Consider the following 118,177-nt stretch of genomic DNA (forward strand, 5'->3'; position numbering starts at 1 on the left):
ACTGGTGTGAGAGTAAAAAACAGTGGGACCAAAGGAAAGAATTTAATAAGCTCCTGGAATAAAAAAAAAATGATACAAACAGTGTGTCGGGATATCTGATATATAAAAAATAACAGGTGAAAGAAATTAACCCACTTCTTGGTCAAGGGTTTGAGGCTAATATGGAGGTCATTTGCAGCTGTCCGTGCATGTGTGCGGGCTAATATGTGTACGAGTGTAAGAGGGGGATGGGGTACCACAGGAATTAGGTAATATTGACATGGTTGGTTCAACCCCACCCTCCCAACACTACTAAGATCAATGTACCAGATCAATAAAAGTCATTGACAATAACTGAACTTCTCATGTGATCAGCGAAGAAGAAAATTTACTATTTTTCAACAGCGTGTGTCGCACTAGCTCATTTATCATAATAAAGGTAGAAAATTTAAGAGTGACACAAGCATACACACATGCATACATGACCATCCACTAATGCACACATGCAGAAATTCATGCACACACTCTCAGTCAGGGAGGAAACAAGCTCTTCTCTGACATGGCATGATTGGTCACTTTTTCCCTCTCTCTCCCTTCCTGCTGAAATAGTTTTAACAAAAGAGAAGGAGAAGGAGGAGGGGGAGGGGTGGCATGGATGGGGGAAGGGGATGTATGTGCTGCTCTTGTTGTCACTGGTTGAAGGGGAGAGCAAGGGAGGGAGAGAGAGAGAGGGGGGAGGGAGAAGGGAGCTGGAGGGCGAGCGAGGGAGTGTAGGAGAGAAGGATAGAGTCCCAGAAGAGAGCGCACATACACAATCACACATACACATTTACGCTGGCTTCTGTTGTACTTTTTAACGGGGATGGTGGATTACTTTCCAAATTGAAACTCTCATCCAGTAAATCCAGGCATGCTCAGGTCAGTAGAATATTCACTTCCTCATTGTAATGGCTTTTGTTTTCTTTAAGCTCTGATGGCAATGTTTCTGTTGCTTCCTGCACATTCCTGTCATTTCCACTGTTCTCTTTATGTTTTTATACTGCTTTATCATGTTTTATGTCTGTTTTCTTTTTTAAAATGTGTTTTTTATAGATATGCTTCAATAGTTTGTCCTGTATTTGTCAGCCAGGTTGCATACTCGCCCTCCTATTCTACACTCACTCGTCATTTTGCCCTCATGTATTGCATGTTAGATGGGATAGTGTCCTTGCTCTGCAGAGGGTACAAAGTTCCTCTTGCTGTTGAAGCTTGTAGTGTTGGTGTTGATACATGGGGGAGCTTCAAAGACTTGGAAACTTGTCTCCACTGGCTGCTCAAATTCTGTGTTTACTGGTCAGTCCCACATGTGTATATGCAACACATTAACAACTAGGAAATAATAAGTCAGACTTGTATAATTTACTTCCTCTCAGTATCTCCTACCACATGTTTTTAAATTTTACGATATATTTAAATTACTATGTGATAAAAGTAAGTAAGTCAGGACATGTTATATTACATTACAGTGCTCTAGACATGTCCTGGAGTTTGAATCTGTTACAGATTAAAATAAGACAATATTTTCGCCATTTTTATGTCTTTTGCCTATCTCTGTGTGCTTTTCAGGTGGCAGTGTGTTGGAGTGGTTTCGAACTGTGAAATGAGCCATGGAGGGGTGCAGGAGGCTGGTCACTAGCCAAGCCAGCAGCCCAGGGAGGCCCCGCAGCATGCAGCTGAGCCCTCACTAGCACCAAGTGGACCCAGTCCTCTCCTCTTCAACTGGGGGCCAGGGCTGCAGAATGCTCAGTCCTCTCACCCCTTACAGTAAGTCTACATTTCTACATGGTCTCTCATGTTATATCATATGGCCCTGTTGAGAAAAACAAAGGCTGAGGGAGTCTCAGAGAAGTCATTTTAAGGGGGCAGATATGCTGATGGCTTTAACAGCTGAGTCTCCAGGCTTTGCATGGAGGAATTTCACAGAAAGTGTTCAGTGGCTGTTTATTCAGACCCTCCATGTGAATTTAGAAACAATTTGTTTAAACAGACAGCACCAATGTCTGTCTTGTCTAAGGGGCAGCACGTCAATAATGAATGGGTGCTTAGGAGTAAAACTTACCGATTTGATAATTTCTTAAAATGATAGCATTACTTTTCATATTCTGGGTTTATTTTGCTGTCATTATCCCTTTTAAAATAACTTGAGACTTAATGTTCAGGTGTTATATCAAACCATGATGATGGTTTTTAATGTTGGAGTTCGTAAACACAGTTTAGGTTAACCCTTTGCCATGTCCTCCTTCAGTTTCCATTTCTAAGCATTGATGTATATATTTTTTAGTTGCTTTCCACATTAAAATGAAACAGATAAAATCCTATAAATCTTGGTGACATGTCACAGTAACGCCCTCACTTGCATATACACTAATCATGAGAGGCTGCTATCCAGGCTGATGAATATGCTTGTATTGATTGACTCAGCCTTCGATTAGACCAGGCTTTAACAGGATTACAAAGCTAACCTGATTGGAATAATGCAACAGGGATTCAGTCGCCAGTTTTTGAAATTCTAAAGAGCAGCAGAGACAAACCGCACAAAACAAAAAACTCACGAGAAGGAGGAAGTCTTTTGGAGCAGACAGAAACCTCAGTAACGTCTGAATGTCAAATTCCTCCCTCAAAAGGACTTGCAGGGTTGCGTTAGAAACTCTGACTGCTTTGTGCTTGCATTTATTTGCTTCTGTAATCAAATCCAACAAATCTGCAAACATTAGAAAGAGAAAATTAAAATGCCATAAAGTGGTCTCCCCATAATAATGATGCGGAAAAGTAATGAGCAGTTTCTGCCTGATTTTTGCTGCCAGTTACCAGGGTGATGCAATTCTGTGCATAAAACCCGGATCGTTAGTAACCTGGTGTCAAGAGCTTCTCATTAGTCCCTCATAGGGACAAATGCACACTGCCCTCCTCCTCCACACACATTACTCCTCCATAGAAGTCACGAAAGCTTGTTAAGTAAACTGCAGCGTGCGTTAGCTCCTCATTAGGTGTAATAGTAAAGACGAGCTGGTGGTAAAATGAGCAGAGACACAGAGAGAGCAAAGTGAAGGGCAGATGGAGAGGACTGGTCAGCTGCAGCCTGATATATGAGTGGACACAATAAGCAAAGAGGGGCCAGCCTCTGCCACATGTGTGTGCGCTTGAGCTAAAGGAGTGGGGGAGGGGAAAACTGACCACACAGGCTCGGACACATGGTCCTGTCTTTAGTGCAACCCAGGGAGGCTCAAGGAAGGAAAGGCAAAAACAAAGATAAAAATAAAATTAAAGGAAAAGGAAGACAAAGATTATGTAGAGGAGACTGATTTTAATAGGTTAATCTGTGTAGTTGTTTGTGCTTTATAGGCTGAAAAGAGCTGGCTTTAATAGCTTTAAATGTCAAGTAATTAAATGACTTGTAGGTTAGAAACGTGTTAAACCTGAATGAGATATGGTACAGTAGTTGATTGGCTGACAACCATGTGGCACGGTGGACTGTGCAGGGCCGGAGAAAAAGGGGGAAGGGGAGAGAGGAAGGGAGAGGGAGGGTTTTCTTCACCCAGATCCTTCTGCACACGCTTTATGCTTTGTGTTTTTGGACTATGGTCACTGCTTACATAACAATCCAGCCCTCATTTGATCTGGACAGAGATAGCCGGGTAAGATGTGCAGGAACTCCATTGTGCGTAGAATCCTGACATGCTTAGTGCACATTCATTTCCCCTTTCTCTTCTGATGAGCTTCGTATTGATCTTACAAGCAGGAGTGTGAATTAGCTCTAACTAAAACAAATCACCCAATAATGTGCAAACAGCTGATCTGCTCATTTATCAAAACTGTAAGTAAGCATTTTCTCTCTGCTTGCTCTCGCCTGGGAGTGGACAGTGTGTGTTAAGCGTATGGAGAGGATATGTGCTTTGTAAATAGATCTCAGGTTAGATTCCTGACATTCCAGCTGCCTGACTCATCGGATAGATCTTCTGCCTGTTGGCCAGCTGAATCTAAACGTCACACTAACAGCCCAATATAAGTGTGCTCCTGTGTTTCGGAGTGTCTGTCCATCCTCAGGAAATGTAAGTCTTTGTTTATTGTGGGTGGACCAGAAGCACAGAGGACCCTTTAGCTCTGGGGGGGGGGTGTCATTTTTTTAATTCACTTCCCATTCAGCTAGCCAACCAGCCATCAAGCCAGCCACCTCTGATACACCACAACCCCTAAATCCCATTCCTGCAGCCCCTTCCCCCACCCGTACTTTCATCTAATTAACCCCGAATTACTCATACTGACCATGCAGTGGACCACGAGTTGAACTAGTCTTCATTAACACAGGAAACATACATTACTTTATTATCCAATGAAAAAACTCAAGTGATTTTCAAGGATTTTTACTCGGGCGAGCAGCACTTAACACCAAATTGTCCAAATACTGTAGGATGGACAGGACATTTACACTGCCAGCAGTTGATTTGAGAGATTGTGAGATGTCCTATTGACTAGGTCATTGAAAGGAGCTGGTCATAAGCATTAACAAGGACGCATGCAAACAACTTGCTGCAGTGTTCGTCTTTGCTTCTCGTTTGTGTATGGCTTTTAACTCTTCATTTACCCACTGGATACAACTAAAAACAAAGGTCAGCATCATGGATGAGTCCTGGATCCTCCTCACCTTATCTAAATAGAGTACTTCCAGTAGTTGAGAGCATGTCTGGCAGCTACAATCTCCCACTCCAGGTTTTATGTATGAAAAGGCAAGTCTGGGCAAAGTCAGGACCAACTGCTTTGGACATAGTGCTGAGTTAACTTGCTTGTTTTGAGACAAACTGTTGCACAAAAATGGTTTATATCTTTAAAAGGAACCTCGCAAATGAAGAAATGAAGAAATGCTGACCTTATCAGATCAACTTTCATGCCTTTTATATGTAAATTGTTTAAAAAAACATACTAGCTTTATACATTATGGAGAAAATATTATTAAACATGCAGCCATTTGTGTGCAATGCACCCTGGATATTTATGTCATATGGCTGCAGTGTTTTCTTTCACATATTTAGTTTCTATTCACCTCGGTCTGCATTACACTGACCTCCTCCTTATTGCGCTCTACTCTAAAACACCACCCTGGTTTAAATATTGTCCAAAGGACATCATAACCTGGAGTACAGTGCACAAAAGTGGCAGCCTACATGCAATGTTAACTGTTTAAAGCCTGATACCTCAAATAAAACCCAGTAAATTCTCAATTTTGGACCTGAGATGTTTATTTAACCTTCCACCAAAATCTCATAAAAGAAAAAGGCCATAAAAATTCACATAAGTATTTGTTGTATCACATATGGTGTACTGGGCATTTCTGTCAGTTCAAAATCCACTGGAGGGCATGGAGGATCTCACAAAATTGTTTATCAAATATGATACAATTGGCTTTAAAGGGTTAATATTAGCATCTATTTAAAATTTAGTCTTCATTTCAGTCTTTAAATTAAATGTGTTTACTTTTTGTCACATTTTAGTCATTCTTACATTTATAGTTCTGATCAAGTTTTAGCTGAAAAATTAGAGAAATGTATTCCAGGTTTAATCTAAAAAAAATTCCCTACATCTTTGTCATGTTTTGTCTCTGCGAGTTGATCTAATTAGCCAAATTGTAAAAATGAAAATAAATGTACAAACTAATAACTGTGCTTAACACTTCAACTGACTTAAAACACACTGATGAGAATTTGACCATACCTTTTATGCAAAGAAGAGAAATATGAATTCTGAGTGTAACAGTCCAGCACAACATTTAATTCTTTTTCAGTCTCCCTTTTGAAAACAAAATTTTCCTTCTGTCAGAGCTTTTAGCACCAAATAACTATTGTTGGCTAGCCTTAGTTTTATTTTCATGGTAAAAAGGTAGTTGGCTGGCAAACATTTTTGGTCTTAGTTGACAAAATTAACACTGTCTATGAAAATCTTTTTTTATTTATTTATTAAGTAGAAATCTGGTGTTTTTTTCTTTGTACAGCATGCATATAAAAGACACTTAACCCAATAAGTCAACATGCCTTAATATGCAGGTTTCCTTTAGGTTTCACAGTATCTGTAGTCGACTGACATTTGCCCTGCTTCAGATGTTTCTTCTTCCATCTAACCTTTCCTGCTTGATCCCCTTTTGCCTAAGCTCGTGAATTCTCTCAGTTAATCTCCTCCCTTTGTTCTTCTTATCAATTCAAACTACACTGTAAAAACAAAAGAGGTCTCAACCTAAAAGAGTGCAGTAACAAGTTTCACAGCTTTATTGAGTCGAGGGGCCAAATTCATTACTTTACGTTGCCATGTAGTTGATATATCATACTCAAAGCTAAAATGCTGAGTTGAAAGAATTTTTTTCTATTAGAAATATATATATTTAAGTTGGCTCATCTAAAGTATGAACTATTTAAGTTGACGTCCCGGGAAATTTTGGCACAATTTAAAACTTTATGTTCACTTGGTATTTACTTTACATGATTTAAGAAGCTCAATACTGTGCACCCAATACTTCATAATATGTTCAGTCAACACACACAAGTTGGATTTTTTAACAGCGTTTTTCAATCAAGTGTTGCCATCTCTTTACCAACACTGCTACTGATCAGTATAAACACAATATTTTTCTATAAATAGCACTGCTATTTACTCCAAACATCACTCTTTTAGATGGCAAAGTTTCTGAACCACACAACATCTCAACCCTGTTAGTCAAGTATTGCATGTAGCATGCACTATCTAAACCCTTCAACCACTGGAGGATAAGATGGAGGGTAATAATTCAGTGCTACTGCGCTCTAATGACTAGGCTGCATTTTGAACAACATTAGAACTGATTCAATAAGCAAGCTAGCACCAAAAGGTGTCTATACTCTTAAAAAAACGCTGTGGACCTTCCTACAAACGAGTTACAACCCGAGCAGACTTCATGCAGCTTGTTACTTGGGCTGAATAAACTTAATTTAATTGCTTGTTTACTACTGAAGCTGTTTTCTTTTCACAGTGCAGGTGAGTTTGTTTTCCCAGATTACAAGGTTTTGGTGCAAAAGGTTGTTTATGACACAAGAATTGAAACTGTATTTTGATGAAGTTTCTATCATACTGACATATGATGAAAACAGTGGAGACTTGTGTTATGTTGCAGGACTGGTTAGCAAATCTCTACAGGTGACATATTTTTCCCCTCAAGTCCTCTAGACTTTTTTTTTTTATTTTCCATCCTTCCCATGAAGTAGAAGGATGAAAAATTAAGGAATTAACACTGAACCCAAGAGAATATGGAAACACTTGGTGAAAGCATCCAAATTTTGATGTAGAAACATAAAGAAGTTTCACAACTGGAAAAGCCTAAAAAGAGCCTTAAAAGAGTTTTAACTTTGTGTGTTTTAAGCAAATGTAAGAACAGCGTAAACGAAGCACAGCATGCATATTTTTGAAGCAAGTGTTAATATAAAAGGTCTGGACTGAATACCATGACCTTATTAATTTTCAGGGTTTTTTTTCAATCACTGAGCTTAGAATTTATCTGATGTGCCCAGGACTTTAACTGCTGCTGCACAAAGAAGAAACACTGATGATAGTCAGTCATCAGAACAATGATCATGATGATTAAGGAGAACTGTCATAGCGCCAAGCCGGCTTAGTACTCATCTTTGTCTCTTGGTAAGCCAAGCATGGCCAAGAATGGATGGGTGTTTCCATGCCCCAAGCCAACATGAGGTGCTAGATTAGGGTTAGGGGCTCCCTCACTCATCCCTTCTAATGCTTAAACCCTGCTCCCTAATATCCTCTCTTTAACACAGATGTCTGATGCTATGGCACTGATGAACAATACAAGGTTTTAATCTGATGCTGAAATCTACTTGATTTGTAAAAGACACAAAAATATCTCCATACATTGAAGCTTGTGTAACCATCATACGCTAAGGGGCTCATAAATATGTGAGGCAGTCAAACTGTTCAACTCTGCTCTTCACTTTCTTATTTATGGATATTATTTGACTCTTGCTAGCATTTTGAGCTGTTAAAGCCACATTTACATGCAGGTTTCTCTTTGGAAAAGCAAGGTAGAGCAAGCTTCAGCACCTTTTGGAGGACCAGGCAACTGAATGTACTTTACAGGGACACAAATGCATTTCGTACTAGGTTATATGGTCAATGTATAGACAGTTTGCAAAAATTAGACATGCATGTCCAATCAAAAACCAGCTTTGTGTAGTTTATTTATTGATCCTCTAACACAAATCACATCTTATTTATCTATATAATTAAGACAAAAGCGATCTGGCTGTGCACAGAAGTGGATCATTAAACTTTTGTTTTGGTGAAGATAAATGAAGATTCAACATCAGATTATGCAGAATGGTTTATAAATGCTCAATGTTTCTTTGTCAATAAGGAAAGACTGCTTATGGGGCATTGACAAAGAGTAAGGCTTTCATCCAAGTTTCAAGCTTAGGATAAGAAGTAAGCTCAGCAGAGGTTATGCTTCTTTAATTCTGGTCCACGACTGTCAGATTGTCACCAAGCACTGACACTCCTATAAGCCCACTGTGATCTAATCCTTCATTAGTCTGGTTTCCACAGTCTGGTCGTTAACCACTCCAGACCCTCCAGTTGGCCCATCAGTCATCTGATCCTAGTGCGATCGTTGTTTTGCTCAGTTTTTCCACATTCCTTCGCGAAATTCTAACGAGTATTCCAGACACATCAGATGGTTGTGTTTGAATATGCCAGATAAATTGAAGACCATTTGGTGAAGACAGGGCTGAAAGAGTAGATTAAAGGAAAGCAGCTAACGAATGGCTTGTGCCTGCAATCAACATGACCAGTGAGTATGAAGCCTGAATGTGTGTTTGTTGTGACTGATCATGATTTCTTGACAAATATTAATTTTCAATGTAACTTGTGAACACTTTTTTTTTCATCCCTACACTCGTGCATCAGTTTACACCTGGCAATGGTTACTGCATGCACTAAAAGTATCTCAGTCATGGCTGTTTCAACACAACAAAACACTGCTTGGTAATTGTTTGCTCATCTTGCTTGTTTGCTTATGTGCTTATAGATGTTGCCTCTCAATTTATGCTCCATTATCATTTATCACTTGGAGTATTTTTTGAAAGGATTTGGAGGTGTAATGTTAATATATTCAACCTAACTATTAAATCTATTGGGAGAAATGTTTTGTAATGTTTTCTAGGCACTGCAGAAGGGTGCATACACCGTTAATTGTAAACCCTGGCACAAATCTAGGGTTTCATCCAGCCATGATCTAGGTTCTTTTATTCATTAATATAAAACAAAAGAAAATCCTTCAGTCAGGGTGAGGTATTTCCTTGGTCTGAACCATACAGAACCCATGGTGTCTCCTGTTGAGGATAACAGGGTGAATGTGTTTTTTCTTCATTTTGTCCAGGAACACTTTTTTATGCCATGCACGTGTGCAATGACAAGTCAGTATTCCCAGGAGCATAGGGGTTCCTCAGTCCCTCGCTGGAGCTTATGCTGGTCAAGAGCGCTGCAATCCCTGGATTGGATGAGTGGGATTACTAGGCTGAAGGATCATTTAATTTAGGGATCAACATGTGGACAGTTTGAGACCCATCTGGTGGTCTTAGTCGCCATGTGAGACAAGAAGACGTACTCTACGTGTAGGTAGTTTCAGGCAAGATGTGCAAGTGGTTGTGTGTGGTTGTGAGATGATGAAATAATTCAGAACAACTACCCTTCTTGCAACATTTTATTTTTACCTCCGCCAAGGAGGTTATGTGATCGGCAGGGTTTGTTAGTTAATTTGTTAGCAACATAACTCAAGAAGTTATGGATGGATTTTGATGAAATTTTCAGGAAATGTCAGAAATGGCATAAGGAACAACTGATTAGATTTGTGATCTGGATCTCCGTCTGGATCCAGGAATTTTTTAAAGGATTCTGTACTACGGGGAGATAGGGCTAATGGCGGAGGTCTGCGCTCTCCGAGTGCTTTTCTAGTTTATAAATGTTTGCTGAAATATTTCTGCTGTATATACCAAAACAAGGCAATTTATCAGTTTTAACATACTGCCAGTTTAAAAAATTTTACAAAGAACTGGCACAATAATTGTTTATTTACCTGTGTGGGTAAAAAATTAGTCCATGGCTTCTTCCTCTGTCCACTGCTGTAGTAGGGAAGCCACTCTGGCTCAGGCCTGGGGTCAGGACAGTTTAATAATACTCTGAAATGCCTGGAATGTCAGCCTAATGCCTGTTCAAAAAGACAAGGCCTGCAAAAGCCAATCAAAGCCCACAATGGCTAAACCACAGGATTACTCTGTGTGTGTAAATGTGCATGGCACATGTAAACCAGTCTTTCCTGGACACTTAATCAATATATACACTTGATACAGTATGCATAGGAGTACTGCTAAAGGTCTTTTAGTTGTATAATGAAAACTACTGGTGGTTCTCTGCGCACCAACTCCCCTCTCCCCTGTCCAAGAGACTCAGGGGTTTTGGCCGAATTAGATCACACGCTCTGTGGGGGTGGCTTTGTGGACTGAGAGTCACAGAGAGACAACAATGGCCCCAATGTGAGAGAAGTAAAGGCAGAGGCCAGTGTGCAGGCTGACTGAGGCTTATCGCCGTGGAGACCAGACTGGAGGCTATGTTGCCAGTTTCACATAAAGATTAGGACCCTTGTCCCCTGCTTGGATGAGACCGTGTAAAATAGCATGGGCTAAGTATTGACATGGTTCTGGAAAAAGGTCATTTAGCCAAGGCGATTATGAGGGCAGATATTCATAAAGGTCAAACTTTTGCCTTGCCATTGCAGTTTTGAAGGGGGAATCCCTTCAATTAGATGGAACAATGGTAATGTTGTTGCAAAAAAGACTGAAAACACTGAAAATGTGCTATAATGACTATGGATCTACCAATTGTTCCTATGTCTTGTTTCTGTCAGGTCTGTTGAAGATGCACTGGTCTCCGGAGCACACAGCCCCCTTATCTCAGTGGCCTGAGCAGCACCTAGATGTCACCTCTACCACATCGCCACCGTCTGCCCATAAACACGACCCCTATTCTACAGCTGCTCGCCGCAGCTATGCCCCTGCAGGCTATCCATGGGCCAGTGATGACATATCAGCCCTCACTGCTTCTTCTCTGCTCAAACGCTATGCTGAGAAGTACTCTGGCTTGGAGCTGTCCTATGATCGTCCCACTATAGGAGCTTACTCAGAGCCTGGGACTTTCTTGAAAACTGAATCTGAGCCCTGGACTCTGGGTCAGGGCATGGAGTGTTACCCTGGACTGGAGGCATTAACAAGCACCAAGGTGGGACCTGGATCAGTGGGAATCCCAGCCACAGGAAGTGTGACAGTAGTAAGCAGTGACTTAGCCACTGAGCCAGGCTACAGTGGTGCTGGCTCCTGCAGTACCCCATCATCTCAGGATTACCCCCCTGCCTACAATACCACCTACTTGTCCACAGGATACTGCCCTCAGCCCAGTGGAGCACTTCCCCCTGCCCCTCTGCATTCTTTGCAGGCTGCACCAACTTTAGTGCCCAGTTACAGTGCGAGCACTCCTGTATACAACTACCCACCAGGGTGCTACCCACAAGCCAGCCTATCCTCTGGATACAGCCACCCCAGTGCCTCCTACTTGCCCTCTGGGATTAGCGCACCTACTCCTCTGGCCCCCAGGCCTACCATGGTGGGGGGCAGTTATAGCTACCCATCTCACAGTCTTGGAGGAAGCTCTGAAGCTGGGGTGCCCCTGAAACGCAAGGCCTTTGAGATGGCAGAGGAAGGACAGGAAGAGCCAGAGGCAGAGGGATCACGCTACAGAAAGTACGGCAACGGCCATGGAAACAGTCATAGCAAAGGCCTCGACAACGGAAACGGCAACGGATTTGATATGAGCGGCTCTGCCTCAGACCCACAGTCCTACAAACCTGGAAAGCCCCTGATGTCACCCCCTTATGCAGGGGCGAGGGACTACAGCCCACCATCAGGCCTAGCAGGAGACAGTGTGTCTGGGGAGCACAACTTTTCTCAGCAACAGAGAATTTCTATGAAGATACCTGCATCACACACACGGTCTGAGGACCCAAGTGGGGGTCGTTGACAACCCTGACCGAGAATTCTCTCTTTATTTGAAACCAACCAGGGTTCTTGATCCAGACAAACTTGTGGGTAAAAATTGGATTTGTCAGTGCAAGGTTTATTTTACAAGTGAAAACCTGAGGGCACAAGGGAATTATTCTTGTGCATTTTAAACATTATCATTTTTCATGTTTTTCCAAAGATTGGCAGGTGTGTTATGCCCTGTAAGGTTAAGGTAAGTCTTAGGGATGAGGTTAAGGCATTTTATATACAGAGACAGCAATAAACTGTCTGAATGAATGAATGCCAGTTTCTCTCAGGATCCTATTTATTTCATTTCTGCTACTTTGGCAGCAGCACTGCAACACTGCTGCTTTAGAAGTTGGTGTTTAATTATTTGTGGCCAATATGAGTGTTAGAGGCCTTTGACTGCAATATGATCTACAACACCGCAAAAATCATTACTGGCCAAAAAGTAAAGAGAGCAATAACTGGCATGGTGAGACTGGCACTACTTCAGCACAATCACTGCTATGTTTCACAGCTGAGTCCAAGGCTTGGTGTAATACCAGGCCTTGGGGAATTACATGTTTTTTGTTCATCCAACACTTTCCCTCTGCCTTTACTTTCTGCTATATTTTGAGCTTTCTTAACCCCTGTTTGTTTAATGTTCTTTATTCAATTTTATCCTGGTGTCTTGCTTTTTGTTCTCTAATTTGTTTATAGCTGAAAAACTGTTTTGGTCCAGTTTACGCATACAAAGCTGCTAATCAAATAATTATATAGCATCTGTTATGCTGCCCTTTAAAGTGTTTTGATTAATGGAAAGAGTGGGGAAATAATCTAAAATTTGGTCTTCACAGAGGTGGGCACAGTAAACTGAAAATGTAACCCTGTTAAAATGTAAACAAAAATGCTAACTTGAACAAAGTTAATCCCTAAGTTTGTTCAAAGTTGAGTGCAGTTCACATTAATTTTAACCAGTATTATAAATAAAATAAAAAGATCAGCTTTTTTGCAATATCTAAGAGTAAAGCACAAAAGTCAGTAGCACACATGACTTATCCAAACTCTGAGTTTTTATAGCAGGCAAATACCTTACTTAAATCTTTGGATCAGTGATAGGTTGGGCACATTCAAGAGTCAAATTAGTCAGCAAATTTATTAAAGCCAGGAAATGTCAGTTTAACAAATACTTGTCCCATGTTGCGCACAGCAAACAAGAATATACAAATAGCCTGCAAATTGTGGGTCATGTAAACCCAACAAACTTTCCAAACCGCACAAGATTTAAGCAGAAAAAGAGTTTGCACAGCCCAAAATACAGCCAGATACATTTAAACATGGGAACTGCTTGGCGGCTGTGAATAATGAACTGAATGTTCCAGTTACTTTGCTTCGAACCAAGTCGCTCTTAGCAAAACAATACAGTCATCTCCATTTATCAGTGCTTGCTGATGTGAATGGCCCATTGAAAGTTTCGGAGCTACAGCATCTACCAGTAAAAACAAAGTTAGATGACTTTTAAAAAAGTTCCTCCAAAGCAACAGTGAATGCTGCAGCACCCTGCTCAGTACCCCTACTTCCCACAGCCACACTCATGAGGTGCTTAACTTCATGTGGGCCAAGCAGCATTTCACAGTAAAAGCTCCTGAAAGATATTTGGCTGATTATTCAATATAAGCTCTCCAAATTACAGTGGGCCATATGCTCTTGTTCACTTGTCTTGTGATCCATAAGTAAATCCAACAAACAACAGAGGACAGAATGTCAGGGAAGCTACTAGTTTTGATAAATGTTTCACAAAGTAGCATCCAAATAAGAAATTAATCTAAAAATTTATCTAATAATAACAATAAACAGGTTAATGGATGTGTGCCCAACTCTGACTATATGTTAAATAATGCCATTAGCATTAGTTTAAAACATGATGTTTGCAAAGACTTCTGCCAGTTCAGCACACAGGCATGTTATCTAAAGTATCAGTGACTGTGTGGCTGGTCAAGCTTATGCTTTGGCAGATAACTACAAGAAATTGTGACAAAACAAAAACAACCAAAAAGAAAGGAGAAATGCTTTACTCTGCATGCTGATAATGCCCATTCAAAGCAAACAACTGGGTCAGCCAAATTGTTACCTCTGTTGGATGCACAGCCCAAACAGGGAAGCGAACAGGTTGCAGTGGAGAATTAAAAAAGACATGCTTGCTTGTCTGAAAGGTTTCACTTGTTTTTGTATGCATTCTTTTTTTTCTTTTGCCTCTAAAATTGAGATGAATAGTTGTGTTTTTGAATACTCAGGAAGAATATCGTTACCTCAGAATGATAAAAAAAGAATGTATGGTATTACCTTAGGGTGTTTGTAGGGAGCTTTATGGAGTGAGATGAAAATGGAGCCATGGCTTTAAGAGCAAGACACACTCTGAACACTTCAGGGAAACAATGAATTTACAAGGCCTTTAATACAAACCATAGATACGCACACACATGAACATGGACACATGCATACATGCACACATCACACACATCCAAACTGCTTCTTAGCTCTGGGGAATTAAACTTGAGGTTTTTGTACTAAGGCCTGAAATGTTGAATGTAATTCAGATATTTTTTTTAAAAGGACAATACATGCCATAATGTACATCGATGATGTTTTTAGATATATGAAACATATTTTCTTTATGTATAGATGTAATTCTCTTATAGGTTTTGGTGGAGAAATGAATGACATGTTAAGTGTTAGTGTAGTTAGTGGGGAAACGGTTTTGTAGACGAACTGTCAAACAAAGCACTCCTGATATACAACTTTTGACATGACATATCAAAATGAACACAAACTGCAGTTTTCTTCTCTGTAATATGTTTGTTTGTAAAATGTCTTAAGTGTCTAACTTCCATCTTCCATATCAGTATTTTAAACCCATCCGACCCAGGGTCACCAGTCTTGAATTTTACTACAACATGACATCATGAAGAAGTATGAAGTTAAATCTACACTAGTATGAGCACTGTCAGAAATATTTACAGTTACGACTCTAAACCTTCTACTGAGTTGTAGTTTTGCAGGTCCTCTATGCTATCCCTTGTGCCATATAAATTGGCCTTTCCAAAATTAGCCCTTTGTGGACTCTGACATAGGATAATAACAGTAATAATGATAAAAATAAACTTGTTCAGAAGACAGATCCCATTTCATAGTCTGATTTATTCTGAAATGCTAAATCTAAATAAATGCTGTATTAGGAAATATTAAGCACATTCATTAACACATAGAATGCAGTTTAGTGTGGAAAAAACCCTTATAAAAACGCTGAAGAACAAATACAAAAAAAGAGGAGTTTAGCTTTAATAATGTTTTCTTACCCCCAGATCTTAAAAGTATTGAAGCGCTTAGCTACAACAATTGAATGCTCTTCAACACCACACATGAATGTGCTCTACATTGATTCAAATGTTCTGCAAAAAACAAGGGTGTTTGCGGTTTCTTAGTCTCTCCAGTTCATCACATAGGTGGATTTGCCCAGCAGATGGAAAATGGCATTTTAATGTTATCTTTGTACTTCAGATGCAATGTCTTCTATCTTGTACATTCTCTGTAACCATTTCTACCTCATTTTGACATTGTACATGGAAATATTTATTTCATGTCATTTCACATGCTGGTTTAAGGAGCAATGTTTCTAATTCTTGAACTGTAATAGTCTACCTCACTTAAGGTTGTTTGTCATGGAAATGAAGATATCACACCAAAAACAATACTTGGCTTTGTGCTTTTGTCTTTGAAACTCACAAATGTTTAAGGCCAGTGTGCTTGTCATTACTGTTACAGGATATTGGGGTTTTGTTTATATACATTATGCTTATTCTAGCCGATACCAATATTGACTAATATATTAATGTAGTTTAGGCTTAAAACCTCAGTCCTTCAAACACACATTAAAGTTTAAGTATGAGCAAAGAAAAAACTCACACCCTTAAAACACATTTTAAACCCATACTTAATATCAGTAATTCAATTTAAGACAGGCAATGTAAATTAAAAAAACTGAGATAACTGAACTGTGAAATGACCATACTTTGAATTATCATTTTGTTGGCACCACTATGTAATAGTAATGTAAATTTTGATACTTTAACCTAGGGACATTGGTGTTTGATTGAGGTCCAACAAGAAGCTCAAGTGAGCAGAAAATAAAAGGGAAGAAAGAGTGAAGAAGATCCTGACCTTCTTCCTCTGGACACCACCCCCTCCTACAGCTTTATTGTCTTCAGGGCGGAGGGCATGCGCTGGCGTGTGACAGATGTCTGAAACTTTTGTCCCTCCAATCCTGAATAATTTAGCCCTGCAACATTCAGGTATTTCAGGCAAAAACCCTCTGCCCAAATCTGCTTAACAAAAACAAAACTGGTCTTAAATTACAACGGCAATTTAGTCCTATCCAACTTCGCTGCATCTAAAACAGACTTAAACCGTATTCCTAGCGCTGACAGCAGAAATTATGGCGTCCATCCTGGCAATGTATCTTTAAACCATAACTTAGAGGCCTACAAGATTCAGGTTTAACTGTCGCTGTTTTTTTTTGCAATGTAGATGTGTTAACTCAGACAGAATTTAAGCTGCTAAGAAATACATTATTTGAAATAGATTATGAAATGAAATATTCTGCCTATTACAACTATTTCTCTCTGCAACAGCTGCAGCAGCTGCTGAACAAGCTAAGGTAACAGTGACACCTGCAGGGTTAAAATAACAAGTTCACCACTACATGAAAAAACTGACAATAATGGAATACAATTAAGGAATAAACCATGTTAAAATGAAAATAACTAAGTTCAAAAAACACATTTAGGGACCTACTGACATTTCTTAAACTTTCAGAAAAGATGCTTGCACGTGGACATATCCAATGGCTATGTTGCTTTGAAAGTCACCCACTTATTCTAGGATCTTACCAAGAGGTGATTCTGTTTTGCTGCAGGCTGGTTTGCAGAACCCCCTTCTTCAGACTGAGGGAGAACTTGAGTGTTTTCCTGCACTGGGTGGATGGGACAACACAGTCAGTGATAGTGCAGGATTATATTTTATTGCTGTAGATGTATCAAGCAAGTCAGTGCAGGAATATATAACGTATTATACTATATTTGGGTTTTTCTTGGTCAACATCACTAGCTGAAGCTGTGTTAATAATATAAAATACAGTTTCATTAGTAATTTACCAACCTCAAAAGTAAAAAGTTTGATAAATTTAGAAATTAAAATAAGATTTTTTTTTTTTTTTTTTTTTTTTTTTTTGCATTTTTACTGTCAGGGGTTTTAAACCAAAGCATATCATAACCTCTTTTAAAGAATTTAATTTACACCAATGTCTTACAAAAAATTGAGTTTGGAGTTATCAACCTCCCTTAATTTAATTCTATTTGAAAATATAGTGGGAAATATAACCATTGCACAATTTACATATAAATCGACTGGGATACAAGGCCACCCATGAGGGGGGATAAAGGAGACTGCTGTCTGGGACCCCACCAAATGGAGGGGACCCATGGACATCAGCAAAATCAAGGTCTATTGTACAGTTAAGCTGTGCCATATTTTGCTTTTGACCTGAATAAAAACCACTCTTATCAAAGAAACAAATATTTTTTAATAATTTGTTTATGGTGTAGTATACAACCTTCTTCCACATGCAAACCCCTTTTCTTTAAACAGAATTAAAATGAGAGACAAAAATGTGTTAGGAGGGTCAAGAATTGGGTGAAAATGGCAAAACTAGGTTAACAACAGGCAGAAAAAGGCAAAGATGTCTTAAAAGTGGCAAAAAACAGGCAGAAAAACTAGTGAAAACTGGTTTACCTTGGCAGAGATGGGCACAACAAAAAGTGATATGCAATTTTCAAGCTTTTTTCACTTTGTAGCATTACGTTTCGAGTGATAAACCTTGGCAAATGAGGCTGGGTGGGCAGAAAAGCCTTACATTTTTATATCAATTGTGTTACTATTTTGATTTCCTGATAAGAACATGTTTATTGATTCCAAACTACAGATATGTATGAAGTATTGTATATTTATGATGATAAATAACCAAATTATTGGAATATCCATTAATGTTATCCCAAATGATATTTTCATGGGAAAAATCAAATTGTTGACAATAAAAATGCATAAATATCATTTCAAGAGAACAAAAGTTTCTGAAATATATACATAACATTCCAACAATGGTAAAATGAACTTTAATTAACATTTTCAAACTCATTTTAATTTTTCCACTTTTTGAAACTTTATTCATCACTGACCCTTTTACTATATAGGTAGTGCACTATGTAGTGAATGCGGAGTGATTTCAGACACAGCCGTAACTTTTACTATGAGCGATAGGATGGCTCACAGCAACAGCCCCAAGGTTCATATTCCCATGGTACTCCCCACATGATCCCTTGAGGGGCATGATTGTAGGACTTCTCCAGGTAGATTAAGGGGTTCCTCAAAGTGATCTTTGGGTCAACAGTCCAGACCAGCACTTCTCCACTCTGGCTGAGAACATGTTTATGTCGTATATGAACATGTTCTCTCCAACAATTAGATTTCCAGAACATCCTTGGAGAACCCTAAAAGTTCTCCTAATAAAATTAATCACACACCAGGCTTTTTGTTTCTACAACTGCCAATCCACGGCCCACAAGCCATTACATCCTGTCTGCTGCTTTCAGAGACCCCAGAGTAGGCCAAGCCCAGAAGGCCTCCTTCTTCAGCCTGATGAGCTCCACCAGGGGGTTTTCAGGCTGCTATCATGACAGACACCAATAGTCTTCTTGATGCAACCACTCCCAATATGGAAGCTTTAAATATCACTTGGACTGTGTTACAGGGGGGCAAAAATGTGGAAAAAGGTATAAAATGGGATTTTGAAAGTAGCACAAATGGGTTAAAAGTGCGCAAAAACGATGGAGACTGGGAATGATAGTGGCAAAAATGGGCTGGAAAAGAGCTTAAACGAGGCAAAAATAATTTCAACATCAGAACCCAATAATAGCTTGACACACTCTACACTACAAAACTTAGTAAACTTCTAGCCAGGATGCTAGCACCAGTACTGATGATACACACATGCACTGACATGGATATGTGCACTGATACTATCAATAAATCACAACTGTGAGAGTCTCTGGGTTTGTCAGGTGCCCAACCACCTCTGTGGGCAGGCTGGGTGGATGGATGTAGTCAGGTAGACAAAAAAACATCATGAAAGGTAAAAAAACAAAACTAAACAACTTACTTCAGTGTGAAAACCTTTACATATTCAGGACAGCAGCTCTTTCTGGGTTTTGTTTTAGTCAACGCAAACATTCATTTGGATTTGTAGCTCAATGTTAATCTTTGCCAGAGTTGAGAAACAATTTAAACTACTTTTAAGTGTTTCAGCAGCTGTAAATGTTGGGTAAGTTGTTATTTTTCATACAAACATTTTACATGAGCCAGCTACACTTGTCAGATTTAGCTAACTTACCGCATGTAGGCGCGTTTTGAGCGGTAGCTATAGTTAAGCTAGCACCACAGACGACAGGACAGGGGAGCTGCGTGGTCTGAACCGGAAGACCTGGGGTTACAAACATAGTTTTAGTCAAAAAGAGGCTGTGTATACCCTATTTGTGTGGGATACAAATAGTAAGTACGATACTTGGACTCGTTGGTAGTTACCAGTCGACACTGTTGACACTCGAGACTGGCTGGTTAGCAGGACGGTGGGACTGAGGTGGCTTCAGACACAGACAGGGGAGATATGAGTGGTGGACATCAGTGAAAATAGAGCAAATAAAAAAAAACACAGAATGAGAGAGGTGGTTTTTGTAGCATCACTCACAGCAAGCAATGCGAACCCACATAAAATGCAACAGGTATGCGGCCTTCAAATTTGCGTTATTCTACTTCAGGGTCTGTTTTCTGACGTATGTAGAAGGTTTGCATAAAAAATGTTAGAATAGCGCCCACTGCTGGTTTACATTATCCATACTCGTGATGTTATGAAGGAACTGGTTAAAAGAGCCGACTCCTTATGTGACTGATAAGATCCGGATCCCTTTTGAGAGCTATTTTTCCTTCTTTATGGGGGGTGTTCAAAAAAATAGGGATGATCTTTTCTCCAGAACCATTTACCATAGGCATTTAAGTATTATCAAGGACACATGCTTCATTAATGTGTTATGTCAGAGTGTCATACAGCAAGCTAGTAAGCAGTTGCTTGTGGTTTCATATGACCTGCAATAAATATGTTTTGGGGAGACATTATCATGAAAAACAAGTGCATGATATTTTCATTAATTAAATTAAAAGTTTGCACACCTCAAGTACAATACCAGCCCATGTATTAACCATATGTCAGTGATATCAGTGAGGTGCTTTTTCACAGCTTGTGCCTGTTCGCATCTCATACCAACATTTACTGAATATTCCTAATCTTTTGATGTTTAAAATTGTCAAAACCACAGAAACAATTATCAGAACCATTTCACCACTGATTAAAAGTAAAAAAGGTGGATGTGGTCTAATTTATAAGCTACATTTTTCAGAGCAGCTGTTAAACTGTAGTATCTACACCCTTATAAGTGAGGATTAATCTGCTAAAAGTTAATGACCAATTTTTATACCACCTACAAAGTCATACTATCAGGGGGTTGACTGTTTTAATATTTTCCTTCAGATCCCACTAGAGGGTGCTAGATAGCTGTAGGAAGCCATTTGCACATACACTAAAACTCCTCAATTTCCTGATTTTTTTTTTAGGGTGAGCTGCATGTGTAAACACAAAAAGCTAAATTTCTCACCCAGATTGACCCTCATTTTTTCCCCTGGTAGCCCTTAGCATATTAGTAAACTTCCTGCTATGAGTGAGGGCGTTTTCTGGGTAAGTTACCCTGAAATCATCTATAAAAAATTACAATTGCATATGTGAAAAGGGCTTGAGTACCTCTATTGGTACTTTCCAGTAATGAACAAAAGCTAGAGGATGTAATCTCTGCAAATGCTCTAGACCAAAAAGGGCAAAATAAGTTTCTCTTATTTTGAACCCTTTTTGTCTAAATTGAGTTTTTTTTCCTGTTCCTTTCAAGAAATGAAATGTTTATACAATAATGCTGGACTCTCATCCTCTTATGGATGATAAATCAGTGAGTAAAATTTGGTCTGTGTGCCTTATGGGCTCATGTGTCCTGTCCCACTTCATTCCTACATAGAGCACAAGACTTGACATAGAAATAAAAAAAAAAATAAGGACAGTATGTTAGGTGTAATGTTGTCGCTTACATGTTGATTCCTCTGGGGCACACAACTACTCTGTCTCTGCATCACTTTCCCTCACATACAATTGCTTCCCTTCATCTCGCTCTCCCCTTCAGACAAACTTGACACGCCCTGTAAAGCCCAACAAATATTACAGACAACTGATGCAAGGACAGAAACCAAAGACAAAGAAAAATAAAGATAACCATGTGTATAAAGATAAAAATCAAAGGGCTATTTTTTGCATTTATGCCCTCAATAATAAAGAATTTCCTAAATAATGGATCAACATTTATGCAGCTTTTTTTCTTTTTAATGATGTCCCAGTGCAAGATGTGGCATCAAACAGTGATGAACTGATGTAATTAATCCATACATGGAACACTGCAGGTAGGAGGTGAACCATAAATGCAGAGCAGCAGACTCCTTTTTATACCCTGTGTACCTCTGTTCATTGTTCTCCTTTACTTTTCATCTTCATGCTGTAGCTGTCTCTCTCCCTGCTTGCTTGCTGTGGGTAAGGAGGTGCTACACAGTGCACTGTACAGTCTGAGCCTATTGGGAACATGCTGCTGACTCAGCCCAGGCCACTGCATTCATCTATCTGCACTGCAGTGCTGTCTCTACTCACCCCCCCACAACAGCCTCCTCCTCCCTCTCCTTCCCTTGTTCAGTGCGCCACCTTAAACACTCACTCACACACACACACACACACACACACACACACATAGGGGGAGGGAGGCAGGATGGAAACACACACATGCATGCACACACACACACACATACACCTGCTTCAGCAGCCGTTTCAGTGCGGTTGCACCATGGCACTCCCAACCACACCAACTCAAACTATTTATGTATTCAAGTATCATTAAAACATTGAATCCAGGTTTTTCTGGGTTGCTGCTGTCTCCCCGTACTGTGGCATCTTCTCTGCAGCTTTTTGCAGACAGCTCTGTTGCAAACAAAGAACAACAAAACCTAGTGTCAATCACTTTAAAGCTAAACATTAAATGCATGCATTGCCAAACATGGTGGAAGATGTACCATATCATAAAGACGACACCAGCCAGAGGTGTAACTGGAAGGCTGCTTTATTGTTTGGAAATAGATTCGTGCTCAAATGAAGATATTCTTTCACTGATTCTCATTTAATTGTCCAATGTAGTTGTGCAACACACGTCCTCTCTCTGACTGCATTAGTGCCAAGAGATAATGACAGCCGAAAGTTTTTTTTCTTTATTTCAGTTAGCCTATTTTCAGGAGAGAAAAGAAAATTTATCTCAGTCATGCTACAAAAGAAATGGCCTCATATACTGATTGATAAACTAACATTTGGAAATGAAAAAAAAGTGTTAAAACAGAAGGCAAGCTGTTCTCTTACTAGCCCATGAGCCAGTAAGCAGAACACAGAGAGAGAGCACTTGTACTACATGACTCTACAAGATGTTAGTCCAGACAGTCTACACTAGGTGGTGAGTTTTCAGTTTACAAGATAATTTTGAACTCAATACATTGTTTCTATCGTGCTCCGTTTTGATTCACTCCCTTGTATTTTTGAGATCCTCGTTGCTGATTTTTATTGACAGACTAAATAGGAAGCTAAAAAAAGGCACGTGCCGTTAAGAGATATTGCACCATAAACAAACACACAGACAGTTAAGACAACTAACCCTTAAATCAGTAGTTATATTATATTGAAAGTGACAGCAAAAATCAAAAGGTCAACTCCAAACCGTAGCTGTGTGTTAAGGGAGGGAACATAAAGGAGGGTTAGAGCTGAAACAAGCAAAAAAATTACCACACGAAGAGTGAGCTGTGGCTTATGGGGAGGCACACTGATGAGCCGGCAGCTACCTGCTAAAGGCTGGGAGAGTGTGCATGTTAGTTTGTGTGTATTTGTCTTTCTGTATATTTTTATGTGTACAGTATAGGAAACTAGGGGGCAAGACATCTTCACACATGTACAAAAGGGTATGCTGGTAGTGCAATCCTCTCACCAAGGCAGGCTCCACAATTCTCAGCAAGCAGCCAGTACAACACCATGCATTGTACGCTGGTACCCAATATGCAGAAGTTTGCAGAGTTTTGGTTTGTCTCTGAACATACCACACACGATAGAAGCATTATCAGTTACACTTTGTGGTTCTGGTTTACCTCAAGGACTGGACAGGAGACTATATATACTATATATATATATATGATAGAATATATATATAATATATATGGAATATAGACCTGTATATGCTCTGACTTTTACACTTTTAAATACAATTTCTGCTTTTAATATATATTCTTTTCCTCTTTTTTGTGAAAAGTGACTGAAAAAAATCTACCTCATCTAACAAATGTGTCACAGCCTAACAAGTGTGACGAGGGGTGTCAGCTGGAAGCCATTCTATTTATGGTTATTAATATTTAGAGTTAGATTAATAGCAGTAGTTTTTTAAGTAATTCTGTATTTACAAAAAACTACACATGCCATTAAAAGAAAACATTATATTACATTATTTATAGTTTCTTTAAAAAGTCCATTCTTCACTTCTGCAGTTTGTGCCACTTGGATCATAGCCTGAACTGTGTTGTTTTTAATTCCTTTTTTACCAAATAAATGTCTATTTTTCAGTTTCTTTCCGTATTTCCGTGGTGATCTTGGAGAAAATGGACGGCAGTAGCTTTTATGCTTATCATTCAGAATTTTATTTGGTTCAAGTTAACACCCACACTGATTTTGGAGATCTCATGCAGCAACTGGACCATAGAACTTTGAGAATGGATGAGGGAGTTATTCATAAATAGGAAGTGACATCACTGCACAACAGGAAGTGCAAAAGCTGTGGTGTGGTGCTTCGGCTCATAGTACCAGAAGGATGCATCGAGTGCTCTGTCAGTTATTTGGTATTTGTTATGCAGTAGAGCAAAATGAAGAAAACTGGCAAATGAGAGGCTCAGAGCACTTTTGTTGTTAAACACTGAAATAACGGGCTTATCCACTGAACAGCCACAGAGGTACACGTGCTGCTCGCACCAACACATCCCAATTCACTCTCATGACATCTCCTCACAGTGTTTCCTGTGTCTGTAATTGCTATCAGGGTGAACATTAGTGTGTTTACTGAAATGACTTAACCACAAATGTTATCTGCTATCAATATAAACGCTGCCAATACAAGTGAGCGAAATGTTGCTGTTTCACTGAGATGCTTCTAGCCCTATAATTCTAAGCATTGTAAGCATAAAGCGCCACACTGGCTCCAGACCAGGAGGCCGCCAAAATAAGGCAGCAAGCCGAGATCATTGTCCGTCAACATGGCATAAAACACAAACGATTAAAACATGATTTCATAAATACTCCCATCACATTCACTTGCATTTTGTTGCAGAGCTCATAATAGTACATCTATAATATCTCCTGAGAAAAGGGATGAATTTTTCAAGCATTGCATACATTTCTAGGGTCTCTCTGTCGAGTAATGACAGCAAAAAAAAACTGAATGGGCAGGGCATATTTCACCCAATCCCACTCCATGGACAAAGGGCAACAAGGGATAACAAGGCAGATCTCTTTGGCTTCTCCACACACAATGTTTCCGTCATCCATTCATATTTTTTGTTTCTTGTTAAAATAGGATAATATTAACTCCCGAAAATGTGTTCCAGCACAAGACCATTTCCCTCAAAATCATCTTTGATGTGGCGTATAAAAGTGCTTAAAGTAAGACTCATTGACAATCAATATCACATCAGGGAATAAAATAAAAAAAGACACACGTGTGGAGAAGCTTAATAACACTAAATGACATTAACTAAAGAGTAAAAAGACTTCTCAGCCCTTATTAGAAAGGTCTAACCACTTACAGAGAAACATCAGAAGTAGGAGGGAGTTTGCCAAACCTGTGAAATCCCCACAAACCACTTAGAACCGACAGTAGGACTCCCAAATGCCCGCTCACACAAAACTAAAGGCAGATGGCATGGAACATTACATAGGTGCATACAAATTATAAATATAAGCTTTAGATTCAAAGGTTAGCGCAGTTTAAAACATTTCAATCCAAGTTAACAAACACATCAGTCCCATGAAACACACAGACATCTGTTTCCACATCTTACACACCCCAAATCTCCAAAGCAGCAAATAATAGTTTGGATTTTACCCACTGATCCACATTAGTGGTATCATTTACCCTCATATTGCATTCTTCTGTCTGTACAGGCAACTATTCAAACATATTGTAATGGGTTGTGTAATGAGTTACAAATTCAGAACCTTTTCAGATAATCAACCCCAAAATCTTTGTTAAACATATTACTCTGAACTCTGAGCTTTCAAATTTTTGACAAAGTCTCAATCTTACAGTCGAGCCACTGTTGTGGTCTGAGTATTAGTGTCTTGTGGACTATGATAATTCATGCAAGATTTCTGATCAAAACATGCCATCATGCAAGTCATTTCTATGCATTGAACAAGCACAATTATTTATGTATTTGTTTGGAAATCTTTCTGAGTAAATGTAAGCCCTTGGCCCAAGTTGACCCCATAATAAACAGACCCTTAACCAACTGGTGTGAAAGCCCATGTAAAAAAAGCGTTTTGATGTGGGTATAACAAAGATAAAATGAGTAGAAGAGTTAAGTGACATGGGCAAATGTTGAATATTGTTCTTTTTTTGTCTGTTTGCATTTTTGCTGCTCAAATGAACAATTTCTAGCTTTAATAAAACAGAAGTATTTCCAACTCTCTGTCATTTGTGTCTTTCACTCACCAGTCATCCTTCTGTTTGCTCTTATAGAGTGAGTGTGCCATTTTGCCCCTCTATACATTTAAGTGCTAAATGACTCAAAACCACTCATTTACTGCCCTACAAGAACGATTCTTCAGCATCAAGCAGCATCCTTGTTTTTGTCTTACAACACTGTTGTCCATAGGAATCCATTACTTGAATCCAGATGCAGAATTCCTTGTTTCGATATGATCTCTTGGTGTAGAGTCACTTGTCTTTTGTAGACCAGTGTTGAGTGAGCAACTGCCTTTCAGCAGACACAGACCTTGTCTGTTTTTCATTCTCTTTTGTCAAGCTCAGTAGTCTAGATAAAACAAAGTCACACAGTATGCTGATTATGTTTGGTTTGACTGAAGTTCACGAGTCTTCAAGCTGTAACAGACCAAGCTGCTTCCCTCTGCATCAATATAAGAATGAAGTCTGTAAACAAAATTATTGAATACTACTTTTTCTGACTTGCAAATGAAATAATCTGTACATCTGTGTGGGTGAGTTTCCTCTCGCTTTGCTTGAAGTTACATTATTATATTTTTTATTGTTATTACTGTGATTAGTACTCCAACGCTCTAACATTTAGATTCCCTGATGTCTTTTTGGTTTCTTCCTTTCTCTTTCCTCCCTCCCTTGCCCTCGTTGTTGTCATCCTGTTTCTCCTTGTCAGGTTTGGTTACACTGTCATAAGAGGGCAGGGAGGCAGTTGAGGGAGTGCCCTCCTTCTTTTCCTGTTCCTGATTGTTCCCAGTGTTCTCCACTTTGTTATTGGCTGGTTTTCTCTTACAGACAAAACCCCGCTTGGCCAGGTATGCGCGATAGGCCCTTTGAATGATTCTGGCTGACACTTCCTCCTGTTTACGCCTCAAAGTGGTGGTGATTGGCTCGTAAGAGACCTTGGAGGGATTCGCCGCCACAAAACGCTCCTCCATTTGCTGTCTCAACATGTCCAACTCGCCGCTGTCACCCAGCACACGCTTAGTGAAAGCAAACAGGATGTCCAGGCAGTGGATGCGGTCGCCACTCACCATAGGCATGTCCATGGTAATCAGTTCAATGGTGTTGGGCTTGGGGACTCGGAGTGGGTGTTCAAGTGCATCAGCAAAGTCAGAAAGCTTGGCATATGTGATGAACTGGGAAGCATCGGGATCAAACTTCTCCCAAATCTCATAAAAGGTCTCAAAGTCGTCCTCACTAAGCGGGTCAGCGCTCTCCTCCGTCGCCACACTGAAGTTCTCCAGGATGATGGCAATGTACATGTTGACAACAATAAGGAAAGAAATGATGATGTACATGACAAAGAAGAAGATGCCCACTGATGGGTTGCCACAGTCTCCTGTGTTTGGGGTGCCAGCATTCTCCAGTAGGGGGTCACAATCTGGAGGGTAGTTCAGGATGGGCAGCAGCAGGCCATCCCATCCCGCTGATGTGGTGATCATAAACAGGATGATCATGCTATTGCCAAAGGTCTCAAAGTTGTACATGTCGTCAATTCCGGCCCCGTGTTTCACATAGCCAAAGTTGGACATGCCAAAGATGGAGAAAATGAACATAACCAGGAAAAGTAGTAAGCCAATGTTGAACAAGGCAGGAAGTGACATCATCAGGGCAAACAGTAGAGTTCTGATTCCTTTGGCCCCTTTGATGAGACGCAGGATTCTGCCAATACGAGCCAATCGGATGACCCTGAAGAGCGTTGGTGACACAAAGTACTTCTCGATCAGGTCAGCCAGAAACATTCCTGAAGAGGGCAAAAAGAGACATACTTTTAATTAAATATGTAATAATCAGATTAACGAAAATATCAATATCATAGGTAAAAATATTTGCTGTAAAGAGTTGTTTTATAGTTATATGGTAAAGTACAGTAGCTATATAGATTGACTGAGTATTGTAATTCTTTCCGTCATGGATTACCAAAATTGTCAAAAAAAAACAGTCAAAAAAAAAAAACAAAAAACAGACACTAAAAAGACAGTCAGGCTGCAGACCGCAGATCTCATCCTCTCCCCCTGTAGACCACTACGGTGAGATGTCAAATCTGCCAGAAACACACGAAAACTTTTAAGTTAAATCAGATTAAACCACCTATTAGGGTTAGGGTTAAAGTAAGGGTTAGGCTACCAAAAGTTAAAAGTCAAAAACCTGACCTGCAAAACCTGATTTCAAAATTTTTAATAAAGCTAAGTAAATGGTGTGCTTAAAGGAAAAAGCTTATCCTCCATGAAAAACATTCTAATGTAGCTAACATAGCTAAGGCTGAACCTAATGAAAACATGTTTGCTACATAGATAATTTAGCTGCATAGCTAAATCTAAAGCTAATGAAACTATGTAGGTAATGTGGCTACATAAAAAAGTAGCTAAAGCAAACAAAGATCCAGTGCTTAACAAATTTATTAGACCACCTGTCATATTTGTCTCAGAGACCATCCAGCATCATGAAGCACTTTAATGCGGACTCTTTCATTTTCAGTAAGCTCACCACGTTTTACCATTTTGAACAGGAATGAGGAATTTCAAACTGAATTCACCTTTTTATACCCAAATTTAAGCCGGCTCACTGGGCTTCTCTGAGAAGTCAGAAATTAATCAAGCATAACATTCAACCACTAAAACTCATTTTTCTCTTCAGGAATGCAAGTAAATAACTATAATTTGACATATTAATCAAGAAATAATAATGTGCTTGACTATTTTTTTTCAGGTTTTTTGTAAATCAGTAAATTTGAAAATTCATGGATAACAATAATAATTATATTTTAGCATTAAAAATATCATTTGGGTTAAAGAGCTTCTACATATTGGTGTATTAACCATTGCAGAAACATAAAAAAATGATTTTGGTAATTTTCTGTGCTGTTAATTTAGGGCAGCTGTGGCATAAACCTTATTTTAGGTGGTGGTCTAATAAATTTGTTAAGCACTGTACATTAGCTACAGTAGACTATTTTATTTTTATTAAAGCTAGACCAATTTTAGAAGTAGTTTCATGAAATATTTCTTAGTCTGTTATGTTTGCAATGTGGTGATTTAAGGAATGTAACTGCCAGACTTTGTTTATGAATAAAGTTGAATTTTAAAAAACTTCTTAAACATGGTACCAGCAAATTACAACCCTTCCGTCCTGTCAGATGTTCTGCAAGAGGCGGCATCTGAGAAATGTGGGCTGCAGCCAGACCCCTCTCAGAAAGAAAAAAATAAAAAATAAAAAATTGATCCAAAGTCTAGAGTTTCAGGTCCTGTTGGCCCCAAACATGTGTTGTTTCATCTTGTGCAGTGTGCCATAATGAACAACAATAAAGAACATTTCTGGGATACCTAACGACCTCTCACAGAAAGTATAGCTTGTTTGATTTTTGTCCTGCCTCCCACAGTTTAATCTGTGGCATCAGTGACGTTAACCAATAAGAGCACAGAGTCTACTGTATGTGCAGCGCTAACAGATACAAACAAAACAAACAGCAAAGCAAGAAGAACAGTAATGAAGCTGGTTCTCTAAGACATGACTGTGAGACAGAGGAAAAGTTTGTTAAGCTCTGACTATACATCACTACCTTTACAATGTGTTATAGCGAGACTACCATGACTGAAAAAAACAGATGTGTTGACCAGAGATGGCAGACACACTTCTGCAACCCAGTTAGCATCAGGCTAAGGTTTCATCCATCATAAAGTTTGGATAGACAAACTAAGTATAGTACAATAAATACAGTGTGGTTGTTTACAGTCTTATCTCTGGGTGTAGTTAAAAATAGCATAGTCTGACGTTGGCTAAAGTCTGTTTAATAATAACATTTAGTTGAATTGTACTGTATTATCTGGTAAAATAAAAGTATTTTATTCATAAATTTTAAAGATTTATTCTGGGATGTTATGCCTTTATTAGAGAGGTTGTCAGGGAGAGAGTGGGGATAAACATGCAGGAAAGGAGCTGCAGGTCAAAACCACGTGGAGGACCACAGCCACCATGACCACAGAGTGTTCTAACTGCTAGGTCAGCAGTGGTTTATTTTGGTAAAGCGGTCTGGTTAAAAAATTTCTTATGTGATTCAACAATGCTGAGAGTAAAGCTGAAAGGTACACTCTACAGTGTTGGCAGCAGAGACTTAGTGATGAATATCTTAAGAAACTAAAATGCATAGCTCTATATATTACTTACAAAAGGGGACTTTCTTCCCATAGAACTGACCCTTTGAACCCTCAAATTCAATACCTGAGTAACTTATCACAAAGCAGTGTGAATATTTTGATTTGAATACTTGCCCACGATTGAAAGGATGACCACAACCACATCAAAGACGTTCCATCCGTTCGTGAAGTAGTAATGACGCAGAGCAAAGAGCTTCAACAAGAACTCTCCAGTGAAGACCACAATGAAGACGAAGTTGACCCAGTACAGCACTTCCTCTGTCTCCTTAGACTGATCGTCTGTCTCTACCATCATGGTGACCATGTTGAGGCAGATGAGCATCATGATAGAGATGTCAAACACCTGCTGCGTCACAAAGTCAAACACCATACCCTGAATCTTGTTCTGAGGAGAAAGAAAGGGAGAAGGGATTTGAATCTTGATTCTGTGTAATGTACAGTTAAATACATGCTTGGAAATGGAGATGGAGAATGCTGAACAACATTTACCTGAGGCCTTGGGATTGGTTTTTGTGGCTTCTTTGAGCCTAGTTTCTTCATGGCATTGTAGTATTTCTTCTGCTCTTCCGTCATGAAGATATCCTGACCTCCAAAGTGCAGGGACAAATGACAATTTGGTTACAATCTGTAAAAAGTCATCCTCAAATTATGATATCAAGCCTGATAAACTGGATTTATTTAATGTTTTCTTTGATGCATAAAATGTCAACTTTCTAATCCTGATTTTTTTCCCCCACATTTCTGAAAAATACTCCTGCTTTTTCTACTGCTAACAGAGCTCAGTAGTGGTCACCCACTTTTTTGGCAGCACTGGTTCAGGAAGTACTTCCCCATTTTAATCTTAGAGGGTCATTTCACATAATCCTTTTATCCATATTTCTAACCAAGGAACAAAGCCAACCAGCTACCTGTTTATTCACGGCTATGAAACATATGATTTGGCTCAAAATGGCATTGCAAAACTGAGAAAAAGGCAAATGCATATAAGGACTCTGTTTAGTCCTGAGCCACTCTGTTATGCTCAATAGTAAGGCTGCTCATCATTCTCATGTTCATTTAATAGGCATAAAGCTACACAGCTGACTTAATTCTACAAGCACTTAAAATGTCTGGTATAAAACTAAAACTCCAGTTTCATTTGTTCCTATTGTTAAGCAGAGCTACCTAGCTGCTAGCATTAGCTTCATATTTAAAGAACAGACATAGGAGTGGTACCGAGCTTCATCGTAAACCTTACATTTAAAAGGGAATTTTCCACACATAAATAATCTATGAAGCAGCACTATCAGAGAGAATGAAAGGAAGGAAACTGGATCTTATCTTTTTCTTTTGTTGATTGAAGTTATCAATGATGACACCAATGAAGAGGTTCAATGTGAAGAAAGAGCCAAAGATGATGAAGATGACAAAGTAGATGTACATATATAAGTTGTCCTCATAGACAGGCTGGTCTTCCACCTGTTAAGTAGAGGGTAAAAGGTAATAAAATTCAAACCAAACTGCACAGCAGTCTCAAAATCAGACTTACAAAGCTAAGCGTTAGTTTATGCAGGGCAGTTATACACCCAGCCATGAACAGCTGACAGCTAGCTGATCCATCGTCTCCCAGCTCCCACAGCCAATCACTTTCTCTCAACACAGTGGTTTATTTATATATGAAATACTTTTCAATAATCCCTGCTTGCATTAATGCTACTGGCAATGCTTGACCTCCTCCACCCCAGCCTCCTCCTTTATGGCATAAAGCTTGTTGCACCCTCATATTCAGATTCATGCTACTATGGATTATTGCTTTTTGAGCTAATGTTATTGCATTCAATACGAATTGTCATAAATGCATTTATATGGGGGTTTCTAGCCATGTAGTCCTTGAGCAGAGCCTTCATTTGAGAAGAGCCTTCTCCTCCAAGTAAAACTGTTCATCCATGTTGCAATAAAAAGGTTAAATGTATGACGAGTGTATGAGTGAATTAAACTGAAAAACACTCACCCTTCTTGAGTCTATTGCTGCATACATGATGTCCATCCAGCCTTTAAATGTTGCCTAAGCAAACAAACACATTGAGTGTTCTTAAAAGTTAAAAACTCAAAATAAAAGAGAAAAGGAAATCAGCAGATGTCTCACCACTTGTAGAAGGGCCAGATATCCTGAACCCACATTGTCAAAATTGATCTTGACATTTTTCCATCTGACTTCCGTGTGGTTTGAATTGATGAACACAAAACACTCGGTTTTGTTGTTCACAACGTCTTTCTCAAACATCTCCTCAGCGGTCTCATTGAAACAGTAGTAATACTTCCCAGCAAACAGGTTGACACCCATGATGCTGAAGATGAGCCAGAAGATGAGACACACCAGCAGCACATTCATGATGGAGGGGATCGCACCCACCAAGGCATTCACCACCACCTGAAGAGAAAAGCGAGGAAACAGATCCACTGTTACTTAGCATTCACACACGAGCTGCACTGAGATTTAAAGTCACAAACACAACAAAACACACTTACATAGAAATGCACATACCACCTCCTGTCAAAGCTCTTGTTTCGTTTTCTGATTTCTGGCACAATATGAGCTCTATAAAAAGTTAGGGGCAAGGGTGTGACAATACTTTTAGCTCAGGGTTTAGCACAGAATCTGTGGTTTGATGCAATAATGGGGTTTTTGGAATAAAACAAAAAATAATAATGTGGCTATAATGTTTGAAGATTATTTTTCAGACTTGTGACTTTATTTAGAACAGACAGCCAAAGAGAGACAGGAAACATGGGGACATAGAGTGGGGGAAGACACACACCAAACAAGGCCGGGATTGGGAAACAATCCTGCGACCAGTGTGTCAAGGACTTCAACTTCTGTACATGGGTTTCTGCTCTACCAATGGAGCCAAACCAGCACTCGTGACTGTATTTTATAAAAGTTCCCATTGTAAAGCAGTATTTTTGTTGTGTTTGCAACAGTGAATCTATAGAGTAAAGATTTTTTTTAACTTTTGGTGGCCATATTTCCTGATACAAGCATCTAAATTACTACATATAACTACAACTAACTACATGTGAATAAATTAGGGCTGTCAAAGGATCTCAGTTTTTAATCAACTAATCTCTCAATTTCTGTATTTAATTGCAATTAACTGCATCCCATTTTAAAATGACACTTTTTACAACCAAAACTGTTTTTGTGTCACTTTGGATTTGTCTTCTGTCTTAAATTAAGGGTAATTGACTTCTTCTTTGTATGCAGACCTGCTCTTATAGGGAGACTGAAGATTTTAACATGAACTCAACAGCAGAAAAAATACTTTGTTATGGCTAGCACAGGGAAAAATAAGGTAAAGGTGACTTTTGACTTGTCAGCTGAGCTTTCTGTGAGTTTTTAAAGTGAAATGGGACATTAAGGGGCAATGGTGGACTAATTTTACATCACTGTGGCTGCAGGGAAACATTCACATGGTTTAACCAAAGGGTATTAAAAGGCATAATAAAGCATGTGATTAACAGTGATCCAAAAAAAATAGTGCACTAACTGTGGATCTTAATCAATCACAATAAATACGATAAATCTTGACAGCCTTAATAAATATATAAATATACCCATGTCAACATTAAATGTTGTCATTTAAGCCTTGTCAGTGTCAGTGACTGCTTTTAAAGTCTACTTTGAGTTTACAAGGTATGTTTTTAGTACATGTGTTATCTTACCATGATGAAAATGGGTTAAAATGCATTCTTTTGTACTTTTACATTAAAGTTAAATGATTAAATAACTGTATAATAATTTCCTGCTTATGCTTTTGAGAAATATCGTATGTTACAATTTTATCATATCATTATCAACATACAACAAGTTTGTTATGACACTAACAGTATAAAATTCTATAGTAAGATAATACTAATAATTACTTTTTAGATATACTGGACATATAAGTTTAACAAATGAGAGGATAGTTTATTGTAAGTAGACAGAAAAAAAAATGTATCTGATATTATTTATATGATTATAGTTCATAGTTCTATGAGTACCAAAGATTTAACTTATTCTGATTGCTGCAAATATGACAAAGAAAGTTTATTTAAATACAAATTCAAAGTGCTACCCTCGACACCATGTAAAGAAGTCTAGCTTTGATGTATAATAATATTTTAGTATATCTTAATTAATCATAAGTAAATTTGATTAACTTAAGCATATCTGCAAGTACAACCAATACAGGAAATTGTTTCAAATAACAAAATTAGAGAGTATTCAGTATAGCAGATTTAAAATTTGCTAAGTTTTTGAATTAGACCAAATGTAGTACTTTTTAAAAATCTGGATTTTTTATAGCTAAATTGTTATCTGTTTTCTAAATTAGTACTGTCACACTTTGGTGGCATTTTTTGTGCCACTATATTGTTGCACCCCAAAACTCTTGTATAACAAGGCCATAAAGCATTTTGTTATGTTAAATATGTGTCTTTGATATGCAAAATCTATCTGTTGCACCCAAGAAGTCCAAAGCAGTGTGATCAAAGGAGTACAGACGGCCAAAAGCTTTAGAGGGACATTTAAGGAATGTGCATTTCCAAACACATGGGTGCCATGGTAACAAAAAGCCAAATAAACCGAAACAACAAACTGCATTATTAAAACTCTTGTCATCTCATTTTAGTGATCTGCCAAGTAGTACAGAAACAAAGCATTCATATGATAAGCTTACATATCTACTGCAAATGGTGATTATGGAAACCATGGTAATGACATTCACTGAGGAGTGATGAGCGAGGATGGCGAGGGGGAAGGGGGGTATGCAACCAGAAGTTTGTTGTTCTTCCAGTGTGACAATGCCAAAGCCAAACTGTGGTAGGATCAGGGCACTAGAGGCAGAGCAACAGTCAGAGGATGCTGAGCTTAGACACTTGCAAGATTTAGTTTCCTGCCCAGTAACAACGAGAGGCTGATCGACCCCATCACACATTTGAATAATTACCAGAGAGCAAAATTAAGAGAATGCTTCCTTCACTGGTGAGCTCAGAAATGCGTCCTACAGGGCTCATGTGTGATCAAAATTAATTGTCACTCAAGACAGATTCTTTTGTTCTACACACACAGTCTACAGTGTGCACATATTTCAATATATCCTTCAATTTAAATCCATGTACACCAGGGGTGGGCAACTAGTAGCCTGAGGGCTACATGCTGCTAAATGTGGCTCACTAGTCAATGTCAAATTCCAGCAAACACAAAGAAAACATGACAGAATCTGCCATGAAGTACTGTCAGTAAATAGATGCAGATGTACAGCTATAAGATAAGATGTATCAGAGGATGCATAATAAATATTCATATCATAATCACAAATATGTTTTATCCTCGCCAAATATTATCAGATGTAATTGGCTCTGTGCAACTCTTTCAAGAAGTATCTTAAAAAATATGTCTGAAAAATATGCTTCAACTTTCTCTGTTCCCTCGTGAATTAAGTTTCTTTAAAACAGCGTTTTGTTTTTTTCATACTTTTTATTTTTCAATTTTTTGTTCATTTAAAACAGCGTTTTAAATGCTTTGTTCATTAAATTAAGCATCACTATGTCTGTGTGGCAGGGAGGATAAAAACATGTGGTCTGCTTGGTAACCAAACTTGCCCATCCCTGGTGTCAGCTGTATAGGGAATGATTTTCATTGCATAGCCTGCAGTCTCTTTAACCCTTTTTTTTGATTCAGTGCAAAACAGGTTTGGTGTGATGGCTCATACAAACCTCTAGTTGTTCTCTCAGCTGGAAAAGAAAGCTTCAGACCTAATTATATTTATTGCAATTTGTTGTATCATTCAAGTTTGTATCCCTGTTGTGTTTTGGTGTTTCATAAGCATGGAATACACTTTTCAAGCGGTTTTGGTCTTTATTTTTTCAAATACAAGTCACTGCAAAATAAATGCCTTATCATAGCACTAAATTCATAAAAATATGAAATGAAAATATGAAAAATCAAATCAGATGTATTCTGACCATCTGAGATGATCTGCATCCATGCAAAAAGCTTCTCACTCAAAAAAAGCTTTGCCTATTAAATCTTCTAAAGAGATCAACCTAAAATTTGCTACGTTGCCATCTGTAGCATGCGCTTTTGCTTTTATTTAGTCAGCATGCAGAAGGACCAGCTGCCTGGTAACTTGGGTCTTACCCTCATCCCTTCAAAACGTGACAGGGCCCTGAGGGGTCTCAAGGCCCTCAGTGTCCTGAGTGATTTAATTGGGCCTAGATCGGAGTAGCCCAACGCATTAGCTATAAGGCTGACTATAGACACCTACACAGATAGGGACAGAAGGAGAGGGACAGACAGAGGCAAAGGAAGAGAGGACCCACATAGTTAGAGGGGATATAAAGGGAAAGGTGGGTCCTGAATATAGTGGCTAAATATGTATATCCAGGTAAGTACAGCTGTATAGGTGTAAGTAAATCTAGGTAGCATATGCTTGAACAGGGGTGATTAAAGAAGATAAAGGTCAATAAAGTGCACATCTTTTTGTGTTTGTTTGCTTCTGTTTGTGTTTGGTTTAGTTTGGCAAGCCAGTCTGGCGTGAAAACCAGCTTAACAGCACAGTGAGCACACCTGGAAAGAAACTTGTGGTTGACACAGTGAGAGGGAGAGAAGATAAAGAGTCAAACAAAGGGAAAAAATCAGAGGAGAGATGTATTCACAAACACTAAATCAATGTGACACAATAATATAGACACAGTACACAGTACAAAACAGTACAGTTTCCACACCAGAGAGCATCGCACTTAAAGAGGGGAGAGAAAACGCAGAAGGTTGAGGACAACTTTCAGGGTTAGAAGAGAGAGAGAGGATAACCTGTGAAAGTAGGAGTCCCAACAGAGCACATAAACCTTACCCGGCACCCTCACACACCGACCCCTCAGGCCCAGCCGTCTGCTGCACAACATCTCTCTTAGCTTAAAGAGAGACAAAGTTAGAGGTTCCTGATGTGAGAGAGAGGACAGGTTGAGATTAGAGTAAAGATCGGACATTGAAAAATCAACATAAAGTCTAATATCTGGTTATATTGTTAACTTTTGGAGAATCTGTCATGGGATTGATAAGCGCCAAAAGCCTGGAGAACATCAAAAAATGAGGCTCTGACAAAAAATTTGGTGATAAAACGCTGTCTTCAACCTCGTAGAGAAGCAAACTCATACAAAAGAGAGTAATATGCTTTTACTTGATTTTTACTGCTTTTGTTGAGGATTAGAGACCATAAAACACTTGACTGTTGGGCAATTACAAGTACTTTGTGTAATCAATTTGAAAATTTTCCTCAATTCCTTTTTTCAATAAAGTGGCTGCAGAAATGAACCCAGTCAAATTGGATTGCAGCATCAAATCTAAGGAAATATAGTCGAGTGCACCTTAGCAGCCTCAGCACATGCTGTTATGAATGCAACTTAGACAACCCCTGCAGCCAAATGTGAAAACACAACCATGAGCTGAGCAGTAAACAAGAGGCGAATAAATGGCAGCTGTGAGTACCTGGTGGGTAGTCTGGACCTCACCCATGGCATCCTTTCGTAACCTATCCGTAACACATGCACACTCAAACTTTTACAGATGTTGTTTAAAAAAGCATAGGATTCATTGCATCATACTCCTTATTGTGAGTATTCATACATGCAAGTGCACTCACATTCTAGCTAGCATCAAAGAGTGGGCTCCTTCAGCTTCTGCCAGACAAGGTATTGATCACATAAGGAAACACTCTTCAGATCCAGCTCAAAATGAAATGGCAGCTAATCCTCTGAGTGCACTGCACCCAATGAAATTTTGCTTTTTCCATGATTTTTTTCCCCCTCTCTAATGCCAGCGTCTAAATAAGGCTCTCTAACTGGGAGCTATGAAGTAATTATTGTTGCGTAACCCCAGAGCACATGATAACGTTCTGAGACGACTTGATTTTAGGCTTAAATTCTTATTCAAACGTTCCAGTAAAATCTGTATTTGAGCTCAAAACTGCCTCCTTGTGTTTAGATTTTCTCTTTCTTTTTATTCAAATCTTTTGAAAAAACAACACTGATTGCTGTGCAACGGAAGGAGGATGCCTGGATGAACATGACAATAGGCCCAGCTGTTCACACTGCGGTCAATAAGGACAGAAAATATGGCATAGCATGAGGCAGATTCAGTCGTACCAAAAGAAATCCTAGAGTAAGTTGTTTATTTTCAGTGCAGGGTAACTTTAGTGTAAAGCCTGTTTTTTTGTTTTTTTTTTTGCCATGCAAGTAATCGTCTTAAATCACAATGACAGATTCAATGAATAATGGGAATATCTTGCCAGCCAAGCTATGGTAGCATAAGCTGATACTTGGCTTTTGCAATCAATTCACTGCTTTTCCAGCTCATCCAGATATGATCATTTCTTTCCCCCAAAACAATCTGTAACTTTGCTAGCCGTCAATAAATCATGGTTTTCTGCAGTTATTTTGGGAATTTCCCCTATATGATTAATTTTACAACCAACAACAATTACAACACATAAAAAATCGTTTTAAAGGCATAATGATCATTGATATTTATAAATGTTAAAATGTTATTTAAAGCTTAAATATTTTGTCTGTAACCCTTCTGCTTCTACACAGATTGAATAAATCAGTGTATGCATAATATGACTATTCCTGGCTTGGTCTGAATCAGACTGTAAGGCTGATACTACTTTTTTTATACATTATTCATATATCAAATTTAATACTAGCATCTGACCCTCAGTCCATGGTGTCCCTTACAGGCACTGCAGCAATGTGGAAGACGTCAAAAATACATAGTAGGCAGACACTATACTATCTAAAACCACAAGTGTGGACAGTGGCACAGACTCAAAGACAAGTTCAGAGAACAAAGAAACACAATATATAACAGTGCATGCTGTTAATTCTGAATCACAGACACATCGGCACCACACAGTCAAAGACAGTGGTCAAGAGATAATGGAAGACTTGGAGACCCATACCTGACTCAGCACAACATAAAAACACATTATCAAACACTATTCAACATTAGGGACAACAAACAATGCAAGTTCTGAGATTTAAGTTAAGAGATAAGATAAGATATTCCTTTATTAGTCCACAAGGGGAAATTCCAATTTATATATTTATTTATAGAAGGGTAGAGAGTTAAATATCCAAATTAAGAGAAAAAAAGTCAGAAATTGTAAAGCTGCATGTATCTTGTTTATTTTTTTCATGGTGTCATGATTACAATCATGGCCAAATTATTTTTAAAAAGAATGAAATACACTATAAAAACACTGGGCAGACTCAAAGGCCAGTCAGAGTTCATTCAACATTTATATCTGCCAGACTTTTTTCACCAATTCTGACTTTTTCAGATCTCTGTTATAAATCTCAGAGCATTTAGATGACATGGCCTTAATCCATTAGCAGAACTGTAATTCAGTGGGCAATCTTCTAAAATGTGTAATTACCTGAAAGAGGTGAATACCTCAGAGTGATCTCATGCACTGGTAGTTATGAACATGAATCAAGTCAACGGGCCTCATTCACCAATGCCTTCCAAAGGGTTTCATTAAATTTGCTCTTAAGAAGTCCCTAAAAAGTCTCAGGTAGATTCATGAAGCTGCTGTCAAACAGAACTGTTAACATTGGTTTATTATGTCATTAACTGATATAGTCAAAAATAAGTATTCTCAAACCTTTTTTCTTTGGTAAGAACATTTTGGTAAATGTTGGACTCTTCCTGAAAGTTGTGTAAGTTTAAGAACGATCTTTTCCTTAGAAATGCTGTTGAATGAGACCCATTGTGCCTACTACATAAAAAGTTCTTAACAGATATAGCCTTGGCTTGTTCAATAGTTATTATGCTGATAAAATCAAAATACATCACATTATAGGCAAGACAAGATTGAACGGGCAAGACTGCTCACAGGAAAAAGTTCACAAACTATACTATATAGTATATAACTATACTATACTAAATAAAGTTGAGTGTTTGGTGGACTAGTTTTACAGTTTAGGTTTGCAGATAACAGGAAACAGAACAGGCAGTATGTATGATTTTTTAAGGTTGATAGCATAATAACAGGTTATATTACAGGTCAGCAGTCATTTATAAGTCTCTAATGCCTTCCTCTTGCTGGATACCATGTTTTGCACATGAACTTTTCTGTCATTTGTCTAGCTTGCCGTGTTCAATATGGCTTTATTCAAGGACCCATTTAAAGGGAGCTTTGTGAGAATGATGTGATGTACAGCTTTTAAAATTCAGTCCTATAAAGAACATGCAGGAGATAAATACTTCATGCACAAATGACAGAAAAAAAATAAAACACATGTGACATAGAAATCATCAAGAATTGAAACATTGAATGGCTCAGCTGTCCAGAGGGTCAGGAGTCCTTTAACAAACCACAGTTCACAGATATTTACTGTGTCAGCGCTGAGCAGTAAATATGGCACTGACAATGAGTGCTGTGACAAAAACATGGCCCTTATCAAGTTTCATCTACTTTTTCTGCTAAATTTTCTATAAAATTAAGTCTTTCTACAACTTACTGAAACCATGATAGTAAATTTACTTTAAAGGTGCACGATTCTGCTGAGAATGTGGTCCAAAGCCTTAATGCCACGTAGTTCTTAAAAGTGTATCTTAAGCTGGCACCCATTTATACTTTGTTATGTGGGCTATATAAACATTATTCATTGATATATGCTTGAAATATGCCCAAAAGGTAGAAAATAGACATATTGGACCATTGACCAACATTGTCCCTATTACAGACCCTTGATGTCTGCAGTTTGTGGGATTCAGTTCAAGCTTTTCTACTTGCACATTAAACAATCATTGTCATTATTCTAAAAAAAAAAGTTCCATGTGGTCAGAGTAGGGAGATGATCAACGTAGACTCCCCACTCACTTTATTAGGTGAACCTGTTTGACTGTTCATTAACAAATATCTATATCAGGTGGCAGCAACTGCTGTGTTCAGGCATGTAGACATGGTCAAGACAATGTGCTGAAGTTCAAACTGAGCATCAGAATGAGGAAGAAAGGGGATTTAAGTAACTTTGAACATGCCATGGTTGCTGTTGCCAGGATGGTCTAGGTAGGTCACAAACTGCTGATCTACTGGGGTTTTCACACACAACCATCACTAGAGCTTACAGAGGTCCAGAGAAGAGAAATTTTCCAGTGAGAAGCATTTCTCCAGCCACAAATGCCTTATTGATGACAGAGGTCAGATGAAAATGATCAGACTGGTTCAGGCTGACAGAAGGGTAACAAATAGAAGAACATCCCTGAAAGCACAGCACATCAAACCTTGAAGCAGAAGAAGAACACACCAGGTACCACTCCTATCAGCTAAGGTCAGGAGATTGAGGCTACAGTTCACATGGCTCATGAAAATTGGACAATAGATGACTGGAAAAATGTTGCCTGGTCTGATGAGTCCTAATTTCTGCTGTATTGTTTAAATGGTTGAGCGTGCCACTGCCAGATCACCAACAACAACATGCTCAAAGTCAGTTTAATCACCTTTCTCCCCCAATCTGATGGATAGATGCTGTCTCTTGATTTGCTGATTAGATATTTGCATTAAAAAGCAGTTTAACAGGTATACATAATAAAGTGATTAAGTACTTAACATTTGTGTCTATTTCTTTGTATCCTCACTTGTGTTATATTGCAACAAAAATCGACTTTTTCTCTAAAATGTCATTCATTTGTCTTGATAAAAAATATGCTTTTGGAAATGTCTAATTTCACTGCTAAAAATCTGTGTTTTAAAGGTACAGTGTGTCACATTGTATCAAACAGTCAGATTCTGGTTTGCAACGCTCACTTGTGGAGGTAACTGTGACAAGTAGTGGAATTTTAATTAATGCATATCTTTAATTTAGTTCCTTCTGTGGTACTGTAGAAACATGTAAGTTGAAATAATCCAAGATGGCAGAATCCATGGAGGGGCCCTCCTTATGTATCAACAAAGGCTTATTCTAAGCTTATTTAAAACTATTTTATACAGGATGTGCCACAGCCCAGGGCTGGACGGGAGGGTGGCAGAGTGAAGCTTGACACATGTCAACACATACGTGTGTTGCTTGGCAGCCAAGGTAAAGCCCAATGACATTTTCTTCCTCAGGGCCTTTTCACCACTTTTGCCAATTACCAATTTGCCCATGCTCCTTGTTATATGCAAGGACATCTACAGCATGACGGGGTTGTGTCAATCTTCCTTCCTGCCCAATGATGCTCTCAGTCGGGCTTACTCGCCATTATACATCTTACTTAAGCCTCAATATTTGGCCCAAACGTGCCTAAAAGTTCTGCAAAGTACTGTAAAATCAGGTGAATAAACACTTATTTCAAGATAAGGACTATTTCTAAATTTTACTGTGAGTCCTCAAATAAAGACCAGTGCCTTTATTTACAAGACTGCAGAACACACCAGGCCTTTACAGGAAGGAGTCAGGCCTTTAATTCTAATTCTCACAGGGAAATATAACTGTTTATACAGTTGAAACCAGAAGTTTACATACACTATATAAAACGGCACATAAACTTTTTTTTCTCATCGTCTAACATTAAATCAGATTAAACTTTTCCTGTTTTTGGTCAGTTAGGATTACCAAAATTATTTCTATTTGCTAAATGCCAGAATAATGAGAAAATGATTTTTTTCAGATAATTTTTTTTATTTTCTTCAAAGTCAGAAGTTTACATACACTAAGATTACTATGCCTTTAAACAATTTGGGAAAGCCCAGATGGTGATGTCATGTCTTTGGAAGCCTCTGATAGGTTTATTGACAACATTTGAGTTAATTAGAGACACACCTGTGGATGTATTTTAAGGCACACCTGAAACACACTGCTTCTTTGTGTAACATCATGGGAAAATCAAAAGAAATCAGCCAAGATATTAGCAAGAGAATTGTGGACTTGCACAAGTCTGGTTCATCCTTGGGTGCGATTTCCAGATGCCTGAAGGTGCCACGTTCATCTGTTCAAACAATTATACGCAAGTATAAGCACCATGGGAATGTCCAGCCATCATACCACTCAGGAAGGAGACGGGTTCTGTGTCCCAGAGATGAACGTGCTTTGGTCCGAAAAGTGCATCTCAACCCAAGAACAAAAGCAAAAGACCTTGTGAAGATGCTGGCTGAAGCTGGTAAGAGTGTGTCATTATCAACAGTCAAACGAGTCCTGTACCGACATGGGCTGAAAGGCCACTCACCCAGGAAGAAGCCATTACTCCAAAAGAAACATAAAAAAGCCAGATTACAGTTTGCAAATGCACACAGGGACAAAGACCTTAATTTTTGGAGACATGTTCTGTGGTCTGACAAAACTAAAATTGAACTTTTTGGCCATAATGACCATCGTTATATTTGGAGAAAAAAGGGGGAAGCTTGCAAGTCTGAGAACACCATCCCAACTGTGAAACATGGGGGTGGCAGCATCATGTTGTGGGGTTGTTTTGCTGCAGGGGGGACTGGTGCATTTCACAAAATAGATGGCATCATGAGGAAAGAACATTATGTGGAAATATTGAAGCAACATCTCAAGACATCAGCCAGGAAGTTAAAGCTTGGGCGCAAATGGGTTTTCCAAATGGACAATGACCCTAAGCATACTGCCAAACTGGTTACAAAGTGGCTTAAGGATAACAAAGTCAATGTTTTGGAGTGGCCATCACAAAGCCCTGATCTCAATCCCATTGAAAATTTATGGGCAGAGCTGAAAAGGCATGTGCAAGCAAGGCAGCCTACAAACTTGGCTCAGTTATACCAGTTCTGCCAGGAGGAATGGGCCAAAATTCCTACAAAATATTGTGAGAAGCTTGTGGAAGCATATCCAAAACGTTTGACCCAAGTCATACAGTTTAAAGGCAATGCTACCAAATACTAATGAAATGTATGTAAACTTCTGACTCTCAAGAAAATAGTAAAAAATTGTCTAAAAAATGATCTCTCTCATTACTCTGGCATTTAGCAAATAGAAATAATTTTGGTGATCCTAATTGACCAAAAACAGGAAAAGTTTAATCTGATTTAATGTTAGACGGTGAGAAAAAATAAAATTATGTGCCTTTTTATATAGTGTATGTAAACTTCTGGTTTCAACTGTATATTCATTCTCACAGAGCAGACTAATTGTTGACATATAGTACAAAGAAAATATCATAATGTTACTTAAATAATAATAATAGTCTGCAATAAATTAATTTAAAGTAGGCTACAAGGAGGCTTAAAATGAAATAAAGAATTATAAAATGTTTTTTGTTTCTCCATCATGCTTTCTCATTTAGTGAGAGTAATGATAGTAAGTTCATCTTGAAAGCATTTTAAATCTGAGTCTAAAGAGCGGCAGGTAATCTCCTGCATTGGTAAACAGATTTGAAAGTTGATCTAAAACCAATGTAACTTTGTTGATTGCTTGTGTGAGCATTCTAATCGATCAGGCAGTTAGTTTGTTCATTTTCCATGTCCTTAATAGGGATTATTCTCAAAGGGTGTGCTTTGTCTCGTAATGATGTTTGACACTACCGCATTAATCATCATTGCAGCAGTACTGAAAACTTGTTCAAACCGCCCATAAACATTTAACTGTTGGTGCATTTTTTACATTAATCTGTTTTTTCCTCCACCTTCCTTTCTTGATGAAACCATCTCTACTCTCACTGACTCCCTTTGTTTATCCTTCAGTAAACTCTCCTGTCTGCTCGAGCCTGGTCTGAGCTAAGCATTTGATTGGCTGAGTAGTTTTACGTGTAACAGTTTCTACCGCAAAGTCAAGAAAAGCTGCTGTGTTTAAAATAGACTCACCTTTGAAAGCATTAAAAGCAGCCATTTCGCAAATGTAAACATACTGGAATCAGCATGTTAATTCTTCATTATACCCCAGCCAATTAAGGGGGCCAGTCCTTATTTGTTTATGCGGTTCACAACCCCTCTTTGACTACTACTTTGACTCCTGGTCTTTTTTTAGAGGAAAACTGTATGTATGTTCAGTTTTTACCAAGTTTGTTCCTCTAAATGCTATAATCTAAGCTAAATATTACACACTGTACCTTTAAGAATAAACAGAAAATGTATGAGACTTTTAATATTCACATTTGGGCCTGGTGAATGGCTATGTTGACCAGCGAGGCTTTTTCTTAAATCCACTTATATGAAACATCTTTTCACAATTAGTGAATGAGAAATTGGTGTAAAAAATGTACTTACATCCACAATGAAGAAGTCCAACCAACACCAGGCATTAGTGAAGTATTTGACAAAGCCATAAGCCACCCATTTCAGCAACATCTCCAAGATGAAGATGTAAGTGAAAACCCGATCAGCGTACTCCAAAATGATACGGACTGTCTTCCTCTGCTCAATGTAGACATCCTCAAAGGCCTGAAGAACAACATAGTCATCATGTGAACAGCATTACATGCGGCAGTTATACATTACACATTGCAATTAGGACAAATGTGAGTGTAGACACACATTACAGTATATAAGCAATATGTGCAAGTTTGCATGCAGTAAGAAAAAGTTAAGCACTACTGGCACAGGATTAGTATTGCCTGGGTACCTCTGATAATTTGCAACAATCATGGAAGATGCCTGTGTTTATAAACCCTCTCTACACTTTTTTTATAGTTGAAAAAATAACAGAAGCTGCACAGGACATTGCAAACAAAGTTCTGATACTTAAAGGCTATCAATGATGTTTAAGTTCATTTCAGGTTCCATTCACAGATGACTACATTTTAGAAATTTATTCATTTTAAAGTCCTTGTAAAATGAAATTTAAATTTATGTCTTTACACACTATATATGTATGAATAGGGTTGCTGTAAACATGTGAAAACACTGAGACCTACGTGAGACTGAATTTTAGATTTACGTTGTGTTCACACCAAGCGCGAGTAAATTTAATGAATTTAATGAATTACATGTAAAGTTAGCCCTATAAAAAGTTTTCCACCTCTTTCCTGGCTTGGTTTAATGTAGGCAAGAATAATACAGCAGCCCATGACATCACCGGTTGCTATGGGGAATCAACCCGCCCCTAAAACGCTACAAACACAGCAGTTGATCGCAATACAGTCCATTGTTAGCCGATCAAAAGCATCATAACAGAAAGATTTGTGCCAGAAAACAGTAAATGTAATCTCCAACTTCTGTCTCTAATATGGCACAGAGCCAGACAGCTGCTCTCTAACCAGAGTTTACTGTCAGGTCAGGAGGAAGGCTACTTACTGCTTGTCTATTTTCCACTTGAAGCAGATGCAGCAGGATCAAACATCTTACCTGCTGAAAGTGTGTTTTATCCCATATTTCACTTGTCTTTAGTCGGGTTAATATGGGATGAGAAAATGAAACTAAGACGTTTTAGATCTAAACTCTCTGTCTGCCATGAAATAAATGTGATTGCTTCTCTGGTGGCTTAAAAAGAGAATTCTATCACAGCTGCATAGCAGACAGTTTCCTCCGGTCTGTTTGTAGTGTTTTATTTCAATTTTAGAGGATTGTATTTCTCATGAGTGGGTGTGGCTTTGGCTTATTCAATCAACATGCCCACATCATCCTAGAGCAGATTTTACTGCCTTCTTTTCTATGATCATGAAGCTTAATTTGATAAACTTAGATATGTTTTTCATGATTGAAACTTGGCCTGGTGGTTCATAACAAAGTGGCCTGTCATATAAAAAAGTCTAAAATACAGATCATTTTATCAGTTTACAGGGACTTTAACTCTACTGTCCAAACACACCGTGCATACTTCTGTAAAGTCTTTCTGCTCTACCTCCTATAGCTACATGATCTCTACAAAAAGAAAAAACAAACATCTACCAAGGTTCTTTTAGATTTTACTGAAAAACAGTGACATAGTATTATAGTTCCAAAACAGCCTTACCTACAGTATGTAATAAAAAGTAACAACTGGAAAAGAATACGTATGGCCAAGTTAAAGTGTATTTATTCCCTCAGCTCTACATTTCTCTACTGGCTACAGCCCCCTTACAAAGCTGCAAACCTAAGCTGGTTTCTGCTGTTTGAAAGACTGATGCATTACAGCACTCTGATGTCCATTAGCAACAAAAATATAAATAGATAAACTTCATGTGGGCAAATACTCCTCAGATTCTCTTTCGTTTGAACAAATGTCAGACACTGTTCTGATAAATTAATGTTATTTCCTACATTTATTATTAGAGAGCTGTGTAACCTTGTTTAGAAAGAGCGCTACAATTACAACTTGAGGCACAGGTACCAGCATTAGCATGACGTTGGGTGTCCATAAAAAGGGCAAATATGCATACTTACCAGAGCTCCACTACTGAGCAGGATCATGAAGATGATGAGGGTTTCAAACCAGTTGTGTTCTACAATAAGGTAACATGTCTTCCTCAGGAACCACCAGTGTTTACCCCATCCATGAGTGATAGGAACATCACAGCATTTGTATTTCGCCACACACTCTGGGTGACAGTTAAAAAGAATGGCTTTAATACACAGAGGAAACAGGAGCATCGTACTTCCAAAACACATTAAGGTGCTCTAAATAGAGTATGCACTATATTCAAAGTCACTCATGTAGCTTAATTGCCATTATTTGTTATTAATACACTACTTACCATCTGTCCAGCAGGGATCAGGGTCAACGTACTCCTCCACAACCTCCACCACAGCTACTTCCTCAACATCAGGTTTAATGTCTATTGTGCTGCCCTCAGACGAACTGGTGTCATCCAGCTAGGACAAACAGAGCAGCACAGAGATCAGTTGTACCTCTGACTTTTGTTCTGAACATCACAGGTTCAGCAGTGAGAAGCTGAGGCATGTGGGCATGGCACAGTGCCAGTACGGCCATTACTTTAATTCTCCTTTGGGTTTATATGCATGACATGATTTATCACTGTAGGTAAACATGTTGTAGTCATATAGAGTATCTAAATCTCCTTCACCACTTTCACTCCACAGAGCTTTTGGGTGGATCCACAGGGAGGTAATTAAACCTGACCAGTGATTGATTACACTGATAATCACGGTCACTGTTACACATGCATGAAAAACGATTCTTCAGCAATGCAGAATTTATTTATTTATTTATTTTTAATGAAAAAAACTTGCAAGGTCAAAGCAAACAAATGACATCTGCTGAGATGGAAAAAAAGTATGTAATTTTATACAAATAATTATTCTGAATGCAACTTTCCTTTTCAAGGCTTGTTAGATTAACAGTGTTTTTTGTTCAAATTATAAACAAAATTGTCAAAATAAATTGGCAGTGCACAGCGGTGCAGTGGGTTCTGTAGCTCCTGGCACTTTTCTCTCTCAAAAAGTTTACAAGCTGTGCAAAATGTAAAAAAAACAGATTGCAATTATATTGAAGTCTCATAAACTTGTATTTCATTCACAACAGAACAGAAACATGTCAGAAACTGAGAAATTTTATCACTTTGTGAAAACATTTTAGCTCTTTTTGAATTTGAGGGCAGCAACACATCTTGAAAAAGTAATGACATGGCAAAAAAAAGCCTGTAAAAGTAAGTGGTACTCATGAAAACAGCTGGAGGAGTATTTGGCAGCTAATTAGATCTAATTAAGTCTATTGACAATAGGTCAGTAACATGACTGGGTATAAAAGGAGTGTTTAGAGAGGCAGCAGAGTTTTTCAGAAGTAAAGATGAACAGAGGTTCATCAGTTTGCCCTTTTTTGTTAAGTGTCTTGATGTAACTTTGGTTATGAATTAGTGCTATAAATAAAAAGACTGATGATTGAAAAATGTTCCTCAAATTGTTAATATCCCACCATGTACAGTATGTAATATTACCATAGATTCAGAGAATCTGGAAAAATCCCTGTGCACAAGGGACAGGGCTGAAGATCAATGCTGGATACTCATGATCTGAGGGCTCTCAGGCGGCACAGCATTAAAAACAGGCATGATTCTGTACTGGAAATCACTATATGGGCTCAGGAACACTTCCAGGAATCACTGACTGTCAACACAATTTGCTGCGCCATCCACAAATGCAAGTTAAAGCTTCATTATGTAAAGAAGTAGCCATATGTGAACATGATTCAGAAATACTGTCATCTTTGCTGGGTCAAAGCTAATTCAAAATGGACTGAGTCAAAATGGAAAACTGTTCTGTTGTCAGATGAATCAAATTGGACTTTTTTTTTTTAATTCATGGATGCTGTGTCCTGCACCTTCAGGAGGAGAGGGACCTTCCAGCATGTTAGTGAGGTTCAAAAGCCTGCATCTCTGATGATGTGGGGCATTAGTGCATATAGTTTACACAGCTGGAAAAATACTATCAATGCTGCAAAGTATACAGAGGTTTTAGAACAACATGTACTCCCATCCAGATGACGATGCTTTCAGGGAAGGCCTTGCATATTTCAGCAAGACAATGCTAAACCACATACTGCATTCATCACATGGCATGGCTTCACAGTAGAAAACATCATCAATAGAAAACATTTGGCTCAAAACAGAAATCTAAATGGAAATCCAGCTATGAAGACCCAGTGATGTTGAGCAGCTAGAATCCTTCATTAGACAAGAATGGGACAACATTACTCCTGCAACTGGTCTCTTCATTTCCAAGATGTTTAAATAATAGGGGATGCAACACATGGTACACATGTTCTGACTTTTTTTATGTGTTGCTGTACACACATAGAATTCAAAATGAGCTCATATCATTAAATGGTAAAACGTCTCAGTTATATGTATTTATGAGATTTGAAACTAATAGCATTGTGTTTTTATATAAATTTTACACAGCACCCCAGCTTTTTTGGAAATGGGGTGTTTCTTGAAAAATAAAGGGGTAATAAACTATGGGTAGAATAATGATAACGACATAAACTAAATCAAAGAAAAAGAAACTAAGATTGAAAAGGTAATAAGAGAAAAGTTAAAAGGTAAACGTTTGATAACACAAGGTGAAGATGACTTTTGACTTGTCCACTGAGCTGCCAGCAAGTTTTTTTTATAAGTGAAATGAGACATTAAGAAGCAGTGGCAGGCTTATTTAATATCACTGTGTCTGCAGGGAGATGTTGCGGTAGCATATTCAAAGTGTGCTTAAAGGGACAATAATTATTGTATTAACATGACAGCTAGGGCTGAAACGATTCCTTGAATTATCCGAGTGATTCAATTAAAAAAATTCCTGCCTTGAAGCTTCACTTAAATTAGTCATGTATCCATATGCGCCCATGCTGTAAGCTTCGACATCGCGCCGTATGTTGCACAGGGTGCTGTGTGTCACACGGACAGCTATTTGTGTGGCACAATGCACTTGTTTTTGCAGTTACTATAACATAACATGCATGATTTGAGGCGTGAAAATCACAGAGGAAGAAAAGTTGATGCATTGATGTTTGCAGGCACACCTGCGTTTTTATGCATCAACTGGCCATGGCTTTATGGCAAATATGGCACTACGCCTGCACCGGTGAACCTACGCAGAACTTATGCGCTGCCTGCATGACTCGCTGGTGTCAGACAGCACACTTTGTTTTTGTCTGAGGGCATTTCATAAACTTCTCTGATTGACCCAACAGTTTCACAGAAAACCATCAGGCTTCACGATTTAAGTCCTGCTTTGGTGCTTTTCCAAAAATTCAGTGCACTGACATCTTGATTGCAGCGTATTTTTCAAAAAGTTTCAGCATACCAAATAATCTGATAAGCCTTATATTGATAATGAATTGACACCAATAAAATAGAAACACCTTATTGCCACAGACAGTGACTGAGACTAAATAGGTTAAAGTTCATCATCATACAGTCAGGATTCAACAGGTCATAGAAGCAGCATTATCCCTTAAAATGTGTTCTCCATGTCAGTGGATGGTCTTAAAAGGTCATAATTTTATGGTGGATGAACTCACAAACAAAAATAAGCAAAAATTAAAAGTGAACACCCTTTGAAAAAAATAGACCATATTACTGTAATCTACAGGTTCACCTTACAAACATCATCAGACCACTGTGTGAATGATGGAGCTTTTTTGTTGCTAGAATGTGAAATATTACAATTATGCATAAAGTAGAGGATGTTAAAATGATTAAGTATCCCTTTACTTTAATGACAAATTGGAAAATAAAAATAAACTGTTATAGAAGAAATAAAGTGTTGGCACCCAAAATTTCCTGGAAGAGGATCCCTAAACCCCAAATATGGCATAATCTAATGTCATTATTTAACTTCCTTTCCTTGTAACTTTAAGAACTGTAAACTGTCAGCAGAACTTAACTGCACTTGGAGAATATGTTAATACCAACTTTTAATAAACAAGTAGTACATTTAAGGGACCCAGCCTCTTTTCTCATTTGTCTAGTACTACTTCTCTTGAAAAAGCAAAAGTGACTGATTTAAAAAATGCAATATTTCTTATTAGAGTACTCAATTAATCAACAGAAGAATTGATAGAGTACTCGATTACTAATAGTATCTATTACTGCAGCCCTTCTGACAACCCTAGTTATTTTGCATTATTCTAGGTCAAACACCTCAAAAGCAGAGGGTTCAATATAGGTCTGTTAAATTTAGGGCCAGTGTTTTTTGTTTTCAAAAGAAAAACAACATATTGTGCAAGCATACTGTGCATATTACCATTCAAGAATATTATCTGATTTTCTTTAAGAAGCATAAAACTGGAACCCGGGGATTACAGCTAGGGACTGTTAATCCTTGAAACCTTAATTCTCCTAAAATGATTTGAAAATCAAACTTAGGGAAAAACAGGTATTACAGTTTTTCATCAGTTATTTTATTATTTTTCTTTCAAAAAGAAACACCACTGGTTTTCATCTACAAAAAAAAAACATTATCCCTGAAGACTTTTTTACCTTTTTTCAACCCACTGTTGCCTTTCTGTCTCCTTAAATTCTCTTGCTTTCTAAACTAGAACTAGTGCATGCCATGGCACCCTCTGCTCCTCACTTAACTTAAAGTGAGAGGTGATTTTATGGGAGAGGCAGACCACATGTGATGTAAAGGAAGGGAGGATATGCTCCATTTACCTCACATGACAAAACCTATGGACAAAATCAGTGGAGCAAGGCATGTGGCACAGTACAAATCAATCTCAGCTCTTCCATTTTCATGATGGCTGGGAGACAAAATCATAACTGTATTTGAACCTGCATTTGACTAGATCCATCTCCTAGCACTATTAATTACATCTGAAACTCTCTTTCACTTTGCTTAGTGTGTTATCTGCACTCTCACACTCGTATTGTCATCACATTTTGGCACTAAAAGTCGGAGAAGTTCACCAGCACTGATAAATGATGTTGCATCTTAACAGTGGGTCAAGGTGAAGCAGGGTAAACTAGTTAAACATCGGAAGACCAGAAGCCTTACTGCAATAACCAACCACACTCACAAACACTCAGCTAGCTCTCTTCACTGGAGAATGATATTGCACTTTATAATCTGAAGTTGTCAGCAAAGGCTGCATTCCCATTCCTCTGGTCCCTCTCTGTCTTTCTACCGAACAGCCGGATGGATTCCTGCTCCTCTGATTGACTGTCAGCAGCTCTGTGTGTGTCTGCTCCCTGCAGTGTACCCAGTGGCTGTGGTGCAGGGAGGATCAGTGAGTGTGGTTGGTGGAGGGAGTCCAGTGGAAAAGGAACCTGGTGCAGGTACAGTAGTGATGCTGCTGCATTAACACCTCAACAAACCAGGTCAAGGTGAACCATGAATCAGACTTCTCTACAAGCTTGGGGTCTGATTTACCCTTCTCACACATTAGTACTACACAGTAGTTGGCATGTTTCTCCGTCTGCAGCCTGTTCATGACTACCTTTGCACCAGAATCAGCACTGAGGCTCGTTGTTACAGCTCTTGAGCCTAAATGGATGATCTAAAAATGTCAGATAAACTCAGTGTCTTCAGGGCTGCAGCCCAAGCCCACTCTGCTTAATGCATCAAAATATGCTGCAGAAGCACAAACAACCACACTGCACACATGTGCAAACAGACTTATTACATAATCTTTATCGTACGATGTCATCATTTCAGGAAACGCAGCTGTATCATGGCATTTGTTTTTAGTTTTTTTTCTATTTAAATTAAGAAGTGGGGTACAATCCATATATACGGCTCTAAAATAACTAAATGTATAATAATCTTTCAAGTAATCCATCAAACTAAAATGTGAAAGAACCTTTCCTCCATAGAGCATTATAACTCCTATGAGAAGCTTTTGGTTCCTGTCAATTTTGACCCCAATTTTGAGCTTTTTTTTTGATGTCCAAATATTCTCCTCCTACTGTCTTGTAACTGCCCAAAAATATTTGCTGTGGGACATTTAATTAAAAGAGAAAGGCCATTTGATTCATCTACCATGCAGCAGCAGTTTCCAGCATAAAATCTAAAATTATAGAAACAATCCATTTTAATGCTGAAGTTCTCATTTACTTTGGTAAGTCAAAAAGAAAAGACAGAATAAATTTTCGTCAGTTTCACACTAAGTTAAATACGGAAGTGAACTGCATTTACTTGACATTTTTTCTGAAGTAGAGTCATCACTATCTTAAGATAAGAATATGCAGTTTTGAGGGAAAAAAAACAGTTCTGTTTTTCTCAGTAAGCTTGTTTTGGTACACTGGCCGGTACCCAAAAATCCCAGCTGATACTGGTGTCTCACCTCAGTGCAGTTGCTACTACTTGTCATACTCAACCTCCAACAGCCTTTTTTTTTTCAAGTAGCTCCCAACGTCTCAAACCCAAGCAGAAATAAAAATGGATTGAACTAAAGAGTAGGGCAATGTTTGCCTTTTTGAATGACCTTCAAGAGAGCTTTTGCTGCATTTTTTTTATTATTATTTCAAAACAACTGAGCAAGAATTTAACTCAGAAAAACAGAGAAAGCTAGAGATCTCCAACCTGTCTAGTATGAGAAAAAGCATTCTGGAGTCAATCAGATAAATCCTCCCACCACTGATATGGCCCAAAAACAGCCATAATTTGACAGTTTTCCTTTATGATCTCACTTCCTGTACATTTTAGAGGATGATCAAACGAGGATTTTTTGAGTTCGTTTAGTCATGATACATTTGTGTACCAGTTATCATGCATGTAGCCCAAACCTGTGGGTGGGGCTTTAAAATTTGCCATGGGGCCCCCTGGGACCATTTTTTTAATGTAAAGACATGGAACCACCAGAAAACATAAAAAGCCCAAAAATATATCTTTAAAAAAAATTCTGATGTGAATGTAATACATTTCAGTCACTAAAACCTCCAAACAGGAGCTTCAAGTCTCGTACAAAATCATCAAACTCTAAAGCAACAACACTATTGCCAAATCCTAATTAACATCCCTCCTTCATTTTCCATTCATTCTTACTTACATCTTTGCTGTTCTCCACATCTGACTCGCTGCTGAAATCTTCTGTGTTGAGGTTTTCAAAGTCGGACTCGCCAACAGCGATAGGAACACAGACGGTGAGGTTGGGGTTGTGGATGAAGGACATGTAATCTTCATCAATCATGTACTTTCCCACACTGCTCCCAATGCCGCTGGTTGTTCCGTTGCCATTTTTAGGATAGTCTAATTCTCGGTTGATGTCCACTGTGTGGTTTGCGATGCAGTTCAGCTTCTTCTCGTACATTTCGTCCAGCGGCTTCTGTTCATCCTCTATGGGCTGCATTTCAGGAGTATAGAAAGTAAAATAAAAAGGCCACCAATAAAGCGTTGGAATAAACATGAAGTGAAACAAAAGTGTTAAATTATTTAAAAACTGAGAATTTATTGTGGAATTATAGGGTACCTTTTTGAGCAATGTGGATACCAGGAGCCGCACGCCAGACTTGATCCAGGCAATCCCTTTCTTAATGCGGCCGACCGCCAGCTGGAGGTTGTTGGGCTCACCATCATCATCGGTGGCCGCAAGATTGTCAGCACTGAATGAGCTCAGCAACAAGGCCAGGAACAGGTTCAGCACCTCACAAGAAGAGCACCACAGAAACACTAAATGGATTGTTTACAAGTTTAAAAAAGGACAGCAGATTACTACTAGCTTCAAGTGGTACCAACAGTGCGATCTACACCATGTCTTGTCTTACCACCAGATTTCCGATGACCATGACCATCATGAAGACTATGAGGCACATGCTCTGTCCCGCAACCTCCATACAGTCCCACATGGTTTCGATCCACTCACCGCACAACACTCTGAACACGATCAGGAAGGAGTGAAAGAAGTCGTTCATGTGCCAGCGAGGCAGCTCGCAGTCCTGGGCGATCTTACACACACAATCCTTGTAGCTTTTGCCGAACAATTGCATGCCAACCACAGCAAAGATGAAGACAATGATGGCCAGCACAAGAGTCAGATTACCCAGAGCCCCCACTGAATTACCAATGATCTTAATCAGCATGTTTAGGGTGGGCCATGACTTGGCTAGTTTGAACACTCTCAACTACAAAAGAAACAAGAAACAGGAATATTTCAGTTATACAGACTAGGGCAATGACATTAAAATGCTAGCATTTAAAAACACAGACAACTGACAACAGACTAAGAGCGTATGTCTGAAATTCTCCCCTACTTACCAATCGGAATGACCTGAGCATGGACAGACCCTCCACATCTGACAGACCCAGCTCAACTAAACTCAGAGTCACGATGAAGCTATCAAAACAATTCCAGCCTTCCTGGAAGTAGTAGTAGGGATCCATGGCAATCACCTTGGCAAACATCTCACCAGCAAAGATACCAGTGAAGACCTGAAAATAAAATATTATCAGAGGTTCACTTTTTATTAATTAGGTAGGTGCACATCACATTTTATCTTATTCAAAATCCACTATAACATCAGTGTTAAAGGACTGGAGCGTAAATGAAGTTATAATATTTTGCCTTGTAGTCAGAAATAAAGACATTAGAATAAATCTTCACGTTTTCTGGGGAACTGCATTGTGCAATTATCTTAATTATTTTTGTTAAATAAAAGTTGCTGGCTCAGAAGCAATACAAAAAGATCAATTATTTTAGGTAATCCTTGTTTTAAAGAAATACCTGAAAAAATAATGGAATACTCATTCTGTACTTTGGGGAGTAAACTACTATTTTGTCCACTGTGAGGCTCTGAAATGTGTGACATCTCTCCAGTGTCCCACAGGACATCCAGTATATGGTATCTAGCTTAGATACAGTCAGCACTACATCATAGTTGGGGGTGGGGTATCCTGTGGGGGACAAGAATCCTTTCCCCTATCCCGCCACACTGTATGTGCATGGAGTTTAATTTTCACTAATTAACAAGTGGTCATTTCCTTTATTAAGTCATTACTAATACTTGTCATGGGACAACACATTAATAAACTTATCAGAGTAATATCAGATTGTTTTCCAATTGTTTTAAATGACTGGATGAAAGATCCTACCCAGTGGGTAAAAATTTAACTGAAATATAAAAGATTTTGATTTTTAAATTTATTGGTAGCACAGAAGGCCACTTTGCAGCCCTTCAGCTCTGGAGTTGATAGTTTGTTTTCCTCCTCAGCACAAGGCAGATGTGGCCCTTTTTGATGGTCCCCTTGGTGTGGTAGTACGTATCTGCAGGCTCGTAGGCAGCAGTTTCAGGACCACAGATTTAGGACCATAGATCTTGGACCTTTCGCTTGAGTTGGCACAACTTTGATAGGCAGAAATCTAAAGTTCTAAACAATAATCTCATTGGGTACAGACTCTCGAATTCCTTTGTTATTTAATTTAACTTGTTTTAGTTTAACAAGTTTTGGTTCTACTAACTGTTTCTTTTTTTACTGAAACGCCTCATTCTGAAGGACGTGAGAATACTTAACTCATTAGGTACTACACTTTGATTGTCGTCTGTTGCGGTCGTGAGAATTAGCAATTGCAAAGCTAGCAATCTGTATGTAAAACAATGCCCCTAAACAACTCGCATGTGTGCAAGCAGAGTCCTAGATCTATGGTCCTGAATCTGCGGTCCTGAAACTGCTGCCTGCGAGCCTGCAGATATACCCTTCTCCCTTGGTACTGACTGTATCGGTTTATGGGTCCCTCTGTGATGCTTTTCAACATCCCAAACTCAACCCTGAGTTCTTAGAACTTAACAAAAACAGATTTGAGTGGCACCAAGTGTGAGTGCTTAAGTACGGATGGGAATTGAGAACCGGTTCCAGTTGGTTCATGGTAAGTATAATTTGACTTTATTACAAAAAGATACAAAAACAACCTCTTTAATGCCAAAGTGAAAACAGATTTCTACAAAGTAATGTCAACTGAATAAAAATATATCAGATAAAGTAAGTGACTGCATAATATTCAGTCCGTTTAAAATGACTGACCTAACTAAACAGGTGTACAGCCAACTGGTGCTAGTAGTCTCACTATTAGTGAAATGGGGATCACCTGAGTTCAGTGAAAGTGTCTCAAATGAGTATAAAGAAGCCTGTAACTGGAAGTTGCAGTCACTGGTTAATCAGTATTCCTGGCTACCATTACACCATGAAGACAAAAGAACACTCCAAACAACTCAGAGAAAAGGTTATTGAAAAGTATAAGTCAGGTGATGGATAAAAAATTTTTTCCAAGGCACTGAACATCCCCTGGAGCTCAGTTAAATCCATCATCAAGAATTAGAAGGAATCTGTCATTTATTCTATGAATTTTCTTACATTTAGCACTTAAGGCTAATTCAAACACATCATTTCATCACACTGTGCGTTTATGAAGTCCAAGTAAGAACACTGGTGTTCTTACTTGGATCATTCAGAGAACAAATCTCAAAGTCTAATTTTAAAGGTAGCTTTGCCACCCCCCCCCTGACAAAATGACATCACCACATACCATAACAACACAAATAAATAGAAAAAAGACACTCATCTATATACAATTGTAAGTGCCTATTCAAAGTATTTACGCCCTTTTATTGCTTTTATTGAACTGCTCAAGCTCTGTCAGGTTGTGCAGGGATCAGGCGTGAACAGCCCTTTTCAAGTCCAGCCTCTAGTTCTCTATTGGTTTGAGGTCAGGGCCACTCCAGAAACACTCCTTGTAGTCCTTAAACTATTCTGCTCTCCTTCTATCAGCCTCTCTGATCTTTGGCTATGCACTTTAAAGAGCATGCCAAAAAATATCTTAAAAATAAGACAGAAATTATTGAAGAGCTTAAAATTCTTTAAGAATTTGGGCACTAATGGCACAACATTATTAAGAAGCTTTTTTTTCTTATTCTGCAAAATCTTGTGCGAAAATTGAATGCTGCAGGAAAAAACTCTTGCTTACACTGCATTTATTTGATGTAGTGCTGATTAAAAACGGATTCTGATTTGCTCAGACAGAGGACTCTTCTCACAGGACAAGGTCATAGAGCAGTGTGTCTGTGGTTCAGTTTGTAGTATTCTGAGCATTTACCCCATCGTCCACCCAACAGCTTATCTACTGCCCAATCAGTGCTGCAGAGAACACCCAATGATTCATGCTGCACCATCCATCAGGCTGATTCCTCTAACTTAAGTTTCTGTTTTATTCCTGACAGAATGCCAATCCCTATGACCTCATTTCCTGTCTTAATGTTGGTTTTCAGCCAAAGCTGCTGCCCTCAGACAGCTGCGCAATGTGTAGATCGGACAGCAAGGACAGAGCACTAACAAATCAAAATGTGTGCTGCACATGTCTTAAGAATGGACTCAGCCTAACCAGTCCTGGAAAAATGAAGCCTAATTATCAGGACTGCATTTATGTGCGTCTCTGCGGGTGTTTGTGAAAGGAGAGGGAGAAAGACTTTGTCAGACTTCAGTAGAGCCGAGGTAAGCAGGATGCAGCGGAGGCAGAAGAGTGACCTGAGTGAGGGTGATGGGAGTTTGGGGAACAGGCTGGCCGGCTGCATTAAAATGGAACTAAATCATTAATGAGACCCCATCAGAGTCCTATATTCACTTTGGCTGTGCGTATTCTTAAGTGCACATACCAAATGATACATTGATGTATTGGTTTGAGGTTATGTAGGTGGGGCCAAATGAACTTGGAAAGCTTTAGGAGAGACACATGAAGGCATAAAAAGTTGCACAGATAAATAGAAAGAAAGAAGAAAGAAGAAGAGGAGCAGATCCTTACCAGGTTGCCAGTATACAAGACATCCTCAAAGCGTGGAGTCATAGGGTAGTGCTCCATTGCCATGAAGACAGTGTTGAGGACGATACAGATTGTAATAGCCAGGTCTACAAAAGGGTCCATGACAATCAAGTTGACTATGTGCTTGATCGTCAGCCAAAGGGGACAGCACTCCCAAATGAGGAAGGTGTTCGAAAACTTGTACCAGCAGGGAGGACACTTTCTCTGAGATTCCTCCAACTCTGCAGGATGGGAGTAAGAAAATGGAAAATCAAAAAGGCTATGAAGGAAAAAAACAGCTTTGATTGAGCCCACTAGGTTATACAAGCAAGACCTTTCTGTTTAGAGGAAATTTCAGGTGTAACTGCAAGAGTGCCGTCATGTATCAACCAGGAGACGTACTAATAAACATGGACAGCTTTAAAAACTATCTTCTGTTACAACTGGCATATTTAGATCTAATACAGACAGGATGCATGCATAACAAAAGCACACATGTCATCATGGATTTGTAAATGTAGTTGTAAAGGCTCATCAGTTTATATAAATATAAGTGTCATTAGGGGTGGCCCAACTGACTTATGCAGGGGCTGGCCTGAAGCATGTGTGTGCAAACTTCAACTAATATCATTTAATCTTTCCCATGTCCATGCCTTCTTTAATATCCACCATATAAATTATCTTAGTAATTTTTTTACTCCAGTGAATTTTTAACTTGTACAACATGATGGCAACACACACATTTCTCAGCTTAACACTTAAAAATGTAAGTCAAACTATTAAAAAAAGAAATTTTGCATTGAAAGAGATTTGCAGCCTCATGGTTTTAATACTGGCAAGGCCTTTGAAGAGGTAAATAGCCAATCGTGATTTAGGACAGTGATCATCCACTGGGGCGATAGCCTGCCCTTACACCTTCCTCTCTGGCCTGTGTTATCAGGGATGACATAAGATTTCATGAGTTTTACAGAAATTGTCCTGATAGCTATTATTTGTTAATATTCAAGCAAGAGTAGAGCTACCACTCTCAAAGAAGCTGTACTTGCTGTCCGTGCACTGAACAGTACCCGAGAAGTGGTGCAGCTAAAACTAATCTACATTTTTCATGACTGAAATGTTAAATGTACCTTAGCAAACAGTTTTCTGTTTTTTTTCTTCAAATCTATCCTTCAATCTTGAAGTATAACATTTCTGATAAACACAGACTAGGGTTGTCAAAAGATTAAATTCTTAATCACGAATAATACCAGGATTTCAGTAGCTAACTGCAATTAATCCCACCCTTTCTGTCACATCTTAAAATTAGACTATTTTGCATTTTAAATTGTTATTGTGTCATTTTTTATATGTTTACTCTCTAAGATTAAAGGTAACTGACCTCCTGTTTGGCCTTGTCTTTGCTTTTATAGGTAGGTAACCATATAACATGAACTTAACTTAGGAAAAAAAAAACTTGTTATTGATTGAAAAGAAAAGAAGGGGACAATAAAAGTAACATTTTTAATAACACATGGTACAGATTAGCTGTCTGTGAGTTTTAAAACTAAAATGAGGCATTAAGAAGCAGTGGACTTATTTTACATTGGTAAAGTGTGCGATTAATCATGATAAATTAAATTGGTGCACTTAAAGCAGATCATAGTTAGTCGTGATTAATGCGATTTATCTTGAAAGCCCTAACACAGACTGATAAAAACATTCTGATTCAGGCTCTGTGAGAGAGCAGTTTTCCTTTTCCTGCAGGTTTTTTCTCATGAATCACCACAGCATTTGTCCCAGGATGGACAACATAACAGTCCCACTAATGTGGAGCAAAAATATCTAAACCATCCCCTTGTGTGTACCTGTGGCTGGGACTGACCTCCCTGTTAAGGCTAAAAAATACAATCCTTTCTGGAGGAAAACACAATTATTCAAACAATAATATACTTATTTAACCTACATGTATTTGAAAAATTGTCACCCACAGAGTCTGTCAAGAAATAAAAAGCTGGTCCTAGTATGAATGTAGTTAATGACCCTTGGTTTAGGAGTTTAGGGTGGCCCCTGGGATCAGCCAATAGAATTTCAAGGTGACTTTGGCCAATCTCTGGTCAATATACACATCATTTAATTGTGTGAAATAAAATGTAACCTTGGATAAAGCCTGGTTAAAGACATTGGACAACGACTGTACCCTCAATCAGTGTGTTGGTGACCATGCTCATCTGACTGTTGGCCCGGTCCTTTCCTTTGAGGGAGGAGTTGAGCTGATCCACAGATACCATAAGGGAGCCCGAGTGCTTCTTCTTTATCTCCACGTCAGTCGTCTGTACTCAGACATGGGAATAACATTAGTCAGAGACAGGACCAAAACTAAAGAAATCATGTTCAAACTCAAGCTCTTAAGGTTAACATGAATCATTAACACTTTGGGTCTAATCAGAAGACAAAATTTACTGTGATGCAAAGATAAAGTCCCCATATGTGCAAATCTTAGTACTTCCCGTCACTACACACTTAAAATTCAGATAGTAAATTCTCAAATAGTTGAATACATAAACAAATCCGAGGGAGAACTTGGTCCTTTCTTCAACACTTTTATCCAATTTTCCCCATTTTCAACAGCAGTCTTGTACGGTGCATTCTAGCAGTTCTGGATTGTATTTGAGAATTTACAATAAACCTCCAAATCCCTTCATTTCACACTGTAAAAACAAAATCTGCATCCCCTACAACAACAACATTTAACTGCATGCAACGGCATGCATGTCAAGAACAGAGGGGAATTCATGACAATATTTGCTGCTACCCCATGCTACATTTTAAGAAAGGTCAAAGACAAAAGCAGGTATCTTGGCTGAGAATTAAAGAGGAGGCTACCATGCTGGCTTGAATGAGAAGACATATTGTTAAAGAAAAAAAAGTTTAGATTTGTTCTTGCACCATCCAGTGGCTCATGAGCAGAGGATAAATTTTGGCAGAGTAGGGGACAGGTAGGAAAATAAAGAGTGAAAGTGATTTAGTATGGGCTTAAATGAAGAAGCCCTTAAGAATGCAATCATTAATAGCAGGAAGCTAATTTTGTCCCCAGTTACATAATTCAAAATTCATAAATGAATGTAAATGACTGTAAATGCTTAAGCTCAGGAATGAAAATCGTTAGAGGGACAAAGGGATGCTTTTATATTTCCTTGTTGTTAGGTATAAAAGAATGGGTGATCATGATTTTGTGAAGTTAGTTTTTTTGATACTGTTTCAGCTGATAAGCCTTTAAAACAATAAAAATGAACAGCTGAAAAGGGTAACAAGATCAAGGGGAAACTGTCAGAGGCAGTGTATGAAATAATAAGACAGAAACTCGATATTCAGGGGAGGAAAAGGGAGCTAGAAAGAGAGCCAAAGGGGAAGAGGTGGTAAAAGAGAAGCTGCAGAAACCGGGGCCACCACCATCATGCCTAAACTGTATTGGTGTCCCATGGACGTCCTTACACTGTCATCAGTGGCTGCCTTATCTATTTTCACCTCAGGCAGAAGCCGTCTGCCGGGCCCAGGGCCGATGAGAGACACCACGCCATTGCAGTCCACTGTGCTGTTCCTCTTCCCTCCAGAGTGGGGTGCCAGTGGGTGGATGCGTGACGAGCCCTGGCTGTAGCCACTGTAGCTGTTGCGACGGTAAGGGATAAACAGGGAGCCTCGGCGGTCTTCGCTCTCCTCCACCGTGCTGTGTTCATCATCTGCAAACTCGTTCTCTGAGCCCATGTCCTTGGAGCGGCCTTTGAAGCTAAAGATGCTGCTCCGGCTGTTGTGGCGCGACATGAAGGGAGAGCCGGGGATGCTGAGTAGTGACTGGGGAGTGAGAGACAGATGCAGAAAGAGAGAGAGAGAAAAGGAGTTATTAAAAACAGCAGGAGCTTGTTGATGTGTAAACAGGGTGAAGATATGAAGTAGAGCTCACACCTGACAAGAATAAAGCAAAGAGCCAGTAGAAAAAGGAGTTTTTTTTAATCTCAATCAAATAGCAAACAATAGCAAATAAAACCAACCAAATGACAATACATGTCTCTTGCTTTTTTAAGGATTCAATGTAGACATTTTGATTTGTCAGATTTCCCCACATACACCTGATAATAGCATTAATCTTACTAATTAAAATAAAAAATATGCATGTAACTATTCATGTTTACAGAAAAACAGATTATTTTCCTGCTTAGCCAATTTCATTATGTTAGAAATTCAAGCCATTTGTCAGGCTATTTAAGGATATTTAACAGCATATTTTTGTCAAGATGAAGCAAACAATTATGACCCTTGACATTTTCGAAGTAAGTTTGATTTGCATTATTTTTCAATCATCTTGCAGGAGTTTGCACCCATAAAGGATTACAAGCTGTATGTGGCATTTGAAAGTAAATTTGAGTCAAGGGACCAAGTGGTCAGTGAGAGATGGGTGGCAGTCGGAGGGCAAATTTCCTTAAGGAGCAGCCCAACTTCTTGCCAGATCAGGCATTTGGTAACTGAGTTGCAGAGAACATGTCCACGTCACTATTATCAGGCAAAAATAAAGCCAAGATGGCTGTGGCTCAAAAATGTACAGCCAAGGAAAAAGCAGGTCATTTTTTCTGAGAAGTTAAGTCTAAATTTGTTACTTGATGCTATAAAAAGGGGTTTCATGCCATGGGTGACAGCTCTGTTGACAAATGGGTGCACTGTTTGAACACATTAAAGGTAAGAGAATATTTTAAAGCTCTGTCAGAAGAGAGTCATTTAACTTTTCATTTGTGCCTGTGCTTCAAATGGACACAACATCATGAAGAACCTGTACCAAGCTGGATTGCAACTGGCTGGTGTGGCTGGAGTGCTGCACAACCCTGGTGCTCAGTCTTGATTTCTCTTGTGGAGGAAATGCCACATTTTGCCACATAAGACCTGGGGAGGAATCCTTGAAACTTCAGCTTTCCCTCATCTATGAAGGTGAAGGTCAGAGTTGGAAGGCCAAGAGAGCAGATGCAGTGCTGAAATATACTCACCCATACATGGGAAAAGCTGGCATGGGGCAAACACAGAAACTACCTTAAAAGCACTGACAAGGCTCATAGGAGGGGTTACCCAAGACAAAGCCACAACTGGATGTTTCCAAACCTCAGATGCCAACAATGAAACCATTTCCATGTGGAGGATAATTATGCAGCAGCAGAGGAGGAACATATCTGCAAGTATGTGTCAATATACAGCATGATCATTTTTAAAATGGTCTGAAGAGAAAGGCGACCTGGGCAAAGCATTGTAGAACTGAGCCCCAACCAATCCAAGACCTTTTTTTGCTACTCACTGTAGTATAAATCAAAAAACCTTCGTAAAGTGGTAGATAAGTGTAGCCAACCGGTATATGTACATTATACATAGAGAGGGGGATCCTGAAGCCTTGGTGGCTGCTAGTGCCAGTACAATATCCAACATAACTGATCTAGATGGTCAAATCCAAGTTCCATCAGTGCTGGGAGCAGCCAGCACCTTCAGTGAGAGCATTCCCCACAAACCAGACTGGAACTGAAAGCCTGAAAGCCCTTAGCAGAGCTAAAGAAGCAGCCTGAGAAACTGAGTAAGTGGGACTTTTTAACTGGTCTGGAAAATCAAGCAAATAATCCTGATGGAGCTAAGGTCAGTGTTGCTGCACATTTTCAAAATCACATTTTAGATATTTTCAGGCCCAAACAAAGAAAAAATAATGACTAATATGACATTTCTGAACAACTCAGAGCAAGTGAATTTCCAGTTTCATAAGGGACTCAAAAGCTTTGATTCCTCTCATCCCCAATCTTTTTACTAATCTCACAGGTAGCTTTATAATTGCCTTTTTTCCATGTCAATCATTGCCTATATTTTAAGAGTTTCATTTTTCCTTAGAACTTTCATTTTCCCATCTTTTTTTCCTTTCTGTCCTTATCAGTTTGTAAACATGAATTTCATACACTGCTGTAAAAGAAGAGTATATCAACAAAAGAAGAGCAGTAAAAATCTATGGTGATAACAAGACAATAGAGGATCTCAGTCACATTGCAATCTTAAATTAAAGACCTTTCTCAAATAATGATAAGACATTTACCTCAAATTTTAAGAATCTAACACTTGAGAAGAAAAACTCGACACATAAGGGACATTTCAGCAATTTCAGGTGAGCTAGATCGGTAACAAGGTTAAAACAGGGCAAAATAGGAGCGCACAGGAACGATCTAACTTCTAGATTGACAAGAAAACTGAAGGGTCAACATTCAAAAATGTCCTTTCAAATTCTGGGTCAGGTACACAGGTAACAAGGTTTGCCTGCTGATATGGTATGCAGGGACGTTGCAGCCCCATCTCTGATTAAACCTTTCATACAGATTAAGGTTGATTAAGGTTGATAAAACTGAAGCACAAAATAGAGCCTTGTCCCATTGAAGGGATGGTGTACTGTAGAAAACCAGTAACACCCTCTTAGAACATCATCTGTAGTATGTTCGTAAACATCCTGCTTAATCAAACACAGCCTCTTTTATTGTTATATTTTACTCTAACATTACCTGGTTCATGATAGATGTCTTCCTCCCCAGTCTGCTTCCTGGAAAACGAATCGTACTTTTCTTGCTGCCATCGTCCGACTCAGACTTTACAACCTTTTCACTGTCCCCCTTTTCTTTCTCCTGCTCTTTCTGACGCCATTTCTTTTTGCGATTTCGCCGCTCCTTGGCGCTCTTGGAGCTCAGCTTGGATACCTCAGAAGAACTGCGGGACAGGTGCCCTCCTCCTTCATCCTCTAAGGCAGCTTCAGACACCGTACCTGCAGAAGTTGCCATGGCAGCAGCCTGTAACAAAAAAGGAAAGATGCATGATAACCATGAACCACAGAAAATGGGTAAAAGCATGAATGTGTGGGATTGAATGAGACCAACCTGTGTCTCCTCCTGCTGCTTCTTGAGCTGCTCCAGCATGGCTTTGAATTCAGCCTCTTTTTGCTCCGCCTCCTCAATAGTTGCCTGGTTCTGCTCCTCATAGGCCATGGCCACCACAGCCAAGATGAGATTCACCAGATAGAAAGAGCCAACAAAGATGACCAACACAAAGAAGATCATGTAGGTCTTTCCTGCAGCACGTAGAGTCTGGCAGATGGACACACAAAGCAATAAGAATTAACACCACACGTAGGTTCACTTGAAACTAAAGTAACTTAAAAATAAGCTAGATGTAGATGTTTACCATAAAAGATACGTCAAAGCCACTACCCTAAAATATATGAAAATAAATGGCCTTGCTTAAAGCTGCAGTGAGGAATTTAATATTTTGCACCCCTTGTGGAAAAAGAGTACCAAGACAAAAAGAAAAATGCCATTTGTGATAAAAATCAAACGAATAAAAAAATAACTTAATGTTTTTGATCTTGTTTTATTTTGTAGCTTTTATCCCTCTGAGCCCGAGCTATTTTAATCCTTTTGTCTCACCTGGACTTACTGTCTTAAGAAGCTGTTAAAATATCTACCTGGGGTGGGAAGTCAAACTCTAAACATCTTGTTTTTTCAGGAAGACCTGGCTTTACGAATAGTAATGCAATGCAGGAATGTTGCTTAACTTCTTAAAGTTATGGGACTATAAAGACAAAAAAAAAAGTTAACAGAAAATATAACTCAAAGATTTTTATGTTTAACACAAAGTATACGATAATGACTAAGACATTTTTTTCACAAACATGTTCTCCCATTTCTTAGGACAAAAAAGTGAAAAAAAATATTCAGTGACATAAAGTCTTAAAAATATTCAAATATTCACAAAGAAAAGTCCTTACACTTCTTTGTGTCAGCTTTATTTGTGCCATTATTCAAAGCAGTTCCTGTCTGCAGTGACACAGAGAGACACATCACAGGCTTTATGTCTCTCTTTCTTCATTATGATCTATTCAGGTCGTCTCCTCTAGGATAACATACACTGTTGTGTCAAGCAGTGATGAAATAACCTGCCATTGGTTGTCATCAGTGTCGAAGTCGAGTCACCAAACCTCGAGTCCAAGTCAAATCCCGAGTCCCTAGTATTCAAGTCCAAGTTAGTCCAAGTCACCAAAGAAAAACCAGAGTCAAGTCTGAGTTGAGTCCCCTTTTCCTGAGTCCAAGTCCAAATCGAGTCCCCATGACCCATGTTCGAGTCCTAGGCAAGCCAAATTAAATTATTTATCATTTTTTAGCCATTCCAGCTTTCCAGGTGGGCTACGTTGTTGTATTTATTAATGAACGAATTTCTTTAACTTTTTATTTTAAAGGACTAGAGGAGCTGTTTACAGCAGTTGTGCACAAACAAAACTAAAAATCTATGACCCAGTGGCTGAGTAGCCTTAGAAACAGGGTTTAGTTTAAGCCACATTTAAGTCCTGATCACTCTTCATTGTTTTAGTCCAGTTTAAATTGATGAAAACTCAAAAATATTTCAGTCCAGGGTGAGGGTCATTGATTTTATTGATATTGATACTCTTATTAATACTCCTTAATGATCACACTTTTCATTGATAATAATCTTTATATTAACAGGATTATTTGTGTATTTAGGGTGTAAAAATGAGACATGTTTTAACTGCACTCATGCTTTACATCTATCTTAAACTTAATATTCCTCCTTTAAAATTACTGGATTTATTTAGATTTGTCACTTAAAACTAAAATTCCAATTTTCTCCGTGTGATATTCGAACACATCATAAAAAGGTCTTAACTTGGTCTCCACTTTAAAACTTTAAAGTCTGAGCTGTCATTGAACACATCATAATTTTACTGTATTTCAACTCGTTTAGCTCACTAATCAACATTATCTTGCCAATTTAACTCAGATTTAAACTTTAAATATGATTTTTGAAGGACTCACTACACCGCTTTCCACATTATTAAGCAAATGACATTTTTCTCTTATTTTCCTAAATATTAATGCAATAACAGAATATTTTTCAATTCATCAGCCATTAGAGCATAATTCAAATGTTTTTGAACAAACTTCATAATGATAAGTTTTTGTTTTTTTTAATAAAAACCTCAAAATGCACTGTTCCACATTATTAAGCAGGCCACAGGTTTCAAGCAATATGGGAAAGAAAAAGGATCTCTCTGCTGCTGAAAAGCCTGAAATAGTGCAATGCCTTGGAGAAGGAATGAAAATATTAGATATTTCATGAAAAATAATCGTGATCATCATACTGTGAAGAAATTTGTGGCTGATTTAGAGCACAGATGGGTCCATGCAGATAAAGGCATAATGAGGAAGGTTTCTGATGGACAAACTCATCAGATTAAGAGAGCAGCTGCTAAATGCCATCACAAAGAAGCAAACAAGTATTTGAAGCTGCTGGTGCCTCTGGAGTCCCACCAACCTCAAAGTGTAGGATCCTCCAGAGGCTTGCAGTCGTGTAGAAACCTACTATTCGGCCACCTCTAACCAATGCTCACAAGCAGAAACAGTTGCAGTGGGCCCAGAAATACATGAAGACTTATTTTCAAACTGTCTTTCATACTGATGAGTGCCGTGCCACCCTGGATGGTCCAGATGGAGGAGTAGTGGATGGTTAGTGGATGGCCACCATGTCCCAACAAGGCAGTGAAGTCAGCAAGGAGGTGGCGGAGTCGTGTTTTGGGCCGGTTTCATGAGGATAGAGCTGGTATGCCCCTTGGGGTCCCTGAAGGTGTGAAAATGACTTCGGCAAAGTATATAGAGTTTCTGACAGACCACTTTCTTCCATGGTACGAAAAGAAGAGCAGTGCCTTCTGTAGCAAAATTTTCTTCATGCATGACAATGCACCATCTCATGATGCAAAGAATACTTCTTCGTCATTGGCCGCTATGGACATAAAAGGAGAGAAACTCATGGTGTGGCCCCATCCTCCCCTGACCTCAACCCTGTTGAGAACCTTTGGAGCATCCTCAAGCTAAAGATCTATGAGGCTCTGAGGCTCTGCAGCTCTGGGAGGCTATTTTGACATAATGCAAAAAAATTCAAGTAGAAACTCTCCAAAAACTCAATGGATGTAAGAATTGTGAAGGTTATATGTTGTATGTTATATGTTGTTGATGTTTTTGATTGAAATTGCTTTTGATTTCAGTATATATGACCTCCTAATGCTGCAAATTCAATGAGTGACCATTTTCAGTTCTTTATAACCTATAAAAACTGTTTTGCATGATAATGTAGAACAGTGTATTTTGAGGTTTTTATTTAAAAAAAAATAATGGTTATCATTATGACGTTTGTTCAAGAAAAATTTAAATTATATTCTAACAGCTGATAACTTGAAAAATACTGTCATTTGCATTAATATTTAGAAAAATAATAGAAAAATGTAATTTGCTTAATAATGTGGAAACAAGGTTTAAGAGTTTATATCACTCTGTCCAAATCTGAGGAGCAGAGGTGTCAAAAGTATTCACATTCATTACTCAAGTAGAAGTACAGATACAAGGGTTTAAAAAGACTTCTGTAGAAGCAGAAGGATATACTCAAGCTTTTTACTCAAATAAAAGTTTAAAAGTACTGGTTTCAAAACTACTTAATGTATAAAAGTAAAAGTAATGTAAGGGGGAAATATGCCATTAAGGACAAAAGCTTAGGTCGTGCCACAGGGGCCAATTCCATTCTACCATTCCATTCTACCATTCAACTATTCCATTATACTTTCCATTCCATAATACTTTCCATTAATTCTACAATTCCATTCTATTCTATCATTCTACCATTCTATTATACTTTCCATTCCATTCTACCATTCCATTCCATTCCATTATAATTTCCATTCCATTATACTTTCCATTTCATTCTACCATTCCATTCTATTCTACTATTCCACCATTCCATTATACTTTCTATTCCATTATACTTTCCATTTCATTCTACCATTCCATTCTATTCTACCATTCCATTCCATTCCACCATTCCATTCTACTTTCCATTCCATTCTATTCTACCATTCCAGTCCATCATACTTTCCATTCAATTATACTTTCCATTCCATTCTACCATTCCACCATTCCATTCTACCATTCCATTCCATTCTACCATTCCATTCTATTCCACTCTACCATTCCATTCCATTCTATCATTCCATTCTATTCTACCATTCCATTCTACCATTCCATTCTATTCTACCATTCCATTCCATTCTACCATTCCATTCCATTCTACCATTCCATTCCATTTTACTATTCCATTCTATTCTACCATTCCATTCCATTCTACCATTCTATTTTATTCTACCATTCCGTTCTATTCTACCATTCCATTCTACCATTCCACCATTCCATTATACTTTCCATTCCATTCTACCATTTCATTCTATTCTATCATTCCACTGCATTCCATTCCATTCTACCATTCCATTCTATTCTACCATTCCACCATTCCATTCTACCTATTCCATTCTATTCTACCATTCCATTCCATTCCATTCTACCATTCCATTCCATTCTACCATTCCATTCTACCATTCTATTCAATTTCACCATTTCATTCCATTCTACTATTACATTCTACCATTCCATTCCATTCTACCATTCCACCATTCAATTCTACTAATCCATTCCATTCTACCATTCCATTCCATTCTACCATTCCATTTTATTCTACCATTCCATTCCACCATTCTCTTCTATTCTACCATTCCATTCCATTTACCATTCCATTCTATTCTACCATTCCATTCCGCCATTCTATTCTATTCTACCATTCCATTCCATTTACCATTCCATTCTATTCTATCATTCTATTCCGCCATTCCTTCCATTCTACCATTCCATTCCATTCTACCATTCTACCATTCCATTTTACCATTCCATTCTATTCAACCATTCCATTCTATTCTACTTTCCATTCCGCCATTCCATTCTACCATTCCATTCTATTCTACCATTCCATTCCATTCTATTCTACTATTTCATTCCATTCTACCATTCCATTCTATTCTACCATTTCATTCCATTCTACCATTCCATTCTATTCTACCATTCCATTCCATTCTACCATTCTATTCTATTCTACCATTCTATTCTATTCTACATTCCATTCTATCATTCCATTCTATTCTACCATTCCACTATTCGAGTATACTTTCCATTCCATTATACTTGCCATTCCATTCTACCATTCCATTCTATCATTCCATTCCATTCTACCATTCCATTATTCCATTATACCGTTCCATTCCATTCTACCATTCCATTCTATTCTAACATTCCATTCCATTCCACCATTTCATTCCATTCTACCATTCCATTCTATTCTACTATTCCATTCCATTCTGCATTCCATTCCATTCTACCATTCCACCATTCAATTCTACTAATCCATTCCATTTTACCATTCCATTCCATTCTACCATTCCATTCTATTCTACCATTCCATTCTACCATTCTATTGTATTCTACCATTCCATTCCATTTACCATTCCATTCTATTCTACCATTCCATTCCGCCACTCCTTCCATTCTACCATTCCATTCTATTCAACCATTCCATTCTATTCTACTTTCCATTCCGCCATTCCATTCTACCATTACATTCTACCATTCCATTCTATTCTACCATTCCATTCTATTCTACATTCCATTCTATCATTCCATTCTATTCTACCATTCCACTATTCCAGTATACTTTCCATTCCATTATACTTGCCATTCCATTCTACCATTCCATTCTACCATTCCATTCCATTCTACCATTCCAGTATTCCATTATACGTTCCATTCCATTCTATTCTAACATTCCATTCCACCATTTCATTCCATTCTACCATTCCATTCTATTCTACTATTCCATTCCATTCTACATTCAATTCCATTCTACCATTCCATTCTTTTCTACCATTCCATTCCATTCTATTCTACCATTCCATTCATTAAACTTTCCATTCCATTCTACCATTCCATTCCATTCTACCATTCTATTCTGCCATTCCATTCCTTCCATTCTACCATTCCATTCCATTCTGCCATTCCATTCCAACATTCCATTCCATTATTTTATTCCATTCTACCATGCCATTCCATTCTACCATTCCATTCTATCATTCTATTTATTCTACCATTCCATTTTATTCTACCATTCCATTCCATTTTACCATTCCATTCTATTCTACCTTTCCATTCTACCATTCTATTCTACTATTCCATTCTGTTTTATTCTACCATTCCATTCTACCATTCCACCATTCCATTATACTATCCATTCCATTATACTTTCCATTTCATTCTACCATTCCATTCTATTCTACCATTCCATTTTACCATTCCATTCTATTCTACCATTCCATTCCACCATTCTATTCTATTCTACCATTCCATTCCATTCACCATTCCATTCTATTCTACCATTCCATTCCGCCACTCCTTCCATTCTACCATTCCATTCTATTCTACCATTCTACCATTCCATTTTACCATTCCATTCTATTCAACCATTCCATTCTATTCTACTTTCCATTCCGCCATTCCATTCTACCATTACATTCTACCATTCCATTCTATTCTACCATTCCATTCTATTCTACATTCCATTCTATCATTCCATTCTATTCTACCATTCCACTATTCCAGTATACTTTCCATTCCATTATACTTGCCATTCCATTCTACCATTCCATTATTCCACTATACCGTTCCATTCCATTCTATTCTAACATTCCATTCCACCATTTCATTCCATTCTACCATTCCATTCTATTCTACTATTCCATTCCATTCTACATTCAATTCCATTCTACCATTCCATTCTATTCTACCATTCCATTCATTATACTTTCCATTCCATTCTACCATTCCATTCCATTCTACCATTCTAATCTGCCATTCCATTCCTTCCATTCTACCATTCCATTCCATTCTGCCATTCCATTCCATTCCAACATTCCATTCCATTCTGCCATTCCATTCCATTCCAACATTCCATTCCATTATTTTATTCCATTCTACCATTCCATTCCATTCTACCATTCCATTCTATCATTCTACCATTCCATTCCATTTTACCATTCCATTCTATTCTACCTTTCCATTCTACCATTCTATTCTATTCTACCATTCTGTTTTATTCTACCATTCCATTCTACCATTCCACCATTCCATTATACAATCCATTCCATTATACTTTCCATTTCATTCTACCATTCCATTCTATTCTATCATTCCACTGCATTCCATTCCATTCTACCATTCCATTCTATTCTACCATTCCACCATTCCATTCTCCTATTCTATTCTACCATTCCATTCCATTCTACCATTCCATTCTACCATTTTATTCCATTCCACCATTCCATTCCACTCTACAATTCCATTTTACCATTCTTTTCCATTCTACTATTCCATTCCATTCTATTCTATCATTCCATTCCATTCTACCATTCCATTCTATTCTATTTTACCATTCCATTCCATTCTACCATAGTGCACTACCCCACCTCCCCCAAAAAAACATTTTTCTAAATGTCATAATGACTGTAATGTTATTTTAAAATGTTAATGTTGAAAAATTTGGGATGCACCTGTTTCAGCCACATTTATGCCCATTGAAAATGAATGCATTTTAGTACAATGCAAATACATTCAAGAACCGTATGTGTACTACTGAGCATTAACATGTGTTTCATGGAGCGGAAGATATGATGACTAGTTGCCTGTAAGTATTGGTCTTCCTGGCTACCAACCTCACTGCTAGTGCTTGGTTGGGACATTTCGTGCGAGTTCTCTTGAGTCTCTGCCATGGACATCTTCGTACTAGGCTACATACGTCTGCTATTTCCTTGCTGGAGTGTGATGTGATTTGTGTCATGTGCCCAGGTGCGATGGATTGCATACAAACCAATAGGGTGTCAGAATGGTATTATGTTTATACTTCTCATCCAATCACAATCAAATTCCCTCTATCCGGATGGCGCGATTTATCCGGATAGGTTATTGGGTTCTTTATTTGTGTCCTTTTGAACGATGCCAAACCAGAATGAAAACAAGCTGAAATAAAATAGCAGTAATGAGGCTATTTTTAAAATGTAAGGAGTAGAAAGTACAGATGAATGCGTGAAAATCTAAGGAGTAGAAGTAAAAAGTAGGCTGAAAAATAATTACTCCAGTAAAGTATAGATACCCAATTTCTACTTAAGTAACAAAGAATTTGTACTTAGTTACTTGACACCTCTGCTGAGGAGGATTCTACAGCAGCAACGACAGTTAATATGACGAGTCAAAGCTATTCAGCAGCTGATGGAGATTTTCAGCGATTCAAAGGTAGGCCAACTGTATTTTAGTCGAATTTCTTGTAAAGATTACCGCGAGAATACAGAGAAGAGCCACAGCCTATCAGCTCCTCTCTCTGTCATGCTGCTTCACACAACCAGGCTCGTCCGCTCCTCCTGCTCTCTCTCCTCTGGGTGTTTTTACAGACAGCAGGTTAGACACATGTGAACGCGCGTGCAGGTGAACGAACATGCCGGGCGCTGCATGAACACTGATCAGTGATGAGGGATTTCTCAAACAAAAACAAAAAATATTACAGAATAAAAACGTCTTAAGAAAAAAAGGTTTTGAGTCCTCCTCTTCATCCTTGAGTCCTGATACAAATTAAGGCTCAAGTCCGGGTCCAAGTCCGAGTCATGAGCATTTGAGTCCGAGTTGAGTCACAAGTCCTCCAAATCAGGACTCGAGTCAGACTTTAGTCCGAGTCCTGGGCTCGAGTACTAAAACACTGGTTGTCACAGCCCAGGCACTGGTGTGGATTTAATCTTTAAAGACCAAATGGAGCAGTATCATGGAAACCGTGGGGGCAGTGCTGCTGTCACTACCCGATACATAGCTCTAGTGAGACACGAAGAAGAAATAACAATGGGGTAACTTTTTGAGGAAAAGTTGTGCGAGTTGGACTCCTACAACGCTGCCTCCATTTTTGTCTTTTATGCAAGAGGTACATTATCAATACCTCCTCCACAGTCGCCATGTTTGTTTTTGAGTTTGTTGTTGTCATAAACTTTTGACTCTGGGCTGCCCCCCTGGTGGAAGTATTGGTTAACATCCATGCCAATGTAAAGGAAACATGGAGGTATGTGAGCAGTGATGGTAACGTCGTTTGAAAAGGACGTATACATTTTTGTACGTGAAGGGATTATAAATGGGCCTTTATGGTTCAAAAGGTATTCAACTTTTAATAACCTGTGTCTCTTTTTGTCGTATACAACAACATCAGTTCCAGAGGGTCATAGAAGCATCAGTAATAATGTTAGTCTGTTACATAACCCTAAAAAACTCCCCACTGGAGCTTAAAGGTCAGGGATGGTCTACAAGAAAAGGCTGGTTAGCTTGTAGCTTGCTTAGTTTAGACTGTGAACAACTCTGCTCATGCACAGTAAGTGCAATAGGCACAATGTGTATACATTTGCATGGAAGCAGGTAGAAAGGCAGATGATAATGCCACTGGTTTGGATAAAATGATTGCATAGACTTTTTTTTATAAGTACAGCAATAGTCACAGAGACCAATTTTAAAAGAAGTTTGTCTGGTGATTTCTTTTGGATGTAAAAAGTATATAAAAAAGTATAACAAAAAGCAAAATCCACACCATTTTCCATCCTGTCAGTTAAATTAGATATTATGCTTTTAAAGATACATGTAGTCGTATAAAAAGATAAAAATAAAATTCTTTTTTAGAGAACAGTTTAACTTAGATTTTTTTCCTTTAATGCATTTTTATTCTGTCAGAAGTGCTTGATGTTTATCTGGTCAGGTTAGCATAACTGAATGTTCACTATTGTCGCTATGGTGGTGCAGGCCTGAAAGGATGAAAGAAATTTAGTGTGATGGAGCAGCATATTTTGTTTATTTCCCCACTAAGACGGATGAAAGGATAAAAGAATGTCTCAGATATGATATTCGTCCATCCATCACTCTTCATTTGCAGAGGCATTTAACAAAATTAATTCACTTTAATTGTGTGGAAATGTTAATAACATATTTAAGAATCCATGAATTCATTTTCTTCCTTCACAACAGACAGAAATGTTTCCCGTGGCTTTAAAAGCACACTGTTAGCTCCAGTTTTTTGTTCAGCTGTCCTTTCTTTTATTTCATTCAGAGGGCAAATGAACTGAGGGGGGAGTCGCTGAGTAGCACTTTTGCTGATTCATTCAGGTAAAAGGCTGAGTATGTGGTTACTTTTTATGAGGAATTGAAGACACTATCATGAGCACAGCCTTATTTCTCTGAAGAAACTTCAACACAGGCCTCTATAATGGTGTTTTCAAGAGTCAAAGACCAAATCCAAAGGTCATATGCTAACAATACACATATCTTGCTTTTGACTTTGTCTGGCTTTGTTTCAAAGAAGGAACAGAGGAATTAAGGACAACGTTGTTTACCAGCATGTAGAGATTTTCCCAGAAGTCCTGAGTCATGAGTCTGAAGAGGGTGAGGAAAGCCCATCCAAAGCTATCAAAGCTTGTGTAACCATAGTTAGGGTTCCTTCCAGCTTTCATACATGTGAAGCCCTCTGGACAACGTCTGAAAGGGAAACACAGTTAATTTAGCATCTGTGTAAGGATAATGATTAACTTAAGGTCCTTACACTGAGGCTGTTTTCTTTTTTCTTTGTGTATTTTTCTGATCCACAAACCGATAAAAACATCATGCACACAAACCTTGTACACTAAGTCTGATGCATTTACTTTTCAAGTCATTACAAAAAATTCCCACTATGAGACAAATAGTCCGACGCTGCACAGATAAAAAGCACTGAAGATAATTTTTTGGTCCTTTCAATCCTTGAAAACACTGGGTCTAACAGACCTGAAAGGGCCCTTGATATGGGTTATATGTGTACCCTCAGGCAGCACAGTGCTGTGCCAAGTTTGAGACGGATAGGCCTTTCAGACCGGCAGGGCTCCATGCTGGTTCTGGTTCCTGAACTGAATTTGAACCAGCCGGCGCGTTCAAACCAGGAAAAATTGGTTCTGAACCTGAAAAGTTGCTTCACAGCTGGAACCAAAAATAGTTGGTTCTTTCTTGGGAACTGTGACATCATCAGTGGGCGTATCACATTCTAGGTTGTGAAGACGAACAGAAAATCTAGAAAAGTGGTCTGCTGATCACAAATGTTTGGTTGTGATCTGAGCATCGACAGAATTCCAGGTGAAGATGGCGAGTAGTACAAGGAAGAGCAAGTTATATGCAGAACTTAAGAGAAAGCGAAGACTGGGTTCACCTAAACACCAGACCAAATCATTAATTAACTAAAGAAACTGAAGAAGGAATACTGGGACAGCAGGAAAGACTTGGGCAAAAGTGGAGCTGGACATGGTGATACATGTCCATCATGTCCTCTCACTTTGGTTCTGATTAAACTAGTGTGAACGCAGGCTGGTTCACCAGAGGGAGAGAGAAAGGGAGCTGCAACTACTGCTCTAATCAACCACCCATTTAAATGTGTCAGACGGAAGCAAAATATACAGGTAACCAGTTCTGAATAGTCAATGACTGACAAGAGTTTCAGAGCAAATGTGCAAACATGATAAATATGATATGATCTTGTTTTTTTAAACATGTATCAATTTCATAAGAAAGAAAACACACTCTGAGGCAAATCAAGTACAGTGGTGTTTCCCAACCATTTTTTCCTTGGAGCCCCCCTACATATACCTTAAAAAAGCGGCACCCCCATGACCCAAGAGAGAAGAAAAAGTGACACACTGCCGCCCAACACCAACATAGATTTTCATTGTTTCACTGATAAGACCCTTCAAAGAGCCTATGAATGCTTTTCTTATCAAAAGACTTTTATATAAACTACTTAATAACTGCTTCATCATGGCTTTAGTCAATATTTGCAAATCTAATTTTGGCAGCCTCAGAGCAGACAAAGCCTCACACCTCCCCCCAAGATCTTTGGTGCCCCCTGGGGGGTCCCGGAGCCTCTGCCTTTTCTCAAATATTTTCTATTGAAGCTTTCCCAGATGGATGTGTGAAACAAATCCATCTGGCGTGTCAGGTTACCGTAATATGTGATATTATGTTAATGTGTCAGAAGATCAGGAGTACAATCCCTAGCTCCTGCAGTGAAAATGCTGAAGTGTCCTTGGGCAAGGTCACTGAGGTCCAAATTACTCCCACTGCTGCATCAGTGGCATGTGAGGATATGCAAATGGATATATGAATGGGATCAGTCAAAACAGAGGGACACTTATGTAGCATCCTTTACCATCAATGTGTCAATTTGGTCCGAACAGGTAAATGACTAGAAAAGCAAAGGAAAGTTTTAACTTACCCTGAGTCAGAGCTGTTTCCACACAACAGAGCATCAAGCTGACCAGGGAGGAAGTAGAAATTAGCTTTAAAAAGACAAAAAAGACACATGCATTTGTCACTTGGTAAATATGTATGTGTTACCTGAATACACAGTGTTTCTGTAAGTATTTTGCATCATTATGACAAAAAAGAATCTACAAATCAAAAACATACAAAAGCAAAAGAGTTACAAAGATGCAGTTTCTATTGTATGTCATATATTTAATGAAATGCGACCACCGAGAATCAAGATAGTCACTCACTGTCATTCATGATGTACTCGTCCCAGTCAAAGCCCCTGCTGCCATTTGCAAGGGTCCGCTCGGTCATGTTGATTGGCCAGATTACACACTTATTTCGTAGGTTCCCCATGAAGAGCTGCAGCCCAATCAGAGCGAAGACACTGAGACAGAAGACGGTCAGGATCATCACATCCGATAGCTTCTTCACAGACTGGATCAGAGCACCCACAATGGTCTTCAGGCCTGCCGATTAATATATGATAAGCACGCACACACATCCACATCCACACAGTATATATGTGCACAAATGCACATACATAATAACAGGCAAACTCACAAGCACACACACAACAGCATACAAATCCAAATGCACACAAGCACACACAAAGAGACGGACACAAATTGTAACTTCTGACACAGAAAGAGAGCACAAGCTGATTTTTATAGCTGACTAAGGTCACAAACAAAAACGGTTATGTTAGGTAACATACATCTAATCCTGTTTTTAACCCTGTGCTGTGCAGCCTCTTACATAAATGTGAACTTGGCAGGCTTCAGAAATATTCCTCAACGCCTACGCCAACACTGCCTCTGGACCAGAAGTTAGAGTCAGAGTCTGCGGTGCTTTCTTTAGCAAATAAAACTGGTGTAGAGACTGTACTTCCTCTTGTTGTTTTTATGGACATTTCTGCTTTGATGGAGATCTATAGTTCAGGATGTAGGGTTTTTGGTTTGTTTGTTTGTTTTTCTTTAACTAACTATATAGACATTTACGTCCCTTGTTAGCACCTCAACTATAATTTAAAAAAATGCAATGATGGTAATTCTAAAGCCTCTCCATAAAGTGAAAAACTATCTAATTGCTCTGTTTTGAAAACAATTGTAATACTTTTCAAACCTTTCCTGATCTTTTTGCATTACAGTTCCTGTTATAAACTCCAGGTTTGTGATGTTTCTTGCAGCCACGGTGGACAGAGCAGTGCATCTTATCTCTGCTGATTTTGTCTAGAAGGTCTAATTTTATAACAACAAGCTTGTCCTGCTGTCCTTCAACAGTCAAATGAAAAACTTTTAAAACATTAAAAAAGGATTTTTGGCAGCATGCACCTTAACAATTTACATGATACCCCAGTAGTGGTTTCTGGCATTAAAATTACATTCAAGAAACAATCAACCTTGTGGCTGATGGTCTCTTCTAAGGAAGCATCAGTATCTACCTCAGTCTTTTTCATAGCAGGTTTAAAACTGCTTCAGATTAATACATAGTATTTCGATATAAAATTTTAATCTGACTTTATTAACAGAGTTAAAGACATGTATAAAGTGTCTTGTGTTGCATCATAGTAAAAGCTGCACAGTTATGATCCAATCAAGCTCATAGAATAACATTCATAGAGGAAAGCTGACAACCTGCTTTGGCTGTGAATGATATAGCACAAAGAAATTAGAATACTCTGATATCCAAGCATAAATAATGTAGGCACAATGCAATAATGGCACAGGTATCCTGATACTGTAATAAAATATGTATGTTTGTTGCTATGGGGGTCAATATCTCCATTTGCAGGTTAAATCAGGAGCATTTTGGCCTGTGGCCACATCTTCAGAGGAGGAACCCTCTGTGTTTTTCCATCTTTTTTGGGGAGGGATTTTATCATAATTTTATGATTGTATTTCACTGTTTACTTCAATACATGTTTACACTGCTAGCTTTTAGAATGACTAGTTTTGTTGACCACTTTGGTACAGTTTTGGTCTTATCATTTTTGACACAAAAATTTTACCACAAACTCTCTAATGTCAAAGTGAAAATAGATTTCTACAAAGTATGTCAATAAAATAAAATATGTAATTCAAAATTAGTGACTGCATAAATATACACCTTTTTATAATCAGTATTTAGTAGAAGCACCTTTGACTAAGTCTGTGAGAATAGGTCTAAATCAGGCTTGCACGTCTGCACACTGCAGTTTATCCTCTTTGCAAAACCGCTCAAGCTCTGTACGGTTGCAAGGGAACCGGGCATGAACAGCCCTTTTTTAAGTCGGGTTAACAAATTCACTATTGGACTGAGGTCTAAGCTTTGACTAGACCTCTCCAGAACATTCACCTCATTGTTTTAAACTGTTTCTGTGTAGTTTCTGCTGTACGCTTCAGGTCATTCTTTTGATGGAAACTTAATCTCCTCCTAAGCCGTAGTTCTCTTGTAGACTGAATAAGATTGTCCTCCAGGATTTTCCTATATTTTTCCGTATTCTTTTCATCCTTTACCCTTACCAGCCTTCCAGGGCTGACTGCCGAGAAGCATCCCCACAGCATGATGCTGCCAACACAACGTGTGGGGATGTGTGTTTGGTGACCACAAAACAGTGTCTTGTCTGATGGCCAAAAAGCAACCATTTTGGTCTCATTAGACCAAAGACACTCCCCAAGGAGTCTCCCACATGCTTTTTGGTAAACTCTAGTCCAGAATAAATGAGTTTTCTTCTACAATGACTTTCTCTTTGCCATTCTCCCATAAAGCTTTGGCAGGAGAAGAACCCAGTTGTATGCAAAATCTCTCCCATCTCAGCTGCTGAATCTTGTAACTCCTTCAGAGTGGCCTTGTTGGCCTCTCTCTCTAGTCTCCTTTTTGCACAGACACTCAGTTTGTGAGGATGGCCTGATCTAGGCAGATTTACACATGAGTCATATCCCTTCCCATTTCTTGATGATAGATCTAACTGAACTCTGGGGGATGTTCAGTGCCTTGGATTTTTTGGGTCCATCTCCAACCTCTAGGTTGCTTGGAGTGTTCTTTTGTCTTTATGGTATAATGGTAGCCAGGGATACTGATTAACCAGTGACTGGACCTTCCAGACACAGGTGTCTTTATAATACAACCACTTGAGACACATTCGCTGTAATCAGCTGATCCCCATTTCAGTAATTGTGAGACTACTAGCACCAATTGGCTTGACCTCTGTTGAATAAGGTCAGTCATGTTAAAGGAGGTAAATATTTATGCAATCACTTAATGTTACATATTTTTATTCAGTTGGCATTACTTTGTCGAAATCTGTCTTCACTTTGACATTAAAGAGTTTTTTTCTGTCAAAATAGCCAAACTATACTGACCATGATTGATTTATAAAATCAGTGAAGTAAAACATCCAAGGGGGGTTAATACTTTTTATAATCACTGTATACTACTTTATCTCTTTTCTGTACATTTTTCAGTACAATCTCACCATTTATCAGTACACTCTCCTACATCACCATAAATCATTCGTACAACTGAAGAAGCACTTGCAGACAAAGCAGAAGCAAATATACCTTAACTCTGATTGGTTTCCTGGCTTAGATTTTGCATTTAGAGAGGTTTTGCTGTCTGAGTCAAATCTGGTAAAAACACTGCTGTAGACAAAATAAAAGAGCTGCTGTAGCCAATTCTTGAACAAACACGTGTGGAAACTGTTAAGCATTAATGGAAAATGGTGCAAATATGTGTCTCATGATCTAAAAATTCATCAAGTTCAGATTAAAAAACCATTGATATAACTTAATTGACTATTTTGAAGTCAAATTACATATCAAAGGTACTAAAAACTTTTCTTTTATTTAACTCAGCTTCACCTTCTATTTGTATTCGGTGTTTCTGTCTGTCCCAGGAATTTGAGGTGAATAAGGCCATAAAGCATCAAACCAAACCTGTGTAGGCTTAATGAAGCCTGAACATTTAAACACTTAATAACACTTACTGCTTGTTTTACTTATCTATCTTAAATTCCACTTGCAGACATGACAAATTGTTACTCTGGAGTTCAGAGTTTAAAGTCATTTTCTTGTTGTACTTTAAAAGTTTTAAGGTTATGCCAACAATGGTGTCTGTTGTAACTCTATAGACATGACATTCAAATTAGGTGTCTGGATTGTAAAGTAACTAATGTGGGTGAACTACTTGGTATACATTAGAAAGCTATAATAATACAGATAATAATACAGAGTGTATGTGGTTATTAGAAACAGGGATATTTCTAAATATGTTCCATTAAATAAAACACATCTGATCAATAGTGCATTCATGTTGAACCACAGATCTACAGATCTTGATTTGTCATTCAACAAGTATCACCACAACAAACACTGTGTGTTAAAAATGTTCCCATCAAAATAAAATAATCATTTTCACCCAATTTTAGTCTAAATTTGTGTTCTACTAACTTTAGCTTTTGCACAACTGGATTTTGAGAAGGTACTGTATATTGTAGCATGAGAATACACTTTAATTACATGTATGTGTCAATCCATGGGAACATCTTTAACTTACTGCCATAACATGTCTGACATCATCACAGCAGCTCCACAAACAGCAAAGAATCATGGTCAGTCAAAGGAAGCAGGAAGTGAGGAGGGGAAAGAAAGGACTAGAGAAGAGGCGTTGGCAGCTCAAGAGGGAGCAGGCAATGAGAGGTGGCATGCAGGTCATTTAAACTCCAAGGCTGAAAGAAAAGTTCTCTGTGTCAGCATCACCTGTCTGAAAACTGTGATGGTGACCGTGGCTTAAGTGAAGAACCGTTCCCATCCCAGGCTCCCCATCTTTCTTTTACTCTTGTTGTGATGGTTGAGCCCTGATTGAGCCTTCTTTAGTTCAGAGCACACCTGAGCATTGTATGCTGAGAGCAAAGCCTAATGTTCTGGACAGTGTGTACTGTTTGTGGGTCATTGTACTGAAACATAAAACTAAACATCATCTGCATGAGCAAAAGCCTGCTGTTTGTGTGTCTATGTACTTGAATGTCAGACAAAATGCTATGACTATAATTTCTGTGCCATTTAGGAGAAGAAAGAGGTGGAGCACCTTTAGTATGGGATAGCACACCCTTGCATGGCCTTCTGAAGGTGCCTCTACCCATGCCTTTCAGGCAGACGGTCTGTGATGACGCATGTGAAGGCTTCACCTGCATCACGCCACTTGCAAAAAGACACTCTACCTTTTGGGAAGCCCTGTCTTAACAAGCTGGGTTCCCTTCAAGGAGGGAAAGCTTGCATGCAAAACTGGGGGTATCGTTAGCCTGCTCTGGAGGGGACACTGTGCACAAAGATGGTAACAGAAAGTCCAGTGCTAAAACACTCCGATCTTTCACAGTCTGAGAGGCACTATGGCGATCATAGATGCCATATGTCTGGTAATGATGCTATGCAAGGCTTCAGCCTGCTCCTTCTCAACTCAAACTTTGTCTGGATGGCGTCGAGAGACTGCCCAAATAAAACCTCAGGAGACACTGGCCAATCCAAATAAACAGTCAGATCTCTAGCCGGCATGTCAGACAGTCAGCCTCAAGTGCCCCTTCACCACCCCTGTAGACATCACCCCCTGGCTAGGTGAGAACTGCAAGGCAGAACATATGAATGTAGTTCTGGCAGCTCCACTGGCCAGAGGAAACGAAACCTGCATTTTCAGCTCCACTTAACTCAAAACGTGCTGCCCAGCCAGGCTCTGTGATGCAGGGAGATAGTGGTTTATTCCATGGAGAGACATGGGCAGGCTGTTTTTAACTTTTGTTGGTTACAGGACAAGAAAAAACACAAACTGTGACAGTTTTGAGCTGTAGCAGGAGGGAGCCACTCTACCTTCAGCTTTTTAGCTGCAAGATGGCACACATAAAGAAGAATGTACTGTCCTGGCTAGCCGGCGCAGCATTGGCTGCATACTGACCAGAATATAACACCTCCTGTTGATCCTCCTAAGCAATCCAGGACAATGTCCAGAGTGTCATCACAGCCTGCTTAGCTGCTAGACTTAGCAGGGGCTGGGCGGCACTCTAACGGCTCTGGCTCATTCTTGGCAAACCTGTCAGCATCATCCATGTGGTCAGCCCAGTTACCAACAGGGATGGTGACCAAAGGCTCCTTGCCGACGGACTCAGACAAAGTTGGGTCCTTGTCTTAGGATGCTGCACCCCTGAAGACAGGGGCAAACCTAAGGGTTCTTCTTTCCTTAAGCCTTGGTGCTCATTCTGAAACACAGAGCTAACAGTGCTAGGCGGGCAGTTACACCTGCTAGTTGAGGCGTCAGCAGCCAACACCAACTGTGGCAGTTACTAATTTGGAGCTGTAAAAGAAACAGAGCTAACTAGCTGCATCTTGTTACCTCTATATGGTAGAGGTGATCTTAGAGAGGCGAGGAAAACTGACTGTGATGGCAGATATTTATGTGCAAAGGGGACCTTCATACGTGTCATCTGTCAAAAAGGTGTGTATACAGCTGCCTTCGGCAGGTCATGTGAGGGCATGACATGGGAACTTTACATGATCTGCATTATCAGTTTAAAAGTGTGATGTATGTTTGTACATTTAATGCTAAACTTTGAAGTACTGGAAAAAATAATTTCAAAAGATTTAGTGTGCATTTACAGAAATATAGCAAGTTACTGTCTGAATTAATATTATTTAAAATTTTTAATTTTAGAAATCATGAATCTTAGACATATTTGAGGCTATCATCCATAGCAGTGGTTCTCAACTGGTGGGTCGGCCTGAAAAATGGGTTGCAGAGCCGTTTGATGTGGGTCACAAATTGGTGCCTAATAAAAAAATTGTGGCAATAAATCTAGGATGTATGGAAGCCTTTGGCAGAAATACTTAAATATATTTTATTTCTATCTGTTTTGCTGGATAAGAAGTAAATTCCTGTTGTTTTCTTGAGATCTTAACTCATTTGTTCGGTTAACTTGGATAGAAATATCTTGAAGAAAGCTGGTGTTAACATGGGAGGTGGTGCCCTAATATCACAAGACCTGAAAATAACAAAATAAGTTGCAAAATAGGAGTGAAATAAAATGTTTTTAGTGTTTCTTTTATATCTTTTTATGCAGGTCAAAACTACAACATTGCAGAGTTGCAGAAATTTAAAGAGTTTGCAGAAATTTAGGTTGCAGTTTAACATTAAGGAGCTGGTGGTGGGTCATATGGCTAGAACAGCTGAGAACCACTAATCTATAGGACTAATATCTTGTTGAATTGGACAAATTTGAGCAGTGTTTTTTCTTTATATTTTTATCCTGATGATTTTTTCCTTCTATTATATTTCTCTTTAAATCCCAGGATGGTCAAAGATCTTCAAAATTAAACAAAATAAGAAGGAAGAAAGAAGAAAACATTCTGAAAATATTCTGTGCTTATCTGATCTAGTCCTACACCTAATAGATAACAAAATCAAACAAAAAGCCTCAAAGCCAAACTCGTAAAAGCATGTGTCTCAAAGCTTCATGCAGCGTCCATGTGCTGTCATATTAGGCTTGGCAGTCTTTGGGAATCATAAAGTCTGCATATATTGTGGAAATCAGGATAATTTCAATGAAAAAAAAAGAAAATGCATAGAAATGTTTGTTTCCTTTTGTTATACACTTTTTGTTTTAACTTAAAATTGTAACATTTTAAAAGCAGCTCTTAAGAAATAATATAAGAAGTATCCTGTTATAATAATCTGTTTGTAAATGTTCATCTGTTTTCCCTGAGGGAGAAATGCTCAGAGAGGTCACTGTAGCGTACCTTTAAGTCTTGCCCATTTGTCATTATGAGAGCCCACAAGACTGCCGGAAGACTGCTAAGCCTATCAAAAATGTATTGCTACCATTTTTGATTGTCATAAAAAAGTAAAACTAAAAAAAAATTAAAATAACCTAAATCATCCTGTTGTTGAAAAAAGAAAACAGAAATAAAGACAGGTATTAGAGATAGTGAGCTCAGCCTTAGTGTTTAAATGGGAGTCTCACCTGGAATGACAGAAATAGTTTTCAATGCTCGGAGAACCCTGAACGTTCTCAGCGCCGAGACATTCCCAAGGTCCACAAACTCTGTTATATATCTGTAACAAGGTAGGATGACACACAGAACAGAACCCCATGACACACATCACACACACGATTACACAACACACACACGCAAGTACGCGCAAGAGCACGACACCAGCACCACCATCGACCAGGAGGGGACACCACGGTGAGAGAGCGTACGCCTGTCCGACCAGTGGGAAGAGAAAGAGGGAGGAAGTGGAAGAGGAAGAGGGACTGAAACAAAACCACACCTAACATCAACCCCGGGACTCGCCCTCCCCCCTTCAAAACACAAACACCTGGACTGTCTTACCTGGGATAACTGAAATAGTTTTCAAAGCCCTCAGAACCCTGAACGTACGCAGAGCTGACACATTGCCTAGGTTTACAAACTCTGTTATATACCTGCAAGGTGGATCAGATACAGTTACTCAGCCGCCGTCCCAAACACAGGAGAGAGAATAGAAAGTTACAGAATATTTCAATCAACATTATCAGTGTGGTGGGACAGACTCAGATGCTGTGGGATCGTTTTTATAAGATCAATCAAAAGTAACCTAAAACCTTACACTGAATCATTAAAGACAACATCATGAGGAAAAAAACTGGAGTCAGGTTTTACCCTTTCTATACTTTAAAGATCCTAATGGGCTGTAACCTGTGCCTGCAGTGTCTGTCAATCAAGCTCACATAATCCCATCTATCATTTATAGGACTGCAACACAGATTTAGAAGAACTAAAGAATAAGACATGTTTTCAAGACACTAGACGATTTTAGGGGTTGACCCTAGATGTTTTTTTCTCCTGAAGTCATGTTTCATCACGCGAGTTTCTGTAAGCTCTGATGTCTAAGAAGTCAACACTGTGAAGCAGTGTTAAGATCACTGACTATGCTAGTTGACTATCTTTTTCCATTGAGTAGACTAGACTAAGACTGGCTAAAAATGATCTTTGATGACAAAAACTGACTTAAAGTACATTCAATTTTTGTCAAGGAGGCTTAAATGAGATTAAAGTATTAGTGTTAGTCTGCTGGACATTCAAAATCCATGATATTTCTTCACTGTTCATTAAAATACAAGCAGAGATTGGGTAGAGAGCATTCAAGGTATGTCAGTATTTTCTTTAGTATATTTTTAAGTATTCAAATATTGATACTGCATTATATTATTTTTACAATATGGCTAATAAATTAGTTAAAGGGAAATAACTGCTTTGACTAAAAGTAGTGAATAAAATGTAAATACTTTTTACTGACAAAAACTTTTTCGACAACTAATACTAGACTAAAACTTTCAAGAGTGACAATGATTATAGTGTGACTGAACTAAAAGGCTAACTAAACTATGACTTAGACACATTTCAAAACCACAGGGTTCACATTATAAAAAAGGGCTGATGAGGTACTGCTGACTCTTTGGATGTTCATGTATCAAAAAAGGGAACATACCACACTTTCTTCGCTTTATTAATTTAAAATAGATTGTTTGAATCTATTTCACTCATTATTAATGCTTTTAGCTGAAGGGGGGAGGGCCTCATATTTGCCCCGTGTCTCCTTATGTCTTAAACCACTCCTGCAACTTTCCCACACATCGTCTTGTTTCATCTTGCATTGTTTTATAGCTTTGGTTTTAATTTTCCTGCTGTCTTGATAATATTTTCGGTAGTAGTAAGACCAGATACCTGTGTTAAGCCATATTTAATTCAATTATCACAGCACATGATTTGCATGTGTGGAGGCTTGTTAATGATAACCTGCCTTACTCTAATCATCATAAAAACGAGTGTAAAGGGCATTGGCAGGAAGCAGCTGAAGAAAATTGTCAAAACGAGGGCAAAAGAAGCCTCAGTTTAAGCATGCAACAGCACAACTGAATGAATTAACTTACAGCTAACTTTTCCCTGTGCTTTCTGTCTGTCTCAAACGTTTTCATCTGTCACGTGTGCACCACATGGTAATAATATACAGATAAAAAGATAATGGTTTAGATTTGAATTTGCCAATTAAAGCCTGTCATCTATGTGTGGGAAACAAATTTGTTGATGTGACTTGCAATTAATCCTTGCTGATGGCAGCGTTTCCTTTTTTTTTGCCTTATGCCTATGAAGTCTGGAGGGTATAAATCGATCATCGTCAACTAGACTGAGCTGACAGAAGTATAAGAAGTCAGTGAGAAAGAAGTGTGTGGTTCTGTGATAGGAAATTACACATCAAAACTACTTTTCCAGGTTTATGGTTAACTTTAAATTTTTGTCTTCATTGTCCATTGGGCAGCTGTTATAGTCCTCCATTTAACAAGAAACTTCCACAGCGGTGTTTTATGTTAACCTCACCCCTGCAGACTGTAAAAAGAGTGACTTGTTGTCAAGCAGAATTCTATTCATTCAAATAAATATTCTTAAACGTCACTAAAAAGTACCATCAAAATGTTTAATTTACATATTAGGTGTAATTTTCTGCATTAAATAAAAGTGATGACGAATTTTATTTCAGAAAGTCTCACAAGTAACAACAGTGAGCAAGCACGCACAGCATCAGGGCCCTGGTGTTAACATGGATGTGTACAGTGCAGTCAGTGTTTGCATGATTATTTTACTACTGTGATTTCATAGCCAGATGGTCTGCAATCAGAAGGCTTTGCTGTTATTTGGAAATTACCTGCAGTCATGGTAAATAAATCCCAGTTCACTGCTGTCCTCTGAAATCTGATATCTCTCATTTTAGGATTCTGACTCTGATTTAAATGCTTTTATCCTTTCAAAATTTGACCAGAGTTGAGATAAAATACTTACGCCATAGAGATAACCATGAAGTCTAACCAGTTCCACGGGTCTCTAAGGAAGGTGAAGCCATCGATGGCAAAGCCTCTGGCAACAATTTTTGTAAGCGACTCAAACGTATAGATACCTGTGAAGGTATACCTTGTAAAAAAAATAAAGAGAGAAAGAAAAAGGAGTTAATGAGAAACATTAAAAGCTGTAAATACTGTGATGAACAGATGTGTATTTGTACTTACTCTACTTGTTTGGACCACTCTGGAGGGTCACTAAATGTCATGAATATACAGTTGGTCAAAATGGTACACATGATGATCATGCTGAATAACGTGGGGAGGAAGAAGTTAAGGAAAACTTGGACAGAGTATTGAATAACATTTGCCACATTTTAATAAAAATCAAAATACTAACAAAAATCAAGCTAACAAAAATCAGTGTAAGTAACAAGAAGGCAGTCATTTAAAGCTTACAGTACATTTAAAGGAAACTAACATGTTAAAAACAGTGACCTGACTGTAATGGATCACTTGAAAGGATATGAATGTATCAAAATCTTAATAGCTATTCGCCTAAATATATTAAAAGGGCTTATGATGTACAAGGAGGGCGTGGCACTGAAGCGGAAGATTGTTTTCCCTTTGTTTAGGACTATAAATGTCTGTGGAGAGAAAGAAAAAGAAAGATAACAGTTAGGACACAATCAGAGCTAATTATAAGACACAAGATATTCAGAACATGGTCTGTGATTCTTATCTGTAAAACAGGAAGAGTGCAGAATGACTGCAGCTTCATTGATGTGAGTCCTGAGCTCACCTCTGAGTCATGGGACAACTCTGCATCAGCTTTCACTCTCACTACCAGCCACATTAGAGAACACTAGAATCCACTTTAATGAGGTTTTGTGTTGTGTGTCACAGGAAGATAATTGTACAGGAAACAGGATGTGCATTTCTTCCACCATCACCTATGTCCACAAACCTGTGAAGTTACCCCCTCTACAGTAATCCCCTCTGTCATGATTACATCAGACACAAACCATGCCAGTGGTTGTATAAAGCTCTTCCCTCCACCAGAGGCAGCAGGCAGGTGCATCATGGGGAAGCTCTCCCCTCGCCTTGGCCAAATGAATCTCTTATCCCAAGTTTAAAGCTCTTACTGGAAGAGAACCGCAAATGCTGTCATCGATCAGGGCCAGATCTGCTGACTCTAGGCTCTCAACAACCACTCCCCACCCATAAACAGCACCCAGGCCAAGTGGGGCTGAGGCACTAGGGTGAGGCAGCACTGTGTGTGTATATGTCTGTGTTTGTTTGTAAGATTGTACCTGTGTGTGGGTCATGGACATGATATGAAGTCAGAGTGAGAGGAATAATTATTTACAAACAGTCACCTGGGATCCAGAATATAGATCCAGTATGTTTGAATCAGCCACATTGGAGAGTTTCTGAGAATGACCAGCCTTTTTAAGGGCATGCCACATCTCAATCAGATCTTAATTTAGACTTTGTCTAGGCCAATCCAAAATCTTTATTTTTTGTTTTTTTCTTGAAGCCATTCAGAGGTGGTGATTATAGATCCTCCTGCTGCATAACCCAAGTGCACTTGAGCTTAAGGTCACAGACCAATGGCCGAACATTCTCCTTCAGAATTTAACAGTTAGAGAGCAGAACTCATGGATCCATCAATTTTGTCAAGTCGTCCAGCTCCAGACCATCACAATACCACCGCCATGCATCACTGTTGGTATGATGTTCTTTTTTTGAAATGTAACACCATCAGTCCACAGAATATTTTCCTAAAAGTCTTGGGGATCATCACAATGTTTTTGGCAAATGTGAGATGAGACTTTGTGTTCTTTTTGGTTAGCAGTGGTTTTAGCCTTGGAACTCTCCCATGGATGACATTTTTGCCCAGTCCCTTTCTTATTGCTGAATCATGAACACTGACCGTAACTGAGTTGAAGAGGCCTGCAGGTCTTTGGATGTTGTTCTGGGTTCTTTCGTGACCTCCTGAATGGATCAGTGATGTAATTTGATGGTCCACCACTTTTCTAAGTTTTCTCCAATTGTGGATAATGGCTCTCACCAAGGTTTGCTGGAGTCTCAAAGCCTTAGAAATAGTTCTGTAACCCCTTCCAGATCAATATGTCAATGACTTTATTTTTCATGGGGGGGGGGCAGATTTGGATGGCCTTTTTCCCTTAATGAATGAAATCATCCTTTAAAACCGTATTTTGTTTTTACTCATGTTATTTTTGTCTAATACTAATGTTTGTTTGATGATCTGAAACAGCTAAGTGTCAAAATACATACAAAAAAAAAAAAAAACAGACAGGGGCCAAATACTTTTTCACAGCAATGTAACACTGCCTCAGCCCAGTGTTCTGAATACAGTAAATTAATGTTACAACAGACTGAATTACACTATAGACACTTCACAAAAAAAAGTTCATGGCTGTAACTATCTTGAGGGCTCCTGACAAAAACTGAATCCCAGTAGTGCTGACATTCATCACAACATAGGGCTGAGCAATTAATTTACATTTCAATAAAACTGCAAAATGGTCCACTGCAATATTTCAAATCACAGGGGGTGCAATTTTTATTGAAAAATGATTATTTTTACACAAATTTTAAAAAGAAAATCACTCTCACTGACTCTTCTTCATCGTTCAATGAAATTGCTAAATATCTGTACTCATCTATCATTTGAGCAATCTGTCAATAATAATCTTAATTTTTGTCAATTAAAAGGGGAATAATAAAGAAAAAATGTCCCTTCCTTCTGTTACATCAAATCACATCAAAATTGCAATATCAGTCAAAATAATCCCGATTCAACATTTTTCATTATCATTGAGCCCTATCACAACATTAGTCCCTCTTGTGTAAATTCACCTATATGGATGAAAGTGGAGACATCATTGCTTATCATATTCTTTTCAAACCTTTATCACTTTTTGATGAGAGGTAGCCAAACTGGTCCACTGACCTCTGCAGGGTCGGCCTGTATGGTGAAGTGTGGAAACACAACTGGATAGATAAGTTCTATATTCACCCATCTTATCTCCACTACCCATTTAGCTTCAAAGTATCTTACAGATGTTCTAAGCCTGTGCATGTATTATTTTCTTTAAAACTAGCTCAGTCTCACGTAAAGATTTTTATCTGCATCGACTTTGGCCCCAGTAAGCAGTAACCATTTATTTTTCCCTTCATTGTTAGACTTCTCGGTGGTACATATAAGGTATTAAAAATTTTTTAAGATTAAGACTGATGTGCTGTCTTTGAATTTACATCACAAAGCATTAATCTCTAAAATGTAAAACTTTCTTGTATCATTCAAGGGAAGTAGAACCATCAAAGCCTAAATGGGAACAGGAGCTCGGTACAGAGATAAATATGAGATGCTGGGAGGCGGCCATAGATAGAGCCCAAACTACCACTACTTGTGCTTAGCTTAGCCTCAAACAACTTAAGGTACTGCGCAGGGCTCATCTTTCTAAATTGAGGCTTTTGGATATATATCTAGATGTTTCAGACATCTGTAGCAGATTTCATAATACTCCCTGCAGTCTCGGACATATGTTTATTCTTCTGTGCAGAACTGCATAGCTATTGGGATGGATATTTTAAAGCTATATTCACAGGACTTGGTTTTAATTTGCAACCGTGTTCTCATAGTTATCTTTGGTGTCCCTACCGAATATCTTGCTCTAAATGCTAAACAAAAACTAAGAATTCTATTTAAATTTCTCATAGCTTGATGCACCATACTGTCTCTTCCAAGAGTCCTTCCTTTTTCCCAGTGGCTCAGGGAGGTTTTGTTTATTTCTTAACAACACTGAAATGCCAAAAAAAATACCTGCAGCCTGTTGTATAGTCTATAGAAAACCACTGACAAAGCTTGAGTGACATCAGCCGTTCACTGAAGGAGACTTTTGAGGCTAATCTGTGGTGTCTGCCATGTATGTTGAAAAGACTTTCTCAAACTAGCTTTACATCAGCCCAGTATCAGACAAGGAGGAAGAGTTCAGGTGGATCTTGAGCCAAAAAGCTACATCATGCCAGGCCATGCCCCAACTCTATCCACTGTCCTTCTCCATGAATAAAAGTACAAAATGCCCATAAACATATATCTTTAAAAAAGACACAGCACATCAGTAGTTGAGTGGTTAAGGCGCGCACCATGTACACGGGTGGCCTGGGTTCGAATCCGGCCGTGGCACCATTTCCTGCAGGTCTCCCCCCGCTCTCTTCCCTGTTTCCAAGTCTATCCACTGTCCTCCTCTATCTAATAAAGGCATGAAAAGGCCCCAAAATAAAAAATCTTAAAAAGAAACAGAATAAAATGAATATTAACATTTTAAGGCCATCACAAGAATATTAATTATTCTGTATTTTTAATCAATTGCTTGTCATCTCTGTCATTAAATCAGTGTCTGATGAAAATTTTGCTGTGCTGAAAAAGTGCATTTCACTACTATATCAAGGAAAAAGATTTAGACAATGGTTATACATGAGTAGCATAAACATAAAAGATGTATCATTTTGTTAACAGGGATATCAGAACTAAAATTAAATAACATTTTTCCAACAGACGCTTTAACTTTTAGTAAGACTGCGATGAAATTCAAGAGAAATTAAAAAAAAAAAAAAAGAAAAAAAGATTTTCCAATAATATGATTTATCAATTAAATTGATTTATTAACCACTACTATTTTATTTTCTTACCCTGCTCTCCCCAATAAAGGGACAATCTTTTTGGACCAAAATAATTTTCTGAAATAGACTGTCAGCATGTTTATATCTGGTGTAAAAATCTGCACTTTGACTCTGCAGCCTCCAGTGGACAACTGAGGAACTGCAGTTTTTTTCATTTCTGCATCAGCTTCTTTTATCAGCCAGAAAGTTTGCCACTTGGCTGCAGCACATCCCAAGTATTTCATTTGCACACAAATTCTGCTGCTGACAAGGTAAACAGCCAATCCCAGTTAATTTTTTTTCTGGTGGCCTATCAGATTTCTGAGGTGGAAGAATTCACATATGGAATCAAACTCTCGTCTAACGCAACATAAAATGTGTATATATATCCTTTCAAACACCCATGTTGTCAGGCCATCACACATTATGTTTCCATACATCACTGACGGACTGAACTATAGTAAGATTTCGTGTAAGCAATGTTAATTTTGTCGACTAAAGCTATGACTAAAAATGTTAGTCAACATCATTTTTTCAGTGATTTAGTGAAGACAATAAAATCAAAGTTTTGACTCAAATGAAATAATTTTTTATGGACTAAAACTCCACCAAAATGTTAATTAGTTTCTGTTGACTAAAACTAGGCTAGACTAAGCTTTGTTAACATTGCTTTTAAAAATCCTTTATAAAAAAAGGTTCTATTATCATTATTAAACTAGACAATAATTATACAGAGTAGAGATTACCAGAATGTGACTAAAACTTACAAACATTTCATCCTTTAGACTAAGACTAAAATTATAAATAACTGACCAAATTAGTTGTAAGAAAATGATCAGGTCTGGTGTGAATAATCTAAAATTTGACATTTCTATTTATTCTTTCTTATATTGCTGGATTTCTGAAAACTGAAACTTTAGTGCCTTATTTTGGATTGAAACTAATTTCCAATGCTTTATAATAGCTCAAAAAGTAAATAAAAACTAAACACACTGCAAGATTGGCTTTTGGATTTTCACTTCAAATGAAACAGTTCCTGCTTTTGTTAATGTATTTATAGCTTTATAGACTAGGGACATTTTAAAGAATGATGAAACTAAACTGCACGTCACTTTACAAAAATATTGTCATGTCATAAAACTGTACACCAGGATTTATTCTTTAAATAGCAGCAGGTCAAAAAGCTAACCACATTATTTTCAATGTTTAAGCATTATAAATCACTGTAACATCATCTGCAAATGATGACCAAAAGGCACAGAGCATTCATGTGTAGGGTCATTTAGTCTTTACTATGCATATGGCACCTTTAACTTAAAAAAGCACACATACATCATGAGTTCATGGCTCGTACCACGGGAAACACTAGAAGGAAATGGTGAGGTGCCTAGAAATGTCCTGAGACAAGTGGTGTCCTGAAATCTAATTAAATTATAAATAGCGGCTGCAGTCTGGGGAAAGACAAAATGTATTCTCTGCATCAGAAGACTCCTCTCTCCCTCTCCCTCCCCTCTCAGGGTCCTTTTTGTCTACAGAGCATCTGCACTACTTAAAATATCCTCGCAATATATTTACCGTCACACGGAGAAAAGAATTATCCACAGCTCATCAACACAGTGCAAACAGGGAAACGCAGGAAGTAGAGTCACGTTTAAAGGGTAAAGCTTTCCCCCAGAGGTCAAGGGAAGTTTTGCTGATCTGGCAAATACAGTATGTGGAGGGAAGCACAGGTTGTAAAATGAGCAATAGCTCATTAGCAGTTTGCAGGTGACCTGCATGCACATTATGCTCTAAATGATGAATCAATAGGAAACATAAGGGATTTTATAAAAATGCAGCCATAGCGGCACTATCTTATACAAACATGGCTACTTTGACCTTGTTGAATCTGAGGTCTGCTTAATAGAGACTTCAGTTACGCAATGAGCTGTGACAATTCAGAGATGGGAAAATCTGCTGTTGACGCAAACTTGGCAACCTGGCAAAACGACAACAAGGGATGCAAATGTCAGGCAATTTCCCTAATTGACCTTCAGACACATTAATCAATAGCTTATCAAGCATTGAAGCTACTGAAATACTAAATGTGGGCCTTTTCTCAATGAGATTTCATTGTTTTACATCTTCAAAGTGTTATCTTAAAGCTCCTGTGAATAGCTTTTAATCAAATATGGAACAGACTGAAATGAATATGAATGCCTTCAAATGACTTCAAAAAAGACCATCAGGAAGGAGATTTATCATTTCTACATAGTTATGCTCAATATGTGCAATCATTATCACAGTGAAATTGAGCTGTAAAAATGTTTATCTGCTACTGGTTTTAGTACTTCATATATTTTCTAACCATTTTTAAAGAAGAAAACATTCCTAAACCACTAACAACAGTTTTGTGACCCACTTTTGGGTCCCAACCCACCAGATGAAAACCCCTGTGTTCGAAGATAGCAGGATCAGGGCTCAGATTGGCTCGCTCAGTTAGGCTATGCCCAGTGTTTTGAGCTATAGCCCTCCAAGGAGCGGTCTGAGTTAGAGTTGAACTTTCAGCTCCTTTACTGCATCATTCCAACTCCCTCTACTGATTTTCAACTCCATCTACTCTCAAATCAACGCATAAAGCCCCAAAATGAAAACTTAAAAAAGACAGAAAAGTGAGATTTTATGTCAGAAACCAGTAATAACACACGTACAGGACAAGATGAGCAAAGAGTACTGCATTTTCCACATGGTGCACCGCAATCAAAACAAACTGAAAGTAAATCACAGGAGTTGTATGGAACTTAACAAACACAAAAAATCTTTGTATTATAACTGAAATAAAAAGCAAAAAGAAAATGAGATTTGACGAAGGTAAGATTTTAATACTTTCTAAAGTATGACACTGAAATTGTTACATTCCATATTTCTCTGCTTTCTCTTTTTGTGCGCTGATCTTGGTCAATCAACACTCGATTACTGCCAAAGTAAGTTGTTATTTGACTGGATTACACCCTGAGGAAGTCAAATATTTGAGTACTTTTGTGTTACGACAACAAAAGCTTCACAGAATAATTGCCTAAGTCTTATTTAAGGTTTTCAGAAAAATAAGGCACAAGGAATCAGCAGTGTGAGGAGAGTAGAGTTAGACAGATATCACAGTTTGGACAAGGAATGACTCAAGTTATGCTATGAGGCTAATGATATGTTGGTGATATAGTCCAGACAGCATATAGTCTACTGTACATTTACCTTCAACCATTTATTCTACCGTCAATCTACAGCCTAATTCATAGCTTAAAATCTACAACGCTGCAGTGTGATAAAGGACAGACACATTAAATTTCACAGCTTTTAATATGCTCACAAAGTCACAGTTGAACATTGAACTGGGCTGAAAACTTCAGTATTAGGTAGGGGTGTAACCGTATGGAAAAATTTTGGTTCGGTGCATACCTTGGTTTTGAAGTCATGATTAAGTATGTTTGTGGTACTGTAATTAAAGCGGAAAAATAACGGATTTTTTTTTTTAATTGTATTAAAATAAATAGGCTGAATAAATTATATTCAAATTATCAATAATGCTGCAACTTCCTTCCAAAAGTTCTTCGATGAATAAAATATTAATAAATAAATAAATTTTTAATTACTAGGTTATTTTAATTGATCTATTGACATATTTATAGCCATTCTTTAAACACTAAAATTTCCCAGTCAACTTGAACACATTATCATACAACCTATGTTAGCTTGTTAAGTATGCTAATTAATTTCTATCCTGCTGATTTCAACACAGACTTCCGCACTGGATTGCTTTTTTAACCAATGGGACCTACTACAAGGTTTGGGAGAACTTTTCACTGCCCATCTTTGTGGATAAAGAGGTTAGAGCCATGTGAAATTTGAGGATAACTTTACCTATGATGCAGCTGCAGACATGATGGAGTCCCCTCTCCCCCTCCTCACAGTTGAAGGTACTGCATTTAGAATTAATTTGATTCACAAAACCAGAGCACCACTGTTATAATTAAAAGATCTTAAATCATGGGAAATTCATAACCGGCTGGTGAGACTTTTTGTTGTTCCTCCTTGTTACAGTGACATTTTTGTTTGAGTGGTGCCTTTTCAAATGCTTTGATTGATCCGCTGGATGACGTGCTGTCAGCAACACACCTGCTGAATAATGTCAGCGCTACTGTTGTTGTCTTTGTCCACTGTTGCATTTTTCTGAGAAACAAAGTGTTCCTAAACAGGACACTTTAATCTGGGAATATTCAGGCTGTTGTTTGCTGTGGTTGTGTGGTTGCCAGGACAGAGTGACAGTGAGTTGTGCTCTGGTTTTCCATCAGTGTATGAGCTTTGATCCACATGTATCCATTCGGTACACATCTGTACCGAACGGAGAGGCCTGTACCGAATTGGTACGGTATGAATACACGTACCTTTACAACCCTAGTATTAGGCACAGCTGTTTCAGTCAAAACAACAGCTATAGCTGTTGTATGTTTCATCATGACATTGATTTTGATTTACTGTTGCCTTTGCCATTCTCCTATTTGAATTAGCTAGTTATAAATGCATACATAACATGTAACTGCAGGTTTACCTTCTACTGTTAGCCACCTACGGGACCAGAAGACAGAGAAAAAACAGAAACAATGCACATGCCTCATGATTTTCTCTTCTATGGTGACAAAGGTAAAGGGACTGTTTTTTACCCAGAACCTATTAATTCATTAATAAAGTAACTATGTGACAGATTTCTTGAAATGCAAAGGCTTTTTTTTCCTTAGGGCCCCACCTACCTAACCTTGCAAAGCAGATGGATATGACTGTTTCCTTGTTTTTTCACTGGTGAATCCATCTTGCAAAGTGCCCGTCTGAGCTGTTTGGGCCTGGTTAGAAAGTGACAGGACCAATCAGCGATGAGGGGTGGTACTTTCAGGCACCGCAGAGTCGTGACGTAAACAAGCAGCAGCAAGAGCTGGTGCAGTTATGGAGGAAGAGATTAGCGTGGATGCACTAAAGCGCCGGTTTTATCAGATCTTAACGACATTTCTTTGTTAAAGAAGAACAAAGAACAGCAGTGAGTTGTTTTCTTTTCAAAAACGTCAAAATTTGAGTACTTACATGTCTTTAGTCGCCATGTTTCGCGTTATTCCTCAGTAGCTGCGCACATGCAGCTTAATAGCGGCTATGTCACGTGTTTTGTCGCTCTTATTGGCCCGTAGAGATGTGACAGACAGAACGTTCACCCAATCATACTCCAAGTTTTCATGAAAGCCTCTGCCTTTTCTCAAACATTTCCTATTGAAGCTTTCCCAGGCGTGTCAGGTTACCACCTACCTGTATCTAAGAAAAATCTAAGCCCCACCAGGACCCTCTCAGAAAAAAAATAAACATCAATTTTATTTGTTTTCATTGACAAAATCCCCAAATAATAGGCCTACATACACTTGGTCTTGCCAAAAGATCTATGTAAAAACTACTATTATGACTATGTATTCTTTTTAAGAATAAATCAAAATTTTCAAGTTTGAAAGTTATTCTTTTACAAGAGAGAACACTCACATTTTTTATTTTCAAAGTCAGAAATTTAAGGGAACTAAAACTTTAGATTTTTTAAATAATAAAGTCAAAAATAGCCAACTGTGTGGAAGAAAATTAATCAGACTATAGAGATCAGTCCAGAAACACTTGTGATTTTAGTCCAGAATCATCAAATTATCATAATCATCTGGACTTACAAGAATAATCTGTGTAAACTGAGGCTATCCAACCACTGTTTTCGATTTAGTTTCTCGTAAATTTTTGACCCTACGATGTAAATTTATAGCTCAAAAAACTTGAAAATTTGGAGCTTGTGATGCCATATTTATGACTCTCTAAATTCTATAATTTCAAAAATGTTTTGTTTGTTTTTTTTTTTCTCTAAAAATTTGGAGCATCCTCTTTATTTTTATCTATTATGGTAGCCATAATACATTGTTGTACATGATCTTTTTTATCATGATATCAAAGAAATATATGCACAGCTAATTCTGACAGTGTCAGAGCTGGCAAGGCCCAACGCCCTCCTGAGATCTTTGGCACCCCCCCATGGATGCCCAGACCCCTGCTCTAAAAGATTGTTTTGTAGTTTGCTACACCCAACACTGAGGTCAAGTTCATCCATTTTAGCTACAAGTCATGAATGCATGCATCATTTTTTCAGATGACATTTCCTTATATTAGTTTTATCATCGAAAATAATCCATAGATCTGAGTGTTACTCAAATAGTCACACTTAGTCATAGACATAGTCACACTCCTGGATCTAAAAGGCATGTGGCATCAACATACGGAATAAGTATTCTGGTTAATCTAAGAAAAGTGGGTTCAAAACTGTATCTGCTTGCCTGGATAAAACAGAGCAACTACGGTAGCCTGCAGGCAAATGGATCACAAAGCAGAGTATATGTAACACAATGCAAACTTATCTACCCCCATGGTTAAAAATGTGTATACTTAGGCATACATACAAAAATACACAACTCAGCAGAGCAAGCTGCACTGTGAGAAAGACTTATTTGCTGCAAAGCTGATGTTCCTAATTCTCTATAGAGCATTAAAGAAACAGGCACATATGCAAGAATCAGAGGGAGAGGAGAATGCAGCTGCAAGGACAGCCTGTGTGAGGAGGAGGAATACTGGAGCAGGATATGGAGAGGGGCTTGCAGGGGTACGGGACAGCAGCAGCAAGCAGAGGCGAAGAGAGAGAGAGAGAGAGAGAAACGAGAGGGTGGAGGGGGAGTGATGCAGAACAGAAAGCCAGAGAGCTGCAGAGGAGAGAGAGCCAAACCTGAGATGGATGATGGGTAGACAGAGGAAGGAGGAGGAAGAGGAGCAGGTAGGCATGCAACAGAGAGAAACTGAGAATGAAATGAAGATGTTGGGGGGGGGGGTAAAATGGAAAACAACAGAGCCTAAATCATGGGGAATCATGGGGGTGTTGTAGTTCTCTTCATCATCCCAAGTCCATAGATGATTAGATGATACCTCTTCAAAGCTGTCTGTACACTTAACACTGAAACAATTAGTTAGTAGGAGTAACCAAAAAAATCTAACAAATAACACTTAAAGTTTGTTGGGTTAGCAGGACATGGATGTCATACACCAAAGCTCAACCAGCTGAACACCATCTGATTTAATTATTTTCTCTGCCCACTATCAACCAATCACAGCACTTACTCTCAGCAAGGCGGTCTTTTAAATATGACTTCCTTCTCACCAATCCTTGCAACATCAACAATGATCACACTGCACTGCTTCTAAAAGCTCTTCAACCATCACAGCCTCACTGTCTGTAGGCTAAAGCTTTTGTTGCACCCTTATATGGGGATGTTAGCACAGTATCCCCTGGAAAGTGGAAGCATGCTGCTTAGCTAAGCCAGGGAGCATTTTTTAACCAGAGCCTTCATTGCCAAGCAAAACTTTATATCCATTAAGCAATAAATGATGGTTACATCTATAGCCGTGTTTCCATCAGGGGGTCCGGTTTGATTCAGTTCGGTTTGGTATGGTTTGGTACGCTAAACCCCAAAATAGTTTGCGTTTCCATAGACACCCATGCTCTCACTTGGGTGGGCGGGGCTGTAAAAGCATGCATGTGAAGTCACAGCGCCAGTCAGCTGTTCCAGATGCGGAGTTATAGAAAGGATGAGTGACAGAAATCAGTCGGGAATAACCAGTAAACAGTTTTATTTCAGCTGAAAGTGCTTTTTGAAAAAATAAGAGCTGTACTGTGAGAATTCACCGCATTAAAAATAAAGTAAAAGTTCAGCTGGTGTTGAAATCAAACTAGATTAAGTCAGAAATCCGGGGTGTGCTGATTTCATTTTAAAATAGCCTGCAGCCTGAAGTTTTATGAGCCCGTTCAACAACCACAGGTTACTAAACGTAAGACGTAGATTAATAACTAGTTACAGATGAGAATGAACTGTTCAAAGGCTTCGTATTCACAAAACTTTTGCATTAATTTAGTTCCTCATCCATCGTGGATGGATCAGGCTGATGTGAGCCTTTGGGCTCTGCTTTGTGTACTTAAAATCATCCAGATAAACGTCAGGAAACTTGATTTGTGGCCAGATACCAATATCCATAGACTAGGAAACAGTTTGGATCTCTGTCAAGTCCAAATATTCCCCATTTAGGCAGATATTGGTCCATTTTTCTCCCGTTTTCGCCAGCTTCTCACAGCGCAGACTTCCATGTTTGAAGCCGGGATGCAAGCAGCTGAGTCGCGCGCTGATGTGACACCAGTGCTGCCCCTATTGTTGTGTGTGTAGCTCCACCTTTTTGGTACAGGATAGGTAAGATTGGCACCCCTATGGAAGGGTGCCGAAAAGTGGGATGGTACGAGTCATTTTTTTGGGACCCTTTCTCTATGGAAACGCCAAAAAAAGCGTGCCGTACCGCACCGAACTGAGCCAGACCACTCTGTGGAAATGACCTATATGATAAACACAAAGTATGTCAAATTCCTCCACCAGGGGGCTCTCAACCAAAATAATACAAATATGATGAGTACAGACTAGCACTGCCCAGCTCTGCCCAGCTCTGATCAATAAAAATGTGACCTAACAAAGTGTTTTTACTAGGATTGTAACGGTCTTTGTATTCATCCTGAATTGTGACCGTCCAGGGGTCATGGTTCGGTGCACATAGTCACACAATGATGGTAGTATTCACTGCCAATCCATGTGGCAATCATGTTCATAAATGTTTACTTTCCACTATCAAACAACCAACAAAGAGGAGGATGAAGCGGCCAAAACAAAACACATGAAGAAAAGTTTGCTCCTGTAGATAGAGCTGCAGAGCAGCAAGACTCACAGAGGCTTTTCTCCCTCCTCATCCCTGCACTGTTTTTAAAAAACCTACAGATGCGAAAGCAGAAAGACCCAAAGATAGCACTGTTGTTAAAACATTTAAAAATCCATGCAAGGAACTGCAGGAGTAGAGAGAACCCTGGCTACAAGTGTGCATTTAAGCGCTCTGCCCTGGCTCTGTTGCAACGTCCCATCTTGTGTTTACACTAGTTTGTCAGTAGTGCTTCACTGATGAACATGAGTAAGGATTTTGCACATGTAACCACTGCGGCGACTACTTACTAACAACATTGTTACATCACACTTCATCAATAACAAATATGATACGTTGCTAGAAAATGCACTCATTTAAATTTTCATTTTACAATGTATTCATTTCTATCAGGAGATATGGGGCTATTTGTTTTGGTGTTGCTTTTTTGCTTTGCATATTCTTACTTTCCTCTTTTTTGTCTCATGTTTAATACATCACAGGCTGAAACAACTATCACAGATAATTCTAGATAACATCAGATAGAACAAACTATAAGCTGCACTAATATTAGTTAAACAAATAATGATAAATTAGGGAATCCTAGTGTTATAAATCTGGGACTTTATGTTCCTTTTTTAGCACTGAACTGAATCCGTACCAAACCGCGACCAAAAACACTGAGTTAAGAATCAAACCGTGACCTCGGTAAACTATTATACCCCAAGAATTCACTGAACAAAAAACAACTTTTGTTTTCATTCAGAAAATTCTCATGAGGGAGAAATGCGCTTAAAAGTTCACTTTTGGCTAACACTGGAAGCAGTCCCTTGATGCACATGTGCTCTAGCGTTGCATTCTGCAGATATATTTACAACCCATAAATCAGCTGCTAATATTAGCCTGTCTCAGCTGTAAATTAGTCAAATTTTAAACTCGAAGACAAGGATTGGGGTTTGGACTTGCAGCCAGTTTTTTGCTCATTAAAGCTCTCGGTTAAATGCCTTGTAGAGTTTTGTAGCATGATGACTCGATCACTCTTCTAATATTTTTAACACACAGCTGAATTCAATGTAAAATTATCTGTTTTTATAATGACCTCCAAAAAAAAGGAATATCTGCACTTCACATTATCTGTTAAAACCTAACTTAATAGCAAGACTGGAAAGAAAGACGTGACAGACATTAATGCTTCAGCCTCAGTTAACAGGAATACATGCACAATGTGAGTCAATGCTTTGTGACGAAACAACACAGGCTTATTGTGAGCTTTAATATAATATCATCATCATTGTAGCCTTCAGTATGTACTCTGAAGGCTACCTGTGTACTCTGTGCTTCTGTTTCAGCTTACTGCAGTAAGCAAGAAACTGCGTAACCTCAATCCGTATCAAGCTATAGTACTCTTACATGCTATGACATACCAAAAAAATAAAATAACATTAAAAATGCGTCAGCCCTCACATCATGTGTCTGCTGTGCTGCAAAACCCCACTTTCCCCTCCTTACCCCACCCTCCTTCTTTATACAAACCTGGCTAACATCGAAGACAACCCCCTCCCTCTCCTCCCCTCCCTGCCTCACTCAGCCCAGTGCAGAAGGATGCTGTGTCATCAGAGACTGAGGACTCAGACAGAGCACTAAAGCCTGGCCCTCGCTCTAATTTACTACACTCTGAAAAAAAAAATAAGAGAGCGCCAAAGAGGAGGCGGCGGAAGAGAAGGGAGAGGGGAAAAGGAGAGTAATGGACAGAGACACAGAGACAAAGATGGTGGTGGTATAGGAGCATAATGTAATGGTGTGTACAGCACTGCTGAGATTCAGGAGCTATTGCTGCTTCAGCCTGGAGCTAAGAGCAGCACTCACTTCTATCTGCGGCCCTGCGGAAGTCTGACCATAAATGACTTGACTAAAGTATAAAACAGTCAACAAAAAGCAGCATAAATGAGATGAAAAAGCTTTAACATCAACAAAACCTAAAAGCTGGTCAAACTTTCATGTAAATAAGCTAGTTGAGCTGAATCATCTCTCCTGAAATTCTCCCTTTTAACACGTTTAAACATATGAACATGTAAAAAAATAAATAAATAAAAGATAAATGCCCTCCATCAGTCTTGTCCTGCTCCTCCTGCATGACCACAGCAGCTTTAACATTTCCCTAATCACATCAGACGTTTGAAAAGCCCAGGCAGTCCTCTCCCCATCACAGGGGAAAACAAGAACTGCAACGCTGCATTTCTCTTCCTCGCCACTGCCCCCTCCTTCCTCTCTTTGATGCATGAGTGCTGTGATCAGGTTTCCTGCAGCTGACGCTAACACACACACTTAGACACTCATTGACATACAGTGCAATGGTGAGCGATAGGATGACTGTGGGTCGAGTAGAGGAGACGAGCAGCCTGGGAAGGTGAGGACGGAAGTGGCAGAGGAAGAACGGACGCTAACCATGAACACACTAAGAGGCGCCTCATTCGGCGTGATAAAGGACAAACACATTAGTGGATTAGAGCAATGATTGAGATGAATAATAGTAAGATGGAGAGGAGAGATGAGGTCTTAGCCTGTGACTCGGACTGAACTTGCTGACGCGACATGTGGACGGTTATGATGGAGTAAGCAGATCTTGACTAGGCAGAACGAAGAGAAGTCACAACCCATGAACTGTGTCAACACATAAAGGAAGCATGTGCTACAGCCTAATAGTGAGATGAAAGGTTCCTGGCAGTTTAAGATTATAGGCTTATTCTATATTTCATTTAAAATTCATGTCCACAGGCAGGCAGGGCTGCAAAACTGCACCATCAGAGCTGCTTCATATCTATAAATAAAAGCCCAAGGTGATGATAGGAAAAGTCCATCTGCAAAGACAGGTATTCAACCAACACTTTAACATAATTTGATGTCCCATTTTCCTACCTATACTGGATTTAAAGGTAACTACGCTGGAGAATTTTCTCTGTTGATATTTGGGTGTTATGTTCATAAAGCTGTTGGAGTTATTCAAATTATTCAGTTTAGTTTGATCATTTCACATTTATTTGTCATTATTTTGCTTGGGTAGAACTTGACGATTGACTTTGATATTGCAAATGTTATTGTATAGAGCAGGACTGTCCAATTTGGGGCTCGCGGGCCAACTTTGGCTCACGAGCTATTATTTTTGGCCTGCTGCCCATGTTCGAATTTTTATTTATTTTTATTATTTTACCACTGTCGGCAGTCTAAATATTTCTTTCAATATTTATTTATTGTTGCACTTCCTCTCCTGACCACAAATTAGCATTGTGTTACATTGGGGATGGACTGCCCTGTTGAGCTCCCGTCAGCTCAGATCTGGAAGCCCATGGCCAGAGAGTGAGTCAGTGAGAAGATGCTGGGGTCATGGCAGAGATGGATAACAGAAAGTTTAAAAATAGTTGGGAACATGAGTACTTTTTTACTGCAGTTGATTTCAAGGCGGTATGCCCAATTAGTATTTGTGCCATATGGATGTTCAGTAGTTTCATGCTGTGAAACACAATAGAGAATAGTGTTATTCATTTTCAAAAATACTTTTCGTATGAGTTATTATTTTGCACAATTATGATATAGGCATATTTAATTTCACGCACTGCAACGTGAATGTTTAGATGTGGCCCACGACCCTCAGCCCCGCCCTTCATTGAAAAGATTTTGGGCACCCCTGGTATAGAGTATTTGAGTATTTATTGGTGTTTGAATCAAAACTTTCAGAATGTCAGGAGAAGAACAGGCCAGAGAACACTTATTGTTTGTAAGAAACTTTTGTACATCAACACATAAAGAAACTGCATTTTCTGCATGGACACTGACATTTTCTTATCCTGCATATAATCCACTATCCCTGGGCCACAGAGGTCAGTTTGATTTTGAGTTTTGATTTTTGATTTGTTAATTGACAAAAGCAAATTGCCTACGCAAAGCCTACTGGTGTTTAAAATCACTCATCTCTTTATTCAATATTAGGCTTTATATTTCTTTATAGACTTTATATCCTTTTATCAACATAGACCCTTTTTAAGACAGATTCTTTGTATGACAAATAGAAATGTAAGGGTACTCAATATTTAACACTATAACACTTCTAAATGTGTTAAATGTTTGGGCTTATATAATGGAGCTGAATAGCTATTAGTTATTGGTTTATGGAAAAAGGTTGCAATTTATTTACTTCCTCTCACTCCTTTTTGTATAAGACCCATCAAATGTTGATGTAAGTATTTGTAGGTTTGTATTTCTTTTGCATTATACTTTTCATTGTTTGTAATTACCTCTTTCTGTCTGTCTGCTCATTTGTTCGGTCATGTCACTTTTTAAAAGTTCATAATAAATTTTCAAATCAAGAAATTGCAGTTGTTGCAGTTTTTATTCTATCTGTTTATTAATAGTCAGTCTGTTTAATACTATTGTTCTTTTTAGGTTAGTTTTTATATTTTTGTCTCTTATGTGTTATGGTCAGTGACCTGTAAGTTTCATTCATTTGTGGTTGCACCACCTGACATTGGCAACTAATTTCAAATCAAAAAGGCAAATACTTTAAAAAATGTTTACATTTTTTTTCTTGTTAGAAGGTTGATACATATATTTTTACAATTAAATAAAGAATAGTTTGGTAAAATAAAATGTATCTGTTCTACCTTGGTTGTACCACGGTACATGGGAAGTGTAAACACTCACGTAAGCAAAACTGTAATAATTTATAATTTCTAAATATGTGACCGGACCTCATTTATCTGTTGGGAGTAAATATTTTTAGAGCTTTGAATAAATTATTTATAGTATTTATTTCATACGTTGACACTTTTCACACTTCTTGCAGTTTCCCCACCTGAATCACTGGTTGCGCAACATGACATTTGCAACTAATTAAAAAATTAACAGGCAAATACTCAAACACATTTTGTTTGTTTTGTTCTTCTTAGAAAGTGGACACATTTATCTTAAAATAAAATCCTAAGTTAAATAGTGTTCTTCTTTTTTTGCAGTTTTCCATTGGTTTTATCACCTGATATGGAAAGTCTACCTGCTCACCAATGACTGAAAAGAAATGTTTTTATCTTTACTTGAAAAGGATCTATAAATAATTTCACTCGGCCATGAGTGTCAGCTGAAGTAATGTGGATGATAAACTCTGAATGTTTTTACCCTTAGTTTCAAAATACAGTGCCCATGATCATGGCTGTGCATCTCTTACATTTAAGAACTTGAAAATTCCAGTACAGAAAAATTCTATGGTCTTCCTAACTTCATATCAAAACAAAAAAATTAATTAATTTTTTTAAGATTTAAACCATAAAATCATGCCAAAGTATTCAAATTTGAATTGCTCAAAATTAAAATGCCATTTTTAACAGTGTCATAAGTCTCTTTATATTTAATTGAGATGCTAAAATATGAAAAAAAGTAGGTTTTGTAGAACAAATTGAATAATACCATGGATTACTTTTATTAAAAAAGAAATAATAGATCCAGACACAGAAATGTGCACGCCTTGTCATTGACCCATTAGTTGTTGTTGTTGTATAACTCCTCCACAGGCAAATCCAACAAAAAAAAAAAAAAAATGGAGCATGGGAGTGACTTTTTGTAACTTGATAAGGTGCAAGGACCACATTTGACCTGCATGGTGTTGTCATCAGAATCAAGCAGCAGAGTTGTTTTTTTTAAAAGTTAAAAACTCTACTGTTTGACTCTGATAAAGACACCAAAACGTTAGTCCTCTGCACTTTGATTGCTCGTGATCTCTGGTATCTTCTTCGGATTTACCTGTGAGGAGTCCATTTAATCATCTTTTAATCTTTTTTTTTTTTTACGACTTTAGCAACTAACACTTTGAAGAAAACAAGAAAACTGAAGTTCATTTTACTGGACACCGGTGAAACTGTTCATTGCACTACAATGAACAGAAAAAGAGCATACCGGTATGAGTTGTTTCATTTTTGAAGCTAATCTTGCATATTTTACATGAAATTAATTATTTTACTTCAAGGGTTAGACTTTGTTTTAAAGGTTTAAACATCGGTTATTCATAATCTTACATAGGTCTTTGAAGACATAATCCTTGCTTAATGAAGGTAATACATGCATCACAGTATTTGTAATAGAGGCCAGAGAGTTTAATGAAACAGAAGTCATTGTTTGAAAGACAGTCTAATTGTCTTCTTTTATACGCTAATGGAAATGAACATTCAGATTATCTTAAGAATTAAAACATTTTTATATTTGAAATACGTTTGTTTGTTTCTTTCTTTTATAAACTATAACAAAGTCATCTATATTTCACTAATCACTAAGGTTTTAGGAACCTCTTTGAGTTTTTGGACACAAAGCCTAAGGTACATATAACATGCTCCACCAAAGGCATTATCTTGAAATATCTGAGTCTTGTATGTCAAATTCTTGCAGCCTCTTGTGTAAACAACATCACACTTATGTACACACAGCCATCTGAAAAGCATCAATGACATGTAGCAACTTTCCAACAGTCAAAAATGGACGCCACAGAGTAAAGTTGGAAGATGCAGAGATGGATGCATTGGCCAATTAGTAAAGCGGGAAAGGGTAATAGAACAAGGATGTATCCCTTCCTGTGGCCACCACTGAACTCGGATTGTGGATCAATAGATCACAAAAGGCACATGCACTTGATAGTTTCACCCGCCCTATGAGGGAGAGCTGCTGCCTGAGATTGCCTGTCCTGCTGACTTGGCTTCTTGTTGCTGCACAGGCTTCAGATTCTCTTTCACATTATATCACCACCACCACACAGGAGTCTAGCTGCTCCACACGTCTGCACAGCTAAAGGTACTACTGGTACTTTTCTCTACACCTCCTGTGCTCTCCTGTCATCATCTGCCTTCACTTAGTCCATATTTACGAATGAAAAGCCACAGTAAAGCCAAAGCTAAGCTAGAGAAAGATGAAGGGCAAACCCTTGAAATGCCTTAAAATCTCTGATTAATACACCTTAATGTCATTAAGAGGGTAAAATAGGAGAGTTTGTGCCCGACATCTGCTTCACATTCATTCAAATTAAGCTTTTCTATAGATGTGGAAACTATTTGACTGTCTAATGATTCTGAATTATAGTGATGCAGATTTGACCTACAATGCTAATATAAAATAAAATGTGTAACTGTTGACTGTATCAATATGTTTTATCTCCCTCACCCATCAAGAATCTCAAACAAGCCCTTCAGTATTATTTTCTGTGCAAAGTAATTTACCATAGTCACATGGGGGCCATTTTCCTCTGACAACAAACTTAGAGTTGAAAGCTCATACTGTTAAAATGTGTTAGTGCTGTTTTTTTTAAGGGTATATGTTATCCATCCATGGATATCCATCCATCCATTTTCTAAACCGCTTGGGGTCGCGGGGGATGGAGCCTATCATTGGAGAGAGGAGGGGGACACCCTGGACTGGTTGCCAGGCAATCGCAGGGCTGACATCAGCATATATAGCCTCAGTATGTTGAGAAATGAATTTTCAAAAAACAGTGAAATAACACTCCCTATGGGTTTGTTTTTCTCAGCTCTGTGTTCACACTAGTGGGAAGGCCTTTCCTTCAGCCCTCTCCAAAGCTCTTCCACCAAAAAGGGGACACCTTTCCACCCACCCCCACGTCATTCATGGACATCCACACTGTGAGTTGCATTTTATACTTTTTGATATATACATATAAATATAGAGACACGGGAAAATTTACTATTTCACAATTGCATAATAAGCAAAAGAAAGAAAACAAATTGTTTGACATTTAACCATTTTTACATTTAAAAGGTGTTTTTTGGCAACATTTCAGGCTACACAGACAGACACCTTTTGTTATTTTCTGGCATTAAGTCACTTACAGCTAAATTTCCCCTTATCTAGGAAACCACTTAATGCTGATGTTAACATTTCAGTGGGTTTTAAAGTAAGATAAAGTAGGGACAATTTGCTAGCCTAGTCAGCTTGGAAGGGTTCGTGCTGACTTCTGTTGTTGGATGATAACTACTGGACCAAATTTAAGAACAGTCTACATATTTTTTTGGTTGTAAAAAGTAAATGCTAGCTAATGTAAGCACTAAGCTATTAAATAACTGATTGGGAAATTAGCTAGACAACAACTGAATGCTAGCTTTGTTCTCTATTTGGTTTGTAATTATGTTGTTAATATAAAGTTACGTGTATTAGAGGAGACGTGGGGCCCTGTCTGCTTTGATGTGTCAAAGTTAGATGTGCATATATGAAATATAATGACAGTGTATTAGGGCCATCCTGGAGGATTAAAAATTGAGGCGGATCCATGAATTTCAGAGGAAAACTAATTCGTATATTTACAAGAAAATCTCGAAATTTCTGGGTTAAAAAGTCTTAAATTTTGACATCAGAAACTCATGATTGTAAAGTCAAAAATGTACACAACTTTTCTTAGATACAAGTGGGGGGGGGGTCTAGGGACAAAAGGTTGGGAAACAACTGCCTTGGGATACATTTTCAAGTTACAAAATAATTGTAGGCAATATTAACATTAAGTCATTTCATGACTGATCATGCTATTAGCTAGGGAGTGGCTGACATTGGACATAAGCTAACTGTTGTCTGATGGTAGATAATGGCTTACAAATATGTTGTTTAAGTTATAAAATGGCTAAAATGTTCACCCTGATTGTCACCATTCATGTAATTCATAGTGTTCGATTTTAAATTACTTATATGAATTCCAACTTGGGAGTACAACAGTAGTCTATTATTAAAGCATTAAACGCCCCCAACTGTGATATCAGAGATGAAAAGGCAGCCATATTAAGATAATGAATAAGAACAAAGTTGCTGTGTATTTAGAAAGGAGATAAATGATACATTTAGAGCTGTCAGTGTTAACATCAACACTGCTCCTGCTAATTGCGACTGTTTGTGGGTTAAAAGTGATGCAGACTTGTGTTGTCTGTCACACTTACACAACTGTGCAGTTACAATCAAAGCAGTCACTTTGTCCTTTGTCGTACTGATTATCTGGCAAATATTAACGGTCCTTAATCAATGCACTGCCACAAGTCCAGTGCCTGCAAAGAGGATGTGTGGTTAGTGTGCTGGCATATAAGAAGCAAATAATCATAAATGTATGATGTATTGATCTCAATAATGGTGCATGAAACATTACTTGCAGTGTATTTGCATTTAGTCATATTGATTAATTGTACAACAATCTGGAAATGTGGACGACAATGGAAACACTGCAGATCAGGATGCAGGCCATCACAACAACAACAGCGAGAGCACAACAGCACAGATATGATCCTGATCAACGTATCACCCCTGTGCATCACAGCATCATGTCATGTTTAGTCCATGCACAGCTAACAGTAAGATCCAAAGTGAAATAAAAAACAGTCAAATACAGCACAATAAGAGTTAAACATCCTACTCAGCTGTTTCATCAACTAAACACTCAGACTGTTTGTTTCACACTAGTCATCCTGGAATGAGTTTTGTCTCACAATAATGAAATTAGTTCTTGAATTGATAGCATATAATAATAAAGGTTACTCTGTCATCCCCTGCTGCTGTTATATCATCTTTACAGTTCATTATAACACAGATAATTAATTGGCACTGCCGAGTCCTCTATGAGAATTATCACTGCTCTAGGTTTGCCCTGTGTTGTTGACCACTTTGACTAAGTTGTGCTTTGTTTATTCAAATATGTCAAAAATTCAGAGGACTTCCTTTGCACCCTGAAAATACAAACCTTAATCCTGTTATCAAGTGAATTTTTCTGCAACTTTATTAATCAATGTGTTTAAACTGCTGGTAATTTCCATGAAATAGGTAAAGATCTGGTCTATTTGAGAGCCTAGCAGCTGATGAATATATGTTTAGAATAATTCGACTATCTGCTTTTAAAGGAAGCCTTGATTTCTGTTGGTGACTAGACAAAGCAGTACCCCGTATTTCTTCAACAAACAATTTCTATTTTTTTTCAACAAACAAAATAGAAATTAGCAATCTTTTCCCTGATTGTCCAACTTGCTTTGGTGGGTCTTAAAGAGGCATCTCTATTCATTTCTATCTGTTTGATAACAATCTCAAAACTCCAAACAGGGCCTTCAAATCTAGTGTCTTTTTAAAAAGGCTTCCTGTTTTAAGTGTCACTGATGCAGAGTGGTGCAAACTCACTTTCTGGTTCAAATAGTACGGGTCCAAGTCCTCCAGCGGTGTGGCGACCATCCCATCAGGAATATCGCCGTAGATGAACGGCAGGCTCTTCCCAGCCTCCAGGTCACTGTTGGGCTTGAGTTCATTGTCATCAGACGTGTCACGGTGACTGCTGTCCGACCTGGGCTTGGGTGGTTTCTTGTTCTTCTCTTGCTGGATGCGCTTCTCGATGTTAGCGAGTGACTCCGGGGTGAATTTCTTGAAGCTGTCAGGTCCTGGGGGTGCAAGAAGGGGTGCGGCCATGTTTTCATCCTGCAGCTATTTCCTTTTTATTTGTTTTCCATCCCAGACATTCAGCTCTGAAAGGGAGAGAGGGACAGGATGAGGAAGAGTGGATATAAGGTGCTGAACAAAGAGAAGAGTGACAAAAAAAACAAAGCTGAAAGTGTATCATCTTTTAAAGTCATTGTTGTAGCATGAAACCCAGTCACTTTCAATACACTGACTGCACAGCAAAGATTGATGATAAAATAGCATGGATTTATATGTTAAACAGGGGACTTTGCAACCCTTTTCTGCATTAGTGTAGCACAAAGCCGAACAGATGGAATTTTCTAGTCCTGCCACAGAAAGCAAACAAAGCAAAGTAAAGCTGGAAAAGTGCAAACATTTGAAACACGGGCCAGTAGGCACGATCTCTGCTCTCTCCATCAGCCTTAATGACTTTATCCCTGATCCAGTATCACAAAAAGCTGAACTCTAGTATGCAGCAAATCAGCAGATAGCACTGATTATTCCTTTTGGTTTTCACTTTTATGAATATAACAGTAAAGGGACATGTCTCCTTTTGTGTCTATGCTCACTAATGAGCTAAACTTAGCACAAAAAGAAAGGAAATTTGTGTTTGGTAGATCATTTCTTTGTTGTAACAATGCTTCTCGGCAATAAATCTTATACCGTTGGAAAGCCTGTTTATTTCCCTTTAAAAGGTGCCACATTTGTAAGGAACATGCATTTGTGGGATGAGCAGCAGAGCTGGGTATGTGGGTTGCACCAGCCAGGTTGTTGTGGCTGTGTATGGTTCTTCCACACACTACTGAGAGACTCCTGTTTGTTAAATGAATAAATTGTTAAATTGCCAATATGTCTTGTTTCTTCAATCACTTCAATCATCCAATCCACCAAACACTTAGCTAAGAGTCAATGGCAGAATAAGTTGTTTGGCATTGGCAGAGAAGTTTTGGCAAAATTTTCATGGGCGCAACCCACATACTCAGCTCTGCTGCTCATCCCACAAATGCATATTCCTAACAAATGTGGCATCATTTAAAAGGGTAATAAACAGGCTTTCCAGCGGTATAAGATTTATTGCCAAGAAGCACTGTTACATCAAAGAAATAATCTACCAAACACAAATTTCCATACTTTTTATACTGTTTAATTGAGTCACATTTTACATGCATCTTACATAAGCCGTTATTTTCTTTCTCAGAACATCTTTGCAACTATGCCAAGAGAAACCATGACACAACAGTTATCCTTTCACTTTGGTATATATCTTTTAATTCAACTCTAACAAATGTGATGGGAATGAGTTAGTAGTTTTGCTGGTCTCCCTGAAGTTCTGCAGCTTTATGCAGTTTTCAGCTCATTGTTTTGATTGAAGTCTCTATGGTTGAGACTTAAACAACAAATTGGAAAGAAAGTCCCAGAACAATCTCATTAAAATGCCAGTTAGCCACTTAGCTATGATCAAATGATACCATATACAAAGACTCATTGCTGTGATTTTTTAGTGTTTCTTCTACTTATATCATTTGGTGTAAATTACAGTTTCAAAGAAGTTTTGACATTGAAAAGATTTAGGGCTGCATCAGAATACTTAAAATGTCAGATATGATAAACAAATTTACAACTTCATTGGCTGTGATCATGCACATCAGTTATTTCCATCTAAATTTCTACTTTTTTTTTTTTAAATTTTGCTTTACCTTTTTTGAATGCTGACTCCCCTATGCTGCTTTAAAGTTACAGTAACCCAACTTATAGGCAAAAGTGCATTATTCTGTGCTGATCAGTGACAAAAAGAATGAATGATTTGTTGACATCTAAACATCCTTAAGTGCTGAAATGTGTAACGCAGAGTCCATAAAATACTGTTGTAATTCATTCAACCTCTGAAGCTCTGACTCATGTTTAAACAGAAGGGCTGTGATAACATTATCATCTGCATCTCCCCAGGCTCCTAAAACAGATGCATTTCTCACCACAGTTTGAAATAGCCTGCTGTATTTGACAGTCTAGTCAGACTTAAAAACTGAGAGTGTGCAACACTGAATGAAACGATGACATGATTACAGACCTGAAAATGAAAAAGACAGGACCCTCACATCCAACAGCCCTGAAAAAGGAGCACAGCCGACCAGATGAAGGTTTTAGGTCCGATTCAAGTAACCCAAGAGCAGCACAACCTCCAAGTCTCCTTCCGCCGATGCTACATTAATTGATCTACCTTCAAGGTGATTTTAACCGGGGGGCAATAGCATGGCCAGCAATGTAAGTAGAATTTGGAAACAAAATTGCGCATATAGCCTACTTTAAAAAAGAGGGACAAATAGGCGACCGGTCGGGGAATAGGCTACCTGAAATTTCGCTTCATTTAGATGCTCATTAACTCAGTAGATAAGAGTGCAACCTGAAATATTAGCTTGTTAACATATGTAAAAGATACAGCTCACTTCATGTGTAAAACTATTCATCAAAGCCGTTTAGCTCACGTGAATAACCGCCTTTTTTTGTTTAGTTCCATGATGAATCCGGAAAACGGAAAAACTACGAATGACTGAAAAACTATAGCCTTGTTTGCCCCCAGTCAAAAAAACAAACGAGCTCGTTCAGCCCGCTTCAACAGTGTAGCGAAAGAGCTCCTGCGTCCTCTGTGTGGAGGAAAGACATCCAAATACACCACGGCTTCCGTCCCGTCCTGTCACTGGATAAATCTCCTATTCTGCTCATATGCGCCCTGACAACTGATGGAGGCACCCGGACAGGAGGTGGTGGAGCCTGTGGGAACTTGCATCAGTGTCATACGCGGCAATAAAGAACTTCATCAGACTTCACTTCCTGCAGCGGTGTCTACTGTCTGCCGACCTTTACATGTGGGCAAATCCAGCTCAAATCCACCGAGGTTACGTGAACCTAACAGGCTCTTGAATGCAGCTTCCCTTAGAGAATAACAGCAGCCCAATATTAAAGAGGCCTCAAATAACCCCGCGTGTCCTGTTGGGGTGAGTGCCTCCTTCTTCCTGTCTGGGCTGAGTCAATTCCAGGCAAAGTAATGATATTCAGACGGGAAATTTTTCATGCGTTTAGAGAATTCAGTTTGTAGAGGGTATACGGAAAAGACTGGGGTGTTGAGTCAATGTAGAGATAATCCCAGGTAAAGATGAAAAAACTCTATAAGATGTAATTAACCAGAGTTAAGTCCACTTTGTAACAGCGAGCTGCTGGAGTCCTATAGGGCCAGAGCCTAAAATACTGCAGTGTGGTTTATTGCTGCTATAGGCTCTAGCTTCTCCAGCTAACAAACTCCTACTAGGTCAGTTGAATGCACAAGCCGTGTCCTGACAGCTTTTCATTTGCCTCATCTCAAAGCGGCACATCCAAACAATACACATTATAGGCTCATTTAACCAGGTGATATTATTTCCAGAAATACATTAAAACAGCATTAAAGCTATACCACACCCGTATAGCTTTGCTACTTTAAGCTAAGTGGCAGAGATTGAAAGGTTTCATTCACTGCGACTTTAAAAAGTCATAAAGTCGCTACATCAAAGAGTTTTTTCCGTCTTTTTTGAAAACGTGGATACTGTGAGAAAACACCAGAAACCGGCGCTGCGGCCCATTTGAGGACTGCCAAAGTAAAGACGCACCTTCCTTCTCACGCAATACAGTCTCCAAGAGGACGGCAGGGGAGGGGGCGAAGAGGTGGAGTATGGGGGGGGGGGGTGAATCTACCATAGTTAGGCTATAAAATATAATGGTACCGAGAGAAATTCTTGCTACATAAAGACAACTTTGCTAGCGACGCATTACCCACGCAGTCGGAGGATGCAGGCTAGTTACTGTCACCACTCAGAGAAGTTTGACGCGATCCCACTTCTTCTCCATCCCGTATGCGTATGTTTCCCATACAGACACACTGAAATGTCATCCCATCCAGCGGCAGGCCAACACCCCAAATAACAAGCTGTCTCTCTGTTTTCTACCGTAACGCATCTGTACTCTCCGGTTTCCCTCTGAAAATCACATCCTAGCTACTTCTCAGTGTTTCCCAGTTTACATGTTTGCCCATGTACTGGCATTGAGCCCTCCATAGAGAGCAATGAAAAGATGCTGAGAGGGACCGCTCTGCGGCAACTGGGATGCAGTCAGTCGACAAAGTAGGACTGTGATCTATCCCACGGCTCAAAATCTCAGGCAAAGCAGAAAACAGATTGTCTACTTACTTTTTCTCGCATTAACAGAAATCCAGACAGCCGTTTCTGAACTGCAGATGTAGAAAAGAGACGAGAGTAACTGCGGCTGTCGCCATATTGTTGCTGCTATCTTCCTTCCCAGTGCGTGCGGCTACCCTGCATAATTGATGACTCTCAGCAAATTGTTAGGGAGTGTCGGTAAATGCCTTTAGTTTCAATAACGGACAACAGACCGCAGCATCGTAAGCAGAAAAAAACCCTGTTCATGTAACAGCAGTCATTGATAATCTGGATAGGATTGGTATTGCACTTTGTCACGTATTATTTGCTCATCTTGATGTATTGTCAAGACATGCTATTAAATATTTTTAATAATAAACCTAATAAGATATTTTAAGACCTCCCTGAGCTCATAAAACACTTTATTTAAAAAGTAATACACAAGATAAAATGCCTTCTCTTTATTAACTCTC

General features: G+C 38.5%; 2 protein-coding genes across 4 annotated transcripts; one reads left to right on the forward strand and one right to left on the reverse strand.

Annotated features, from left to right (window-relative positions):
- Positions 1-1,714: 1,714 nt before the first annotated feature.
- Positions 1,715-15,828, forward strand: si:dkey-195m11.8 (fidgetin). The gene is made up of 2 exons (XM_041779014.1): positions 1,715-1,782; positions 10,949-15,828. Exons 1-2 carry the CDS (start codon positions 1,758-1,760, stop codon positions 12,112-12,114), a joined length of 1,191 nt encoding a protein of 396 aa, XP_041634948.1. The 5' UTR covers positions 1,715-1,757; the 3' UTR covers positions 12,115-15,828.
- A 6,632-nt stretch (positions 15,829-22,460) lies between these two features.
- On the reverse strand, positions 22,461-117,852 carry scn8ab (sodium channel, voltage gated, type VIII, alpha subunit b). 3 transcript variants are annotated; one of them, XM_041778062.1, is made up of 28 exons: positions 117,735-117,852; positions 113,245-113,582; positions 90,082-90,200; positions 89,782-89,871; positions 89,558-89,686; positions 86,701-86,792; positions 78,965-79,186; positions 78,682-78,745; positions 76,781-76,922; positions 66,318-66,524; positions 65,949-66,230; positions 62,911-63,234; positions 61,583-61,715; positions 59,410-59,648; positions 55,878-56,051; positions 55,388-55,744; positions 55,093-55,266; positions 54,673-54,966; positions 47,924-48,041; positions 47,613-47,767; positions 45,519-45,692; positions 36,458-36,580; positions 32,420-32,704; positions 32,285-32,338; positions 31,615-31,752; positions 30,784-30,888; positions 30,409-30,679; positions 22,461-27,884 (listed from the first exon to the last, which is right to left on the reverse strand). In XM_041778062.1, the coding sequence occupies exons 2-28, from the start codon at positions 113,524-113,526 to the stop codon at positions 26,719-26,721; spliced, it is 5,913 nt and encodes a 1,970-aa protein (XP_041633996.1). In that variant the 5' UTR covers positions 113,527-113,582; positions 117,735-117,852; the 3' UTR covers positions 22,461-26,718. The 3 variants fall into 3 exon arrangements, with proteins under 3 accessions (XP_041633996.1, XP_041634005.1, XP_041634014.1); XM_041778071.1 differs by lacking the exon at positions 86,701-86,792 and adding an exon at positions 87,074-87,165; XM_041778080.1 differs by lacking the exon at positions 117,735-117,852 and adding an exon at positions 115,586-115,714.
- Positions 117,853-118,177: the final 325 nt, after the last annotated feature.

Source organism: Cheilinus undulatus, linkage group 3 (genome assembly GCF_018320785.1).
Source record: "Cheilinus undulatus linkage group 3, ASM1832078v1, whole genome shotgun sequence".
NCBI classification, from domain to species: Eukaryota; Metazoa; Chordata; class Actinopteri; order Labriformes; family Labridae; genus Cheilinus; species Cheilinus undulatus.

Bases quoted from the DNA above. Each gene is read 5' to 3' on its own strand.
- si:dkey-195m11.8 (XM_041779014.1), top strand. From the start codon at position 1,758: ATGCTCAGTCCTCTCACCCCTTACA. The intron at 1,783-10,948 runs GTAAGTCTACAT...TGTTTCTGTCAG, and splicing joins CAGTCCTCTCACCCCTTACA to GTCTGTTGAAGATGCACTGG.
- scn8ab (XM_041778062.1), bottom strand. From the start codon at position 113,526: ATGGCCGCACCCCTTCTTGCACCCCCAGGACCTGACAGCTTCAAGAAA. The intron at 31,753-32,284 runs GTGAGTGTTTTT...TCTACTTAACAG, and splicing joins CAGCAATAGACTCAAGAAGG to GTGGAAGACCAGCCTGTCTA. The intron at 30,889-31,614 runs ATAAGATCCAGT...TTGTCCCTGCAC, and splicing joins TCAATCAACAAAAGAAAAAG to TTTGGAGGTCAGGATATCTT.